The sequence below is a fragment of the Hyaena hyaena genome, unplaced genomic scaffold (genome assembly GCF_003009895.1).
Source record: "Hyaena hyaena isolate Hyena2069 unplaced genomic scaffold, ASM300989v1 scaffold_478, whole genome shotgun sequence".
NCBI classification, from domain to species: domain Eukaryota; kingdom Metazoa; phylum Chordata; class Mammalia; order Carnivora; family Hyaenidae; genus Hyaena; species Hyaena hyaena.
In genome coordinates, this window is record NW_024081110.1 from 720,117 (window position 1) to 864,295 (window position 144,179).

At 43.5% G+C, this 144,179-nt stretch overlaps 2 protein-coding genes across 5 annotated transcripts in view; both read right to left on the bottom strand.

Annotated features, from left to right (window-relative positions):
* The window catches only part of GGACT (gamma-glutamylamine cyclotransferase), a 54,089-nt gene extending 48,410 nt beyond the window's left edge, over positions 1 to 5,679 (bottom strand). The window contains exons 1-3 of the mRNA XM_039254285.1: positions 5,583 to 5,679; positions 5,269 to 5,484; positions 1,092 to 1,278 (exon numbers count right to left, since the gene is read on the bottom strand). The gene's annotated coding sequence lies outside the window, so the exon portion shown is untranslated. The remainder of the gene's footprint in view (positions 1 to 1,091; positions 1,279 to 5,268; positions 5,485 to 5,582) is intronic.
* Positions 5,680 to 19,175: 13,496 nt separating this feature from the next.
* TMTC4 (transmembrane O-mannosyltransferase targeting cadherins 4) lies at positions 19,176 to 88,225 on the bottom strand. Of its 4 annotated transcripts, none has more exons than XM_039254282.1 (18): positions 88,207 to 88,225; positions 82,016 to 82,231; positions 77,572 to 77,687; positions 76,268 to 76,484; positions 69,393 to 69,480; positions 50,699 to 50,799; positions 47,296 to 47,388; positions 46,902 to 47,066; positions 45,818 to 46,020; positions 44,087 to 44,258; positions 43,658 to 43,789; positions 34,818 to 34,897; positions 34,553 to 34,660; positions 34,276 to 34,417; positions 27,600 to 27,714; positions 26,270 to 26,382; positions 22,269 to 22,338; positions 19,176 to 20,422 (listed from the first exon to the last, which is right to left on the bottom strand). In XM_039254282.1, exons 2-18 carry the CDS (start codon positions 82,175 to 82,177, stop codon positions 20,274 to 20,276), a joined length of 2,226 nt encoding a protein of 741 aa, XP_039110213.1. In that variant the 5' UTR covers positions 82,178 to 82,231; positions 88,207 to 88,225; the 3' UTR covers positions 19,176 to 20,273. The 4 variants fall into 4 exon arrangements, with proteins under 4 accessions (XP_039110213.1, XP_039110212.1, XP_039110214.1 ...); XM_039254281.1 differs by lacking the exon at positions 88,207 to 88,225 and adding an exon at positions 88,018 to 88,113; XM_039254283.1 differs by lacking the exons at positions 77,572 to 77,687; positions 88,207 to 88,225 and having other exon boundaries at positions 82,016 to 82,160.
* Between the last annotated feature and the right edge of the window lie 55,954 nt (positions 88,226 to 144,179).

Genomic DNA, 144,179 nt, shown 5'->3' on the forward strand with positions numbered 1-144,179 from the left:
TTTAACATTTATTTATTTTTGAGAGACAAAGAGACAGAAAGTGAGCAGGGGAAGGGCAGAGAGAGGAGACACAGAATCCAAAGCAGGCTCCAGGCTCTGAGCTGTCAGCACAGAGCCGGACACGGGGCTTGAACTCACAAACTGCGAAATCATGACCTGAGCCAAGTCGGCCACTTAACTGACTGAGCCATCCAGGTGTCCCTATTCTTTTTTTTTTTTAAAGAAAATTTTTATTATTGGAAGTCAAATATATACAGAAGTAGAGTAATGATATAATGATCCTCCAAATACCCAAATCCCAACTTCAACGCTAATCAATGTAGGGCCAATCTTAACACCAGCATTTAATCAATTTAATGTTAAATTATCCAGTAGAAAGAGCCCCCTTCATTACTCTTTTACAGGATTCTATGTTCCTAGTTATCATATGATCATTTACCTGCGTGTAGGCTTTTTTAAAAAAAATCTTGAAATGGGCAAGTCTTTCCAAGCAAAACATAAAGCAAAGGAACTGTAAAGGGGAAACTGATAACTTTTTCCCTATATAAAATTTAAATTTTCTGAAGAGCATAAATATTTTAAACAAAGTAGAAAAAATTGGGGAAATAAGGGGCACGTGGGCGGCTCAGTCGGTTAAGCATCCAACTCTTGTTCTCAGCTCAGGTCACCATCTCATGGTGCATGAGTTCGAGCCCCATGTTGGGCTCCACACTGAGAATTCTGAACCTGCTTGGGATTTTCTCTCCCCCCGTCTCTCTCTGCCTCCCCTGTGTGCACGCACTTGCTCTCCCTCCCAAAATAAATAAACATTAAAAAAAAATTTTTTTAACGGGGGAGACAGCTGTAACATATACGACAGATGATTAAAGTGTATATTTCCAATGTATAAAGAACTCTTAAAAATCAGTAAGACCAATACCATGTTATCTGGAAAAACGGGTACAGGGATGAACAGACAGGTTCACCTACTAATCTTAAACAAGAGAAAGACAAGGAATTCCAAGCGACACTATTTGTCAAGATACTTCCTCTGGTACTCTAGGATTTAGGAGTAAGACTCACTCTAGAACAGAGGAAAACACAATTCTTACCTGTAAACTTGTTTCTTCAAAACCGGGTCACCCTGGAGTCCAGTATCAGAGTTAAGTGTGAGAGGTGAGTGTAAGCAAGCCTGCAAGACTTGTGACTTCAGAATCCTTCCGAACGGGATGCCAGGGTAAGTACTCCCACCTGACAGTGTGACCACTAGCCCATGATCCAGGGGTCTTTCTCTCAGTCCTGCTGGGGAGATGAAGAGAAAGATGAGTGAAGAAAAGTTGAGTGTTTAAGAGACAAAGAGCTTAAAAACAAAGGCAAACCACCAAGCCCCTGCTGGATGGCATCTGAAACCCAGGGTCTGGGCCCAAGAAGAAAAGTATTTCCATTCAGTGGGGAAATGTGGTCCACCTTTCCCGAGGGGCCACAGGATGGCTTGAACGGAGGAGGGTTTCCAGTGACCTGACACAAATGTTCAGAGTAGTCAACATCCTTCAGAAATAGTACCCATATCCTCTTCAATAAGGAAAATAAGAGGAGAAAGAAAAAAGTATATTCTCAGCCATAGGCAAAGCCAATTTTAGGAATATTGAACCTCTTGGATGAGGGTTTCTGAGCCTTTTGAAGTCATGAATTTTATTAAAAAACAATTCAGGGGCGCCTGAGTGGCTTAGTCGGTTAACTGTCCAACTCTTGATTCTGACTCAGGTCATGATCTCATGGTTCGTGAGACCGAGCTCCATGTCAGGCTCTGTGCTGACAGAGTAGATCTTGCTTGGGATTCTCTCTCGCTCCCTCTCTGCCCCTCCCTGCTCGCTTGCACTCTCTCTCTCAAAATAATAAACTTAAAAAAAAAAAAAATCAAACCACCTCTGAAGTTTACCTGCCAAAAATGGAGAAATGGAAACTAACTGACCTAAGCTTTTAGATCTAGCTTCCAGCTTACAGGAAATACAAGGGATAGAGGGGCAGGCTAAACCACACTATACAAAAAGCCAAATAAATCCAGAATGTGAGGCATCTACAGGCAGCCAAGTGCCACCAGTAATTCACTGGCATCAAAGAAACCCACTGAGGCTGTGACAGACCAGGGTCAGCAAACTATGGCCTTTAGTTAAGTCCAGCTCCAACAGTAGAGTTTAAAACAAAAAGCCACGAAAAGAAAAGTATATTGGAACACAGCCTTGCTCATTCATGTACATACATCGTCTATTGCTACCTTTTGGGGAACACACAGTTGAGTAGTTGCAACTGAGGCTACATGGACTGCAAAGCCTCAAGGAGTTAGTATCTGGCCCTTTTCACAAACCCCTGTCCCAAATCAAAAGAGACAACAGGTACTCAACAAAATACCACGCGTGGACCTTGCCTGGATTCCAATTCACACAAACCGAAAGTAAAAGTAAGTGCATTCTTGAGGCAGTCAAGGAACTTTGTGGACTGGGTCTTAGAAACCATTATGGAATTACTGCCAATATGATCACATGACAACGTGTTAAGGTTATCATACACCTTAACAAAAGGAAAAAGCCCTTTCGTTGCGGGCGTATAAGGCACCACTTAAGGGTGACCTGATGTGGTGCGTGGAATTGAAACTGCTTCCGACAACAAAAAAGATGAAGCAGATACGGCCAAGGAAATCGTTTTAACAAACTGTCTGATCTATCTGATAGATGCGTGGAAGTTCACTGTACTATTCCCTCTACTTCTGCGTTTGCTTTAAGAAAAAAGAAAAAAAGTAGAGTTTGTGCCTTTCGCTTCAGGCACGTCCCCCCTCACCCCTTCCTACACGGAGTCCAGCCCCAGCACAGCAGCTGCTCCTAGGTCTCCAAGCGGAGTTACGTTTTAAGCCCCTCATCTCTGTTCATGGCGTCCGCTACCCCCTTCCACTCCTTAGCCCATCAAAGTTCTACTCTCTGCTCGAGTCCATCACCAATGTGACGCTAGCCATGTCCTCCAGTGACAATTCATCTCTCTGTGCCCCCAAAAGACCACCGGCTCCTTGAAATTTCTTTTTTCCTTAACGTTTTAGCTCTTTACTGTGTCTATGACCTCATAATGCCGTACAAACCCTGAGACTCCTAGTAACTGGGTTTTTTCTGTAATTCTACCAGAAAATAATCATACCTCACACACAGTATGCTCTCAGGTCCAATCTAAACAAGGCTGTCCTCCCCTCCGGAAAACAGTGTGGATGTTCCTCAAAAAATTAACAATAGAACTCCCCTATGACCCAGCAATAGCACTGCTAGGAATTTACCCAAAGGATACAAGAGTGCTGATGCATAGGGGCACATGTACCCCAATGTTCATAGCAGCACTCTCAACAATAGCCAAATCAGGGGAAGAGCCTAAGTGTCCATCCACGGATGAATGGATCAAGAAGATGTGGTTTATCTACACGATGGAATACTCCATGGCAATGAGAAACAATGAAATCTGGCCATGTGTAGCAACATGGATGGACCTTGAGGGTGTTATGCTGAGCGAAATAAGTCAGGCAGAGAAGGACAAATACCATATGTTTGCACGTATAGGAGGATTAGGAGGAACTTGACGGAGGAACAAGGGGGAGAAGAAGGGTGGAAATGGTGGGGGAAAGGGAGAGAGGCAAACCATGAGAGACTCTTGAATGCTGACAAAAACTGAGGACTGATGCATGTGGGGGGGAGGGGGGATGGGCATGGAGGAGGGCACTTGTGGGGATGAGCACCGGGTGTTATATGGAAACCAACTTGACAATAAACTATCTGTAAAATAAATAAATAAATAAAAATAAATAAATAAATAAAAATAAATAAATAAACAAGGCTGCCCTGCGCTGAGCAAGTTCACTGACAAGAGAGAGACCTTCAAATAAAGAATGAATTTCTGGGGGCACCTGAGTAGCTCAGTCAGTTAAGTGCCTGACTTTGGCTCAGGGCATGATCTCACAGTTTGTGAGTTCGAGCCCTGTATTGGGCTCTGTGCTGACAGCTCAGAGCCTGGAGCCTCCTTTGGATTCTGTGTCTCCCTCTGGCTCTTTGCCCCTCCCCTGCTTGTGCACACTCTCTCTCATAAATAATAAATGAATGAACTTCTAAAAGAATGAGTTTCTGTTAAACAAGAGGCTCCTCATGCTTAACTGATGCTCTCCTTTTTTTTTTTTTTTTAGAATATTTATTTTTGAGAGCGCACAAGTTGGGGGGGGGGGGGGCAGACGGAGGCTCCTAAACAAGCTCTGCGCTGACTGCAGCTGAACTCACAAATAGCAAGATCATGTCCTGAGCCGAAGTCAAACTCTCTACGGACTCAGCCACCCAGGTGTCCCTAACTGGTGCTCTCTTAGTAAAATCTTTAATTGCTAAGGTCTGCCCTTGAATAGAGATGAAGGCTAAGATCGCTTGAATGAGTCCTCTCGTCGTCACATCTCCTTGGGACCCGTCCCTCTGCAAACGCTGCTGCCCTCCCCTCCATTTCAGTCTGCAGGGTGCCCTCACCCCTGCTAAAGACCTGGCTAACCTTGGGAACAAAGCCTTTCAATGACTTCACCTGGAAGAGCTGACACAGGTTGGACTTTCAAGGCATCTCACTAGATACAATTTTTAAGAAAATGAACAGGTAAGTTTAAAAACAGTAACCGCTTCTGTCCCTGTTCTCTTGAACTTCCCGCTGCCCAATATCCAAGGCCAGCGTGAATAACCACCCCCACTCTCTCTCTCTAGGTTTGATGCTAATAGTTAACACCCTTGTGAGCAAGGTCAACTAGTGCAAAATATCTCTGAACAAAAATCCACCAATTAGAAATTAATTTAACCTCACATTAATACAAATGCTCTCTACCAGGGTAGTCTGCTTATTGGGGAGCTTCTGGCTTCTCTGGGGAGCAGGTTCAGGAAAACAAGGCATTTTGGGAAAATGAGGGCAGTAAGGCAGGAGCTCTCCATATTCGCATTTCAATGCATTGAATGAGACCAGGAAGAATAGTCTTCACTTACAGGAAAAAGTAGGACTGGCGGAGGGCGACCTACACTCTATACGGGCCAACCCAACAGATTTAGAGATGTCCTTTCGTTTTTAACATGTGATCTCTCCCTAGGACACGTGGCCAAACAATGTACCTACTTTTCAAAAAGTGGCTGCCAGTCTCAGGTGTTTTCTGATCAGATCAACATTAACAAAGCTAGCTGGGAGTCGAGAAGGTATGCTAAAAAACAAAAACAAAAACAAAAAAAACCCACCAAAACCGCGCACCTATTCCGGGTTTCAAGTGCAATTACGGAGTTATCTCTGGCCAATACCGTGAAATTGCAAAAACCGGACTTCGGAATCAAGCGAGAAGGAGAAATTCCTCCCCGAGACTCACATGTGCCTACTAACAGCTGCAAAGAAATCTAAAGTCATAAGCTGACGAACGCCAGAAGTTTTCAGATTTCTTTGGCAGCTTTCGGTTTCCTCACAAACAGGAATCTGCGAAATTAAAACCAGAATGTTTGAGCACTGCCGGCCTCGGTCACCTCCGGGATACTCATCACTCTGTGCTTGTGAGGAACGGGCGGCGTCCACACCTGCAGGCGGTCCCTAACTTTTCCCGCCCTCGCCCACTCTGGCGGGGGCGCCCGCAGCGGCTTTGGGGTGCGTTTCGCGGGCCCGTGTCCCCTCCCTGCCGGCTGGTCCGCAGGCCGCCCGCGGCCCCCTCACGGCCCCGCTCGGTCCCCGGCCTCCCCCCCACCCCCATTCCGGGCTCCCGCGGGCGCCGCACTCGGCCCGGACGCAACGTGCCCCGCGGGGAGCGACGCCCCGAGTCCCGAGAACCCCCGCGCGGAGGGAGCGGGGACAGGCGCCCCGGGTCACCCCGCGCCCGCGCCTCACCTGCCGCAGAGCGCGGCGCCGTCGGGGAGGGCGGACCCGGCAGCGAGCGGAAATCCCCGGCGAGACCGGCGGCGCCGCCCCGGGAGGCCGCCCCCGGCGGCGCCCCCTGGAGGCGGGACGCGGTACCCGCCCGCTCCGACCCCGCCCACACCTGGGCACGCGCCGGGCCCCACGCCGCCGCGCTCACCTGGGGCGCTCCGCCCGGACGCTTAGGCCCTAACGCGTCCCGCCTGGGGCCTCGCATCAGCCTTGACTCTGTGTGGGACCCAGACACACTTAGGGGCACACCACAGCTACACACACAGAATTGAGCCCACACCGGGGCATGCCACCGGAGGACCAAAGCCTCACACTGGGAGCATCCACACTCGGCGCTGGTACCATACTGGACGCAGATCATCCTAGAGTCTAGATACGAGTCTCCCTTTTCAAATAAAACGGTGGTTGTAGGAGACAAAGAAAAGACTTCCCTTCTGTCCTCTGGCTCCTAGACCTAAACTTGAGGCCCAGAAATTGGAAGAGTGAAGACCAAAACTGAAGGAGAATTTTTCTCTAGAGATTTTGTTCATTCTGGGTTTAAGCAATGCTACTCTGGGGACTCAGGAGACAAGGACACACTTCTGTCACCTCTCCCCAAAGACACAAATATATAAATAGTTATTGGAATAGCAGTAATCCCCCTTAATCATTTTCTGCCCCTTCCACTTTCTCATGTATGAGGACTAGTTGACATCTTACTACAATTCGATTTTTACCCAAATAATTCCAGTAGTATAGATGCGGTTGCGCTTTGAATGGATATATATAGATTTCCAACAGAAATCTTTAAAATCAGATTCGTAAGCCATAATTTATTTCAAAGAGATTTCTTCCCAAGATTTGTCTTGGGAAGTTCATGATTAAATAAAAATCTCATCTAGCATGCATTTTTAACACCATTTTTAAAGAGTAGCAGTAATCATCTTAATTTCCTTTTTGAAATGAAGAATGATTCCTTTCTTTTCTTTTTTGAGGGAGGATGATCATGTTGGCAAAGGAAAATGAGCCAAACACATGAATAAATAATTCCTCTGGTGAAGGAAGATTAAAGATGGTTACAAGGTGAGTCTTCAATTGCATTTAATGGCACGTTAGGCTGGAGAGTCTGGTTCAACACAGAGTAGGCTCTGTGGGATGAAGTTGTCAGCTAACTCTCAGAAAATGACTTGTAGAAAAATGGTTCAATGTAGTAGTTTTCAAAATGTGACCCCAGTCCAGCAGTATCAGAAGCACCTAGGAATTTAGAAATGCAAAATCTTACGTCACACCCCAGATCTTCTGAACCACCAATGGGGGGGGGGGGGGCGCTAGCATTTTAACTAGTGTTTACGATGACTTTCAAGTTTGAGAACCATGATTTAGGGAAGAACTGCTCCAGCGTTTCTCAAACAAAACTGTGGATGTGAACCAGCTGGAAATCTTGGTTAACAATGCAGATTCTGGTTCAGGTAGACTGGAATAGAATCTAGATTCACTTGTGTATGGACGCACACAGAGACATTGTGTCTGTAAGTACAATTGCCCAGCAAAAGGAGGGGTGTGGGCTGCCCTTAGAAAGGTGAAAGTCATCCAGTTTCTTAAGGAAACTGAGTGGTTGGTTACAAACCTATGACTTGTCAGCTTAGGATTGGTGAGTTACATAGGAGTCCTGTAAAAACCAAGTGCTCTGGTGGGTTTAGGAACAGAGTGGACTTATTAAGGCCGTCAGGTTGCACCCAAATTGTACAGGTAAGTCACTCACCAAAAAGAGTTCAGCTTACCAGCAGCTGCTTTTCTGCTCATTCTGGTCCACTACTTTGCCGTCCATAATCTCCCATATCCTCAGGCTCAGGGTCAAGCCTGCAAATCACTTATGTAGGTTTAAAGCAAGCAAATATTTCCTTTATCAACTCAAATGATTCAAACCAACAAATTATCTTTATTTGGAATTATGCAACTTGGCCATTTTTGTTGTCCAAATCCAAGTAGGTAAGTTGCCAACATCTGTTTTCCAGACTTTAATGTAATAAGGTAGATAAGGTAGATGCCTGCTTTATATTTATATTCGACTAAATGCCCTGCTACTTAGTTTAATGAGAAAGAGTCCAGCCTCAATCTCCTCGTGACCCCTCCCACATGCCTCCAGCATTGCAAATACCACACTACAAACAGGAAAACATTTGCATCTCTTGAAACTGAAGTTATAATGTGAAATAAATAACAGAACGAGAAGACTATGTCAGGAGCTTGAAATCTAACTAAATAACACTATAAAATCTACTGAAATATTATCAGATGATTCTGGCAAATCATTTTAAAAAGTCATCTTTGACCCCAAATAACCTACAACCTAAATCCAACACTTGTTTTTGTATGGCCCATGACTAATGAGTTTTACATTTTTAAATGCTTGGAAAAAAAAGAAAAAAGAAAAAAGAATATTTCATGACATGTGAAAATTACATGATATTCACAGTTCAATGTTCGTAAATAAACTCTTGCTGAAAACAAAGTCAAGGTCATTCGTTCATGTAGTCATTGGTTGTCACTGAGACTATGCGGTCCACAAAGCCTAAAATATTTACCATCTGCCTTTTTACAGAAAGAGTTTGTCTACCTTGCCCTATAGTTTTTTGCTCTGTTACAATATGTGCCTCTCTTTTCTGAATAATTGATTTACATGACAGATTCCCTGCTGGACTGTTTCATGAGGGACAGACTTGTATCCTTTGTCTGAGTTTCCAGCACTTGGCACCATGGGACACAAAGTTAGGTATCCAATAACGTTTATTTAAGTGAAGTTTACATTTTGATCATTTTCCCTCTGTAAATCTATATAAACTTACCAAAAATTCTTTGCAGTTCAACACTGGATCCATTAATGAGGCTAAATTAGAAAATATGTGTGCAAAAAAAGAAACAAATACATTCTGCAAATAATTGGATTCCTGGCTTCCATTTCTAAACCTGGTGCCCCAAAAAAATTGTTGTTAAATTTGAAAGCAGCAGGGTTATTTTTTCTCTTCTTTTCATTCTGTCAAGTTATTTTACTTAGTACAACAGATCTCACTGATAAACAATTCCCATGGCAAAGAAATTAACGAACAGAGAAAACCAACCTCGTGAAGTTATGTTAATTCACATTAAATTCAATCCTGGTATTTCTAGAATTAATGTTTTAACGATGATGTGCATTGCTGTCAGATATTTAAAACTAAGGTGTTGACCTTTTCTCCACAAAAGAAATGCAGTATCTTTTCTAAAAAAGTCTATGGAGTTTTCAAGGCAATTGCAGTTGAAATGGTTTATACCATTCTTGCCCATCTTCTGGACTTCTAAGAATAAAAAAGCAAAGACTAAAGAGATTGTATACATAAGATTATTTAGTTTTGATGAATAAATCCCTATTCATGAATAGGAAAATGGTTGCAAGAACTCCCAGAGAAAGTAATTTGGCCACTGAAATATGCCATCCACCATGATGGGAGCTAATTACATTACAACGAATCACTGTCAGGCCACCAACCAGTCTCTGACCAAGTAATCCCACGGCCATTGTTCCTCCTAAAACCAGAATCAAGTAATTTGGGTCTGCTCTCCAAACACAAACTGCATTTAATGGAAAGAAAATAATTGCATTTAAAGGAAATAATGCTTACCTGGTGCCTAGAAATGTAGACATTACAAAATAAAATGTAGGTTGGTTCCCTTGAGGTGTCAATGTAAGAAACGAGCACATTTTGAGTGTTGTTATGTGCCTTGCATAATATGACTCTTCTTTTGTCTTAACCCTTAAATAACAGTAGGAAGCAGATATTATCATTTCCCTTCTATATGTGAAATGGCTCCAAGAAGCTAAACGACCCACTTAAAGGCATGCTGCCAGAAAAGAAGAGTGGCAAGATTTGAACCCATATCCAGGTGAGCCCCAGCCCATGCTCTTTAACATGACGGCTAAAACAGGGAGTACACTGGGCAGTATACACTGGAATGTATGTCATCTGGACTAATAATTTCTTTTCTATTTGAACCTTGTGGTTAAAATGACTAATCCTGATGTACAGCTCCATACGTGTAGCTCTATCCATGAAGAGGTTTCCTATGCGTGATTTGAGGCTTACCTCTGCTCTGTGCAGTAAAGACCAGGTAGAGAATTTCTTCCACTTTACCGATGAAATAGAGAGGTTACTTGTCCATCCTTACTGACGATTTTAAACAGCAACCTTTTTTTTTTTTTTTTTTGAGTAGGCTTCAAGCCCAGCATGGAGCCCAACACCAGGCTTGAACTCACAACCCTGAGATCAAGACCTGAGCTGAGATCATGAGTCAGATGCTTAACAGAGTGAGCCACCCAGGTGCCCCAAATAGCAACATTTTTTAATAGTCAGTGCTCTTCAGAACAAGATTTCTCAGTAAGGAAGCAGCAGTCATCCAGCAAAGGGGAATATTTTTGACATTGACTTCAGTGTGTCCATGAGAGGAATGTGGCTTTCCCCTCTCTTTGCAGCTATCCTAATCTGTGCTATCTCGGCATGATGAATGGCAGAGGAGAAGTTTCCTTTTTCAGTCTGAGACACTTTTTTTTTTTTTCACCTACTGGAGGACATCTTGTCTGCTTCCAAGATTTGGCAATTGTGAAAAAAGCTGTTGTAAACATGTGTGTAGGTTTTATTTATTTATTTTTTTTACAAATAGTTTATTGTCAAATTAGTTTCCACATAACACCCAGTGCTCATCCCCACGAGTGCCCTCCTCCATGCCCATCCCCCCTCCCCCCCCACATCCATCAGTCCTCAGTTTTTGTCAGCATTCAAGAGCCTCTCATGGTTTGCCTCTCTCCCTTTCCCCCACCATTTCCACCCTTCTTCTCCCCCTTGTTCCTCCGTCAAGTTCCTCCTAATCCTCCTATACGTGCAAACATATGATATTTGTCCTTCTCTGCCTGACTTATTTCGCTCAGCATAACATCCTCGAGGTCCATCCATGTTGCTACACATGGCCAGATTTCATTGTTTCTCATTGCCATGTAGTATTCCATGGTATAGATAAACCACATCTTCTTGATCCATTCGTCCGTTGATGGACACTTAGGCTCTTTCCATGTTTTAGCTATTGTGGAGAGTGCTGCTATGAACATTGGGGTACATGTGCTCCTATGCCAGTCTGAGACATTTTTTAATCTCAAAATGTTTTGAAGGGCTAGAAGCCTTGAAAATATTTTATTTTCACAAAGGTGTTGGGATTTCAAACATTCTTATATTTCACAGCAATTTTTTAATGACCATTCATATCAGCATTCACAGCATCTCACTTTTATAACTTTTAAAAATTATTTATGTTTATTTATTTATTTTGAGAGAGAGAGCACAAGGAGAAAATAAAGACTTGCAGTAATTAAGTGGCTCATTCCAGGTTCGTGGTAAATAATAGCAGGTTGAAAGTGTTGGTAATTAACTGAATCCTTGAAGCTTAAAAAAATGACTTATACCTTGAAGTTGGCCCTAGGATAATCTCACACTCGTGGGCTCTGTTCTTTCTACTTTATCACCTTGTTTGCTGATGTCTGCAGATTCCTAGACCAGAACTCTAAAAGCTGTCATCCATTTACTTTATCAGAAAGTTCTAGAAATGAGTAGTTTTGATTTTCTTCAAGACAAATCTCAAGTCGAGCCATCAAAATTAATGTTATAGGAATGTAGCTGCTGAGACGAATCTGTTTTTAAAAGATAGATAAAAGTGCAATTTGAATCTACAAGGAAAAACGTTTTCTCAAACACCACAAAGTTAGAAGCAGAAAGTTTTATTGGTCCTTGAAAAACGCCACATATTTAAAAAGAAAATTATGTGGCACCTGGGTGGCTCAGTCGGTTAAGTGTCTGACTCTTGGTTTGAGCTCAGGTCATGATCTCAACGGTTCATGAGTGCAAGTCTGGTGTTGGGCCCCGCACTGATGCAAGCAGCCTGTTTGGGATTCTCTGTCTCCCTCGCTCTCTGCCCCTCCCCCCCACTCTCTCTCTCTCTCTCTCTCTCTCAAATAAATAAATAAAAATAAAATTATTAGACATGCAGGATGCTCAAAACAGTTTTGATAAACAGTTTAATAGATTTAAAGTACTTGCTAAATGAGTCAGACTTAGAATATAGTCCTAAAAATATAAATCTGAGGGGCACCTGGGTGGCTCAGTTCATTTAGCACCTAACTTCAGCTCAGGCCATGCATGATCTTGAAGTTTGTGAGTTCCAGCCCTGCGTCAGGCTCTGTGCTGACAGCTTGGAGCCTGGACCCTGCTTCAGATTGTGTGTCTCCCTCTCTCTCTGCCCCTCCCCTGCTTGCCACTCTCTCTCTTTCTCAAAAATAAATAAACATTAAAATTAAAAAAATATATATAAATCCAAGATTGTTTCTGGGGCATTAAAGGATAAAAAACTTCAAGAGAAGCGAGGGTATTCCCCTTCGATTATTTATTGAATATTATTATGTGCCAAACACTGCTCTAGGGGTTTAAATACCTTTTCTCATTTAAACCTCCCAATAATTCTATGGGGGAAAAAACAAACCTAGTATAATCCCTCATTTTATAGACAAGAAAGCCAAGTTGCTGACCAAGTAGGTTATTTGCTGTATAGTTTTCTGGGGCTGCCACAAATTACCAGGAACTGGGTGGCTTTCAACAACAGAAATGTTGCTCTGGAGGCCAGAGGTCTGAAGTCAATGTGTGGGCAAAGCCACACTCACTCTCACTCTGAAGGCTCTAGAGAAGAATACTTGCTTGTCTCTTTATTATTTTAAAAAAATTTTTTAAAGCCTTTTTTTTTTTTTAATGTTTCTTTATTTTTGAGAGAGAGACAGAGACAGAAAGACAGAGAGAGAGAATGAGTGGGAAGGGGCAGAGAGGGAGGAGACAGAGAATCCCAAGCAAGCCCTGTGACGTCAGCACAGAGCCTGATGTGGGGCCGGAACTCATGAACTATGAGATCATGACCTGAGCCAAAATCAGGAGTTGGACGCTTAACCGACCGAGCCACCTAGGCACCCCCTTTGCTTGTCTCTTTAGTGTCTGGTAGCTAACGGATGGTAGCATCCTTGGCTTATGGCTGCAACCCTTGCCTTCATCATCCCATGGCCTTTTCTTTGTGTCGCTATGACCCCTTCTTTTATTAAGACACCAGCCTTTGGACTTGGGGTCCACCATAAATCCAAGATGATTTCATTTCAAGATGGTTACCTCCATATCTGTAAAGCCCTCTTTCCAAATGAGGTCACATTCTGAGGTTCCTGGTGGACATGAATTTGGGGAGTGACACTATTCAACCCACCACACCTGCCTAAGGTCGTACAACTGGGAAATGGAAGAATGGGATTCAAACCCAGGTGTAACACATTTTTGTTTTACATTCCGGCTTTATGCACCCAATTGCCAGCTATTTCCAGACAACCACCAAGACAGTCACATAGCATCTAGAATCTAGTGAAGAAGTAAATGCCTAGTTCAGAAAAGAATCTATATTGTACACCTGTGGTTCGGCCAATGATCTGAAAACTGCTGCCTCCCAGTTTCTTTTCACTCAGCATTGCTCTGGAATCCCAGTCTCCCCAGAATCTCTCTGGCCTGTTGGGCAAAGCAATTCAGCAACAGCCTTGGTTACCTGAGATTCCCTTATGGTGTCTCCTTCCCACCAGCGCCCCTTACCACAGCTTTGTTACAAACACATCCATGGCTCTCTCGAGTAAAGATTTCTCTGTGATGTCACACATGTAGTTCCTTTATTTAGAAGGAAAAGTTATTTCAAATGATGCAGATATTTACAAAGTACAAGGTGAAAAGTCTCTCTTGTTCCCACTTCTTATTACTCAGAATTGGCTGATGTTAGGGTAAACTAATTCCTACAAAAGTTTAAAGAGATTGGAAAATGAAAGCAGCAGCCAAGAGCCTTAATATTTAGTATCTTCTTTTGGCTTCTGCCCCCACCATTATCTTTCCTTGTCTCCTTCATTCCAACCACGCTGTCCCACACAGGAACTTTGCTCCTTCTATTTTGAACCAGACACCAGCTTCCAATTTGTATTTGATGGTGGGGGGTAGGTATTATCTTAAAAGAGGCCATAACCTAAATTAGTATCTTCTTGGTAGAATTTTGGAGGTGAGAGAGATCATTTAACGCAACGCTCTGGGGCGGGGGGGGGGGGGGGGGCTATAAAATATTTGATAATCATGTCTGGTATTTATTAATGAACACTTCAAGTAATATTCTCACTTTACTGAAAATCAGGGAGGGGCGCCTGGGTGGCACAGTCGGTTAAGCATCTGAGTTCAGCTCAGATCATGATCTCATGGATCATGGGTTCGAGCCCTGCCTCGGGCTCTGTGCTGACAGCTCAGAGCCTGGAGCCTCCTTTGGATTCTGTGTCTTCCTCTCTCACTGCCCCTCCCCTGCTCACACTCTGTCTCTCTCTCAAAAATAAATATATATTTAAAAAAAAAAAAACCAGGGTTACTTAACTCTGGGCATCATTCTATTTGGATCAATATGGTAGGTGCATCCCCTTATCCATGTACAATATGGCTGACCCCTCAGTCGAGTTTATGCCTCAGTATATTCTTCCCTTCCTGCGGATGCCTGGTGATGCTTTCACTGTAAATATGGGGCTCAAAGAAGAAGGCAGAAGTAACAGAACCAACATCTGTTCTCATGAAATAGAAAATTCAACTTGAATGTATGTTTCATTGCCTCCCAGAAAAACAGATTCCCCGACTGATGGAGAATTTTGAACTTGGACAGCTGCAAATGTAGGAGATGCAAATGCCTCCCTACAAGAGGGGCTCCCCTGCAGGCTCCCCAAGAGAAACCCTCTGGAAAGAGGGCTGGGAGCCATGCTTGAGGAGGAGGTAATGTAGACTGAAGCTCCATGGGTGTAGGGATCCCCCTTGTTTTCACCCTCCATGGTACCCCCAGCCGCTGGCAGAGTTGGCGCTCCAGAAAACATCTGAGACAAATCACTGCATAAGAATGGCGCAAGAGATCCTCGTAGAGGGATTGTCCTGTATCTTGACTGTGATGACCACACAAGACTACACACAATAAAATGTCATAGAGCTAAATATACAAATGAGTGCATACAGAACTGATGAAAATTGACTAAGGTTGGTAGATGTATCAATGTTGATTTCCTGGCTGTGCTATTATAGTCACGTAAGATGTCACCATTGGAGGAAACTGGGTACAGAGTATTGGGATCTCTGTATTATTTCTTACAGCTGCGTGTGAATCGACCATGACCTCCAAATAAATAGTAATGTGAGAGTAAAAACAATCTAAGATGGGTGACAGCAATCCAGAATGTAGTACGAGGGGAGTCAAGTTCGACTGGCTTTGAAAAGATAGACCCTGTTTGAAAGAGAGAGGCCTCTAAGGGAGGAGGCACACTAGTCAAAAAGACAGACATGGGGGTGCCTGCGTGGCTCAGTCGGTTAAGTGTCTGACTTCGGCTCAGGTCATGATCTCAGTTCGTGGGTTCAAGCCCCGCATGAGGCTCTGTGCTGACTGCCAGCTCAGAGCCTGGAGTCTGCTTCAGATTCTGTATCTCCCTTTGTCTGACCCTCCCCTGCTCACGCTGTCTCTCTCTCTCTGTCAGAAATAAATAAAACATTAAAAAAAAAAAAAAAAAAGACAGACACGTGTGTGGAAATCTAGGGGTGGAAGCTCACCAGACGGGGATACAGAGAATGAAGACCTGTGAGTTTAGTGCTACTTGGTCAGGTGGGGAAACGCATGATGGGCCCCAAAATACAAATCACAAGCTGGGACTAATGCAGTGTGGAGTGAAGGGGGCTCCAGTGACTTGAACATGTGCTGGACACCATGTCTGGCGGGGCCTCTGCCAAGAGTCTGGCTTGCCGTACTGACGATTCTCATTCCCAAACTGGGGTTTGGCCAAGCATACAAATGTACAAATGTGTCTATGTCCGTCTCTATGTGGTATTTGTTACACACACGGACTTGATTTCCTCTTTTCTACAGCTAAACTCCAACCAGGCTGGGGTCCTGACTGTTGGCTCCCACGTGTAACCAAACGGGAACACGGGCATTCCCTGACTCGCTCACCTCCTACCCAACACCAATTGATGCCTAATCATTTCTTAGGTCAGGTCCCCTGTCTCCAACTTCACCGCCGCTTGGCGACAGCAAGCCCCTTCCTCCCCTGGCCACATGGAGTGGTCTCTTTGCTGGTCTGCCCCCTTCCAGTTTTGTCCCCACTGACAGCTCAAGTGACCTTTTCAAAATAGAAATCTGGTCATGCTGCCCCCTGCCCCCACCCTGTGGTGCAGCGCTCCATGGTTAAGGACCACCTGGCCTACAAACCCTGGCATAATCTCGCTCTGGTCACCTTTACCGGCTCCAGCAAGTGCCCCTCCCCCTTCCCCTCAGACTTTGTTCAGCAATCATTTCCTTTGGCGGCGGCTGTCCTGTGCGCTGTAGGGTGTGTAACCGTAGCACCAATCACCGTCAAAATCACCCAATCACGGTCCCAATCACCGTCAAAAACATCTCCGGGCATGGCCTACTGTCCCCTGCCGGTAAAATCTCCCGTGCGTGAGAACTACTGACCTAGAGTGATCCTATCCCCTCTGCCTTTCAAATCTCAGTTCAAAAGCCACCTTCTCAGGGAACCCCTTCCTGACTCTTCAAGCAAGATCCAGTCTCCCTCTTTTATTATTAATGATATGACTACTTGATCATTATTGCTTCTCACTGTACTGTCCCCTACATGAAGGCAAGGGGTCATATCCACTTCCACTCACTACCGTATCCCCACTGCCTAGGAGAGGCTCTGGCACATAGCAGGCACTTAGATGTGTTGAATGAGGGAATGAATGTATTTAAGGTCAAATCTGTTTGCTACAAACTCTACACACTCCTCCAAAATTCCAATCTGTCACTTATTGAGGGTCTACTGGGCCAAGTACTTGATTAGGGTGAGGGAGGCCATATTATCACCATTTTACAGATGAGAAACTGGGGCTCAAGCAAAGCTAAATGGCTTGCTTATGACATCACAGTGGGAGAACCGAGACCCAAGTCTGGGTTTTCTTACCCCAAAGTCTAAGCTGATGGATGTGAATACACAGATGTCCAATGCTGTGCTATGGGGCTCAGTCTTTTATTCTGCATGATATTTTATTTTATTATTTTTTTTAATGTTTTATTTATTTTTAGGAGAGAGAGAGAGACAGACAGCGTGAGCAGTGGAGGGTCAGAGAGAGAGGGAGTCACAGGCTGAAACAGGCTCCAGATTCTGAGCTGGCAGTCAGCACAGAGCCCGACGCGGGGCTCGAACCCACGAACTGCGAGATCATGACCCAAGCGAAAGTCGGATGCTTAACCGACTAAGCCACCCAGGCACCCCTTCTGCATGATATTTTAAAGGGGCGCCTGAGTGGCTTAGTTGGTTAAGGGTCCGACTTTCGCTTAGGTCATGATCTCGCGGTTCGTGGGTTCGAGCCCCGCGTCGGGCTCTGTGCTGACTGCCAGCTCAGAGCCGGGAGCCTGTTTCAGAGTCTGTGACTCCCTCTCTCTCTGACCCTCCCCTGCTCACGCTGTCTGTCTCTCTCCTAGATAAATAAAACATTAAAAATTTTTTAAAAAAACAAGTAAAATAAATGTAAAGACCATGCTTAAGAAATAGGATACAAATAGAATCCCAGAGGGCCCCATCAAGGCAGTAGGCTAAGTCTAAGGATGGAACTTTTAAATTTTATTTTTGAAGTTTATTTATTGTGAAAGAGAGAGAGCGAGTGAGCAAGCGAGCCCACGCAGGGGAGGGGCAGAGAGAGAGAGAATCCCAAGCAGATTCCACACCATCAGTACAGAGACCAATAATGGGGTTCGAACTCACCAACCGTGGGATCATGACCTGTACTGGAGTCGGCACTTAACTGAGTACCACCCAGGTACTCTGAAAGTTTAAAAAAATGTTTATTTTTGAAAAACAGAGAGGAAGACTGGGGCAGGGACAGAGAGAGGGAGAGACAGAGGATCTAAAGCAGACTCCACATTGACAGCAGTGAGCCCAATGGGGAGCTCGAACTCACGAACCCTGAGATCATGACCTGAGCAAAAGTTGGATGCTTAACTGACTGAGCCACTCAAGTGCCCCTAAGGCTGAAACTTTTAAGAACTGCTGGAAGGCTGAATGTAAACAGGGAAGAAATGTAGCAAACAGAGAACAACCACAAACTGCCTTTTTTTGGTGATCTCACTGTCAGGGAGGTACAGGATGATGGTCAGGCTCTCAGATTTCTCAACCTGGACACTCCCCCCATGTCTGTTTTGACAACTGCCCCCCTCTACCCGCTACTGTGATTAACAATAAAACCGTTAAAATAAAATAAGAGGGGAGCTGAGAGACAGCGTCTCACCTCTGGCTTTTGGGAAGGAAACCCAAGCAGCAGAGGGTGGGCACCTTAAGGTGGAGAGAGAAGAAACAGTGCCAGCATGGGGCGCTTCCAAGATCTGCAGACAGAAGACTGCCTGAAGTATCAGTCAACTTAATGACTGTTTTCCCTTCAGAGAAGACAAGCCACGATGGAAATCCTGAGAGACAGGGCAGTGGAAGCTAAGCGATTCCTTCTGTAGGCAGGGGTCCCGGATGTGCATGTCTTGATTTGACACTAAAGTTTTAGTATCAGTAGGAAAAAAACTCCTGAAGGAGCTCTTAAGAGAAATATTTTTCTTTACTCTCTAAAGGCAAGTACTATTATAAAGAAAGAAATTTGCTTTCAAAACAAAGAAGATCGACAAGCATATAGTGCATCTATTATCTGTTAAGCTAAGCACTGAAGGAACATAAATAAGACAGCTTCCGCCCCTGAGAGATCTATAAATTGTTACTGTTGCTTTGGGGCCATTTAAGAAATGTTTGAAACATAGCACTTTCTTTTCTGATGTATGTAAAACACCAGTACTCTCTTTCCTGATGTACCTCAACCAGCATAAGTCACAATTTCTAAATTACAGTTCAACACATATCTGCTCCCCAAAACGTGAGTGTAGAGAATTAAATTCATCTCACTGTGGATCTGTTCATCCCATTCTCTAAACTTGGATAATTCCAGAGGACAATCCTATTAAATGGTCCCTAGTACCAAAGAGAAGCCACATACGAAAAAGGATGAACTGGTCACTTGGATTTCATTTTAAAGGAAAGGAAGACACAAAGTTCACTAACTTGAAAATCACCTGTTAAGAAGGCAACACATTTTTATACCAGTTTGTATAATAATTTTACTGCATAAGAAATTAGAGATTGCATAAATCATTAGGTCAATAGCATATACAGAAGAAAAAAGAAAAAGAAATGATTATGTTGATCAAATAAAATTAAAAAAATTCAATTTTTTAAAATACCACAAATTCCCCAAGTGTAGCTCTTTTTAAGACCAAACTTACCTCTTTCATTTTCTGGATATAGTAATGACCATAATGGAACAGTGTTCCATTAAGCCAAATGGAACACTGCTTTACAGCAAAAAACATAAAAAAGCAACTTACAGAGATATGTAGCCCTCATAATACTGGATATAACAAAAACCAAGACATCAGTCTGCCTGCCTGTTTTTGCCTAAAGCCTGGCTTGAATTTACTATTAATACTAACAGCTTATATAGAATGCACATACTACATAATTTCCTATGTCATGAAGCTGCACAAACTGGAGAATTAAAAAATGATTACAGGGGTGAATGCCTTCTAATAGGGGGAAAAGTATATAAATATACTGGATGTTAAGATTTCCATTCTTCATTCAATTTGCCCTGTTTAAAACATAAAAATACAAATAAATAGATTTCCTCATAAGTGAAATTCATAGTGTACTGTTAAAAAAAGATAAAGAAAGAAAAAATCTTAATTTACTTTTTCTTGTCATTAAATAAAAATTCTAATATACAGACATATTCAATATTTATATAAACCATAGGAGTCCATTTATGATTCCTTGTTCACCACTGACATTTAATAGTGTTGGTCTCTGTACAATGTGGCTCACACCCTCAATGCAGGTTTAATTCTACATTCTGCACCACCTAATTTTTTTCTCTTTTTTCTTTTTAATTAAAAAAGATTTTGTTCTTGGAATTTTAGAACTTACATTTGAGTTGTCTGAAAAAATACAATTTCAATGCAAAAACCACATGGAGCGTTCAAGAAGAGTATACTGCTGGTGCTATAATCTTTTTGCATGTCTTTGTTTTCATAGAAAAAAACCAGAACAAAATAAACAACATGTAAGAATTTTAAATGGCTAAACGCAACCACATCATATTAATGGGACGCCTCATGCACACAAACAAACAATGAAGGGAAAAAGATCAGACATCTTTCTTTTGCTTTTGTTCTAGCTTTCTTCTTAACAGACCATAATTCTCCTTAGTTCCTGACGCGGTGGGGTCAAGCTGCAGAGAGATTTCATAGTGTTTTTTGGCCAAGTCTAGATGTCCCCAACGATGATAAAGCACAGCTGAAATAGCAAGAGATGGATTTCATTGGACAGGCTTCTGAATACCTTGCAGTATTCCCAACCACTTGTACAAAAAAATATTACGGCACCTCTGCAGTTTTCAAAAATCATCATTTCAAATAATATTGTCTGTACCGCAAACTTTATTTATTATCACCACACTCCCTGGTGATTGTCCATGTCACCACCTCCCGTGACTCCTGGGGTTCTGCAGATCACTAGATATGACCCATCTTCTTACAGCAACATTATTACATAAAGAAGTAAACAGAAGATTACATCAATGTTCTCAAAGTTGCCATGAGAGCTCTAGGAAGTCAGGCTGGATAGGGCTGGGCTCCGTCACTGCTCGGGGCCCCAACCGTGCACAAGTCCAGCATCTGAATAAAGATTCCCCTACATCTTCTGGCAAAACACTAGCTTGTTTGTTGCTAGCTGGAAATAAGGGCTCTCACATCAAGATCAGACCATAAAATGATAGTTAAAATCTAACTATTAGAATGGTGTCTGATTATTATCATGATTTTGGAAGTGAACCTAATATTTTACACGGGCAGAGGAGTAGCTATTGCTGCCTTGTGACTTTCATGATGAACAGCTACAGAGTCTGTAGGGAACTGATTTGGTGAAAACACAGTCACATGCTGAGCACTGTAAGCATTGACATGATGCTCTAAAAATGGTGTAATTACTGAGATATAAAAATGAAAGAAAGGAATTCTATGGAATAAATAATTGTAAATGCACTTTAACTTTATTTTTTATAACCTTTTAAAAATGTTCATTGATTTTTTGGGAGAGAGAGAGAGACAGAATGTGAGTGGAGGAGAGTCAAAGAGGAGGGGAGACGCAGAATCTGAAGCAGGCTCCAGGCTCTGAGCTGTCAGCACAGAGCCCGATGCAGGGTTCAAACCCACGAATTTTGAGATCATGACCTGAGCCGAAGTCAGATGCTTAACAGACTGAGCCACCCAGGCGCCCCAGGTCTCCACTATGTTCTTATGTTCTCTTAGGTCTTGGGTAAAAGTGCATTTATAGGGGCACATGGGTGGTTTAGTCGGTTAAGCATCTGACTTCGGCTCAGGTCATGATCTCACGGTTCGTGGGTTAGAGTCAGTCCCGCATCGGGCTTTGTGCTGACTTTCAGCTCAGAGCCTGGAGCCTGCTTCAGATTCTGTGTCTCCCTCCCTCTGTCCCTCCCCTACTCACGCTGTCTCTCTCTCTCTCTCAGAAAGAAATAAAACATTAAAAAAAATCTTAAACAACAACAAAAAAAGAACATAGTGGAGACCAGGCTATAATGGAAGGTCTGCTATGGAATAAAGGAAAGAAACTTCCAAAGTAATTCTGTGTTTAACATTATAGGATGTTTCACACAAAGAAAGAAATTTGAAATTTATCATAAGAAGGGGATAAACTGAGTGGGGAATTTGGGGGCTTGGTTTGTAAATAGGACTACTATTTAGCTACCCTTTTAATGTAATAATTTCTCTTTAAAAAACCTCACATCTTAGAGGGGCACCTGGGTGGCTCAGTCTGTTAAGCATCTGACTCTTCATATCGACTCAGATCATGATCTCATGGTTTGTGGGACTGAGGCCCGCCCTGGGCTGACAGCGCAGAGACTGCTTGGGGTTCTGTCCCTCCCTCTCTGCTTGCATTCTCTCTCTCTCAAAATAAATAAATAAGCTTAAAAAACCCCCACATCTTAGAACCTGATTATAAAGACCAATGCAGGCTAGATTTGTTAAAAACTACTTTCTCTACATTGATATTAGAGAAATGCACCCATTTCTTTAAACTTACATGGACTTTCAGTAGGATTCAAGTGGAAAGATTTCCTTACCCAAATTGCCATGGTAACTTGCAGCGTTCGGATGAGCTTTAATTGCTTTGAGGAACAAAGCTTCAGATTCCTGGAGAAAATGGTATAAAAAGTAAGGTACTGCACAGTGCAAAACAGCACACAGTTTTGCTGTGTACAGTTTTCAAACTTTTAATGTCTTTGTTTCGTGTCACAGCATCCTTCTCCCAGAAACATTTGGGAAGGCCAGCGGGGCCACACCCTGTTGAGAGGCTCTGAAAGGCAATCAGGGAAGTGTGCAAGAGGGCCAAGGTGACAGAACAGTAGTGAGGGGAAGGTGTGCAATGGCAAGCAATGGTGGCCGCAGAGACAGCACAAATATGCTAATGCGCTATGCCACCTGCCTCCCGGAAGTGGCTGGAATTTTGGCACTTGGCAAGTAGGTCGATTCAGGGTGCAATGGGAGATGAGCCAGAGTCAAATGGCCAGGAAAGGACTGGGCTGTTGAGGACACCCACAAAAGCATCATTTCCATGCAGCATCAATGAATTCATTTCTAGGATTCTCAAGGTAGGAGCTGGGGCCGATTTAATCCCCCCAAGACTCACAAGCCCTCAGCAATCCAGAAGGAGCCCATTCAGCTGGAAAAAATAAGCGGGGAGAATGAGGGAGAGACGGCTGTCATCTAAGCAGTCGCAGGACTGTGTATGACCATGACCAAATGCCCCTGATGGACGTGAACTGATTCTTGTATAGACTGGCATTTCCTCCAAATAGTGCTCACTTCCAGTCAGGCTGAGAAGAGGCACGGCCACGTGTTGTTTTTCCTGATCACCATGGGACCTCGGCTGCCTGGATGGTCCCATTCTACCACAATGCCAGGAGATAAAGATACCCAACTGTTCTCTGCTGACACTTGCCGGGCGTAGCTACTCATACCATCTACATTTGTGCTCCTGAAGGGCCACACATGCTTTAGTGAGTATCAAACACTAAGCTTAAACAGCTAAAGTTGGCGGCTGGGGGACAGGTTTGCTCCTTCTAGCAGTATCTTCTGTGAAGTTTACAGGTGGGCTTCCTGGAAAACATCTAGGAATGTGCATTTTATAAAGTGTAGAAGGACCAATTTCCTTGCCCTGTGGTGGCCCACGGTACTCCTGTGAAACAGGCTAGGCATTTGGGCAAACAGCTCTGAAACCACGACCTTTTGCAGAAAGAGATGACAGAGAAAAGTTTATATTTTGGAGATGTTGTCCAAAAAGGACTGAATGAAGACATCAGTCCAAGGTGTCAGCGAACAGCACTCCCAGAGCTCAGAGTCAGTGACTACATTCCAAGCTGCGGTCGCTCAAACTCCTTCAAGGAAGCGTAAGACTTTCCTGACATGTTAGGTCTGCTGGAGAAAAAGGCACCAAATGGACTGCATAGGTTTGGAGTAGTTTCTAAATAGCTATGGTTTCGGATGGCTTTCAAACATTACCATTTAATGTAAAATCTGAGAAATAGGAAGTCCAGGGAATCTAAATCTACTTTAAAATGCTTCTCTACTTGCGAAGGAAGCAGAGTAAATTAGAGACCACTATGGAGAGATAAAAAGCAAGTTCTCAGGGAACACTGGATTCATTTCAATAATTTCTGAAATGCCCATGAGTGTGGACATCATTCAGGAGGATGTGGAGACAGAGTCCGGTTTGGAGGACATGGCAGTGTTCAGGACGGCATGTGCAGAGAGGGGAGCAGGGCTTTACCCCCTTGGGGGGCAGCCGCTGCTGGCAAGGCAGAGGCTGGACCCTGGAGGGGGTGGTGAGGAGGCCGAGTGAGGTAATGGGGGAGGAAAAAATAAGTCAAAGTTTCCAAGTTTGGAGATGGCATATTGACAGGAGAAGGGGCATCGGGGGGAAGAGCGGTTCTGGGCTTCCGCCTTGGTTGTGTAGCAGCGGGGCGGCCATGACAGAATGGTTCAGTGGCTGCTGGTAGGTAACAGGGCTGCTCAGATGAAAATGTGCCCCATAACCACAGGGTTTCAAGGCACTGTGCACAGATACAAATCACTGTGCACAACAGCGTCTTAAAAGGGAATCTGGAAGCCTGAATGTTTCACGGCCCAATGTGGGACCAGGCACTTAATAAATGCCCATCAGCTGGACAGCGGAGGAGGTGTAAAAATGGGACGTCGGGCTCTGCCCTCTCGAAATCTCCGGGCTCACTAATGAGACTTATCAAGTTAATGATAATACAGAACAGCAAAGGCTTAGGCGAAGTGAGTTCTACGGACAATAGCCCCTGTCCTCCACAAGTGGGGATGTCCTCCATCCCCACAAGTCCCCATCACCTTCCGCCCCGCCCCAGCATCCCCACCCTTCCCCCCCCCCCCCCCGTGTTCTGCAAGGAGTGGGGGCCGGGGGGGGCGAAGCAGCTGACCAACAGCACTGGGGCGGGGCGGGGGGCACTCTTGCAGCACTATGAGAGGAAAATCTCAATTGCTGTTTAAAATTCCAAGTCCTGAATTGAAAGCAATGTATGAAGCAAGCGCCCGGTGGGTGACACCACAGTTCTGCGGGCAGCGTCACGTCCCTCCTTTTGACAGAGCCATTAAGGCTCTTGTTTCAGATTTCACCTTCTGTTTCCTCATCTTAGGCTCCGCACCCTGGCCTACGGGATCCGGATGCAGAATGTGTAGGGAAATAGGAAACCCATTTCTCCATTCTGCTCTATGGAGTATTTTCTACTTTATCTAGGGGGGAAAAAAGATATGAATTGGAGGCCAAATGAACCGTGGGTTTTGTCACCTTAATAGAATTCTAGCTTATAGGCTGTGGGATGATAGAAAAATCAATACAGTGGTTACATAGGCTGCATCTTGGAAATGACTGGCTGTAGCTGGTCACTGGGCACTCCCATCCCATCACAGGCTGACGGGGATCACCCCCCTCACCTAGTGGGTGAGGTCGACAGAAGGGAAAAACCACAAAACTTGCTTTCTTCACCCTGGCTCTACACAGGTGAGTCCACAAAAGATAAAAATTAACCGCCCCACAAAGTCACCTCTGGAGAAAATCTAGAAACATCAAAATGTTTACAGAAGCTATCAAACTCCCTGATCTTTAAAAATGAGACATGCATGAAGTATCTTACTGTTGTTTTGGAAAGCTGTGCTGATAATGGTGTCTGATGAGCAGAGAAGTTAAGTAACATGGAACACACATGAATGAATCACCTCCTTTAGGCCTGGTGTGATCAAAATCCGATACAGCTCCTGATTCTGAAAGAAAGGCTTTCTGCCACGAAGAATGAAGGTGCTGTATCTGAAAGTGTTTTCCTGTAGCATCTGTGTTAGAAACCCAGGATGCTAGTTGAAAGTGAACAGTCCCTGACTTTGCCCCACTGACTGAGACAGCATCTCTTGGGGAGGGATCTGTGCATCTGTATCTAACACACTCCCTCACTGGTTCTGATCCACACACTTAAAGTCTGAGATCACCGGTGTTAGGAACACAGAGTCAGTCCACAGGGCGCTGTGCGCCTTCGGATTCACAGTCTGCTCCTGGCCGGTCCTGGGAGCCTGGAGCTAGTATCTTGTGGTCCCACTGGTCAGACACTTCCAGGGACCTAGAACTTAACGCTAGGTGAGGAAAAACTCTAGATAAGCAAGAACCAGTCGGGCATTCCCATAGGCTAGAGTTCTTTTCCTGCAGAAGACCGCGCCAACAAACCAGAGCTCCCGCCTGCCCAGGAGGGTAGAATCAAACAGCTTGGTGCCAGGGTGGGGGTTAGGGCATCTTCTAGGATAAGCTCCCACTGCGCCCTCTCTGGGCTTCTCCCCACCTCCCCTTGTTTGAGCCACGGTGATGAATTCTGATGGGAAAGGACACGAAACCTGACCCTGCAAATCCATCTTTTGGGTAACTTCTCTAGGAAGCAAATCGACCAAGCCACACTGGTACACTGCCGAATTCTGAATTTAACTGGGCAGAAGTAACATTTATGGCTTCTGTCAGATGCTGGCATTAACTGTGAGAAATCGCGGCCTGCAGTTTACACACCTTGTATTTCTGGGACTTCCCCAGCACGTTTGCCAACGAGAACATCAGAGAGTGATCATTGGGTATTAATTCCAGTGCCTCTCTTCCAACTGCTTCAGCTTGGGCTAAATTACCTGCAAGGAAAACATAGGAAAATTAAAAAAAACATGTTAACATTGTAGTGGTACTTTAGTCTGCATCTCTTACAGCATGTATGTGCACTGGACACAGTGATTATAATAACTAGGTAAGAAAATCAATGAAGAATGCATAACTCACATATATACATGCAATATACACACAACACACACACAACACAGAACACATATATACTCAGATAACACACACAGCACACCACACACATACACACAACACACATACAACACACATACACACAACATAGCACACACATATACATACACACAATATACACGTATAACACGACACACATATATACAGCATGGCACACACATACATAGAACACACATATATATACACAACACACACATATACACACACATATATACAACACTCATACACATGGCACAACACACATATACATACAGCGCGCGCACACACACACACACGACCCCATCAGTTGCAAAGCCACTGCAGTCCAGTGCAATTCTGACATAATATACAAATAGCTTTTGATTAAATTCTATAAAAACATATAAAACCTAGTTTTAATGTTTCCCAGATACCAGTTACACTCACATCTGAGAAAACAAGTCTGCACAATAAGAGTGTCCACAGTAACACTTTAATAACTGAATGTTGACCCTATCGAAGTACACATTGTATATTTCCATGAGGAGCACTGCTTAGCTGGCTCACTAGCTTGAAATTCTGCCAAATTCAAACTATCATTTCTTATGGGATGCTTGGAAATTCAAAAGTAGGGCAGCAGATTGACTCCTGGTTGACTGAGCTACGATCTGGGCTGAGAAACCACATCATCAAGTCTGTTAGCATTACCCTGGCTCTGACCGTAGGTTTGAGGGCTTCTCCTTTGACAAGAGTCCATGACCTTCACATGTCATAAACCCAGAAGCCATTAATGCTCTTTTAGGTGCCTCTAGCATCCCAGATGACGGGCAATGCTAGATTACACGCTTCAGAAGAAATGAGATCTTAGCACCCACTACCCCCATGGCTCAGCCCTAATTCTAAGTGTCAGTTTCCCACACGTACATATTTCAATAGGTCAAAGGAAACTCTATTTCCTAGAAGAACAGACATTTTTGTAGTGGAAACTATTATCCCATATTATTTTTTTTAAACTAATACACACTAGAGAAAGAGAACACTAATCTGTTTCCCCTGGTTTTTTTTAACCCCCTTTCTGTACCTGTGTTGTCCAGGAGTATGATCATGTTGTTCCAGGCCAAGCTGTGCTCTGGTTTTAGCACAGTGGCATTTCTCCAGGCATTCAGTGCATCGACGTGACGATTTAGATCTGCGTACTGGAAATAAAGCATGGCCCCGAAAAATCAGTATTCCAATGTTTTTGCTTCCTCTAAGACATGACCAAACCCAAACCCAAACCACACCTAACTTATAATTATGGAGCTTCTAAGTTTTCATATTAACTTACTGAATCCTCAAAATACCTCATGGAAGCAGGTAACTATCCCCGTCTTACAGATGAAAACAACAGAGGCATGGAAAAATTAAGTAATTTGCCCAAAGTTACACATCTAGAAATGGCAGAGCAGGGATGAGAACCAAGTAGTCTACTTCCGGAGCCCTACAACCTCTTAACTATAATTCATAATTTAGTGATCCCAGGTGTCAAATCATATTTGAGACTACTAGAGAGACATAAATTAAAAACCTAATCGTTATTCTTTTTCTAGAAAGACTTCACATAGTCTATCTTTGATAAGGTATTATTTAAAGGAGTAAATAAATATTTAATGTGATCAGCAGCTACATGTGTCAAATTCACCACGTGAAGACTGTTTTAGTAGGCTCTTCCTGTCTACATCTAAGCTGCACAGAAAACGATGAGTGTGTCAGACATACTCAGTAAACTCTGTGGAAAGGTCATAAGTGACAACGTGAAACCCCTTGGCAATTTTTTAAAGATGTTATTTTTATGTAATCTCTACACCCAAAGTGGGGCTCGAACTCACAACCCAAACATCGAGAGTCACATGCTCTAACTGAAGTGGCTGGCCAGGCACCCCCACCTTGGCAATTTGAAGGCTGTTTGCCTTCTTTTGGAAAGAGAGAATTATCTGTCGTGCTCTCTTGAGAGGGTCTGTTGTTTAACACTGACAACTGCATAGAAGGCTGGCTCTCAATCTGCATAGTTAATAAAAGCATTCCGAGGCAGAAAATGATGGCTTTTTTATTTAGTAGGTGAACCTTTTGCCATCTTTAACTCAGTTCAAATGCCCACATCTCATTTGAATGAACTTAGTTCCTTTCACTCTGCAAAATCTACAAGGTAGTTTATTTATCCAAGGTCAAGGCAATTTCCTTCCTTACTGGCAAGTGTGTCTTTTCATTAGATGACAGAAACGCTTTGATTTTCTCTATGACCCACATGGCAAACAGGTGGCACATGATGCAAGAGAAAGAAAGTTTTAATTATGGAAACCTTACAAATATCCATTTGCTAAAGATGTTGTCAGATTTCCCAGGAGGCTCAGAAACTCAGCTCACAATATTTCACCCTTAAACAAGGAAATGATGTGAAAAGTTCAAAAAGTAAAATAAGTGAGGGTGCTAATTATATCAACAATTAATTGCCTGTATCTGAGTTTCCCCTGATTTCTTGGTCAATTCTCTCTAGCAAGTGAGTTAATTGGGCAAATTCTGTGGTGAGATTCTTTCTAACACATAGGCAAACCAACATAACTTCATTAACACAACAACAAAATTCTTCACGTTATTATTTCTTCTTTTTTTTTTTTTTAAATTTTTTTTAATGTTTTATTTATTTCTAGGAGAGAGAGAGACAGCGTGAGCAGGGGAGGGTGAGAGAGAGAGGGAGTCACAGACTGAAACAGGCTCCAGGCTATGAGCTGGCAGTCAGCACAGAGTCCAACGCGGGGCCCGAACCCACGAACCACGAGATCATGACCTAAGCGAAAGTCGGACACTTAACCGACTAAGCCACCCAGGCGCCCCATTTCTTCTTCTTATTACTATTTGCCAAAGAATAATAACAAATTGAATCAGGTAAAATTTACTTTTGTCTCAACCTTTACCCTTAGAGCATCGATACAAAGTGAACAACACTTTAAGGGAAGCCCAGGAAAACGGTGACTTAGCCAGAACTACCGTCCAGAAAGTAGACAGGCAATGCACACATTATTTACCTCTTAGCTCTAATTAGCCCATCCTTCTATACTCTACAAAATGTATTTCCCAGGGTCCTTTGCCACTTGGCTCTTTGTTAGGTTTCTGCCTACAGGAGTCACCAGTGACATCACATGGTTGGAAGAAGGGCCCTTCCCCCACTGTCCCATTGTTCCTCGGCGGTGCATCTGATGGGGCAACTCCCTCCGCCATGGTCCAGGCTGGAAACAGTGGTCCTTCCTCATGATCTTAGCTCTTGAGGTTACGGTGGCTCCTGAGTTGGCAGCCTCTTCTCTGAGCCCTCCTATTCAGGTAGCACTGCTTCCTCTTGTTTGTTACCTCAACGCTACAGGGTTTCCTGACACTCTCAGAGTTCATGTCATCTTTCCACTTCCGCTCTTCCAGCCTTCCAACAATTGTCTGCCATTCCCTGCACTGAGTCTTCTCTATTTCAAACACTTAGCATAAGGGGCACCTGGCCAGCTCAGTAGGAGGAGCATGTGACTCCTGATCTCGGATCTTGGGGTTGTGAGTTCAGGCCCATGTTGGGTGTAGAAATTACTTTAAAAAAAAAAAAAAAAAAAAAAAAAAAACTAAACAAGACAAAATAAAATAAACCAGCATAGCTTCTGTTTTCCTAAATGGCTCCTGACTGATACAATCAGGCCCTGCCGAATGAACTCTCTAGTAATGCCTCCAGTCACTATTACTGTAATTCTCAAATAGTAACATATCCCAAATAACCCAGCTCTTCCCAATTTTCCATTTCACAAGAAAACTGCATTATATCCCCTTCTTATATAGGTGCAGAAAGCAAAACACATTTCTGTCATGACTAAAGAGGATTTTTAAAAAGAAAATTTTGTTATTAAGTTCGTCATATTCACCAATATATAAATGTGTTGGTTGAGCTGTTAAAGATTAAGGTCTTAATGCTTTTAAGCTGTCAAGCAGGCACAAGCTGGATAATTAAACAACAATGGAGAGAAAAATCTTTAAATAAGCAAGAACGTTTGGCAGGAGGGAACAGAGGAAGATCATTTCATGGCAGCATAATTAATAAACAATACACACAGAGTGGCACGAGTCCCCAGTATACTTCATACGACAGATGATCTTCTGTGCGAAAGTGGGAACGGATTCCAAGGACTGGAGTGCAGGGATAAAATCCGGAGTTTTATATTCTATTTTCCTTTCTTCGGACATAACTCTTGCAGAGGGCTCATTTAGCATAAAATCTCTACTTTCCAAACCCCAAGGAATTGCAGTGACAGGCAGTTACTAGGGGAAGGAAACAGACTGCCAAGTATTTAGAGCCTTAAAGTACAACCTAGAAGACTGCAGGCAGATACACTCACTTTGCAAACAGTAACCTAAAAAACTACCTTCAACACCGAAAAAAAAAATGAAAGAAGAATTCATATGGATTATCAAATACAATGTCATGCAAGTACTAGCGTAATAGACACTGTGAATAAAAACGGTAACCCCTGTAAAAACTGCCCAGTGCAAGTATTCAGAAAATACCCAATTTGCTCCCTTCCTCCATTCTCACTTCATTAACTCTGCAAGGATCTGCCCTACTTTGTATGTGGTTGAAGTTTTTGGTCTCTTCTTATATCATTTTAGGTGAAGTTGTACTGTCTGCCCACCTTCCTCCTCAGACAGAATGATATAGAGGATCAAAATATGCTCCCCCAAATATACCACTTTGATGTATGGATCATTGCAGTAAAGACATGTGAGATTCAACCGATACAGAAAGAAGCCTTCCTGGAGCTTCCCCTATCTGACTAAAAGCAGAAACCGAGACGTAAGGACGTCATAAATTCCCTCTCCCGGGGAAATTTTATGGCCACGAAGACAGACCCACGCAAACCTTTGTTATTTTCTACATGTATTTACCCTCTGAGAGTTTGCCACCCTTGGAAGCCTAAAGCATCTTCCTTTCTTTTGTCTCTTCTCTACAAATGTATTTTAATTACAAATGTATTTGTTAAGATGCTGTAGAAGCCCAAGTTCTGACTATCCCTTTGAGTTACTCGTCACTGAATTTTTCCTATGTGTTCTCATGATGAGGTTAATATACTCTGTTTTTTTTTTCCTCTTGTTAATCCGTCTGCAGTCAGTCTAGTTTGCAGGATCCCAGAGAAAAAACCGAAGAGGGTAGAGGAAAGCTTTTTTAATCCTCCTCTAACAGCTTCTCACTAGAATAATTTCAGCTCTCCTTGAATCTTCAGGTTTCACAGAGAAAGCTGCTTCAACATAAGTGAATGTTACTAGATCATAAAGTACAGAATCGTAAAATGTAAAAGGAAACAGAAATTCAGGCAAGGTCAAGTGGCTCTGGAGAAAGTTATGTGGGACAACAGGAATTGCCTGCTATCAATTTTCCTTGTTTAAACATCTTGCTGTTGCATGGATTGAGTCACCTTACTGCCACTTTCCTCCAAGCCCAGGGAGAAACACTTCCTCTTTTCCACACGAGAGTGAATATATAGAAATGGCATCTTCCTAATACATCTTAACTGAAACACATGCTCTATTCTTTGAATAATAAACACAGGAGCCACTTGACTTAAAAATTTAGAACACAAGCAGTATCTGACCATTTAAGGTGACCTGTGGATGATGCGAAGTGACGTGGGCACCGTGGGAGAGGGGAAATGTCACCATCATTAGCCACATGTTCCTGCTACCTTGTTTCCTCCATTCATAAAATCCTGCCTCTGCCACATGTACAATCGTGAATACCAGTCCAGACACAAAGCAGATCAGACCAAACACATTCCCATCAAGGTAAGAACTGAAGCCTGGATTTTCAACAATCTTAAAGCAACTCATGTTTTCTAGGTGATCCTCCCCAAATAGTCTCTTCTGCTCTGAGCTGGTCAGTCTGTCTGCTCAATGCTCAGATAGACACATCTGCTTCCCAAATGCAGGGGCAACAACAGAGTATGGGACCAGGGAATTTTGTGGGTTTGTTCTGTAAATACAGAGATCTTCTCTGGAGCCTCTGATTCCCGAAGTCTAGGACGGGTGGGAAGGCTTGGGGGTCAGCCAGTTTTGGGAACGACTGGGTTTGATAGCACAAGAACTCCATAATACCAAGTTTTTTCAGGACCCTTAAAGTGAGGATAAATAGGCATCTTTTTAAAACAACTTTGATATAATCCTATCTGTGAGGCAAGGCTAGATAAAATCTGGAAAATTATATATAAGTTTTTTATTTTAAAAAATTTAGAGTTTATTTATCTATTTTGAGAGAGAGAGCGAGCGAGCGTGCACATGAGCAGGGGGAAGGGCAGAAAGAGAGAGAATCCCAAGCAGGCTCCACATTGTCAGTGCAGACCCCGACATGGGGCTTGATCCCATGACTGTGAGATCAGGACCTGAGCCAAAAATCAAGAGATGGATGCCCAACTGACTGAGCCACCCAGGTGCCCCAGTCAGTTAAGCGTCCAACTTCAGCTCAGGTCATGATCTCACAGTTCGTGAGTTCACGCCCTGCATTGGGCTCTCTGCTCTCAGCGTGGAACATGTTTTGGATCCTCTGTCCCTGTCCCCACCCCCCCTCCCCACACCTCTCTCTCTCAAAAAAAAAAAAGAAAAGTCACATCACTATACATGTATTCCACTTTGGCTAAAATGAGCAAAAAAATTTCCCTTCAATTTTTCATTTAATCAAACTGAATATATGACAAACATGTAGTTAGTTTCTTGAATCCAAATTAAAGGCTTAACTGAAGGGAGCATATAATCTTTCTTGTTTAAAGAATTTTGCTCCTTGTGGGTAAGTCTTTCCCCCCAGCCTTACAGAGCTATAATTGGCACTTGAGCTATGTATATTTAAGGTGCACAAGGTGATGATCTGATACAGGTGTGTATTGTGACATGCTCACCACAGTGAGGTTAGTTCTCTCTCCATTAAGTCGCATCATTGTGTGTACAGTTCTTTTCCTTATTAGGATTTCCTTTAAGGACTAAGCTGTATATTCTTGTGGAGGGTTTTCAGATGTGGTGGCAGATCTATTTCACCATCATTGATCAACACATGTTTTCAGATTTTAAGATTCCTGAACTTATTGTTATTAGCTACTGTTGTAATATTCAAATAAAGAAATAAAGTATAAGAAAAGAAAATCAAGGGCCATCAGATCTGTAGTCAGTAACTAAAAAAAGAAAGTCACTATGGAGCACATTCTTTCCTATTTCCATTGGATAATCTCAAAGCCCTTTCAAATAATCCTCCCAAGCTCTCTTTTATGAGGAGAGCAGTTAGTACAAATGCCTGGGGACCCAGGGAGCTGTCCTTGGAGGAAGGAGAAGACGGAAGCTCAGAAATCACATTATGGGTTTGTTTTTGTAATCTCAGCTTTTATTCATGTTTTAAAAACAAAGAAACCGATGTTTATCGGGAAGTAACCTTTGGAGTACTGTTTTATAGGGCACAAGGGATTTAAAAAATTCTAATTTATTCCTTGCTTTAACTTGTTGCTTTTGAGATAACTTAAACTGGGGCAATTCTAATTGAACTGTTCTCTAATTAGAACTTAAAAAGTTACAGACAAGGAAATCCAACAGCTACCTTCCAGTGATACCATATGTGAGAAAACTTTGTAAGATGTAGGGTGCTAGGGATACTTCTGTCACTATTATAAAAAGGGGGAAAAAACCAAGCTTTATTTCTATAGCCACTGCCAACTTCCGCTTACCAGACGCCCAAGGTTGTAGTAACAATCTGGGTACTTCCGCCTGTGTTTGATGGCTGTCCGGTAACTTTGCTCGGCAGCTTCGAACCGTTTCAAACTGTTCTGCACTATGCCCAAGTTCATCCACGCCGCAGCAAAGTCTGGCCTGGAAGAGCATTTTTTTTTTTAAAGATAAACAAGGAAAAGAAAGGCTAAGACCCCAGAACGCAGGAGCTCATCACTTCGCGTAATTATATGCAACCTAATTATATGCAGCCTAATTGTAGAAAACAATGCTTACTGTATTTGCACAGCCAAAGACAGCAGCTCTTCGGCTTCCTGTAGCTCATTCCTTTCTTTTAAGATATTTCCAAGATTATTCATGGCATGAACATACTTGGGATTTAATCTGGAAGCAGAGAGAGAAACCAAGCCGTCTGTTAAAGCTCAGTGGTCTTCACTAAACGGTCAGGAATTGGCAAAGGTATCTTAAAGTCGGGGTCTTTTTAAATCCTAGACAGTTAAAACAAGACATGTATATAAATGAGACAAGACGCTTGCGGTACCTCACAGCTTCCCGGTAATATCTGATGGCAGCTGTCTGATTGCCTTTATCGGCCAGGTTTTTGCCAACATTGTAGTGAACCTGAAAATACAGATAAAAACATGGCCAACAGCTGATAGACTCCTTTGTTCAGAGCAGGGGTACCTATCACAGACACGAGCCAAAAACAAAAGGTAAAAGTGCAAAAAAAAACAAAAAAACAAAAAACCCATCCCACCAGAAGTTTGGCTAACACCTTACAGAGGGCAGGCCAGGGTCATGCTTTAACCCCCCAGCCTGGAAGATAAGATTCGAAGGACAGGCTGGCAACAAGCAGCTGATATCACTCAGGTACAACAGAAGGCTATTTTTTTTTTTAATTTTTTAATGTTTTATTTATTTCTAGGGGAGAGAGAGAGAGACAGCGTGAGCAGGGGAGGGTCAGAGAGAGAGGGAGTCACAGACTGAAACAGGCTCCAGGCTCTGAGCTGGCAGTCAGCACAGAGCCCGACGCGGGGCTCGAACCCACGAACCGCAAGATCATGACCTAAGCGAAAGTCGGACGCTTAACCGACTAAGACACCCAGGCGCCCCAACAGAAGGCTATTTAAGGAGAACTCGAAAATTACTAAGTGGATCTGGTTTTATTGCTAAACCTTCAGCCCCGTTCCTCCTATCCACCCATCCAATTAGGGCTGAGATGCAAAATCCAACCACACGTGGCTGTGAGAGGGAGAAACAAGGATTCTGTATTTTAAAAAAAATTTTTAATGTTTATTTATTTTTGAGAGAAAGAGAGAGGGAGACAGAGACAGAGTGCATGCAGGGGAGGGGCAGAGAGAGAGGGAGACACAGAATCTGAAGCAAATTCCAGGCTCTGAGCTGTCAGCACAGAGCCTGATGTGGGGCTCGAACCCACGAACTGCGAGATTGTGACCTGAGCTGAAGCCGGAAGCTCAAATGACTGGGCCCCCCAGGCGCCCTTGTATTTTTACCACCACACACCTTTTTTGTAGGATACCTTCTTCTGTAGCATTGGAAACCTTCTAGTTAGTGCTGATGAACTTCTCCCTCCCTCATTCCTTCAGGTAATGACTGAGGCCAACAGCCGAGTGCTGCTGGCAGTGAGAGGTACAGTTTGAGCCTCTGGAGCCCAGGCTGCGAGTCAAATGACCCTGTTGGAAAGTGTGTCACTAGAAGGCACCCGGGGCTGTGGAGGAAGATGGGTCCCCAAGATGGCGCCTGGTCTGGGCCTGGGGAGGGCTGTCCTGGGGAAGGGCCCTCCAGCAGAGATCTGAAGGGGGGTAAAGGGGCTCCCCTGGAGTAAACGTGCCAGGCAGGGCAGGCAATGGGCAGGCTGCAGTGCTGCGAGGAAGCCCAGTGTTTAGTTGAGCAACTACAAGAAGCCCAGTGTCGCCGGAGTGCAGAGGGCAGGGGGGACCTGGCCGGAGGGCGTGGGAGAGCGGGCTGCACAGGGAACCCCGAGACACGACAGGTCTGGTTTAGTCTCTGCCCGGAAGTAGCAAAAGGCCAGCACAAGGCCTGTAAGTACGTGAGGTTCCTAGGGCTGACGCAGCAAAGCACCCCAAGTTAGGGGGAGCCCAAGGCCACAAAACTGTATTCCCTTCTCGTTCTGGAGGCAAAGAGTAAGGGCAGCGAGGCTGGTCTCCACTGGAGATTCTGAGGGAGGAAGAATTCCGCGCTTCTCTCCTGTCTTCTGATGGCTGCTGGCAAAGCCCAGGCGTTCCCTTGGCCTACAGCTGAGCGGTCCCAATCTCTGCCTCCACCTTCACCAGGACTTCTCCCTGTGTGTCTGTGTCTCTCCTTATAAGGACACCGGTCATACAGGATTAAGGGCCCACCCTGTACCACTGTGAACTCATCTAACCTACACCTTCACGACCACCAGTCACAGGTACCAGGGCTGAGGATTCGAACAAGTCTTTTGTGGGGCTCAATTCAACCCATAACAAAAGCCAGGTGTAGGAGGGCAGCAGAAGGTCACAATCAGGGCTATGTTATAACTAATTAGTCACACTGTGGGAAACACGTGAGCGGGGAAGAGACAGATGTCAAGGGTCCAGGGAGCGCCTGATGTGACGGTCCCGGGGAAGGGGATTGAACTAGGGTGGTGGGGAAGGAGCACAGGAATTTGAGGAAGCAAAAGGCACAGAAATTGCTGATGGTTAAGAGTGAGGAAGCAGGTCAAGAATGAACTCGAGGCTTCTAACTTCCGGAAGCGAATGGATGTGATGGTTTGCAGGGAGATACGACCAGTGGCTAGGCTTGCTTTGGGGGAGAGGAATCAACTGATTTTGAAGTCCTTGGAGAATCCAAGAAGAGAGACCAAGGTGGCCACCTGAGCTCAGGAGATGAGCAGGCTGGGGACACAAACGTGGCAGGGAGACAGAGGCGGTACAGCCACAGGTCGTGTGATCACATGGGGCAAGCCGGCCGGGAGAGGAAAGGGTCCCATAGGACCTTCTTCTTTCCACCTCTCTAATCAAATTACAAGCTGGAGAAACCACCAGGGAATAATACAGCAACAGAAAGAGAATGAGGTGATGAAATCTTCCAGAACTAGAGACAGGTGCTGGTCCCACCACTCTGTGAACGCTCTAGATGTCACTGAATTGTGCATTTTAAAATGGTTAATTTACAGGCAACCTGGGTGGCTCAGTTGGTCAAGTGTCTGACTCTTGATTTTGGCTCAGGTCATAATCTCACGATTGTGACACTGAGCCCCGTGAGGATTCTCTCTCTCCCTTTGCTCCTCCCCTAAGTCATGTGTGCCTGCTTTCTCTCTCTCTCTCAAAAAATCTGTATATTAAAAATAAATAAAATGGTTGATTTAAAAAAATATTTAATAGTGATCATTTTATTCTGAAAACCACATGGGAAGTTTTTTAGTTTTTAATAGTAAATTAAACATAAAAGCTACCATCTTAACCATCAATATTTTTTAAAATTTTAGTATAGTTGACAATGTTTTGCCAGTTTTGAGTGATTGACCATGTTTTTAATGTTTATTTATTTTTGAGAGACAGAGAGAGACAGAGCATGAGTGGGGGAGGGGCAGAGAGAGAGGGAGACACAGAATCTGAAGCAGGTTCCAGGCTCTGAGCTGTCAGCACAGAGCCCAATGCAGGGCTCGAACTCACAGATCACGAGATCATGACCTGAGCCAGTCGGACACTTAACAGACTGAGCCACCCAGGTGCCCCATCAGTGATTAACCATTTTTAAGTGTATAGTTCAGTAGGGTTGAGTACATTCACATTGTTGTGCAACCGGCCTGGAGAACTCTCTCATCTTGCATCTTTGAATCTCTGTACTTGTTACACAGTAACTCTCCATCTTTACCTCCCCGTAGCCCCTGGCAGCCAACACCCTGTGTCTGACTATTCTAGATCCCCTACAGAAGGGTAATTCTATTGCACTTGTCTTTGTGACTGGCTTGTCTCACGTAGATAATGCCCTCGAGTGTCATCCACATTGTAGCATGTGTCAGAATTTCCTTCCTTTTCAAGGCTGAGGAACATTCTGCTGCGCGCATGCACTACATTTTGCTCATCTATTTGTCTATCGATGGACAGACACTTGGATTGCTTCCACCTTTTGGCAACTGTGAACAGTGCTGCTATGAACATGTGTGTTCACATACGTCTTTGAGATCCCGCTTTCAATTCTTGTGGGTATCTACCCAGAAGTGGATTTGCTGGATCATATGGTAATTACATGTTTAATTTTTGTTAAGAACTAAAATGGCTGACTTTGTTATGAGAATTTTGCCCCACTGTTAAAAAAAAAAAAAAAAAAGAGAGGTAGACAGAAGAAGGAGAGCATTTTTAATGATTGAGGAGGGAGGCAAGGGGGACTAGAAGCAGCTGGACTCACAGTTGTAAAGCTAAGAGAAATTCTCAAGCCAGAGGAACTTGAAGGCATAGGGCGGTTGACCTATGGGCATTTTCTCAACTGTCCATGGGCTGGGAATAAGTTATCAAGAAAGGAGCCGGGACCCAAAATGACAGTGGGGGGGAGGCTGAACCGCAGACTCATGGGACTATTATCAAATGTATTTATTGATGCTCCTTTTAGAGGCTTCCTATGTACAGGCCAACAGCAATCTCAGAGGAGATGAAGCCACAGGAGTCCATTCAGCGGCTCATGGTGACAGGAATCCTGGCAGCCGGCACGTGCAGAGGGTTGCCGTGAGCCTTGTGCGTGGCTGGCACCGAATACGCGTGTGTCTTCTCTGCACTGCAGCCCTGCCAGGTTGAGGGGCTGCTACAGCATCATTAAGCATCTTACCCAAGGATGTGGTGCTAGATTTGAAGCCAGGCTCCAAAACCTGTGTTTTTCTCACTATATCACACCCATCTATGAGGGTGCTAGTGAGGACGGGGCCAACTGCTTGAGGTGATTTCTAGACCCACTCATTCATGCCATCTGTTCTTTTTCATAACGTAAATAATGTTTCTTGTTGCGTGGTAACAGCTGAGTTCTACCCCCACCCCGCACCCCCAATTAATCTGTTGAAATCCTGACCCCCAGGACCTCAGAATGTGACTATATTTGCGGACAGGACCCTTAAAGAGGAAATGAGGTGAAAATGAGGCTGTTGGGGTGGGCCCTAATCCCATCTGACTGAAGTCCTTGTAAGAGGAGAAAATCTGAACACAGGGAGAGACACTAAGGTTGCACATTCACCGCGACTGCACGAGCACAGAGGAGAGACCATGTGAGGACACCGTGATCTTGGACTTCTGGTCTTCAGAACCACGAGGAAATAAATGTCTCTTGTTTAAGCCCCCAGTCGGTGGTGCTTTTTCATGGCGGCCCTAGTTAACACATCATGGAATACGATAATGGTTTGAACACATTTCAAGTAGCATTACACTGAAACACTTCAAAAACGCTTCGGAAAATATAACCACATCCGGCCTGATCAGTCTCAACCTACAGTTATGGCATATCTTCAAAAATACTAGTGTTTCTGGAAGGGTCTGGAACAGGGTGACATTCTTTGAGCACGTATGTATCAGAGATTTGTTTCTTAGCTGCCAATTTTAAAGTACATACGTTTATTTTTATCCTGTCTGACAAAAGGAATCACAAGCAGAGAACTCACAGGTGACAGAAATGTGTACTACTGCACAGCACACAGTATAATTTAGACTTCCTGAGCCATACTATTGTCTGTTCGTCGGTATTAACGTCTTCAAATTATAGCTAATGCTACAGCGGTAGCACGTGCTTTGAGAAGTGTGCTCTAAGTGGTTTCCTTTCGTGCCTCCCCTGGCCCCAGCCTGGACGTGCTTACCTCTCCTCCCTCCCTGCACAAAAGAACCGACCAGAATCCAACCGGTGAGCAATGTGCTTGTGGCCCCCAGCATACAAATGCAGCTTCTACTCAGACTTCAGCACGACTCCTGCCTCTTCCGCCCCTAAGCTCCTGCCGCTTTCCTTTGTTATGGGCAAATTCTGTTTTCTCAGTAAGAAGCTGAGACAAAGAGTTCAACTGCAGTATACGCAGGGTTATGTGAGACACCCAGAACGCCAGCCACCCAGAGCAGGGGACAGACAAGGAACGCTCCAGAAATGCAGACTGCAGTTATTTCCACGGAACTGGTCAAAATTGGATCCAGCCCCAGAAGGCAGGCTGTCCACAATTAAGAACTGATATGAACAGCCTCAGCCAGAGGCCAGCCTCATCCTATGGGCTGGTTATATGGAGGCAAGTAAGTATCTGAATAGAAAACAGCTGTCCAGATAACCCAATGGAAAACAAAAACAAACAAAAAAACCCCAAAGCCCTCATAAACAGTTCCCTTGAGACGGTGTTTAAAGAATGAGTAATTTTTGTTTCCATGGAATGTAAGAGACTGAAAAAGCCTGTTTATTCTCGGACTTTCCCTCTAGCTTTTGTGATTCATAGGTGGAGGCAGCAAGCCGGCACAGAAAACGTCCACTGTAGCCCCGTGACCTGTAGATCAACAACGGAAGGCACTTTCCAGGGCTGAAACCAGTTTGTTTCAAGTTTTCTGCTAACATTTGATGTCAAGATGTGTTAAACACATATAAGTCCATTAGCCCACCCTGGCTCATCCTTAAGGAAATACCGCATTGTGGTTCAGAGGATCCTTTTCACGGTTAAAAGAGTTTAGAATTGTATCTCAGAGTTGATACAAAGTGGCACATCCTTTTAAGCCTTAACAACTAAACATGACTATAAATATAATTAAATACTTGGTATCTCATCCACTGCAGGCTAAAGAAATTTGATTTCCACGTGGCTCAATTCAATCACTAATATCGAGTGCCTAACTTATACAAGGCCATGTGGGCAATTCAACTGTAGACTGGGCACTGGCACCACCTATGTGGCTTTGGCCATCTTTTGAAAAAGACTGAGTCGGGGCGCCTGGGTGGCTCAGTTGGTTAAGCTTCAGACTTTGGCTCAGGTCATGATCTCACGGCTCGTGGGTTCAAGCCCCGCGTTGGGCTCTGTGCTGACAGCTAGTTCAGAGCCTGGAGCCTGCTTCAGATTCTGTATCTCCCTCTCTCCCTGACCTTCCCCTGCTCACACTGTGTCTTTCTCTTTCTCTCAGAAATAAATAAAACATTAAAAAAATTTAAACAAAAAAGAAAGAAAAAGACGGAGTCTCAGTACGTAAATCTGGGCCTAATCTAGTCAGGTGCCAAATGCTTACTTCGTATTCAGTTAACATAAAGTGGAAGCCAATACAGAAAATGTATTTTCCTGCAAGAGTTGAAGGAAAATGGTATCTCCCTAAATGAGGCCTCTTCCTTGAAATCAGCCTAGCTTTTTTCCAAAAAAAAAAAAAAAAAAGGAAGCAAAGATGAGTTTACTACACTGCAGTTTATAGTGGAAAGTAAAACAAACAAACAAAAAAATCAAAAATAAAACCCCGAACCTCTATTTTGCTCAGACTGAAAGGTAATACTGAAAAACCTTCTTAGAAAGGACTATCACCATTGGGTCCATTTTGAAGATGAGGTCGTATCTGTATGTCTTAAATTTAAAAAAGAAAACTACATATGCAGACATATGATTGTGTGTGTGCCCATGTGTGCACACCTCGTGTTTTCTTTCCGATGACATATGAAATCACATACTAGGGCAGACGTATAGACTTGAACATCACCTAGGTCATTCCTGCCCCTGACTTAGCAGCATAACCTGGGTGGCACATCATACTAGGCCTCTATCACCACCTACATTACTAACCTAAATAACATCCTTCTACGCCTCGGTTTCTTCCATTTGGAAAAATGAAGAAAATAAAACCCTCTCTCTCTAAAAACCTTAGAGGGAGGATAGTGGAGATTAATTATAGAGCCTCTCCAAAGAAATCTGAGTTCCTTATGGGGAAGAACTATATAAATAGAAACTATAATTACTGCTATTCAAACAGAAAAGCAAAAATACAGCAGATCTATTACCATTTATGAAATTAAATCACAGGCCATTTATTTTTAGTAGTATACAATAAATGGATAGGTCAGCAAATCAAATTAAGGATAAAAGCTTGAAGGAATTAACTATAAAACATGAACCAGATTTCTTGTTTTAATCCAAGAAAAAGATGAACGAGGAGCTAGCACCTTTTACACTATTCTTCACTTCAGGATCACAATAGGGTGTCAACCGTTCATGAGATTTATTCATATAATTTTGCCTGAAATCACTGCTTTCTGTTTTAATTTTTTTTAATGTTTATGTATTTTTCAGAGAGAGACAGACAGATAGAGCATGAGTGGGGGGCAGAGGGGACAGAGAGAGAGGGAGACAAGAATCCTAAGCAGGTGCCAGGCTCTGAGCTGTTAGCACAGAGCCTGACGTGGGGCTTGAACTCACGAACCGTGAGATCCTGACCTGAGCCGGTCAGACAACCAACTGAGCCACCCAGATGCCCCTGCTTTCTCTTAACTATGGAATATGGAAATGAGACAGAATTCCAGAGAGCACTTTTTATCCCCCTAGAGGATTCACAGTTAAGCATGCTAGGAACTCGTGTTCTGATGACCTGCGACAGAATGTATCGTTACTTACTAATAATCTATACCAAAAGAAAATTCTTCTAACCTAACCCCTTGACCTTTCATTTTGACCAAGTAGCACTTTCTGATGAGACAACCAAAACTAAAACAAGCCTCAGAAAGCTAACATCTCTTGAGCACCTACTACGTTCTAACTACCATGCTAGGGCTCTTCAGACGCCATATTTCATTTAGGCCCCACAACAAATCCAGGAGACAGACATTATCTCCCCTTGATAGAAAAGAGCACTGCAAGTTCAAAGCAGTTCCTTTTTGCCCAAAAAGGCATAGCTGGTTAAAGGAAGAGACTGGATTCATCAAGAATACAAGTGAAACAGATTCTTACCAGACAGCTTCAACAAAAACATTGCCAATTTTCAAGCCTACACATTTATTTTTACCTAATCTGACAAAAGGCATCACAAGCAGAGAAGCCACAGGCGACAGAAATGTGTACTACTCAACGTCAGACAGTATAATTTAAACTTCCTGAACCAAAGTGCAGCCTGTTCACAGGCGTAAACATCTTCAAGTTACAGACTGGAGGAAGACTGGGTGCTGTCGCCCCCGGGTACGTTGTTCTGAGGTTCAAACTCTGCCCCTCCCCCAACCACCGTCTGGACGTGTGGCACTACCTCACTGCTACCATTTCGGTGGGTGACTGGACCACCTGGAAGATGGGCAAAACTTCATTTAAGTAATCTGCAGTTTCACTGACACTGTCTGGTTTTAAGGAGTTTTTTTGGATTATTTCCAAAATTATTTATTATTTCTCAGGAAACATGGCAGCCAACATACCTTGGCATTGAGAGGACACACAGACAGGGCACTTCTAAAAAGCTGTTCTTCATTCCGCCACTCGCCACTGCGAATCATGCACCTCAGCATATTTATGAATAAAATTCCCAGTACGACAGCAGCAATCAATTTCTTAGGGACAGAGAGATACAGTGAATGTCATTAGGAAGGTCCATCCAATGGTCTTGGGTATGAATGGCAATGCTCTGGGCCCATACCATTTTTTTTAATGTTTATTTTTAAGGGAGACAGAGCATATGTTGGGGAGGGGCAAAGAGAGAGGGAGACACAGAATCCTAAGCAGGCTCCAGGCTCTGAGCTGTCAGCATGGAGCCCGACGCGGGGCTCAAACCCACGGACCGCGAGATCATAACCTGAGCCAAAGTCGGAAGCTCAACCAACTGAGCCACCCAGGCGCCCCCCCCATACCTTTTTCTTAGTGTGTTTGCTGAGAGCTCCAAATCCAAAAGTCAGCAGCATGCAGTACCCAGCACTGGGGAGGTAGAGGACTCTTTCTGCAACCACAAAGCCCACTCGGAAGAACAAGTTACTTGCAGGAAGAAATGGGATAATGAGAAATCCCAGGCCCAGCGTAAGGACCCTGGAAAATGAGAAGTAATTGAAATAGCTATTTTCAGACTTTTCAAAAAAAAATCCTACTCAGCATTAAATTAGTGATCAATTTTTTTTCATGTCATCAATTGGGAAAAGGTCCCAGAAATACTAGAGCAATGTCATCAGTAAAGAGGCTTTAGCCTGGCGGTATGAGGGTAAGTCATGAAAGCTCACTAATGCGCGTAGTTAGCATCAAGCACACGGACAAGACTTATAAGGTGCTCAATCCATACAAGTAAGGTCAGAATGATTACATTTTGTGAGGCCTTATTAACTCACCTCACCCTAAACCCCACCTCAAACCGTGCAGGCATTGAGTAGATAGATCAGTGGTATAGTGGTCACAATTAGTCTACTATAGTTTTCATGGGGGAAAAAAAATCCCCTCTCCAACTTTAACAGGAATAATAATACTTTACTAGTTTAAGCTTTATAAAATCTTAAATAAACAAAATTGTGATCATTTTTGGGTGCCACATCACCACATATCTCACTCAAGCAAAAAGAAAGCTGGGCATGAAGAGCTTCTGGAACTAGGCAACATTTCCAAAGTCCCATATGATGCAAGAGGAAAGGTTAAGAAGTGAGGTCAAATTTGGTGGCTCCTTCCTGGACCCTGTGCCTTCACTACTTACAACAAAACAAAACAACAAAACAAAACTACTGTTGCACGTGTATAAGTGAACGGGGACAAAAATTAGTCGAATTATGAACTAATTTAACAGGTAAACTTAAAACTTATTTGGGGGGTGCCTGGATGGCTCAGGAGGTTGAGCGACCAACTCCTGATTTCAGCTCAGGTCATGCATGATCTCAGGGTTCGCGAGATCAAGCCCTGCATCAGGCTCTGCACTGACAGCGCAGAGCTTGCTTGGTATTCTCCCTTTCTCTCTCTCTGCCTCTCCCCTGCTCATGCTCTGTCTCTCCAAATAAAAAGGCTTTAGAAACAAGCAAAACTTATTTTGAGAAATTACTAATCTAATTGTCTAAACACATATGCTTAAAAGGAATCAATCACCTTAAATAGTTTTTTCACATGAAACACATTTGTTCCCCCCCCCAATTATTTTCTCAATAACCTTTTATTCTCTCTGTCTCTCTCTCTTTGTGAGAAAAAATAGTCTTTTGGGGGCAGCAGTTTATTTTCCACTAAATAACAACAGAAGGCATCACTACAGCATCCACCAGGGTTTTCTGAAGGAGAATTGTGAAATGATGGGCACAGCACACATCAATTACACTCTCTGTTCTGACCATAAATTACTCTTTACCACCTACAGAGAAAAGGATCTCAAGATGCTACTTCAAGGGGAATGTGGGAGGGGGAGACAGAGCAGTCATCATCCACTCTTCCAAGTTCACTCCCCACTAGCTGGAGCCAGCAATGGATTACAAACGGATGGAGCCCATCCTAGGCATAAATATGTATTGGAATTAAACATCCTTAGACATGACTTCCACAAAATTGTTAAAATCGTTGCTGGATTTAGCGAAATGCTCGGATCCAGCCCAGTGTGGAACTTAAAATTCAGTGCTGCCTCTTACCTTCTTTTGTGGCTGTCTTTAGAGCATAGGGCTTGGCATATTAGGCCAATTAGACAGAACCACAGTGCGGCGAGTGCAATTACTCTCCAGTCACCGGCTGACTTAATGAGGGGGATACAGCCCATAGACCAATCAAAACACAGCCACCAGGGGCACAGCAGCAGCCAGGCATTCAATGAATAATAGTAATTATAGTTTATGGCCTGTCAGTCAAAAGGAAAACAAACATTTATTTGATACAGAACTTCTATATATATACATATGTGTGTATAGATATACACACACCCATATGCACATGTGTGTGTGTGTGTGTGTACATATACCTTGTAACTTTACGTTTGAGGCTTCTGTACAAGAAGAGCAATTGTATAAAGTAAAATGTTACCAATTTCTACCTTGGAAGTGGGGCTGTCCTTTGCAATCTACTAAATGTGTTTGGACTGTAATAGAGAAAAATACAGCAAAGCCACCAGATTCTGCTATCCATCTGTTATATTTCTGGTCAAAGTGTGTCCCATCTACTTAGTGATGCCCAAACTCTGTGACCCAGGAAATCTGAGGCCCACGGGTCACCTATGTGTCTGACAATTTAAGAAGAGGGTTTTTCCTCCTTTTGATTTCTATCTCTATGAAACGCACAGCTAAGAATTTGTGGCTTGACATCCTTGCCTTCAGAAAAAGCAAACCTTTACAAGAAAGAGTGTCTGGATACCATCAGATGTTTAAAGATATATAACCGATGTGGTTAGACTTTGTGTTAATCCCACCACATCAATTTCCTTTACCACAATGGTCACAGGTTCAGGGGACACCTTAGGAAGGCTGGCATGAAACCTGGTATTTGAAAGCCATTTCTCTTTAATTTTGATTAGAATGGAAATACAAGGGGCTCACGCCCTTTTGATCCCTTAATCAAAATCTGGTTTCATCCGACAATATCCTTAGTGAGAGCAAACAAATGGCGAAGGTATTCCGTTGATTAGGGATTTTGTGGGCGTGTTGGGAAGTAGGAAGAGGGAGACAGAGGTTCTGGAATCTGGTGGGCAGAGAAGACAATCCAGCAGCGGACAGGCTCAGCACTCACCCTGACCAGCATGCTGTCGGCGAAGGAGGCAGGATTGTCCACCTCGGTGAACGCCGGGGGGCCGGTGCCCATGATCTTCCAGCGCATGTAGAGCACCCCCGCTCCCCCGGAGGCCAGAAGGGTCATCCTGAAGAGGAGGCCCCCGTTCCTGAGTGCGCCAAGGTTCTGAAAGGTCAGCGCAAAGCCCCTGATGTCGCAGGTTTTCAAATAAAAGTGCAGCCAAGCTCAGTGCACATGTGCAGCAATTCTGCCCAAGCTGCAATGCCGCCGTGCTGGAAAGGGCTAGCTCTTTTCCAATTCGAAACCGCGAAGAATATTTGGAAAATGGCATTGTAAATCAGCTGGTACTTGACATTTTCCATGTCTGGGCTGGAGACAAAAAGTATATACTCACCTCTAATGATTTGTCTTTATGTAGTACCTTCTGGACCACTTCCAGAACATTTAATTTGCCTATCACCAAGATGTCAAAGACTGCATTCAAACCCTGAGGAAGCAAAGCAAGGCAATCAGTGACGGGAGAGCCTGGCTCTGATTAGGTGGCAATTATGGTTCACAATTTTACTACTGAATCTCGACAAGAACTGCAATGGCTAAGATAATCACGGGCGATGTCCCCAGCTCTGAAACAGACATCCCACGACTGTTCCTGTAAAGCTGACTCATGGTGATATAACAGATTTCTTCTCCAGTCAATCCCTGTTGGTCATAATTTCATAGGCTGCACAGAAGAGTATTTTAAGACTCAGGATAGCTGGAAACTTGGGGCCCCTCTTTCCTTTTTATTTATTTTTTTTTTTACTGTAAAACAGTCTCTTAGTGGCTGTAACAGAGAGGTTACCTTCACAGTGATTATGCCTCAGAAGATAAAGGCAGCTGTTAACCTGGAGAACCAAGCCATGGAAGTAATTAATCACACCTCAAGAACGCCAAGCACTGACTGATTTCAGCCCATGTAGTAGAAGCAGGGGTGCAACATAAAAAGCATCTCTGATGGGGTTTGGAGATCTCTCAGGTTCAGACTCCCAGCTGCCCACTGGTTTTCAGGTCTTGCTGGGCACACAGCCCGACGGCACTTCCCAGCCAGCCCTGCAGTTACGTGTGGACATGTGACTTGAGTTCCAGCCTCCAGAACCTGGCTCGAGGTGATAATGCATCATTTTGGAGGTTTGCTTATAACCTGGGCATGCCCTGCCACTTGGTTTCCCCTTCCAGCTGGCTGTGATAGGCACAATCGGGGCAATGGTGCAAACTACACACTCTGGACAGCAGAACCCACACCAGGGAGGGCCCACTGTGTGGACAAGAGTCACCTCCACCCACAGCCTCGAGGTGAACAACAAGTAACTTCCATTATGCGAAGCTGGTCTTTGGGATGTGATGTGGCAGATCTACTTCTGCTGGTAGCTTCCAGCAGCACCAAAATAGTTTCTTTCTAGAAGGCGAGGGTGGCTTTTGCAACTATAATACCCACGCGTAGAGACTAGAGGCTAGATGGGCCTTGGATTCCCTTCTCTGCCCTGCAAGGGACTTTCTGTAGAGGTCATCGCTGTAGGCAAGGTCATCTCATGGGACTCCCTGACCAGTCTAGATAAAGTAGTCACAATGCATAAGGCGTCTGTGGTTAAAGCTCCCCCTAAATGACTTCGGTTTTTTTGATAGGGGGCTTTGCGGCAAAGAAGATCATAAATCATCACAAGCCAGCGGTAATTTGTGGCTTCTAGAACAAGGATGACATCCCTACTTAACCCTCTCCCATAAATGCTGGAAGCCATTAATTATCCAATACACAAGCCAGCACTGGGTTAATCATTTCAAAGAATTCTGATTTTATTCACTCATGCGATACAGGATTTTAGTGGGTCACAGAAGACCATTTCTGCCTGGGTGTAAACCATTTTCTAGAAGGCAGAAGCTTCCTGTTGAGCTGCTGCTGTCTTATACCATTTGTTTTTCTCCCTATGAGCTAGAAGAGAGTCACCAAGGGGTGAGGCGATCATGTCATTATAAGGACGGAGCCAAACCCAATTTTGGCACTCTCCAGCTTTCCATTTAAATGCATCATCAAAATGTCTACATTCTAATCAAATGTTTGAAAACAGCTAAATTTTAGTGTATCTTTAGTCACATAAATTCAACACCTAATTCTTTAGCGCTTTTCAAACATTAATGGGAGCCACCTTGGACCCTGTTAAATGGAGATGCTGAATCAGCAGGCCGGGGGTAGGGTTAGAGATCCTAAATTTCTACTAAGCTCCCAGATGGTGTTGTTACTACTGGTCTTTGCGAAAGGGTTTAGAGCAGTGGATGGTTCTGCCACCCAGGGGATGCCTGATGACATGTAGAGACATTTTAAGTTGTCACACCCAAGGCAGTCCTACTGGTATTTAGGGTTAGAGGCCAGAGATGTCGCTAAACATGCCCAGCACACAGGACAGCCTTCCCATAAAAAAGAATGATCTAGCCCAAAACATCAATAATGCCAAGATTGAGAAATAATAGCTCGGAGCAAACTTAAAAACAAACAAACAAACAACAACTCAGGGGGCCTGGGTGGCTCAGTTGGATAAGCATCCGACTTCGGCTCAGGTCATAATCTCATGGTTCGTGGGTTCGAGCCCCGTGTCAGGCTCTGTGCTGACAGCTCAGAGCCTAGAGCCTGTTTCAGACTCTGTGTCTCCCTCTCTCTCTGACCCGCCCCTGCGCACGCTGTCTCTCTCTTTGTCTCCCAGAAATAAATAAAACATTAAAAATTTAAAAAAAAAAAAAAAAACTCGTGAAATTCAGGTATCTTTGCACAATAATTCTGTGCCATCTCTTAGGTGGCTAACCTTCATCTTCTAGACTGAGCCTGATAAAACCTCTCATCTCTGCTTCAACTGCCATAAAACCCCATATAGATTTCTCTGCTCTTTCTTTCCCAAGCTACTCCTATCTGGGCCATGCAAATCCTGTATCTTCATTTTCCATTTCCCTGATCGTAGCCCAAATTTCTAAATTTTCTTCTAATAATGTCAGTCATAAAATTGGCTACAATGGAGAAAAAGTGAAGTGGATTTCAATGCCTCTCCCTTCCTGGGGCTTCGATTCTGATCAGACATAGGAGGTGTGGGCCAGTACTCTTCAGTGCTCCTCCCTTTCTCTTTGATATTTCTAGTCGAGGCCGAGCACAACATACACTCAATACTTCTTCAATCAGGACCAGAAGCACTGATGGGGTCAGTCTGCTGTTGTATTTCGAAGTGCCGAAATAGGACAGCACCCCAGAAAACTTACACTGTTCTTTCCTCGTTTTCTATGGCACCCCTCCAGGAGCGCTAATCACTGTCCTTAAGAACTTCCCACTTTCTGGAGACTGGGTGGCTTAGTCGGTTAAGCATCCGACTTTCGCTTAGGTCATGATCTCGAGGTTCGTGGGTTCGAGCCCCGCGTCGGGCTCTGTGCTGACTGCCAGCTCGGAGCCTGGAGCCTATTTCGGTCTGTGACTCCCTCTCTTTCTGACCCTCCCCTGCTCATGCTGTCTCTCTCTCTCTCCTAGAAATAAATAAAACATTAAAAAAAATTAAAAAAAAAAAGAACTTCCCACTTTCTGCTTCCCACCGGTTGCTAATGATAGTCAACTGAGACAGCCCGTTTCCATGAAACACCACACACACTAAAAGCACAAGTCACTGGTAGCAAGGTCTCTGACAGGCCGGTAATGGGGCTGAGAAGTGAAGGGAGTTACGAGGCGGGGCTGGCCCGAGACGTCTCTATGGCAGCACAGGAAAGGGCAATGATGGCATCTCAGCTCTTACCAGCACAGTGATCCCTTGCTCTTTGCACAGCATGGCCAGTGCCCCTAGAAGGATACTCAGCAACACCCAGAGCGTAGAGTGGGTTCCCTCCTTGTTACCTGCTGATTGACAGAAATGACAGACATAAACGTCACGCAACACATCTTAGCCCTGGAAGCACCAGGGACTAGAATCCTAAGCATGTGCCTTAAACTGCCATGATTTAAAAAGAACTTGGTCTTCTGATAGCATTCCTCTGTGGGCGAGTGCATTGCACTCTGCATTTCTGTTTAAACAGCACCATCTAAATGACATGCCCACTCTCAAGGCACAACCTAGCAGGTGCCCACGGCCTTTGGGAGGCATTGCAATGAAGGCCTGGTCACAAAGGTATCTCATCGCGGACTCCCTAGGGGGCAAGTTCCTTCTTCCCAACCCGCCAGCCACCTACCAGGCCAATGTCAGGCTGTGTTGAGAACTCCCACTGAGAGTGTCAGCACCGCATCTGGTTATAGGACGGCCCCAGCCGTCACTGCTGCTATCACCATGGGGGTGACGGCAATGCCTGGGCCTCCCTGAGAAAGCCTACGACTGCAGGCTCAGGAGTCTGGGGGAAGCCCAGGCCAGGCTGGGCTGCCGACCTGCATGGGGCCTCAAGCCAGAACACCTCTAGAAATGGGAACTCTGTAGTCAGGCGCCTGGGGTGGGACTGACCTCGAGTTAAAACTGATGGTCCCTGAACTGCCTTCAGCCAAGGGGGGGGGGGGTGTCTGGCTTTATTATGTTTGGTGGTGATATGCGCAATTTGGGTGCCATGGCTGAACTGCTGGAAAGGAGGTGCCACATGTCCTTGGGAAGGCCCTCACCCCCTCATCTACACAGATGGTACACAAACATTCAAAAAAGACAGAGGCTTGAAGCAGGGCACAGTGAACCTGCTTGGAGGGCCAAACCATTCGTTTGCCTGGGGCACCTATGAATCTTGTTCAGTTCTGCTCAAAACCAGAACTCTTGGTCCAAATTCCATCTCTGCCATTTACTCCATGACCTTGAGCAAATTACTTCCACTCAGTCTCAACGACCTCATCTATAAAATGGGAACTACACTACCTACCTACTGATATGTTTGAGACAGGGAAAAACTATACAGAAATACCTGGCCATTGGTGTTAAAAATTACAGAAACACAGTTGTAAATGCAAAACATATCTGGGAAACACACAAGAAACCAACTGCAGTTGTTTCTGAACAGTTCTAAGAAGAAAATTTGGGCAGCAGAGGGACAAAGTCTTGCTTTCCACTGTAGAGCCTTCCGCACATCCTTAAAATTCTTTTTAACTATGTACATGCTTGGCAGCTTCATTAGCTTCCACCCATTAGATGCCAGCAGCACTCCCAGCCCTCAGTTGTGACAGCCAAAAATGTCACAGGCTTTGCCAAACACCCCTGCGAGGAGGGGGACAGAAATCACCCACACTTGGGACCAATGCCCTGAACCACAATGTGTGGTCCCTGCACCTGCCCTTGAATTTAGAGTCTCAGGCCCCGCCCAGAGCTGTGCAGTCAGAAACTCAAGGGAGGGGCCCAGCAACTGGCCTTTTAGCCATCCTTCCAGGTGATTCTAATTTTTTTAAGTATTTATTTTTGATAGAGCGAGGGAGAGAGGAGCAGGGGAGGGGCAGAGAGAGGGAGACACAGAATCGGAAGCAGGCTCCAGACTCTGAGCTGTCTGTACAGAGCCTGATGCGGGGCTCAACCCCACAAACTGAGAGATCGTGACCTGAGCTACAGTCCCACGCTTAACCGACTGAGCCCCCAGGCGCCCCTCAGGTGATTCTGATGCTCAATGAAGGTCAAAAGGCCTCAACCTAGATAGGAAGCATGCTCCCAGGCCTGGCTCGCAGGAGCAACTCAAACTTTTGTTGGAATCCACAACACCCGACTGACTCTGGAAAGGCAATGCGTGGTTGGTGAATGAAACTGCTGTCCGCTGCCTACCACCAAGGGGCAATCAGTCAACAAATCCTAGAGCCACAATGCAGTAATAGCTGCGTGCTTCTCAGATGCTGTGTAGATAATCCTCCTTGCACAAGTGATGGAAATACTGGAATCCTTTCGAGGACGTATCCAGCAGGTGGCCGCGTGGCCTTGACTTCAATAGCTTCAGTGACAGGTATTCATTTTCTACCATAGCCCATTCCGGAACCGTGGGTTGTTGGAATGCTCTTTCTTAGGGTGAGCCCAAGCCCACCTGCCTAGACGTCAGGCCTTGGCTCTGCTCTAGAGCAGCACCTTTCCAATTGTTCCGGACGCACTGTGCTTGGAAGCCAGTTTCTTATTACTGAAAACCATCATGTATCAGTAGACTAGTCCCGTCAAGCCAACTAAGGGTCATTTCACCTGCAGAAATTAATGATGTCACATGGATGTGAAACCGAAAGATCACAATTACGAGCCAGAAGAACAAACCCTGTGAAATTAATGACTACGTTTGAGTTTTTACATATTTATTGGAACTTACTATTTTCTTTGGCACTTGGTAGTGATCATCAATGAATGACATCAAAGCAGATGCCATCTTGGACAGCAGAGCTTTTACATAAAATCATGGCTGAAATAACCCTATAGCTAACACAGCAGCTAACTCCTTTTAAATAACTATTTAAAAAAACTTTTTTTTAACATTTATTTTTAAGAGATAGAGCACAAGTGGGGAGAGGCAGAGTGCGAGAGAGACACAGAACCTGAAACAGGCTCCAGGATCTGAGCTGTCAGCACAGAGCCCGATGTGGGGTTCGAACCCACGAACTGCGAGATCATGACCTGAGCTGAAGTCGGACACTTAACCAACTGAGCCACCCAGGTGCCCCTCGGTTAACTCCTTTTAAATTATGATTTCGGGAAAGGGCCTTGCAAATGTTGGCAGCATAGCCCAGGGGCTCAGCTGCGGGAACAGAGGTGATCACAGCTCACAATGCACCGTATCTTCTGCCATATGATGGAGATGGACGTCAGATAACGCCCTTAAGGCTTGTCCTCTCCATGCTGGTGGACATATGGACCACTGAGCTTTTCTCCCATAGCACATCGTCCTGAGACTGCGTCTCCTAGATTTTCTCATATTAGCAGTTGGTAGGCACCTGGGTGGCTCAGTCAGTTAAGCATCCGATTTCGGCTCAAGTCATGATCTTACAGTTTGTGGGTTCGAGCCCCGTGACCGGCTCTGTGCTGACAGCTCAGAATCTGGGGCCTGCTTCGGATTCTGTGTCTCCCTCTCCCTCTCTCTCTGCCCCTCCCCTGTTTGCTCTCTGTTTCTCTTTCTCTCAAAATAAAATAAAAACATTAAAAAAATTTAAAAAAAAAAGAACCCATGTATTCCCACGGGGTGTTCTCCACAGATAAAGGGGTAAATGACCCCCAGCAGGGCTCCTGTACCCCTCAGGGACCACAACAGGACCTGCACCAGGGCAGCTCGGGGATGAACTGGGGCCCTGGTCTCAGCATGCTGCTTCCACGTCCACGAAGCATTAGACTGGATGGTTCACTAGACACCAAAGGGACCTCTCCCCTACCTCCTGGATTGGGTTTTTATAAGCTTCCTCATTCCCATGATCGGTATTTGTAACTTTTTATTAAGTTCATTTAGAGAGAGAGCGAGAGAGCGAGTGAGAGCATGCTTGTGAGAGCAGGGGAGGGCGAGAGAGAGAGAGAGAGAGATAGAGAGAGGGAGACAATCCCAAGCAGGCTCTATGCTGTCAGCACGGAGCCCAACGTGGGGCAATCTCACGAGCCATGAGATCATGACCTGGGCCGAAATCAAGAGTCTGATGCTTAAATGACTGAGCCACTCAATTGCCCCTCTGTTTGTAACTCTGTGTTTGTGTGTGTCTTTCTAACTCTTAATAAAACATAATATGACTTCCCAACGTGATGCTCCCTGTTCTTAACACGTAAAGAAGGCCCCTTGACCATTTTACATTCCTTCCTCAAAAACTGAAATAGCCTGTATTTTACTTGACTGTATAACCTGGATGAATATCCCCCATCATGGACCAGTGGCTTGGATAGGAAAAAATTTCCCAGTTCCTCCATTAAAACACCCAAAGGACAGCTCTTGAAGCACTCCATTAACACAATGTTAAATGAGTATGGAGATGAGGAAGCAATGGGCTCAGATTCCACTTGTCTGGAATTTAAAATGGTTTTCTCCTTGGATGGCTAAATCAGAGATTTCACTGAATAACAGAAAAATAACTAGCCTAGAAAACACAGCACTCGGATTTACTGATAACCTTCTTCCTAATCTCACTCCATAATTTCACACTTCTCAAACCCCAAATTTCTGCAAGGGACCTGGACACCTCACACCCCTCAAATCCTCTATCATGACTCTTTTGGAAGATTCTAACTCTCTAATTATCTCTTATACTTATGATTTTGTGCAGGTATGTCTGATAAAAAAAAAAAACATGAAATGTGAAAGACGTTTCTTTGCTGAAAAAATTTCTTGTTACAGTCATTATTAAATATTACGCCACTTCTCAACAGGAGCAATTTCTGATCAAAGGCAAAATTTCAGTTGTCAGTTACACACTTAGGGATGGCTTTACATTCAGAAAATCGAATTCTAGACTACCACTGTCCAGAAGAGTAGGCATGATTGTGAAGGAGCACCTGAAATTTATCTCATCCCTAGTGAGATGTGTTGTTGAGTATAAAATACACCCCTGATTTTGAAGACTCAGTATGAAAAAGGAAAGTGTGAAATATTTCATAATTTTATACTGGTTATTACATGTTGAAATTATAGTATTTTTCATATATTTGGCTAAAAACTGTAGTTAAAATTCATCCAACTGCATCTTTTTATAATGTGGCTACTAGAAATTTAAACATTACATGCATGGCTCATCTTGTATTTCTACTGCACAGCACTGTCTATACTCAGAGCCCCAGCTCACAGATGAAATGGTTTGCACATGGCTTTAACTGTATTCCAAGTCTGACTTCGAAAACTCAGAAAATATGAAGTGAGCTTGTCTATTTAAATCTCTTTCTCCTGCAACCCCCTACCAGACTGGCCACTTGACTTGTTATCAGGAGTTGTAAGACTAAGCATGCACACACATTTCACTTTTTCCAGTATTCATACTGGAAAGCTTAACTTAACTGTTGTTTTAAAATGATTTCATATAAATCAAAGGAGTCCTCTTTGTAAATGTGTGGTACGCACACGCATGATAAACCAAGGCCAATGTACATACCACTGGCAATATTTCCAGCATGGGAGGGGTCAAGAAGGGCCTTATAAAATTTAAAATGTTTTACTTATTTTTGAGAAAGAGACAGGGACAGCATGAGCAGGGGAGGGTCAGAGAGAGAGGGAGACACAGAATCTGAAGACAGGCTCCAGGATCTGAGCTAGCTGTCAGCACAGAGCCCGATGCAGGGCTCGAACCCATGAACCACGAGATCATGACTTGAGCTTTAGTCAGATGCTTAACCGACTGAGCCACCCAGGCGCCCCGGGCCTTATAAAATTTAAATACTCAACTGGGAAACTGGTTCTGAGTCTGGGGACAGCCCAGTCTAATGGACTTCCAGTATATGAGCTGCTCTAGCACAGTCTTACCCATGTAATTCCTCAGACTCAAGACTCCTTTTTGAGTCTTGATTTGTCAAGGTGACAAATGTTAATAGTTGCCAAGATAAAGCATATCTAGATGAACTTGGGGTTTGCATTTTTGTGATTATGCTCTTATTTAGTAACTAATGAAAGCCATTCTTTTATTTCCAAGTTTGAGCATTTTAATAGGACAGCTGAAACAGATAATGATAGGCCACCTCCAAATAGCTGGTGCTCAATAAACATTTGGGGCATCACTAATTTCATTTATTTCTATGTCTACCAGAAGTCTTATTATATCACCATATTTCTTATGTAACTATGATATGCAATTTAATACCAAAAAAGTTATCAATTTCCTTTCAATGTGAACAAATATATAGCCAGAAGTAACAACTTTTCATTTGACATTAATGTCTTTAAATTTCCTTACAATGGAAAAGTCCCTATCATGTAAGAGAGTCTTTTAAAAAAAAGTTTAAAAACTTACATAAGCCTAATATAAACACTGTTGGTCAGCGATACTGGAATTAAACATTTAAAAAATTACATAAGGAGTATTAAAAAGGCACAGGAAAAGTTGATTGTCTTAATTTCAAATTTAAATTTGAGCTGTTACAAACAGTAAAAATAAATCCTGAGAGCCAGATGTCATCTCCAGTGGGATTGTATTTACGAATATCTTTATTCAAAAAAATCCTCCCCAAATAGGGAAATCTAACTGGTATATAGCTACACACAAGCATCGCAAGATGTTATGTTTACCCAGAGTTCTCTGTCTCATATCCAGCTAGTCTGCTAAACTGTAACCACCAATGGACACAGGAGAGGGAAATAAGGAACCATTCCTATACTCTGTGACATCTCCGCTCACATAAGAAGACACCTTGCTCCAAGATAATTATGCAGCATTAGCAAACATCAACAGTTTAAGATCCAGAACTCCATAAACTGGCCTCAAAAATGTGTGTCTCAGTCTATGTCTGCATTATCTAAGACAATACAATCACTTAGATAAATGAGGCAAAGGCTAACAGTGGAGGAAGCACAGGCAAAAAAAAGAAAGAAAAAGAAGGAAAGAAAAGGAAAAAAACAACCCCAAAATGCACTAACATAGAGACACTTGTCAGTGCTAACACCCACAAGTGCCAACAGATGTGATCAATTTAATGAAGCATGTGCCTCAGAGCTGGAACTACTTTCCGGTGGGAAGATCTTCTTTCAGAAAAAGCATTGCATTGTACGAGCTACCCTCTCCACCACTCGATGCCTGGCATCTTGGCTGCCTTGAAGCTGGCACGTCATGTTGTGTGTGGGAACCACGCCACCCCGGCAGGTGGCCCCCACTCCCTCTGCCAGAGCGACACAATGAGCGTCAGATTCCCGTTCCAAAAGTCGGAGCCAACCAGGCAGTGCCTCTACCCGCAGAATGAAAGCAGTCAGACGCTGCCATTCTAAAATACCAGCCCACTTGGGGGACGTCAAGTGATGTAGGGGCCAAAGAAACATGAAAGCAGAGAAAAGACCGTACCACGGTCAGAATTCAGCCGGCAATGACCTCAGATCTAAAAACAAGAGTCCTACACTACATGAGTTACACGGTCTCTCTATTGGTTTTTAGAGCTGCATGATTCTAAGTCAAAGAAAAACAGATGTCTTCAATCAGAATGAAAATATGAGGAAATGATACCCCAAGAGTAAGAGTTATCCTATCTAGCTCTCCGATCTGTGGCAAGGACTGCAATACAGCAAGCAATGTTTAAGAACTTACAGCAACTAATATTTGGGATCTTGTCTTTTGTAATAATTTAGAATTTGAAATGGCTGGGGCTCCCGGGTGGCTCAGGCGGTTGAGCATCCGACTTGAGCTCAGGTCATGATCTTGCAGTTTGTGGGTCCGAGCCCCACCTTGGGCTCGCTGCTGTCAGCCTGTCAGCACAGAGCCTCCCTTTGGATCCTCTGTCCCTTTCTCTCTGCCCCTCCCCCACTTGCGCTCTGTCCCAAATAAATAAATATTTAAAAAAAAAAAAAGGTTCTAGGTATGTAGCAAATTTATTCCCCTCTTAAAAAGATTCTCTCCTGCTCACCATAAATGAACTAACGAAATTTCTCTTGTTAGGCCTAACTCCCAGGAAACCAGTATTTTAAGTTATTAGTTTAGAAAAGAAATTGTTTTGGCTCTTCTATCAAGTTTACTGTGCAGAGAGATTATCTGTTTCCAATCCAGAATACTAGGCTTTAAAAGAGATAGAAACATTGGCAAGATGTTTCATCATAAGAATACTACTTTTCATTTTGGGCATTCAAAAATAATGATAAGTCCACTGTCAACTTTATCTGACTTCGTGTTTTTCTTTTCTCTCTCTCTCTTTCTTTCTTTCTTTCTTTCTTTCTTCCTTTCTTTCTTTCTTTCTTTCTTTCTTTTTCTTCTTTCTTTCTTTTCTTTCCTTCCTTCCTTCCTTCTTTCCTTCTTTCTTTCACAGTTTACTTTTTTTGAGAAAGAAAGAGAGCATGGGGGTAGGGAGGGCAGAGAGAGAAGGAGACAGAGGGAGAGAGAGATAATATCCCAAGCAGGCTCCACACTGTCAGTATGCAGCCCGATGTGGGGTTCAGACTCACCAATCGTGAGATCATGACCTGAGCCGAAATCAAGACTCCGTCACTTAACCAACTGAGCCATCCAGGCGCCCCATGGTTTTCTCTTCTGAAGAAAAAGTATAGTTTTCCTTATAAGGGCATTTCCTTTTTAATTTTTATTTATTTATTTTTAAAATGTTTATTTATTTATTTGGAGAGAGAGAGAGAGCACACATGAGTGAGCAGGGGAGGGGCAGAGAGAGAGGGAAGGAAAGATTCCCAAGCAAGCTCCACACTCAGTGGGGAGCTCGACTCAGGGTCAATCTCACAACTGTGAGATCATGACTTGAGCGGATATCAAGACTCCAATGCTGAACTGACTGAGCTATCCTGGTGCCCCAGGACATTTCCTTTTTAAAAAAGGGATTCTGTAACAAAAGATCTTGCATGGAAATATTCTATTTAAGCACACTCCCACCACCATCACACACACACAGACACAAAAACCCCAGACAGAAATGTTATGTGAGTAGATTTTTTCCATTTTCTGAAAATGCTGGGATTCTAGAGGTTAGCACAAAATTGCTTGTTAATAAACTCAGGCAGTTAAAAATTGCCTAGAGCTTTATAATACATACACTGGATCTATAAAGAAAGCTAATGAGGTTATCAAAAATAAATATATCCTTTGAAAGAGTTTTTTTTGACTAGTTAAACCACTAATTTCAGAGTACTCAATGTTTTGTTCCCTTATAAAAAACATTAAAAACCTTTCTTGAACTACAAGTTTCTGATGCTAAACTTTCTTTGAATTTATGTTCGGATCCAAAAAGAACAAAGACCAGGTCACTTGGAACCTTAAGTTTATAAACAATAAACAGCATCATCATTTGTATCCAATAAATACCAGACTGAACTTCCACCACAAAAGAGCTTTGATTCTCAGTGGAACACGTACAAATATGTGCAATAGCACGAGCAACTCCACAGGAATCATCACCGTCATGACGATGTGCTTACCACGTGTGTTCACTACTTGGCTGTTTGTACAATCCACACTGACTAGGCAGGGGAAAACAAAAAGTGAGTGACTATTTCTTAACGCATCTCAAAGTCCAAATGAAAAAATATACACCTGAATGTCCATTAGTATCAACCTCTCTGCTCTGTTGGACTAAAGGACATTTACTAGAGTAGATGAAAGAAATTAGCAGTAGAAGTAAAACTACCTACCATATGATCCAGAAATTCCAATTCTGATATTTATCCAATGGAAATGAACTCACTGTCTTGAAAAGATATTGCACCTCCATGTTCACTACATTATTTATAATTTTAATATAAATTCCAAGCTAAGACATGGAATAACCTGTGTCTATTCCACAAATAAAAAAATCGTTACATATATATGTGTATACATATACACACACATACACACATTCTATATACATAAAATCCTATATGTATTATATATACACACTATAAAATATATAGTATATATGCTATCATACCATGTAATATTTTATATTACATATGTTGTATACACACCATACACTACATACTATAGTATATTACTAGATACTATGTAATACCATTATACAGGATAGCATATTACACTATGGTATATAATACTATAAAATATATAACATATATAAAATTTATACTGTGTGTATACATATGTACACATACACAGTATAAACAAAATGGAATATTACTCAGATGTAAAAAAGAAAAAATATCCTTCCATTTGCAACATGTTTGGGCCTTGAGGACACTGTGCTAAGTAAAATAAGTCAGAGAAAACAAATATAGCATGATCTCACTTACGTGTAGAATTAAAAAAACAAACTCCAAAATAGAACAAATTGGTGGTTTCCAGAGGACGGTGGAGGCAGGCAAAGTGGATAAAGGTGGCCAAAAGGTAAAAGTTTCCAGGTATAAGTCCTGAGGATGTATTGTATACCATGATGACTACAGTTAACAATACTATAATGCATATTTAAAAGTTGCTAAGAGAGCAGATCTTAAAAGTTCCCATCATAAGAAAAAAAATGTGTAACTATATATGGTGATGAATGGGACGCCTGGGGGGCTCACCTGGTTGAGCATCCAACTCTTGATCTCGGCTTAGGTCATGATCTTACAGTTTGTGAGTTCAAGCCCTGCATTGGGCTCTATGCTGACAGTGCAGAGCCTGCTTGGGATTCTCTCTCTCCCTTTCTCGCTCTCTCCCCTCCCCTGCTCTCAATCTCTCTCTGTCTCTCTCTCAAAAATAAATAAACATTAAAAAAAATACAGCGATGGACTCTCACTACACTTACTGTGGTGATCATTTCACAATATATACAAATAGTGAGTCATTATTTCGTACACCTAAAACTAATAAAATGTTATATGTCAATTATACCTCACATATAATGAAGATGCACATTTCAAGGACAATAAAAAAAATTAAGAGTACAAAGGCCATAGTCCTCAATTCTGTATAAATGCACTGTGTCCACAAGAGAATACTTATTGAGAGCCCACTGTGAGGTGTGCACAAGAAGGCAGAGTTAACAGGGAAGTATGGAAAACTAGAACATTCCACTCCTTGAGCATTCCGAATACCGAAAGCTCCGTTTTAATCAAAATATACTGGACCATAAGCCCTTAGAGGCACTGACTGTGTCTTTCTAGTTTTTGGATCCCCAACACAGGGCACAGGGCCTGGTACAAAGGATGCCCTTAAGGTTTGGTTAATTATTGATGACAGAATGAATGAGAAAACGTGATAAGCCTGTATACTATTTTAGAACAGAATCAGAAAACGTCTTATCATCGATGCTTGACCAGAATCACTTTTGCATATAGAGTTCTTACTGCTTCTTCTCTATGACGGTATTATTAGTTTATGAAAGTCTTGCTCCTCTTTATTTACTTATTTTTGAGAGGGGCAGGTAGGGAGAGAGAGTCTTAAGCTGGCACCACGCTCAGCGCAGAGCCTGATTCAGGGCTTGATCCCATGACCCTGGGATCATGACCTGAGCCGAAATTAAGAGTCAGATGTCCAACCAACTGAGCCACCCAGGCATCCATGAAAGTTCTGCTCCTCTTTAAAGACTTAGCCACCATTGGTATGAAGTTGAACACCACCGTGATGTGTAAGGATTATTCCAGAGAGAATTCTCTACAAACAACGTAGATTCTATTTTTAGTATATTTTAAAAGGAGTATGAAAAATCTGAAACACAGAAAAGTGGCTGAAAACATAATGTCTCTATCAACAAAGACTAGGAAAGGCTCTACCAGACTTGATGGGGATAAGGAGACAGAGGGGCGTTTGGGAGTGGGGAGGGGAGGAGTGGCTGGCCGAGCGAGGGGGGTGGTCTGATGTGGATGGAGCACGTGGGGGTCAGGGCTGGGCATCCGCTCGCCAGCTCACCAGGGCCTGCCCAGCTCTGCTTGCTCCTGAGACTACAGCAGGTAGAGCTCAGGGCGCAGAGCCTTGTGGAAGGAATCAGAGAACGGCCTTAGGTTTTGGACATGAGGCCTCCCCCAGGGAAGCTAATAACTGAGTGTAAGTCCTTCTCTTCGAATCCAGGTTGCTCGGTGCCACCAGACCCACAAGGAACTTGGGAGGCAGAATTCAATCATACTATCCATACTCTGTGATGTGAAAACAATGAGTGGGACCAGAAAATAGCAGTGAAAACCAACTCAAAATGATGGAGAGTGCAGCTTGAGAGATGGGTGTTTTCACCACCTACTTTAAACTCTCAAAGAAAAAAAATGATTATGATCTGTAACTCGAAGCCTACGTGGGCAGGTGGATACAGAGGACAAAAAGAACACAAAAAACTACGGCCAAGAATAACTTGCAGGGTCAAGACACGGAGGCTGGATGTGTAGAGAGGGGCAGCCTCATAGCTTTATATTTTCCAGTGACTAAATAAGCTGACAGAGACTGTGAAAGGCCATCCATTCCAGTCTGGAAGCAGGGCCACAGGCCTCATTTTCATTTATCCTTGGCTTTTCCTGCAGGGGGTTCAAGTGAACAGGAAAACAGATCCTAGGAAGGTGGGGTGGTCTGTAGACAAGAGGTCAATGGAAAACCTTCTTCCTAATTGATCCATTTGTCTTCTATTCTAAGGAACTTCAACCTAATGAAGATTTATTCAGATTCTTAAAAGGCTCTCTGCAGAAGTCACATCTACCACTGCTATCTGTGTATACAGATTAAATATTTCCAGGTTAACTTGCTTGAAAACATTTACACATGTACCATTAAAGGCCCAACAATCTCTTTCCATTTTCAAAACAAACCTAATAAATATCAAAAGAATGCCACTGGACCAAAAAAAAGAAAGATCATGTTGCTACTACAGTTAACGTGGTTCCATCAAGACTGGAATCTATACACCTCACCAATTTCTCAAGAAACAATGTATTAGTTGAACAGCCATCACACATTAAAGTGCTTTTACCTTTGGTATTAGTTTCCAAACCTTTATTAAAAAATTTATCTTCTGTAGAGATGGCTCTTGGAAATAATTCTGTAATTTACAAATGAATTTAACACAGATGCATAGGTCAGAATATGTACATTTGTGAAATGAAAAGGGGGAAAGGTCAATACTAAAAGAACCTGGGAAAGAATATAAGATGTTTTAAATTCTGCACCGTTCTCTGAGAATATTCCACACTAAAGGAGGCTACTAATAATGTATCAGTTCACACTTGACAGAAGAACTTTTAGTCTCCGGATAGTTTTTTCATTATTCCATCAGAGTAATCTTTAGAAGTAGTGAGAGGTTTTATTCTATCTCCTAAATTATGTGTCCCACATGTTAAAATCTATCCACATTTAGTATTTTCTTCAAAAAATACTTCTGACATCTTTGACATGCATTCAGGATAGAGAATAGTCTTTAAGGGAGGGATGTGTTAGGGGCGCCCGGGTGGCTTAGTCGGTTAAGCGTCCGACTTTCGCTCAGGTCATGATCTCGCGGTTCGTGGGTTCGAGCCCCGCGTCGGGCTCATTGCTGACTGCCAGCTCAGAGCCTGGAGCCTGTTTCAGTCTGTGACTCCCTCTCTCTCTGACCCTCCCCTGCTCACGCTGTCTCTCTCTCTCCTAGAAATAAATAAAAAGCATTAAAAAAAAAATTAAAAAAAAAAAAAGGGAGGGATGTGTTAAAATTAATAAAATGATTGATTCTTCATTACAACTTTAGAGTCGTCTTTGAGAAAGGCTAACAGATTTAATTTTTAATTTTCTTTAAGAGAAATATGATGGATAAATCATCCTCTGTAACTGCAAACTCAGATTTATTTGGCAACTTAAGAACATGAAATACCACCGTCTACAACGAGCAGAAGAGTGAGTAGAAAATGGACCCCCTCCCCCACTCCCCTTCCCCCATTCTGACTGGGTGTTATGGAAATGCCACAAAATGGTACTCAATGTGCTATGCGGCTGAGGCAGGTGCACGCTCTCACCCCTCCTGCTTCCCCTACCAGATCTCTGGGGCCACGCATGTCTTAGGAGTTTTATGATCATCACGGGGGGTAGATTCCCAACCCCACAAAGAGCCGGAAGTGCCTAATCGCTAAGTTAACTTTCAGTCTCAGGAAGAAGAGTTACCACCAGTATTCTCTGTACTTGAAGCTGCTCTATTCAGCTGTCCCCAACCTCTCTGCTCTCTCAGAAACATGGTGAGTCACAAGAAAACTGGTGGTTTTCTCTCAGGAGGATAAAATAATGGTAACAAAAGGGGGGGCAGGGTGGTTGGTGTAACCAAGTCCTCAGTGAGCGTGGTGTAGTCTGGGGCCACCAGGGTAACCCTTCTACTGTGTCTCAGCAGAGCTGCAGGTATGAGAGAACTGATACTCCAAGACACAATCTGCCCCATGTTCAGCCTGCCCAGGATGGGACGGACGAGGGGCAGCGAGTGAAAAATCTCACTGGCCCTCTCCAGTCCACCCTTGGAAACTACAGGAAGTTTCTTCTATACGGATGTTCTAGGTACGATGCCTAGAACATCAAAACAACATAGCTTGTGCTAGAAGAGTTTACAACCCTGCCTAAATCTTTTTGTAGAAAAATACAATGGTTAAAAGAAGTCTATTGTTCTTTTTTTGAAAAAGTCTGTTGGGTACACCAATGTTCAAAGCAGTACTCACAGTAGCCGAAAGACAGAAACAACCCCAATGCCCACCGGTAGATAAATAAATGGTGGTATATACCTACAATGGAATTATTCAGCCTTGAAAGAAATTCTGACATGTGCTGCTACACAGATGAACCCTGAGGGTGTTATGCTCAGTGAAATACGCCAGACACAAAAGGACAAATACTGTAAGAATCCACTTCTCTGAGGTACCAAGAACATTCAAACTCAGGAACAGAAAGTAGAATGGTGGTCTCCAGGGGCTAGGAAAGGGGGAGTGGGGAGTTGCTGTTTAATGCGTACAGAGTTTCAGTTTTGCAAGATGAAAAAATTCTGGAGATGGACAGTGGTGATGGTTGAACGATGGGAATATATCTAATGCACCAAACTGGTACATTTAAAAATGGTTAAAATGGTCAATTTGATGTTATGTATATTTTATCACAATAAAAATAAGGGGGGGAAAGTCTACTGGGATTTAAATAATATAACTAAGTCTTGCTTAATATAATAATATAACCTAGTTTTGCTAGGTAAAAAAAAAAATCATAAGAATCTGGTCTCTGGGCTATTTTCACCTTAAGATAAGTCCTTCTTGAAAGGCAAACTATGTTAGAAACTTTTTCAGAATTCTGTGAGTAAACGTTAGGTAGCGCCACTAACACTGTGGGGATGGACACCACCTGGGAGTTGAAGGGAGGGAGAAATGAAGGAGATGGTATTCAACATTCTAAGTGGTTGTCTTCCAAAACTACAGGGACCTTAGGTGAGGCAGAGCCTCAGGCCTCAGGGACGCCCACATGGTTAACTATTCACTTGTTTCATGTAATGTTGGAAGGAAAAAAATCCTTAGAAATAGATTGTCTAGATGTCTGAGACAAGCACAATGTTTTAAAGATTAAGAAAGCATGTCGTTAAAATCTGTTGATGCTTAATCTGGTGACTCACCTGGCCTTTAAAAAGAAAACAACTATTTAAAAGAAAAACACCAAAAAACATCCAAAGTGGAGGTACAGCAATAGGGACCCTCATGTCCCCCTAACTTAGCTTAAATAATGATCAACTTCTGGTCAGTCTGGCCACATGCTTCCTGCCTCCACTCAGATGAATTTGAAGCAAATCGCAGACATCATACCATTTCATCCATAAATATTTCACTATGTGTCTCTAAAAGAACTGTTTTCAAAACATACCTGTGATGTCATTATCATACCTAATAATTTAAAAATTTGTTAACAGAATTCAATGTACCTCCTAGCTATTTCTTTTTAAGTTTATTTATTTAAGTAATCTCCACACCCAGTGTGGGGCTCGAATTCATGACCCTGAGATCAAGAGTCACACACTCTTCCCACTGAGCCAGCCAGCCCCCCCCCCCCCCCCACTGCATGCCTGGCTATTTTTAATGATAGTTTTGATAAGCTTTGCCTCATTGGTCCAATGAGTACAGGGAAGCAGAGGAGCACAGGGCAGTTGCCGTTGGCTTTGAAGTGAGTTAGACTCCAGTGTGAACCCAGTTCTGCCATAAGTAGCTGTGTGACCCAGAAAAAGATACTTAAACTGTGAGTCCTACATCTGGAAAAATGGGATATTCCACCAAAAGATTGTTACATACTTAAATGAGAAAACACACACACACACACACACACACACACACACACACACACCATAAATACATATACACGTGCGTCTAAATATAGCCAATAAATGGCAGCTATTATATAAACAGTTTTCTGTCATCTATGTTTATAGGTAAAAAAATTTCTGCTGGAAGCCCCTATTATTCATTACTAAAAAAATTTGGAACCACTCAGATGGTGACTAAAACCCTGAGAATCCTCTTTCTCAGCCGCTGGCAAACTTTGCAAAGGTCTAGGCAATAAGTGTCTTAGGCTTTCAGGCCAGGTGGCCTGTGTGGACATTATGGAACTGACGTTGTAGGGCAACGCAGTCCCAGACAGAATGAAAATAAGCGGGTGTGCCTATGTCCCAATAAAAGTTCCTATGTGGACACCGGAATCTGAATTTCACGTGACTTTTTATGTCACAAAAGGCTATTACAGGTTTTTATTTCCCAGCCACTTAAAAATGTAAAAATCGGAGAGCCGAGGAGGAGTCAAGCCCCCACGGTGGCGGAAAGGCTGGAAGAAAACACCGGAATGTGGGAAACCCCCGTGCCGGGAAGCCAGGGCCAGATCCCTGGAGGTGCCAATCCTGCCTGTCCCCCAGGCCTCTTCCCGACTCCCCAGCCGCTGCCGAGGGATCCAGCTTTGCCCCTGGGTGCACCCCCTCACCTTGTCCCACAACCGGGGGGCCAGGGTGCTCACCCCGAGCTCCCCACCCACCTGCTCCTGGCACACCGGCTGTGAATCCCTCGGCACACAGCATAGTAGGACCATGAACGGTGATGGACAAGAAGATGTGGGAGAAAATGAAGAAAACTCATAAAAAGACGCACAAACACCACAAGCATGCCAAGCATTCTTCCTCCTCCTCTTCCTCTTCCCCTTCCTCCAGCAGGGAGTCTGGCCGAATGCAGGGCCTGGACCCTTCCCTCAAGCCTTCAGGCCTCTCCAGTTCCTGTCAAGTTTCAGATGCCATCTTGTCCTGGGGAAAATGAGCCCCCCTCCCTCACCCCCCAGTGGAGCCTTACTCTGCTGTTGAGACCTGACTGGCTGGGGACAATGGAACAAGAATGACCATGGGGGGGCGGGGTAAGGGCGCCTGGGTGGCTCAGTCAGTTGAGCGTCTGACTCCCGATTTAGGCTCAGGTCATGATCTCGAGGTTCATGAGTTTGAGCTCTGCTTCGGGCTCTGAGCTGATGACAGGGTGGAGCCTGCTTGGGATGCTCTCTCCTCCCTCTGCCTCTATCCCGTTCCAGCTCGCTCTCTCTCTCTCTCTCAAAATAAATAAATAAAACAACGACAACAAGAGAATGATCATGGGCTAGCAAAGACCACCTTTTCACTACTTGGATAGAACTTTTAGCTCATCAGTTTAGCAGGAAAACTAGTTCTTGAGGATGGTGAGACCTTCGAGCTAAATGCTGAAGACAAGTTTAAGATCTGTAAAAGGTGATTTTTTTAAAAACTTTCTTTTGTAATACTTGTTATTGGGAGGTGTTGTAGAAATTTAATTATGGGGGAAGAAAAGAAACTGTACCATTTTTGAAATGATAAAAAAAACTGTAAAAATCATTCTTAAAATTTGAGTGAACATGCGGTCATCCAATTAGGTAGCAATGGCTCAATGTGTATTTCAAAAAAACAAATTCTTAGCTTGTAGGCCACATGAGAAGAGCTAACAGGCTGGATTTGGCCCATGGGACCACGCCCCATCACCTGCCCACCGTTTACCAGAGATTTCCATGTCCCCACCCCCAGCAGATGCAACATTCTGGATGAGTGGCCTGCTCTTCATGATCAATGAGAGATTAATTCATAGGAGACACCAAAGAACAAGCATTAGTATATGACAATAACCGCAAAGTCTCAGCAGCCCTGGACCTGAGCCTTGAGAAACTGTGGAAAAACCTCAAGGAGGCCAAGGAACTGAGGAAATTCCAGAGGAAATCATCCCCGGTGCCTTCCCTCTGCTCCTGCCCCCCTCCCCCCCCCATAAGATATAAATCATTGATTGTGATACATAAGGAGAGTTCTACAGTCCATAAACTTCTAACTTCTTCGGATATAGAAACAGGATGTGTAGCTGCTGCTGAAGGTGGCCGGTATGACTGCTGCATAAGCCAAGTTCATCACATCCAGTGTCTACAATGGAGCAATCTGGGAGGTATGACTTGACTTGGGGATGGCTGGAGTCCACCAAATGGGCTAAGCCATACAGGGATTCTGCTGTGTCTCAGTAAGTGCGCCTGCTGTGCCGCCCAAGCCATTTCTCCATGCCCCCCGCCCCGACACACGTCCCCAACGAGTCATTTCATTCCAGCAACAATGACTTTCTTTGCAAGTATTAATAACACTTCAATGAATTGAGCAGAATTTCATAATCCAAGGTACCTATCCATAGACAGTCATCCGTTTTAGCATTTTTGGTTTGGTTTCACAGAGAGGTTTTAATAAAGAATAAACAAAAGTGCTTTCCCCCTACAATTTTACTGCAAATAAAATTACAACAATCAATCACAACTGCTTTAGTAAAGAGCAGAAGCTCTTGGTTTCATCACTCAATAGAATGCCTCTGTGTGGAATGCTCAAGTATGAAGTTTGTATTATTAAAAAAGCAATGGAGTAATAAACACATATATAAAGAGAGACCTTTTGACCCACATCCTCACAAAGAGATACAATTATATAAATGGATAATTTCCCATCTCAAAAGTAAGAAGGCAAACATCATGCTTACTTTCTCTAAATGCTTTACAGTAGCCAAGGAAAGATAACAGAAAGAACAGGGCACCCAGGAGGTCTGCACGGCCGACAACACCAGCAACCTTAAAAGAAGGAGAAGAAAAAAGACTTAGGTAAAAAAAAAAAAAAAAAAAAAAAAAAAAAAAACAATAAAAAATCCTAAACATATAAAAAATTTCTTTGAAATGAAAGGCAAACACCTTACTAGATTCTTCCATCTATTAAAATAATCTGTGCTGACTGCAGAGCAGCCCTGTGGTCTTATCTTATAGATTGGTTTTTCTTTTCCCTCTTTGGTCTAGGACTTGAGCTAGTTGCTTCTAAGAGAGCGTGACGGGCAGAGTCGTGCTAATAATGGCCGTTCTGGGAGCAGGATACAGTCGGCGATGCAGGTACCCGTGAGAGCTTGGTCACGGCACACCGCTCCCTAGAGCCCAGAGGCCTGTGCCGCGGATGTCCCCAGAGTAGATTTATAATTGGGAAATGTTATCAGCTCAAAGGGCATAATATTTACTAAAGAAAATGTGATTGGAAACATGAAGGAAACCTGGGAAATTAACGTTACAGGTCACCAGGCAAATAGAGAAAGACACAGGGACAATGGTTCGGTGCTACCTCGGGCCCTCATCCGCCCTTCAAGACCAAAACTTGGGTTAACCTGGAAAGCAGGATACTTCAAAAGTGATGGAGAAATAAGATGAAAACAGAATAAAATGTCAACCGTTTCTTTCCCCCATGATTGCCTTTCCCTTCTTTACCATAGTGATAACAAAGCAAATGTGAAATTTGTGTCTCATGTCACATCCAGTAATTGTTCTTCAAATGTCTCCCGGCAGAGAAAGACACACAACTCCACTCCCAAGTGTGGGTCTAGTTCAGGCGGCACGCTCCTCTAACGAACTAAGCACCTGGATGTGACACGTGCCAAAGCCTCACTGGGATTCTCTAGGTATCACCCCAATGGCTGGGAAGTTTATCTTTTCTTAAAGGACAGATACTATGATTATGTGGGATGGAATAAAGATGGTTATAAATGGACAGAAGAGACTACAAAGAATATGAAAATAACCGTAGTTACATATGATTCCCAACTGTGTGGACAAGCGATGGCTAAAAAAGAATGCCTTTTAGCAGCATTCCCTGCTGCCCTGGCTAGATATGAAATGCTGAGCGTGATTATCCACGCTGATTGTTTAACTCCTGACGGCGGCGCACGTGGCATCCCCAGGTGTCGCACAATCGCTAGGATCGAAGGGGCTGAGGAATACAACCTGCGATGCCGCCCATGTGAAAAACACCTCCCACGAAGGAAGCTAAGGACAAACAAAGCTTCAACAGATCTGGGACAAGTATGCCAATATGCCGGAAGCTCAAATAGTACAATTAACTTCATGAATGAAGGTGAGTATGTAATGAGAGTTCTTGAATACTCCAGCCTGCAACTCACTTAGTCAGGGAGGGACACAGCAAAATCAGGGAGGAGGGTAAACTGAACAGAGCCTGGTACACAGTAGGTGCTGCTCACAGTTAGCTCCCGGCATGAATCTTGACGTGAGCTTCCACAAGCATGGGGAGCAGAAAGGAAGAGACAAAGGGCATAGGAGCTCTGGGAGAAGCAGGTGTTGGCTCCATAGCACCGTGTGGGTGACAAAGAGGGCAGGGGACCCCCCGCCCCCAGGATATTGACAGGGAAAGGAGGGGCATCTTCCTTCTGAGACTGTCTACAGGGGCTGAGGATGGCCCCGAATCCCAAACCCTTACGGAACAGAAAGTTATCCAAACCAATGCAGAGAAGCTTATCCAAAGTGGTCCCTCAAGGAAGGGGCTCAAGGGAAGCAGGGAATGGGATTGAGAGGGGTCAGAGAACTAAGTTTCTTCAAATGAAGGAAGGCAGGGAAGTGTCCCTATAAACACCAGGCCTGGGGCCAAAACAACAGGCGTCAACTGCTTGTTATCTATGTAGCTAAGGTACATTTAAAGACCTGCACTAAAATGGGCTTTTAAACCTATATAACCTTAAAAAAAAATTTTTAAGTTTTATTTATTTTGAGAGAGAGAGGGAGAACATGAGTAGGGGAGGGGCAGAGAGAGAGGGAGAGAGAATCCCAAGCAGGCTCTGCACTGTCAGCACAGAGCCTGATGCAGGGCTTGATCTCATAAACAGAGAGATCCTGACCTGAGCCAAAATCAGGAATCAGACACTTAACTGACTAAGCCACCCAGGCACCCCATTACATAAACTTATTTAGAAAACAAACATTCTTGGGGCGCCTGGGTGGCTTAGTCGGTTAAGTGTCTGACTTTCGCTTAGGTCATGATCTCGCGGTTCGTGGGTTCGAGCCCCGTGTCGGGCTCTGTGCTGACAGCCAGCTCAGAGCCTGGAGCCTGTTTCAGAGTCTGTGACTCCCTCTCTCTCTGACCCTCCCCTGCTCACACTGTCTCTCTCTCTCTCTCTCTCTCTCCTAGAAATAAATAAAACATTTAAAAAAAATTAAAAAAAAGAAAACAAACATTCTTTGGGTAACTGATGAAAATACTCCCAAGTCTTTAAGCAATGTACCTGACATTGTCTGACATAAAGAAAAACACATTTTAAAAAGTATGGCTGATATTTTAAAGCAAAAAGAGTTTTTAGTCCTTACAAAGAATTTTTGACACCGTAATTAAAGAGACACTTCAAAGAAAAAAAAATTTAAGGCTATCCAAGAAAGGAGGCACTTGTTTGGGGGAATGGACCACAGTATGGAAAGATTTTATTTTCCTTACCTGATATCTGCATCATCTGTATTTTTAGGCAAAAGTCTTTACAAAGGCTATTTTTTTCTTTTTCTTTTAATTTTTTAAAATGTTTTATTTATTTATTTTTAAAAATTTTTAACGTTTTATTTATTTCTGAGAGAGAGAGAGAGAGAGAAAGAGAGAGAGAGAGGCAGCGTGAGCAGGGGAGGGTCAGAGAGAGAGAGAGACACAGAATCTGAAGACAGGCTCCAGGTTCTGAGCTGTCAGCACAGAGCCCAACGTAGGGCTCAAACCCATGAACCCTGAGATCATGACCTGAGCTGAAGTCGGGTGCTTAACCGACTGAGCCACCCAGGCGCCCCAAAAGGCTATTGTTTTCTTACAAAGAAAAAAGAACAGAGTCTTCCATCCTCAGATATCCTACTTTGGCATACTGATTATTTTGAATTAAAGGTACCTGAGAAACAGCCAAACTAGAAGGATGGTCTGACCATCCTTTGTCCCACTGAAAGCAGGAAATAAATCTGCCCTGTGAAAAGTAGCCTCCTCCTATCAGGAGGGTAGAAGGCTTCCTCATCACCAGAAGTAGGGAATTTAGGGCTGGCCCCTGTTCCTTCTTCACTAATTCACTACCCCAAGCCCACATCCCTTTGTCTTACCAATTCTTCACAAATTCAGAAAAGGTTCCTCCTTTGGTAACTTCTTTGAATCTCATGGGTTATGGGAGTACATTTCAGGGGGCTTCAGAAATCAAATTTGTTTTTCTCCTGATGATCTGTCTTATGTCACTCTAATTATTAGGCTAGCCAAAGAACCTAGAAAGGAGGAAGGGAAAATTTTTTCCACCCCTATGGAGATAACCTGAAACACTCACATCAGGGTTTTCTAGAGAAATCGTTGCAATTCCCTCAAACACATAGAGCAGGTGGTGGTGTTTCCCCATGAGGAACAATAGGGGTGGTGAGAAGGAATTAGAGGAAGGAAGGGGAGAATGCTTCCCCACCTAATTCCTTCAGTATTAAACTCTGGCTTCATGCATGGACAGAATTCCTAAGGAGGCCTGAGCTTTCCTCTTTGATACCAAATTCAGGCAACTTGAAATCCTTACCAGTGCTCTGAGGGAAAGGAAAATCTATGGTGGCACTGGTGTCCCCTGGGCCCCCATCCTTATGGCCACAGACAAGGGCAACCCTCCCCTGATGACCGGTCTGTCGGAGGCCTTACAGACCTACAAACACCCTGGAGAGATCTGGGGTGGCGTATTGGAAAATGAGAGACATTCAGATCAGCTGAGGAGCAAATACCACTAATTACAATTATTTCATTACCAACTGGGGAGCAGGAGATGTGAAGACTATACGGTGACCAACGCACCCTTGTTTGCCTGGGACTGTGCCAGTTTTAGAATGGAAAGTCCCATGTTGCAGAGCCCCCTGAATAATGGGGGAAAACAGATGCTGGTCACCCTAGAAGACTGGGAAATTTAGGTTCTTATTTGCAGTGGACAAAAACATCCTCAAAGTTAATATAGCACATAATGTCAATACAAAGACATATATATTACTAAAACCTGGAGGGGTCCACACTGCCTCTGCGTTCCCTTAATCAATGAAAACAGAAGCACAATGACTCCCATCCCCTGGTCCTCATCCTAGATCGCTGTTCAGCTGGCGCCGCTGTGCCAAGGGTCATCATGCGGGACCCTGGCCCAGCCCGGAGCCAGAGCCCAGGGCTACTTCCCCAGCACCGGCCTGGGGGCTTCGATGCGCTCTCCTACCCAGTTCCTTGGATCCCACTTTTTACTTATTTTTAAAGTTGTGTTAAATGGAGAGTGAGGGAAAATGGGTGGGTGTAGATAGGAGAAAACTGAACACTCTTTACCAGAACAATGAAAGATGAACATACAAATGGCTAGTTTTAAGAATGCTAATTTTGGGGGCATTTGGGAGTGGCTCAGTCAGTTAAGCGTTGACTCTTGATTTCACTCAGGTCATGATCTCATGGTTGTGAGACTGAGCCCTATGTCGGGCTCCATCCTGAGTGAGTGTGGAGCCTGCTTGGGATTCTCTGTTTCCTTCTCTATCCCTTCCTTGCTCTCTCTCTTTCAAAATAAATAAACATTACCCAAAAAAGAATGCTAATTTTTAATGACCTATAATTTTTTCTTGCAGATTGAGTTTGAATGACTTTGATGGAATAGAGGGGTAGGGGGAGATGAAGAGATTTTTCTCTAAAATTGCTTGCTCTCCTATAGCTAGATCTCCCTTGGCTTCTTTTAATGCAGAATTTTAGGGTTAATATGTTCCCAGATTTCATTTACTGGTGTGTGTGTGTGTGTGTGTGTGTGTGTGTGTGTACATCCAGTTACACTTGCTGACATCTCAAAATTTTCTATAAACTTACTTCTCAATATTTAAATTCAGAATTTTAGAAACAGTTCTTTGGTTAATAACTCAAATATTTCATTTTGCTTTAAGATAACACTAAATTAAATGAGGACCAAAACTGTAAATCAGTACTTCTGCCAGAAATTCCCTTTTTTTCTGACCAACCCGTACACTATTTCTGGGTCCCGACAAACATTTAAGCCATAAGGAGAACTCACATGGAAGCAAATTCTAATTTGGCCACAGTTATATATAAATAGACGATAACGAATCTTTTACAACAGTTTCCAGCTTGTCAGTCCTCTGAATTTGCTGAAGTAAAACATTATGATAATTTTTTTAAAAAAAGCTTTAAAGTAACAAGATACTAAGAGAAAGTTGTGATAACAACTCTACAATCCTCTTAATACCAAAGAACAGAGAGTTTAACAAAAGCAGAACACTCAATTCTGCACAATATTTTGAAACTCACTTCAAGATGCTGAATGCATTTGGTTAAGTGTGGGGGTTTAAATACACAAAATGCAGAAATCTATTGCAGAGGAGTAATAAGGAACATGCAGTATTTTACACTAGGTGCTTCATGCTCACAGAATGAATGGCCAAAATCAAATCTTTGACCTCAAGCACATGTGCAGATTTTCATTTTCAAAGGGATCTGTGATGGGCAGGGTAGGGCGGCTCCAGAAATCCCCACACATCTAGGTAAATCCCAACACGGTTTGTACCAAATACATCCAGCAGCAGTTCCACGAAATACAGGTGTGTCCCACCGGACAGCAGGTTAGGGTCCTCTCAGGAGCTGCCTGGTCACTGGAGCTAAGCCCTTCAGCGGGAGAATAATCCAGGCACTGAAGGGGGCGGGGAGAGCAGGTGAGGAGAGCTCCCGACCAATCCCAGCAGGGATTTCCAGCACAACTCCGGTGTGCCCTCATCTCCTCAGTGTCCAGGCTCACACTGCCAGCTACATGTCGGGCCTGAGGAAGACCTGCTATCTGTCTCCCCAGGCCATTCCTCTTCTGTAAAGTGGCCCATCCGCTCTCCCAGCATTTGTGACAATCACATTAAGTATGAAAAAGTATTCTGAAAATGAGACAGCTCTCGGTGAAGACAGGAAAATTGCGTCTGACCCTTTGCTTAAGGCGAGTTCTTGGCTTCTGGCTGTTAGAACCCCAAACCAGGTGTCTATTCAATATTTAAATATTCAATATCTACACATTCAACATTTACCCTTTACACTGTAATCATAGAGAGGAAGGAGAAAGTATCACCAAAGATCACACCGAAGTCTTCACCCACCTGGGACTCTGCACTTTTCCTGAGAAAGAGAGACCTGCTGAACCTACACAGAGTTATTTCAAGTGTCTGGCAGCATTTAGCACCATATCTGTTCTTTTTTTTTCTTTTTTTCTTTTTTTGTATTTGTTTCTGAGAGAGAGAGCGTGACAGCGTGAGCAGGGGTGGGTCAGAGAGAGAGGAAGACACAGAATCTGAAGCAGGCTCCAGGCTCCAAGCTGGCTGTCAGCACAGAGCCCGATGCGTGGCTCAAACCCACGAACTGTGAGATCATGACCTGAGCCGAAGTCAGATGCTTAACTGACTAAGCCACCCAGGCTTCCCAGCACCATATCCTTTCTATAGCAATAAGACCATTCAAGGGAAGCCCACTTTAGGGAATGAACCAACATGTGAAAGGCTCCTTGTCCTAACACAAGTACAGAGGCCACGGACGGACACTACTTACACACTCAGTGTGCACCGGATGTGCGGCGAACAGGAGAGCAGCCAGCAGGGACGATCTAGGGGCCAGGTTCAACCGCCGGCCTCTACTGCTATACTGCAGGCCACCAAACAGCACGGAGAAGACGTCCACCATGAGGACAGAGATGCCGCCGTGCAGGAGGATATTGACCACGTGGAAACTCATTGGGTAGAAGCCTCCGGACAAATAGTAGTTAATCCTGTAGTGAGCGAAAGGTGTTCACATCAGGTGCGCAGAAGCGTGCAAAATAAAATGCAAAGCATCTGAAGGAGGAAGGCAGGTGAGTGATGGTGTTAAAGGGAGGAGAGAAAGTTGGGTGAAAGTGAAAGATAAATAATGCTTATCAAGCTAAGAAGGTTGAAGAAAGGGCAAGAACATAATTAACAACAGGGGTAAAGAGCGGATAAGAGCCTGTCAGAGAAGTGGGGAAGAAAATATGTGGAGAGGAAAAGCAGAAGGAAAGCTAACCAATTTCCTAAGCCCTAAAAAGGCAAGACTGACTCCCAAGATGGTACCTCGGAGCACACATTACTCCTGGCTGCCTCACGGGGACCTGGATGGAAGACAGTCCCGTAACCTGCTGATCCAAAAATCACAAAGTACTCCTTGGTCTTTCGTCCACCAGCCTTGCATCCAACAAAGCACATTCTCATTGTCACGGGTTCTGACCGTGCTTCAGTTACGAGCAGTCTTAAGTCATCATTTCTGTGCTTCTGAGAGATCTGCGCACAAGTGCTGAACGCACCTGAAACAGCTACGACTGGGAACTCTGGGGAGGTGAGCGCATCTACTTAATGCAAACGGGGAGGTGGGGGAGGGCGTTTTCAACTTTATTTTGTATTTGCATACTGACTTGGTAACAGCAGGAAGACCTTTACCTTGTTATTATCATTTTTGTAGTGGAAAAAACCCACGATTTCATTAGATGCCATGTGTTGCCTTGACTCACGTGGTTTCTCTCCAGTGTTAACCAGCAAAGGGCCGATCTCCAATTAGCTAATTTTGCTAATTAGCATGTCACCCTTGCACAAGGGCCACGTACAGCTTGCCTGCATCCTTCTACTTTTAGGATCTATGCTGGCCAAGCGAGCCTGGAGTCAGGCTCGTTCCCCCGTGTTCCTGTGACCTGCCCCTAACAGCTGGAATTAGCATGTACTCCTTGCAGACGCACATGAGTGAGTGCTCTGTTCTTCCCCAGGACCCACGGGCTCCACCCACCCACACTGGGAGCTGCGTCACACAGAACCTGGCACATGTCCTATGCAGCCCGCGCTGTCATACCTCACCTGAAAGTCAGGACAGTCAGAGGGCGGTAGGACTTGTGGCTGGTGTTGCTGCTCAGCCTACTGCCCCAGAAGTCATGATGCCACAGGTCCCCAAGGGGCGTTTCCGCTCGGAGGTCCTGCAGGGACACAGCAGAGGGCATTCTGGACAAAGGTGTCACGACTCTTTTCTTGCCCTGTGCCTAAGCCTCACCATGAGCCGTTCCTTGGAGACGCTCATTCCCCTCTGCTCCATCTCTCCTGGGCCAAGCCACTGTCGCCTCTCACCTGGGATACAGCCAGGCTTCCCTCTGGCATATTCTCCTGGCTAATCTCTCCAACGTGCAAATTGGGTCACCCACCGCACCGTGTTTAAAACACCCTGATGGCCCCCCTGCTCCCCCAGGACAAAGCCTGCGTCCTGCTGTGGATACCACAGCCCAGGGTGTTCTGGCTCCTTCTGAGCTCTGCCCACTCATCTCGCAGACTCTGACCTTTGTCCAGTCCCCACACAGCACCTGCTGTCATCCATCCCCAAGGATTTACACACGTAGGTGTCTACCAGTTACCCCTTAGCTCTTCCCAGCCCAGCATTTCCTGCCCTTCACCTTCAGCCAGCGAGCTATGACCTTCCTCAGCTGATGCAATTCTCCTCCCATGGGCCTCAGGGCATCTCACACCAGTCCTCACAGCGCCTGCCACACTGGAGGTTTATAATCTCTCACTACCATCTGTCTGCCCCACCGGACTGGGGGTCAAGGCCCCAGGCCACATTGTGTGGGTGGGGAGTATACAGAAAGTGCTTAAGCCATGTTGAATGAATGAATACCTCTTTCATATTCAATACATAAGGCAACTGCCCTAAAATATCTGTTAAAATGTGACTGGATAAGCATATATTGTCTATTTTTGAACCTGAGCTAAACAGTAAGAAAAATGAAAGAAAAAACAATTTCCACCTAATTTTTAAAGATAAAAATTATTAATTATTAAAAAAAAGATAATGACTTTACTATTAAGGTAATTTGATTTGGTCCTATGCTACAGATGCTTAAAAATTCATATTTAAAAAATATATATTCATTTATGGGGAGTACATAAGCAGAAGAGGGGCAGAGTGAGGGAGACAGAGGATCCAAAGCAGGCTCTGTGCTGACATGCTGACAGCAGTGAGTACAACGTGGGGCTTGAACTCATGACTGTGAGATCATGACCTGAGCCCAAGTCGGATGCTCAACAGACGCAGCCACCGAGGCGCCCTGAAAAATGCATCTTTTTAAAAATCACTTAAATGTAGTATTAGATTGTTTAAACTGTGTCTGACAAGAAGAGAGGCAGAGAAGGCATCTCAGTATAAGCAATAAAAGAAATATTAATTTTCTCTCTAAAGCATAACAAAACAGGAATATTTTAGGGACTAGAAATTATGACATGCTAAGCACCACAAAGTGTATCAGTCCAGGCTCTTCATGCAGTAGCCGGACCAGCTCTGATTAACAGAAGCAAAAAGGGATGCTTTAAAGGAGATCACCAAGCTCACGGACACATGGTGGCGGGGGAGGGGGCTCCCAGGTTTGGGTCTCTGCAGCCAGAAGCACAGCCACAAATCACACTGCTGGACGCCTCGCCGGGGCTGCCTGGCTGCCTCCAGACCCCGTCCTCCTGTGTGACTCCAGTAGGTGGGAGCCCTTGAGAGGAGACCCCTCCCCACATCCACATCCACCCTGGACAGCCTCTGCAGCTTCTCACACCCAGGGTGGGGCAAGCCCCAGGCAGAAATGTGCCAAATAGTGGCTGGCCCAAAGGAGCAACCAATGTCCACAGCACACGGTGACTTCAGTAAGTATTCACCACTTGAGTGCTTACTGACTCAAAGGGAAAGAACTTGAAGATGCGTGACAGAGGCAAAGGTGGTCACCTGATACCCACTTTGAGGGTGAATTTCACTTCCACTGGGTATCGGCTTCAGAGGCCTTGAGCGTACTGACCCCACTTCTAAAAATCAGTCTGGTATTTCAGGAAGATCTTGGAAATCACCCACGAATTTGGTTTACTCAGTTACAAAACTGGAAGCCCATCTTCTTCTGCATTGTCCCAGAAGTACCTGTTCACTTGTGAAGGAGCTGGGCAGAGGATCTTTGCCTCCATTTGAGCAGAAAATGAGCACCAACGAAGCTCTAAATATTTGATTAGGTATAGCCTGCACACAGCAGGGCACGTTGCAGGAAGAAAGGTCCATTTTCCCTCACAACGATTTATGGAAAAGACGTGTGTCTGAAATTCCTGCTAACTCCACTGTCTCAAAGAAAATCATCATCTCAATGAAAAAAGGCAACTCAACACTACAAGGAAGCATCTGGAAAACAGTCTTTAACACCAATAAAACCCAGGAACAGCCTGCTTCACATTACTGTGGGCACAGCGCCAGTGAACAGAGGAGAGCCTTTCATTAAACAGGAGAGGAAAAAAGGAGAGCTAGCAAGTTAACAAAGGGGCACAGTCTGATGTTCTAGAAAACACTGCCAAGACAATGTGCAGCAGGGCCACAAAATGGCTTCATCGGCCTTACCGCACACCGAGGGAAGAATTATAACCGCGTCCCAGGCCATCTCCCATACAACAGAGCTCGCGCCTTCCCCTGCCTTGTGTTCATCAAGGTTCTTCGACATAAGGGTTTTCTTTTGAATTTTTAAATTTTATCCATTTTTAATTTTTTTTAGTGTTTATTTTTGAGAGAGAGAAAGAATGTGTGTGAGCATGAGCGGGGGAGGGGCCGAGGGGAGGACAGAGGATCGAAAGCACGCTCTGCACTGACAGCAGAAAGCCCAATGTGGTGCTTGACTCATGAACCACGAGACCTGAGAGGAAGTCGGACACTTAACCGACTGAGCCACCAAGGCGACATAACATTCTAAGTGAACACTTAGAGGGAAGAAACTCTCAAAGAAATGAAGGATGGGCTTTAATAAATTAAGTCAACTCTCCTTTGCTTGTTAGCAAGGCAATCCTGCAGCTATTAAGCCACCAACCAGACATAGTTGCTAGGAGCTATAAACTTACTACTTCTTGTAAGCACTGTTTAAAAAGAAACAAACGTCTCCAGTAACTGCTGGGTGAACTTGAGGAAAATTACAAGTGAAGAAACAGAACTAAAAACATACATTGGAGCCCACGGTTGGTTAAGCATCTGACTGGATTATGGCTCAGGTCATGATCTCCTGGTTCGTGAGTTCAAGCCCCGTGTGGGGCTCTGCGCTGACGGCGCAAAGCCTGCTTGGGATTCTTTGTCTCCCCCTCTCACTGCCCCTCCCCCACTCATGCTTGCCCGTGTGCTTGCTCTTTCTCTCAAAAGGAATAAAATTTAAAAAAAATAAAGCAAACATCAATGTTGGTTGATAGTCTCCTTCATCAAAATAGAGAAAAACCAAGTACACAGAAGATGTAACAAATAAAATATTTGTAAAAGTCACCCCCCCCTTTTAGCCCCCAGTCACCATCACACATACATGTTGGTCACAGAGAATTTTTCTCAACATTTTCAACATGAAAATGAGTTTCTGCTCATTTGGGAGAATCCAGGACTTCAGACTTTCAACAACAGTGTTACAATGAGTTGCTACAATTGCATGGCCTGGAGAGAAAGATATTAGGCTATTCCTTTAGGTTGTCTTCATTGGTTAAAGCACACACATGAAGTAACCAGCTGAGTAACCGAGAGGTCACAACAGCTCTAATCTGTGCCGTTTCCACATTTCTTCCCCTGGGCTCTCCCTGCCTCTAAGGCTCTTGTCCGATTTTCTCTCAGCTCCCTTGAATCTTTTTCTTCCCTTCCCCCAACCCTATTTCTTTCTCCCTATCTCTAGCTAGCAAAAGACAGGCATTTTCCCTGCACCGATATAGCACCCACTGGTGAGCAAAACTGGCTGGGATTTTGCACACCCAGCAAATTTGAGTCTCCAAACAAGAAATGGGCAGGAACTGCCGCTTCCACGGATAGCACACTCCTCACCCTCCATCGCTTGCCAGCAGGCTGTCCTGATGCAATCAGCAAAGGACAAAGAAGAAGCCAACTCCCCGCCTGCTGCTGCCGATGGACGCACCTCTTGGCAGGTGATCAGACTCATCTGTCACTGCAGCAAGTGCATATTGGGGCGGGGGGAGGGGAAAAACAGCTGTGGCCTAGAATTCTGGAAATCTGTCATAAAACCTGAAATACTTAGTGTGCAGTGCCCTTCCTTACCTTGTAATCTGAGAGTAATGGCCTCTCTGGTGTGTGTGTAGACGGGGGCTTCAGATGGGGCACATGGTGACGGTAAAGCCTGAGGTGGGAAATCTAGAACACAACTGGGGCCCAGGCAAATGCTTAACCGAAGTTTAACAGAGAATTATCCAACACAAACTTAGATTATTAATGAGAAACAGACAAATGTTTAAGGTAAGTTTATCAAAAAGGGGTTGTCATACACACCTTATTGTTGACAATAGCTTCAGAATCATCAAAGACAAAGTCTCCATCGTAGCTACGTGCAAAACACACGAGGGAAACAAATCCCACTACTAACTTAGCCCAGAAAGGGGCAAGAACAGAAGATGGGATGATGTGATCCAAATTGGCGTCCAACTCGGCCATTTTGAAAACTGCTGGCTGCCAGCCTCTCGCTCCAGCATTATGCTGGTTAGAGATCTACAAGAAAAATGACACAACATAAATATCCGTTAACACACAGTTGGCTAAGTTTCTGCGGTGAGTAGGTACTAGACAGTCACCTATGCTACAAGTGCATAGGATCTAGTCATTACGAACATGAAGATGTGGTTTTCAGAGTCTACTGGGCAGAGTCAATGGGGCACATGTAAATTCTCCTGGGACTGCAACCTACCAAATCAGAAGCCCTTGAGTTTCTGATACTGGATTATCTTTAAAAAAATTTTTTTTGTGTGTTTTATTTATTTCTAGGAGAGAGAGAGAGAGAGAGAGAGACAGCATGAGCAGGGGAGGGTCAGAGAGAGAGGGAGTCACAGACTGAAAGGCTCCAGGCTCTGAGCTGGCAGTCAGCAAAGAGCCCAACGCGGGGCTTGAACCCACGAACCGCGAGATCATGACCTAAGCGAAAGTCGGACGCTTAACCAACTAAGGCACCCAGGCGCCCCTGGATTATCTTGAAACACTGATTTAGGGAAATCCTGTACTTATCAACCCCATAAGGAAAATTTTTTTATAAACCTTGAACCAGTTTACACCAAAGTTTAAAAAAAAAAAAAAAAGGTACTGGGGGCACCTGGGTGGCTCAGTCGGGTAAGCATCTGAGTTCAGCTCAGGTCATGATCTCTCAGTTCGTGGATTCGAGCCCCACATCAGGCACTGTGCTGACAGCTCAGAGCCTGGAGCTTGCTTCGGATACTGTGTCTCCCTCTCTCTCTGCCCCTCCCTCACTCACACACTCTCTCTCTCAAAAATAAAGCATTAAAAAAAAAAAAGTTACATGTTGTTTCACCCAATCCAGGGAAATCAATAAATATTCCTTGTTATACCTTAGCACATGGTGTGTGCATGTGTGGTAGGGTGTAAAACACATGGTCCTGATTCTGAAAAGGCTTACAGTCTCTCTAGCACTCAGTCACTCATGCCAGTTGGAGGAAAATCTGGCAGAAGAGAGGAATTTTAACACAGATGATCAGACAGGGCACATGATCGATGGCCAGGTGAGAGGTTCACACACAGACGGACAAAGGAGAGAGATACTGTAGACTGACTGGTCTAGGACAAGATCTTAGTCCAGGAAGAGGTGAGCTGAATCCTAAAGGGGAGGAAGGGGAAGCTATCGCAGATGAGACCCTCAATGTTGGTCAAAGAGTCAAGTTAAAAATACGCTCTTATTTTTTAACTTTTCTTTCAAACGAGTAAAATGTTAAAGCCAGAATGGTTGGTCTCTCTGCCTTGCCATCTATTAGTTCTGTGGCCTTGTGCTTTCAGAGTCTACTTCCTGTGCTACTCAGCAAGGCATAAGAACTTTCCAGTGGTGGGAGCTACCTGAGAGGTTCCTGCCTTGGAATCCGCCCAATTACCAAACTACCCTGCAAATCACATCTTATCTGTGTCTTTCTCTATTATACCCTCAATCGGTGCTTTCTTTGGATTGACCAGAATCATGTTTGGCTCAAAGTGTTCAGGTTCCAATCCTGGGTAGCTATGGACAAGCTACTTAACCCCTCTGGCCTCAGTTTCCTTGCTTCTAAACTGGGGATAATTGCTGTGCCTTACGTGGTTGTCATTAAACAAGAAAGCCACCTGAAGTGCTTAGAACTGCTGCCTGGCCTTAATCAATGCTCAGGGGAGGTTAACTAGGATTACAAGCACTTTCTTTAAGAACAGTAAAAGCACAGGCACAGAACTATTTTTTAAACTCTAATGTTAATATTAATTTTTAAATACAAATATTTTGTTTACTGTCTATACCAGTAAGGGGCCTGGGCCCCGGTCCTTTTGGGCAAAGAGGGAAGAGAATCCCAAACCCCTTGACTGAGAAAGCACTTTAGATGTATTTGTTTCGAGGCCTCCAAAGGAAATACCCTCGACTATGGAATCCATAAGGAGTCAGCCAAATAGGCCACCTGAGGTTACAGGCATCTTTTCTATAGGATTTTATCTGAGTGAATGTGGAGAAAGATCCAACAGTCAATGGGGCACACCATCCTATAATAACACTGAACCTTTCCAGGTGCTGGAAAGAGGTCCAGATTTACAATCCGGAGAGGAAAGTCTCTTGTATCCCTCACTGCTGGTCCCTCACACTTCTTCACCTAACATAACTCACACTCTTAGCAATTGGCGGGGTGGGGGGGGGGGGATACTCCAGCTCCTATCTTCTGCCTGTTTCTTTTCCAGTGAAAGGATAAACCACTGGTTCAACCCAAATTACAGCTACAAATACAATATAAGTCACCATGCTGGCCCAACCATTGGGTCTACATTTCAGCTAAATAAATTGCTGCTAAAGGGGTGCCTGGAGGGCTCAGCCAGTTAAGTACCCAGCTCCTGGTTTTGGCTCAGGTCATGACCTCACAGTTCATGGGTTCGAGACCCCCACTGGGCTCTGTGCTGACAGTGCGGAGCCTGCTCGGGACTTTCTCTCTGTCCCTCTCTTTCTGCTCCTCTCCTGCTCTCTCTCTCAAAAATAAATAAGTAAAAACTTAAAAAAATGCTTTTAAAGAAATTGAGACTCAAAAAGCAAAGCAAAACAAAAATGTGAAAGAAAATCATAAAGATCACACAGTTAGAAAGGTGCCATGACTTCACATGGAGGAAATAAAAGTATTCTTGGATTTGGAAAATTAATGTGGAGAAAAATGCATCCGTTTTAAATGCACAACAGAGCTGGTCTTGATGTTACCTGCTATAGGCCCAAATATCAGAATATTATTTCACAAAAGGTTGTCGTGAGGTTCCAGTTCTCTTACGGGAAGAACACTGAAGCAAGACATAACCTGTGCTCCTAAATGAGCTGTCCTCCCTCCCTTTTCATTTCAGATTATCTGGAATACAGATGAAATCATTTTGGTACTCGCACAATAGCCGAAATATATGAAAGGCAGACCATGGACCCAAACAACTGCAGCACCCTGGTGGGTCAGTACTGGACTCCTGAAGCATCACCAGGATGGCCGGGTCAATCTCAGAATGGTCATCCCTCTTTTACTGCAGGGATATCAGCAAGTCCTTCTATCACAAGACTTCTATTGCATCTTCCCTCCTGAGTCACCAAGGTTCCCTGCTACTTTGCTGTCCCTGAAAATACTCCCCAAAGCCCTTTTCATTTAAGGCATTATGGTTAGTATATACAGTGGAATAGTTCAGAAAACACTACGGATTAGCAAATGGCAATAAAATCTACAACGTGTCAGGAACCCACGCAAAGTTCTCAGAGTGCAGCACGGGGGTTAGGAGCGCAGGCTCTCGAGGCAGGAGGACTTGGACTTGCTACCTTTGAGACCTTGAGCTACTCAGTCTTTCTAAGACTCAGATCCTCATTGGCACAATAGGGTACCACGCGTAACTCTGGGAGGTTGTCAGAAGCATTAAAGGAGAGAATGTATGGAAACAATTATTTCCCATCCTTATTATCATTTTGGAGAATCTAGTTCCCAGTGCTTTGTCCCTGATTTCCTGTCGTGGGAGCTCCGATGCTATCAGTTCTTTATTCCTGTAGATGGGCTTACCAACCAAGAGCAGCAGTAGCCCACCCACTGCCTCGATGTACCTGGGAGGAGGTGTCCTTCTTTGGATAGGCCCAGGGCACTGTCTCCTTGGCCGGTGTCTGAATGTCCTGCATAAACGGCAGTCTAATACAGTCACCCTGCATGAGACCCTCCCTTCCCCCAACAGGAAAGTGGCCTTTCTTATGACGGTCCCAGGCAGGCTTGGTGCTCAAGTTTAAGAAGCCCTCCCACAGAGAGCTGGTACAGACAGGTGGACCTGCCCCTCCATCTCTTTTTTGTACGCAAGCCATGAACTAGGAAGGCACACCTTCTGTTTTTCTCTTGCTAGGTCCCAGCTACACGGTCTCATTTCTCCCCTCTAGGTGTCCTGACTGGGAGCCCTGGCCCCAGGGTATGGCTGGATGGTGAATTCGCCATAGGAGGTGCAAAGAAGGGAGCCTCACAGAGGTGTCAGGCTCAGTCCACGGGGTGCTGTGGCCAGTCTCACCCGTGGTAAAGCTGCTGCTCAAATCCCTGACTCCTGTGCTGATCTTGCACTGTTCAGAATTAACTGGCCCTAGAAGTAATCAAATTTTGGGATGAAGCAGAAGGCTCTTTATTCTCAATTTCTCAAAACTTCTAATATGAAGCTTTTATTTTCAGGGGGTTCAAATAAATGCATCAATCATCAACGGTCAAAAAACAAGGGCTCTACCTCCCAGAAAGAAATGTCACTGGGCTGTGAACCCTAGGGACCCAGTGATAACTGATGCAGCAGCCTTGGACTGCAGGATGGTGAGACCAGCCTAAAGGGTTCGCCCTGGAAATATGAGCAGCAGTCACCTACTACAGAATAATCTTCCACATGCATGGAAGGGCCTGCTGGCCTCTGGCCGACCTTTCTACCTCATCAGTAACAATCCATCCAAACGAACGCTGCCCTCCGCCAGGCTGCGAGGAGACAGAGCTTCTGGAAATCAGATTAAAGAGCACGATCATTTCTGACCCAGCATCTGGAGACGTGAGCTGGCTGCTCCTCTCTCGGGGCCCTCAAGTTTGGGGAGCCTGTCATCTCCACTACCCTACACAGTGCAGCGCTGAAAAAAATGCTACTCCAATGTATCTCTCGTGATCGCCTTTCCTCTTTTTAATTCAGTAACAGATGAGAGCCACGCCTGCCTACAGCAAGGATGACTGTGTGTGGTTCGGCATTCACAGTTCCACTGTCCCAGAAAGTTTGCACCTTGCTAGCTTGTAGCCATTTTCCCATCTAAGTCAGCCGGCACCGCTTCACCCCACATGGTTCTGGGGTGTGCCAGGCAAGGTCAGGACCGCAGGGAGAGGGGACACAGAGGGGATACAGTCAGTCGTTACTATAACTGTTCTTCAAGGAATTCTCTCCTTCCATCTGCTCTCCCAGAGATAACCGTGTGGGATGATTCACACCGTGCTGGCTAGATCTTTTTTCTAACTCCTCCCTCCTTTTGTGTGTGGTTAAAAAAAAAAAAAAAGAAAAAGAAACACACACACACACACACACACACACACACACACACCCCAGTCAAAAACATCAACACGACCAGAAGCCCCGCGGAGTTCGCAGCAGGTAAGGCGGCGGCTGCGCCACCTGCTCGGCTTCCCTAAACTCCAAGCCCGCGCGGGGAAGTGGCAGCTCGCTGGCCCCGGGCGCCCGGGCCGGCGGCACGCGGTTCTCCCGCCGCTCCGCTCGGCAGCCAGCGCGGAGGAGGGGGCGCTCGCGGCGCTGCAGGGGAGCCACCTTTAACCTAGGGCAGGCGGCCAAGAGGCCCGGCTGTGCCCAGCCGTCGCCGGCGCCGCGGCCAGCTGGCGGCCAGGCGCGGGGCTCCGCGGCCAGGTGGCCGCTCCCGGGACGCACCGCAGGCGCCTGGTACGCCCCGGGGGCGACGGAGCGCCCGTGCAGTGGGAGCAGGCAGGGGTGGCAGCGGTGACCACGGCCCGGGGCGGGGAGAGCGCAGGAGCCGGGGAGCGGGCAGGCGGGACGCGCACCCTCCACGCCGCGCCCATTGTCCCGCGTGCAGCTTACACCGGGGCGCTCGGGGCTCGCGTCCCCCGTGACCCCGGCCGCAGCGCAGGTCCTGGAGCCAACTCCCAGCGGCACCACCTCCGGACCCGGGCCGGCCCGCGGGGCTCGGGGCTCGGCGACAGCGAGGACCCCGCGTCCGCTCCGCGCCCAACTGAGCTCGCCTCGCAGCACGCTCGGCCGCTCGGCCCTGCAGGGGCCGCCCCGCGCGTTACCTGCAAGGAGCCCGAGCGGCGGCCGCATCTCCCTCCCCGGCGCGGAAACTCCGGCCGCTCTCGGCGCCCGCCCGGAGCTGGGCAGGGGGAGGGGCCGCCCGCGCCGCGCCCCCGCCCCCCGCCGCGCCCCCCCCCTGCGCCGTGCGCCGCCCGCACCGCCCGCAGCTCCCCACGCGCGCGGGCGCTCACTCTCACACTCCCGCCTCGGCCCGCCCTCTCCTCGCGGCCATTGGCTGATCCTGCGGTCACTCTCACGCCGCAGCCCATTCCTCTTCAGCTCATTGGCGGAAGCGCCGGTGACGTCGGGCCAGAGGGCGCTACACGGCGGCGAAAGAGGCGCAGGGACAGAAGGCGTCCGCGGGAGAGCAGGAAGCGGAGTTCCCGGCGCGGAGCCGGGCGGGGCGGGGCTTGGCGGGAAGGGGCGGCCCCAGCCTGGCCCCCGGGAGGCGGGCCGCGCGGGCGGGGCCGCCTCCTGCCGTCCGCGGGCGCGCGAGCTCGCTCCGCGTGGGGCTCGCGCTTCTGGCGCTGTGGGTGGCGCTCCGCGGTGGGACCGCAGCGTCCCGACGGGAGACGGAGCTGCAGGAGAGCCGTGCTCTTCCCGGCAGGGCGGAGTTGTTCCAGATCCGCGTGTCTCCACTCGGGCCACACTTCCTGCCTGGGAGGAGTAGCTTCCAATTTGTAGGTCCATCAGAACTTCCTTCCGAGGCCCTGCCGCCCATTAGTTTCAACGGCCCCTCTTTCTGGGCTCAGGTCTTGATTCGTCACCTGGCCAGATGCGACCTTCGGTGGTCCATGCATTCGCCAGTAGTAGTCACTTCGTCCTAAAGTTTTAGTCCCAACCGGATTGCCACTCTGCCCGCCAGTAACTCCCATCTCAGTAGATAGATTACTTTGTCTCTTGCATCAAGAAAAAGAGAAACTTTTTCAATTTTCACCGCTAAACCCACAAACCTCCTTAAAGCACGGATTCCAGCCTCCCCTTTCCTCACTCCCACCTCCCCACCCCCACCCCAGTATCAGAGTCCAGTCCGAGCCCAAGCTCCCCTCCTTGGCTGGATCCGAATCCTCAGCATTTAATCAGTTCCAAGCCTTCCTCTGCCCCGCTACCCTGCCCGTCCAGCGGCCACCCTGCCCCCACTTCTACTCTCCATAAATGAAGTTAAAAGAGCTGCCAGCCACCCCCTCCACCCCCCCCTCCTCTTTTTAGTCTTTCAACTGGCAGGGACTTTCTGGTTTCCACATTCCACTGTAACTGCCTTTCCTATAGTCACCCACAATCACTAAATCCAAAGGACACTCTCTTTTCTCATTTTACTTGATCTCTCAGCAAAATTCTTTCTTCCTCAAAACACATCTTTTGGTGATAGTGGTGTGCTGCGCTCCTGTTTTCCCCAGGCTCTGCTGCTGCTCCATGATCTCCAAAGGGCCTGTGTTTAAGGTCTCAGCCCTTCCATGCCACAACTTTTCCCTGTGTGATTTAATCCACTGCCAATATTTCAATCCTGGATTTACAAATCCAGTCCCTACTTGTCTGAGCTTCAAATCCATTTGTCTAGCTTCCACGTGGTTGTGTCACTAGCAATTGAGATGGAAGATACCCCAGTTGGAACGCATGTCTCGCTGCTTTCTCCTCTTCAGGTCTCCCTCTGATAGTGATGGTACCACCACCACCTGCCCAGTATTTCCTGAACTGTACCTTCACCAGTGGCATCTAACAAATCACCAAGATTCTACCTGCTGAATGTCTATCAAGTCTGTCCACTTCTTTCCAACATCACTGCCACATATAATGCCACGCAGCCATGCATGTGTCTTCCTAACCCACACCCAGCGATGTCACACGAGCAGATTGCAATCAGCCACAGTGAGGGTATTTACACCATAGAAAAATTGGCAAACGTTATGAATTGGCCAATTTGTTGTTTTGTTGGTTGTCTCTAGACTTAATAAACTAGAAAAAAAGTAAACGTTGAAACAAATTTTAAAAAGAAAGTAATCGGAAAAAATGTTCATAATACACATTAAGTTTTAAAACGGGTTGTGCTTGGGGCGCCTGGGTGGCTCAGTTGGGTCCAACTTCGGCTCAGGTCATAATTTCGCAGTTTGTGGGTTGGTCGAGCTTTGTGCTGACAGCTCAGAGCCTGGAGCCTGCTTTAAAACAAAAAACAAAAAAACAAAAAAACCCTAAAATGGGTGGGTTGTGCTTAGTGCTGAAACTAAAAGATTTTAGTTTAATGGGTTTACATGAACAGAGTAAGAAATAGTTTAACAGATCACATGTCAGATTTAATGACAATAAATTCATTGAGAAAAGAGCTGATTGAGATACACTCCTTTTGTGAAACCATGGTTGAATTACAAGCATTGGTGGGATACAGATACGAGCCTTCAGCAAAAATCAACCACGGTGTTCTGTGAGAATGCCCAAATGGTGCTATATGACCTGGACCCTTGCCTAATGCTCCTGCCCCATCTCACGTGCCCGTCGCCTGCATTTCCTGAGCTCAGCCACACTGGCCTTTTACAGTGTGCTCTGGTCCTCTCCACCTCGGGCTCTTCACATAGCCTGCAGTACTCTCTATTGATCTCCTCGTGACACCTGGCTAACTCTCATTCATCCTTCAGGTCCCTGTACCAATGTCAATTTCTCAGAAAAGTCTACCCCGAAATATCTCCCCCCAAACCGTTATGTCCCTCTCTATATGCTCTCATATTCTCATCGTAAGTGTAACTAACTATTCATGTGATCACTGTATACAGTCTATCTCTGTCATTAGACTGAATTCCATGGAGGCAACGGCCATGTCTGTCTTAAATACTATACCCCCTGAAGCAGGAGTGCCCCTCATAGAGCAGGCACTCAACAATGCGTCTCCAAAAGAAGTACATTTCTGAGGGGCACCTGAGTGGCTCAATTAGTTAAGTGTCCGATTCTTGATTTCAATTCAGGTCATGGTCTCATGGCTCATCAGTTTGAGCATTGCATCAGGCTCTGTGCTGACAGCATGAAGCCTGTTTAGGATTCTCTCTCTCTCACTCTCTCTCTCTCCCTCCCTCCCTCCCCTGCATATGCTCTCTTCTCTCAAAATAAATAAGTAAACTTTAAAAAAGTATATTTCTGAAAGTCATACTGCATGTTATTGGAAACGCTGGAGTTAGAATTATTATCTCCTGACTTAATCCAATGGTATTCAATTCCGTAACAGCCAGCCGTGATCAAAATGTCATCATACGATGTGCCAAGCAAGGGACAGGCTCGGTGGAGAATATTAAGGTGAACATGGTGCTGATTCTACCCTTCATAATCTTATGGTTTATCAAGAAGTGTGAGATGTGGGTGGCCTGGGTGGATCAGTCGGTTAAGTGTCCAACTCTTGGTTTCGGCTCAGATCATGATCTCACGGTTCATGAGTTTGAGCCCCACATTGGGCTTGAAGCTAACAGTGCAGAGCCTCCTTGGGATTCTCTCTCTCCCCCTCTCTGTGCACCCCTCCCCCCTGCCGCTCGATTTCTGTGTCTCTCTCGAAATAAATAAATAAACTTAAAGAAGTATGAGATGCAGAGGATACCTCCTTATTGCTGGTTCATATATGGACCCCTACACCTACCCCACTGTCACACATAGAATGCAGGTTGGTTGTGTGCTTGGTGTGTGCCAGGCACTGTGCATATGTTATTTTAAAAAATTCTCACAAAAGCTTTAACAAGTGAACATCATTATCCTCACCCTACAGTTGAGGAAGAAGAGGCACAGAGGTCCAGAGTCAAACAGCCAGTGCTTTTTTTTTTAGCTGGTGCATTTCTTAGCGGAGCCAAGACTGGGTGTACAGCTGAGGGATGTACCTGGAGATTTAAAGAACCCTCAAGGGCCACCTGGATGACTCAGTTGGTAAAACATCCAACTTCAGCTCAGATCATGAGCTTGCAGTTGGTCGTTTCAAGCCTGGCTTTGGGCTCTGTGCTGTCAGCTCAGAGCCTGGAGCCTGCTTCGGATTCTGTGTCTCTCTCTTTGCCCCTCCCCCACTCATACTCTGCCTCTCTCTTTCTCAAAAATAAACATTAAAGGAATTTAAAAAAAATAAAGAAAGAACCCTTGAAATGCCTAACAAGGTTGATATTTGCAGCAGGAAAGAACAAGAACTGAGAAGATGGTAAGTGCTGTCTTCCTTTCCCCCTGCCCCCCATATGTTCTCCCTTTCTATCTTCTCAGTAGCAGGTGTCAATGTGGGAGGGAGAGAAACTATTTGAGGCTCTTGGAGGGAAGCTACATAACTGGTTGTGGAGCCCCTTGTCCCATTGCCACACTTTTGCTTCTGATTGGTAATCCCCCTGAGGGCTGGAGCTGCTATTCAGTGCACCTGCTGTTTCTTGGTGGACCTTCTAACTGGGGTGGGAAGCAAGAAGGGAACCTTGGGATCCCTACCCTTACACTCCTCCAAGGGTCAAGGGGGACCAAGGCTGTTGCTCTGGGGTTGGCTCACTCATCAGGGACCCAGGTTCCTTGCAAGGCCATCCTTGCTGGGGGTGCCATTTCAGTTCCCCTCATGGTGAAAAATGGCTCCCTCAGTTCCTGGCATCTTATTTGGAATGGAAAAACCTAAAAGCAGGAGGAAACGTTCTCCTATGATGTCTGACTCTTAGGAGGAAGGAAATTTTTCCTAGAAACCGCCTACCTGAGATCCTGGCGACATGACACCCCTAAATGATCTACCTGCAAGGGAAGAGAACCAACGTAGGTAGGGTTCAAGTGTAATGCAGGCTTCTTTCCCTAAATCACAGGGGGTGAGGGCAACTGGTGGGCTGGCAATTTGGGGTTTCTGTTGGGAGGAATAGATGCTGGGTAGGTAGCCATTGGCATTTGTAAGGGGACAGAGTGTTGGGGGGGGTTACTATTACCATGAAAGATTTTGATTTCTATGTTGAGAAGGAAGACCAGAAGAGAGGGAGGGGTTGAAGATAAAGGAGAAAACAAAGTGGTATGGACCATAGTCTCTGAAAAGCTAAGAAGAAAATCTAATCCAGGGTGCAGACAGAAATACTCACCTTTTTTCCTCTTATGCTATAGACTATTTAATGATGCCAAAAAAATATAAACCTCCCATTCATGTGTTGTTTAATTTTGGGGAAACATATTTCCATCTGTTTTCCCAAGTTCAAGTCGGCTATCTACTCTATCTTTAAATTAACTACCTTTCTTACATTTCTTCTAAATTTTCCTCTTTTTAAGAGGCCCATGATCATCTCTGTTTTTGGAATTCCTGAATTTCATAAGAGTTGGTAAGAACTTTTGTAGATCCATCAATATTTGCCAAGCATAGAGATTTTTTGGTACAAATATTAAAAACACCTTGGAGAGAAATGCTAAGTGGTTTTATTTGCTTAATCTTAAAGCATCATATTTTACATAGTATTTCCATACACTTTCATTTTTATTTATTTATTTTTTTTAATGTCTGTTTATTTTTGAGAGAGAGAGAGAGACAGAGCACAAGCAAGGCAGGGGGAGAAAGAGAGGGAGACCCAGTATCTGAAGTAGGCTCCAGGTTCTGAGCTGTCAGCACAGAGCTCGACACAGAGCCTGAACCCATGAACCATGAGATCATGACCTGAGCTGAAGTCACACACTCAAGTGACTGAGCCGCCCAGGCACTCCTACACTTTCATTTTTAATGTGCATCTTCAACAGTAGGTGTGTAATAATAAATTAAGCAAACAAGCTTGTCTAGCCAATGTAGTTATAATTGAGTCTAAACTATAAGCCTTAAAATAACTGGAGAAAACAGTATGATGTCAGAAGAGGGAATAAAAAGATGCTTACTCTGTGCAGTACTGTCCTAAGCACATAATGTATATTAATTCATTTGGTCCAGACAACACCTATAAAGTAGAAGACCAATTATTGTCCCCTATTTTATAAATGTGGACACCAAGGTACAGAGAAGTTTAGTAACACCTGTATGTGATAGAGCTAGGAATCAGGGCCAAGCATCCTGGCCAGGAAAGGGTCATGATTTAACCAGTTCTTTCTTTCGTTCTACACATCCTGGGGTGTACATCAACTAAGAATTAAACAAATTCCTCAAAGTTTGCATCTTTATCTCCTTAGCCTTTCTTCTTTTCAATCTTCCTTTGCCCATGTTCAATGTTCCTTTGCTTCTTCTCTTTTCCTCTCCCTGTCCCCTGTCCCCAGCTGTCTCACCTTAAACCTCTATTTAAAATAAATATTACAATCATGGAATAATTAACAATAACAATGGTTAATCTTCACTGATAGCTTAGTATGTGCAGGCATACATAAGATAGATGTGTTCACAGGTGATTTTATATAAACCTGTTAACCCCTTGGAGTATGCTAATTTTCCCTGTTTTACAGACGAGGAAGTCAATCTTAGAGACATTAGGTAGCCTGTTCAAATCCCAGAGGCAGAGCTGGAATTTGCACTGGGCAATGTGACGCCAGATCCCATTTTTTGAATTATTACACAAGATCGTCTTCTATTTGATTATGGTTTCTTCAAATTTTTGCTTTTATTCTCCAAAATACTAGAACCTTTCCCACATGCTCCCCTTTCTTTGGAGTGACAAATTTCTGCTCTTCAGCTCAAGTTTTATGGCCTTTGTGCAGACCACCGCCCTCCTGTCTACATTTTTAGCAATGAGCTACATTTCCATGATTATAATTTATTTTTTATGAATTACATTTATATTGTTGCAGCTCTCATGGAATTTGGAGGGCACTCTAGTACCTTACAACTATTTGAGCATTTTCTCTTGGCTTTTTTGTTCATGCTTTTTTCTAGCTTTGTCTAGGATATCCATCATACCTTACCCTTTCAGAGACTTCCCACTTACTTTCAGAATCTAGTCCAAGGAGCACTTTTTTTGGGATGCCAGCCTTTCTCAAATCCTCAGGTAGAATTAATCATACCCTCCCTTGGGTCTTCATTGGATCCCATAAAACTGTGAGACTCTTTCCAACCTATTAATTGTTCTTGCAGAGATTTGTTTATAAATGCAGTGTTTTTTCTATAGTTCAGGTGGTGTCTGATTCCCTTTCTTTGCCTTCAGGACCTAACATGATAGACACTCAAATTATATTTGTTGAATTTAACTTCCAAATTCAATAGGACTACCTAAGAGGAATACTCTAGTGTGCATAGGACTCTCATCTCATCTCATCTCATCTCTGGATTAGATTTGCCCACCCCACCCCCCCGAAAAAGATTTTCTTTCTTTTCCCCCAAGAAAGAAAATACCAGTGGGGGATATGGTCTCAAATGTCCCAAAGGCTGTTGGATTCTGTGCTCAGTTAAACACAATTAAAACTAATGGGTATGAGTTGGAAGGGGGAGGTATCTCAGTTTGAGAAAAAACTAATAATAAATATCTAACAATGGAACAAGTTACCTTAAGAATAATCTTGAGTTCCCCTTAAGTTATGTTTTTAAGCACAGGCTGAACAAACTTATGGCAAATGTACTGAGGAAGTGATGAGGGAGCATAAGGCAAGCTGAGGGCAAAACACAAGCGAACAACCTCCCCCACCCCCACCCTGGGTGGGATATGTGTGATATTCTTCAGGCACTCCTGGAGGCCCAAAGGAAAGGGAAAGAAAACCAATGGTTAACTGATACGTCGCAGCCATGCAGGATATGAGTCTCCATCAGTTTACAAATATCTTAGACAAGAAAAAGGTAATCTTATGAACAGCCTAATCTTGAGGAACTCCCCACTATCTTAATAATAATGCTTTGCTAGAGGGAAAAACAACCTCTAGCAAATTAGCTATTTGACAATAGTTAGCCTCCAGGAATCTGTGAGCCTTCTTTAGCATATGGAAATCTCTTTAAGGAACTTCCTCTTGATTTTATTCCCCCCCCCCCCCCCCGACTCCTTATATAACCAGTCACTCTTCACAACCCCAGTGCAGCTCTTTCTGCCCTGGGTCCTGTCCTCATGCTATAATAAAACCACCTATTTTTGCACCAAAGATGTCTTCAAGAATTCTTTCTTGGCCATCATCTCTTAATCTCCACCACTCCAAAACCCCTTCATAAGGAATTCTTTCCTGCAATCAGAGGGACATTGAATCAGATGACCTCAAAAGGGTGTCTTGACTTTGATGATTCTGGTGCGTGAAAACGTGACTCCCATACATATATAGAATGAAGAAATGTTAAAGACTTGTTTCAACTTCCTAATGAGAGAACTAGAGGAAAGGTGGGAAAATCAGTTCAATAAGAATTAGAGGAACAGAAATTACCTTCACCAGAAGAGACATTCTGATATAACTTGGCTGAGTCTGAGATAAAACTGGTTAACGTTTATAGGGCACTAAAATGTAACCTTTAGGATTATCCTTTTTTACTAGTTAGAAATTATTTGCATCTCTACTGGACAAAGTTTACAGATTAATAGTAACTACACAGAGATGGAGCTCTTACCTGACAGTAAGTAGAAAAAGCAAATAAAGTGACAATCCCCTAAAAAAAAAAAGTTAATAAAACTTGGATGAGCTTGTCAAACAATGTCCCAGTGTATTAAGCTTCCTGGAACTGCTGTATCAAATTACCACAAACCGGGGAGCTCAAAACAATAGAAGTGTATTTTCTCACTGTTCAAGAGACTGGATGTCTGAGATCAAGGTGTCCACAGTTCTGGTTCCTTCAGGAGGCTATGAGGGAGGATACCGCCAGTGCTTCTCTCTTATCATCTTGTGTTGCTGGCAGTCCTTGGGGATCCTTGGCTTCTAGACACATCACAGCAATCTCTGCCTTTGCAATCACATGGCATTTCTTCCCCGTGTTTCCTCGTCCTTCTTCTCTTCTAAGGGCACCAGCCATATTGGATTGAAAGGGCACCCACTCTGGGATGACCTCATCTTAACTAATTACATCTGCAAAACCTCGATTTCCAAATGAGGTCACATTCTGAGGTTTGGGGAAGGACATGGATTTGCTGTGTGTGGGGGTGGGGGTGGGGCGGGTAGAGGGTATTCAACCTAATATAACCAGTAAATGAGCAAAGGGACATGCCTCTTTCTTTCTTTCTTTCTTTTTTTGCCTTATTTCCAAGTTTTGAAGACTTTTTCTTAACAGCAGCAGTCACTTTCTCAGTCTCTCCACTGATGTCTCTGAGATTTTAGCAGCAGTCATCCAGCTGAGACTAGCTCTACATTTATTGATAGGATACAAAAGAAAGATATTTTAAGTATGGGTCTAATAAGAAATGTAAGGTCTAGATCACACAGGAACACTTGCATATAATCATCCAAAAGGCTTTAATAATTCCAGTGTTGGTCTCAGGTCACTTGGTTACCATTTTGGGAGAAGTCCTTTTCATGAGCTCTTTGGGTGTGTCACCTGTCTCTGAAATTAGGGAGTCTGATTCAGGAGAGTAAGTCTTGACAGACACTAAGAACAGAGGAGGAAATTTTAAGTTATACAGGCAGCTTCTCTGTCCTCTTTTTTTTTTTTTTCATTTGTTTATTTAAATAAAAGCTTTTAAATAGGATATCCAGTTGGGCAGAATTTAGGATTGTATAACAGAGAAGTTACCAGCACTTATCTAGATTAGCCTCTGTACCAAGAGTCTTTAGAGTGGATTTTTTAGGGGCAGGAGAAAGGAGTCACTGCAAGGGCCCATCAGTCATACAAATGTAAGATGAATAGGGACCCATTACTGTGGTCATTTAACAGGAGCTTTTGCAGGGGGGCTAGACTTTGTTCCAAAGATCCTGGGTGGTAGAGGCAATTACGGGATTAGCAGGGGTGTAGATCTGAGTGGAAGGGGAGTGAGACTCATCTCCTACCCTTTCACTCCTGAGAGTCCATGTTCTTGAGGCTTTTTATGATTAAATGTTCAGAGCAGCACTATCAACAATAGCCAAATAATGGAAAGAGCCCAAATGTCCATCAACCAGCGAACAGATAAAGATGCGGTGTATATATACAATGGAATACTACTCAGCAATGAGAAAGAATGAAATCTTGCCATTTGCAACGTGGATGGAACTGGAGGGTATTACGCGAAGTGACATAAGTCAGTCAGAGAAAGACATCATATGTTTTCATTCATATGTGGAATTTGAGAAACTTAACAGAAGACCATGGGGGAAGGGAAGGGGAAACATAGTTACAGAGAAGGAGGCACACCATAAGAGACTTTTAAATACAGAGAACAGACTGAGGATTGATGGGGGATGTGGGAAGGGGAAAATGGGTGATGGGCACTGAGGATGGACTTGCTGGGATGAGCACTGGGTATTGTATGTAAGTGATTAATCATGGAAATCTACTCCTAAAGCCAAGAGCACACTGTATACACTGTATGTTGGCTAACTTGACAATAAGTTATATGGACAAAAAAATAAACAACAATGATGGCTCTGATCCAGCTGATGTCAGTTGATGTGAAAGGTCACCTAGAACTCAAATGAGAACTCATTTATCTATCCATTCATTTCCCCTTTTACCTACCTACCTACCTACCTATTTAATCTATCTACTTGAGTGGGGAAATATCCGGACTGGTGACACTGGGCTCCACACAAGCCTTAAATATTTGTGTCCTTCCTAAACCTGTTCTACCAGAATGTCATGCTGCAAAAACTAAGCGAGTATGTGGTTGAACTAAAGGTGATATAGCCTTAAGGTCCAGGTGTAGAACATGATTGTGCCTGAAGTCAAGAAGCCATTACTGCCAACTGATTTTATTCTTGCTGCAAGTTACCCCCAAGTAAGTAAGTCAATCTTTCCTTTTTCTTTCCTCGATATGAAAACTCTGGGTTTCTGCCTGGAATTGTGTTATTTTATTTCCGGAAAAACACTCAAAAGAATTGAGTAGAATGATTTCATTCAAAACAGATGATGGCATTCTGTTTGTTTGCTTATGGCATTTGCCAAAGTGTACTTCGTGTTATTCTTTATGATATTTGTTTTATCAAATGCTGTCATCTTTCCCAAGTAATTGATATGCAAAAGGCCTAGATATAATCTTGAGCTGTTGCAAATGCTGTTATTATTGTTTTATAGCTCTTTTCAAAGTTAGCTTTATATTTTAAAATGTTACTTATTGTAAAATGTTTAAGTAAAGAAGAAAAGTAGAGGGGTGCCTGGATGGCTCAGTCGGTTAAGTGTCTGACTTAGACTCAGGTCGTGATCTCACCGTTTGTGGGTTCAAGCCCCACGTTGGGCTCTGTGCTGACAGCTAGCTCAGAGCCTTGAGCCTGCTTCGGAGTCTGTATCTCCTTCTCTCTCTGACCCTCCCCTGCTCACGCTGCCTCTCTCTCTCTCTCTCAGAAATAAATAAAACATTAAAAAAAAGAAGAAAAATAGAGAATATACCAGAAATTCTACCTCAAATGATGACTATGTTGGTGCATATAGACACATGTATATGTGTGTGTGTGTGTGTGTGTGTGTATATATATATAAACATTGATATATATATATATGATATACATATGATGTATATGACATATATATATCATGTTCTGCAACCAACATTATTACACAATAAATTGTGTAATATATAGTATATATAAACATTGATATATATATGATATACATATGATGTATATGACATATATATGATGTTCTGCAACCAACATTATTACACAATAAATTGTGTAATATATAATATATATAAACATTGATATATATATGATATACATATGGTGTATATGACATATATATATGATGTTATGCAACCAACATTATTACACAATAAACTGTCATGGACACCTTTCCATCTTCATAAATGTGAATCTAGAGATCACTTATAGTGATTGGAGGTTATCACATTGTCTGTACCATAGTTTACTTGGTTGCCTATTCTGATTTTCCATCATTATAAACAATGCTGAACATCTCTGTGCCTACATTTTTGACATTTTTTTTGTAATTGCCATCTTAAGGTAAACTCCTAGAAGTGAGATTGCTAATAATAATATGCAAACATTTTGCAAAATCATTGAAAAGGTTATACAAATAAAATATTTAAAAATTTTAAATTCATATGTTTTCTTTATGAACCACCTCAGTGTCCAGTTCTACTCTATTAAATCCCTATTTTAAATATTTCTACTTTTATTATTCATAATGACTAATTCTGTAACTTAATACTGTTATACCTATATGTATTTATTTATCAGTGTTAGAGAACATATTGAATTATCAAGGACACATGTTCTCATGGTCATGTTTTTCTGCATCTACCCCTGCTGTATCTGTATTATCTCACGTTAATCTAGATGTAAAAGTCAATATTTGTTTGGATTTTCAAAAAAACCAAAATCCACGTATAGCAAGCTTTTATAAACAATATACATTTCCCAAAGAGATTAGAGATAAGTTTATATTGAAGCAAAATGAACCATTTTAATGGGCAGAGAAGACATTTCCAATTTAAAAAGCTCCATTAGCTGTCTGTAGTTCATTAAAGATGGCAACCAATTCTTGGTCATACTCCCCACTAGAAGATGGAATTTATTTCCCCTCCCTTTGAATCGGGGCTGTCCTGTGACCACTTAACCAAAAGAATGCAGTGGGAATTAACCAGTGTTAGTTTATTTGAGGACTGGTGGCTTCTGATTCCTTTCTGAGAATGCATATCCTTGTGATGTTTCTTGAAGCCTGGCCACCATGATGTGAGCTGCCCCACACACATGCGTCTACCCAAGGTCCCAGCCAACCACCAGCATCCACTGCCAGCCATGTGAGTGAGCCATCCTGGACATTCCAATCTAGATGAGTCTCCAGATGTTTGCAGCTCTAGTTGCCTGTGATAATGTAGAAATGGAAAGTATATCCAAATGAACTTACAGATTCGGCTAAGGAGATTTCATTTGAGCTCCCAGGTGTCTTCAGACCCAGCTCACATCATGTGGGGCAAATGAAACATGCAAGTGAGTCCAGATTTAGGATAGACTGCTAGAGACAAATGCACACCTGAGGCAGCTGCCCAACCATGGGCTCTATCCTTCATTTCACCTCAACATCGCCCTCTTTTGTGGGCTCCTCCCCATCTTCAGTTCTGTATGCTCTACCGTCAATTCTCTTCTTTTCAAAAGGCAAACAAGCCAAATCCCTCCTCCGGCCTCATTGAAAATATCTTTCCCCACCCTGGATACTTTAAGTCTGCTGAGCCAGGTTCTCAGTGGGCAGGAACTTACAGAGACATTCTTCCATGTAAAGTCAGTTCTCTCTCAATGGAAAATCATGGCAAGGGAAACCTCCAGGATGAACAAGGGATAAATCAGACTCATGCTTCCCCCACTGTCAGAGCTGAACGACTTCTCTTCCTCCCCTTGTCATCTCCTTTTCTCCTTCATCTCTTCCTCTTCCTGCCCTGTTCTCCTTGCTCTCATTCCTCTGCACACTGTGAAGCAACCCAGTTGCTTTTTCAGACTGATCACTGTTCCAATTCCAAGAGCAAATGACCTCACAGCAGAGCTGCATAGCCACAGTCCATGAATGAGTGTTACATGACAATGGAAATGAATTAATGAGTTATTCAACACATTCATTAAGCACCTGTTTTCTGGAAGGCACTGAGCTAGACAATGGGAAAGAAATCAAAGATATATGATATTAACCCTTTACTTCTCCCAGTTTTGTTCTCAGTACCTTATGTACATGCCAGTGACTCTCATTTGAGCCTATTAGTTTAAACGTATTTACTGAGCTCTCCCAACATCCCAGGAACTATAGAAGTATTTGCCTTTAGGAAAGTTCGTTTGGGTCTGTACATGCCTTCCTTGTACCAGGTTCCTAGGGCTGCTGTAATCAAGTACCACAAACTGAATGGCTTAAAACAATAGAAATTTACTTTTGCATAGTTATGGAGACCAGAAAGTCTGAAATCAAAGCTTTGGCAGGATCATTTTCCTTCTGAAGACTCCGGGGCGGAGCCTTCCCTTCCTGTCTCTCCCAGCTTCCCGGTGGCTCCAAGGGCTCCTTGGCTTGTGGGGGCTCCAGTCTCTGCCTGTGTCCTCATATGGCTGTCTTCCCTCTGTCTGTTTGTACCCAAATGTTTCTCTTCTTATAAGGACACCAGTCATGTTGGACTAAGACCCACTCTGTTCTAATATGGCCTCATCTTTTTTTTTTAATGTTTCTTTATTCAACTACTCGGCAATGAAAAAGAATGAAATCTTACCATTTGCAACAACATGGATGGAACTGGAAGGTATTATGCTAAGAGAAATAAGTCAGCCGGAGAAAGATATCATATGATTTCGCTCATATGTGGAACTTGAGAAACTCTATAGATGCACATAGGGGAAAGGAAGGAAAAAAAAAAGATAAAAACAGAGGGAGAGGCAAATCATAAGAGACTCTTTTTTTTTAAATGTTTTATTTATTTCTAGGAGAGAGAGAGAGAGAGACAGTGTGAGCAGGGGAGGGTCAGAGAGAGAGGGAGTCACAGACTCTGAAGACAGGCTCCAGACTCTTGGCAGTCAGCGCAGAGCCCGACGCGGGGCTCGAACCCACAAACCGCGAGATCATGACCTAAGCAAAAGTCGGACGCTTAACCGACTAAGCCACCCAGGCACCCGCATAAGAGACTCTTAAGTACAGAAACAAACTGAGGGTTGCTGAATGAGGGTAGGGGTGGGGGATGGGTTAAATGGATGACAGGCATTAATGAGGGCACTTTTCAGGATAAACACTGGGTGTCATATGTAAGAGATGAATCACTGGGTTCTACTCCTGAAGCCAAGACTACACTGTATGTTAACTAACTTGAAAAAAAATGTTTATTTATTCATCATGAGGGAGAGAAAGCACGTGCATGCGCAGGGGAAGGGCAGAGAGAGAGAGGAGAGGGAGAGAATCCCAAACAGGGGTCATGCTGTCAGTGCAAAGCTCAACAGAGGGCTTGAACTCACAAACTGAGATCATGACCTGAGCTGAAATCAAGAGTCAGACATTCAACCGACCGAACCACCCAGGCGCCCCTATATGGCCTCATCTTATCTTGATTAATTCTGCAAAAAACCTTATCTCCATAAAGGTCATATTCACACTTATGGGAGTATAACTTCAACCTATATTTGGTGGGAGACAGAATGCAGCCCACAACAATCCTCTTCTGTCTTTCTCTTTCTGTTTAAGCTCCTCCTCCTACCCCCCCTTTCTCCCTTTTCTACACACATCTGTACCCTCCTTTCTCATGTGTCTCCACCCCAGACCAGCCTCCCTTTCATTTCCAACTGTAAACCAAACCCTATGTCTCTCTCAGTGGTGATGCCCCTCTTGGAGGCAGATCACAGTTGCCCAGAGGGGAAAAAAGGAGGGGAATATCTTTAGAGCGACAAAAGTCTCAGCAATTGCTTTCTCTCACTCTCTCAGTGTCCCGCCATCTTGAATATACCACCCACTGGGAAACACTCTGGAAGGAAAGGGCTGAGAAAAAAGAAGGGCGATTAGGATGAAGAAATTCTCTAGATAATTACAGCAGGCAATTAATCTAATTAAGTGAATATTATTCAACCACTTTCATAATACCTGCCAGAATGTTGTCAGATTATTTGATACAGTACAGCAGTAGACTTTTAAATAAGTAGGAAAGGATTACAGCTCTTAACTTTGGCAATAAAACTTTTAATAAATCCATCAACTCTATCTCACCCATTTTATATTTCCTCCTGTGGGTCCTGTCTTTATTAATAAGTGGGGTTTGCAATTGGACAGCATGTCTTCGGTGCCTAATACTTGAGTGATTTCAATCAGATCAGCCGAAGCGCTAGCTCATGTAAATGCTGATGAATACACTTTATCAAGCTGAGCCAGCTTCTGGTATTGAGAAGTCAATGCCTCTTGTGTCTGCACTCTCCTCTCAATCACACGAGAGTGAAGGCTTGTGGTCAGATCGTAAAGGACACAAATGTATTATCTCAATTGTTGATGGTCTGTTCTCCAGTGTCTATTTCCCACATAAAGGGACACTAGTGGCCTTTGCTGCCCTGATTTCTGGCATCCCAGGTGGGAAAATGAAGAGAACCATATTGTGGTGACACATTTCAAAGCAACTCCTACAGGCTGTGAGCCAGCTCTGAGACAGGTAAGAAGGGCTGGCTTATTAGTTTGCTAGGGCCGTCATAACAAAATACCACAGACTGTGTGGCTTGGACAACAGATCTGTATTTTCTTATAATTCTGGAGGCTGGAAGTCTGAGATTGATGTGTCAGTTAATTTGGCTTCTTCTGAGACCTCTCCCATTGGCTTGCAGATGGCCACCTTCTCGCTGTGTCTTCCTATGATCTTTTCTCTTTGTGCATCCCTGGGGTCTCTTTCTATGTCCAAATTTCTTTGTCTTATAAAAACACCAGTATGATTGGATTAGAGCCCATCCTAATGGCCTCATTTTAACTTAACCACCTTTTTGCAGATCCTATTTAAAGAATCAAATACAGTCACATTCTGAGGTACAGGGGGTGGGGGGGGAGTGGAGCAGAGGGGATGTTAGGGCTTGAACATATGAATTTGGAAGGGACACAATTCAGTCCCTAATAGCTGAGCTTGCCAAGACTGGTTGGTTTTAGCAGCAATATATGCCTCTTGAGGTGGCTTTACTTCTTCTTCCTGTCTTTACCCTTACCATCCAGAGTCTTATATATATGAATTTCTCAGGGGTGGCATCCAGGAAGACCTGCCCAGGTCATTCTAAAGAATACTGAACTGTGGGACCTCTGTGTCACTGTCAGTTGGTGACAACTGACTTTACAACACCAACAACTGTTCTCTAATTTTTTTATATGGTGACAGGCTATTCAATTAAAAGTCTCAGAGAGAGAAAGAGAGAGAGCAAGCTGCAGTGGGTAAACTGCGTATCCCACACTATTTTATTGATGTGATCAACTGAGATGGACTGTTACTGAAGCATTTAACAGAGAGTTGTGGTGGTTATAAACTATTGTAGTCTTATGCAGGGAGTGCCACAAATGTGTGTTGGACGTGAAAATTTTATGTATCGTGCAATTCTTCATAAAAAAAAAATCAAAGAACGTAATTGCTTTAGACATCCTTTCTAAACCAGTGAGATCTTATATATTTACGTATGTATATTCAGCATTATATATGCATGTACATATGTATATCCTCATGTGTGTGTATGTGCATACACATATGTAAATACATATGCACATATGTATATACGTGTGTGTATATGTATGTGCGTGCACTCATCTCACATATAATAAAGTGTCAAGCACCCTACCTACAGACTTCTGAGGATTTCCTTGGAGTCTATGACCCTCCGCTCCTCCCTAGCTCCGTGTTCCAGTATTATTATCTCCACTCGCAAATTCTTTGTCCAAACTCAGCAGAGAATAGCTCACTTGGCAACTTTTTCATAAAGGTTGACTTTCCACCGTGTTACTTGGCCTCCTCTCTTATTCTGTCTCTCTCCTTTAAATCACTTTCCATGATTCTTTCCTGTGTTCTAACATCTACTCCAAACCTTTTCCTCCAACTCCCTGGGCAAAACTAAAACAAAACAAAAACTACTAAATTAGGTACGGCAATTTTGCTCTGTATCCTGATCCCAGACTGGCTTCTGGGCCTTCCTTTGAATTGAGAAAAATCATTCCACACATATTTATTGAACCCTTTCTAGGAGTCACGATTTTAGGTGCCTGAGGGACTCTTGAAGAGGTTCTTCTAAGTAAGGAGAACATCCACCTTCAGAACAAAGAATGGGTTGAAACTTAGCTTTTCTTTCTTTTTTTTTTTTGAGATTTATTTGTATTTGTATGAGATAAAATTCTTAGAAGCCTCACCTCTATTTACTAGGCACATTTCTTAAAGGTCTTGTTGCACTTTTAAAGCAATTATTGTGGGGCACCTGGGTGGCTCAGTCAGTTAAGCGTCCAATTTCGGCTCAGGTCATGATCTCATGATTTGTGGGTTCTAGCCCAGCATCAGGATCTCTGCTGTCAGCACAGAGCCAGCTTAGGATCCTCTGTCTCCCGCTCTCTCCGCCCCTCCCACGTGCACACATGCTCTCTCAAAAACAAACATTAAAAAAATTTTAAAGTTATTGTGATCTTCAGAACCGTTTCATCATCCCCAACTGAAGCCCAACCTATTAAATAGTGACTCCCCATCCCCCACGCCCAGCCCCTGGCAGCCATCATTCTACGTTCTGTCTTTACAAATTTGCCTACTCTCTCCTCCCCATGTAAGTGGAGTCATACACTATTTTCCCTTCTGTGTCTGACTTACTTCAACTTCACATGACATTTTGAGGTGTCATCCATGTAGAAACATGTACCAGAATTTGGGGGGTTTTTTAGGGCCACATAATATTCCATTGTATGGCTATATCGCATTTTGTTTATTGATTCATCTGCTCACAGACATTTGGGGTGTGAGTGTGTGTGTGTGTGTGTGTGTGTGTGTGTGTGTGTGTTGGTTAGGGAAGACTTGGTGACATTTTTGAGTTGGGCTGTGAGACTGGTCAGGATTTGGGGAAGTGGAGATGAAAAGCTCTTTCCTCCCAACATGAGTAAGACACCAGACAGGTGTGGTAGACACCATCACGTCTCCATCCAAATCATTTAGGTCTCTTTACCTTTCTTCCACCTGCTGCACAAACTTTGGTGCACTGGGCTTTCAAGAGCTTGGTACCTGTGACCCTTTGAAGGCTGTCCTTGGATGACTTAGACCAGTTTTGCCTCCTTACACAGAGCTCCAGAAGTGTCTGATGTTTATATCTCATCTTCCCTGCCCCCGCCCACCCTGCACCTAGCTGAGGACTTGCTAGTGCAGGAACAGGAAGGCCAGTAAACTCTGCCTCGGAGGCTTACTTGAAAACTGAAACTTGCCCACTGGATCAGGTCCATGCTCCCATAGCTATATTATGCCCCCTCCTGGCTTTTTTCTCTCTGGTCTAGCTTCCTCCATAAGTCACCTGTATACCAATCCTCATGTCGGGGACTCTGGGGAACCCCACCTAAGATAGTAGAAGTGTGTACAGGGAATAGAAGTAGCTCACTTTAACCGTAATGAAGAAAGGTAAGCGGGGTCAGGTTACAGAGGGCTTTGAATGCCGGGCAAGGCATTAGTACTTTATTCTGGAGGGAACGGGTTGTCATTTGCAGTTTCTCAATGTGAATTAGCCTCTGTGTTAGGGGGATTAATAAAGAAGTTAGACTGTAGGGAGTTTGCATGCTGTCAGCCAGCTAGAAGGCTATTTTGATAACCCACTTACTGTCGGCTTAAAAATCTGTGTAAGACGTGGCAGCAGGAGGTGAAAATAGGCCACATGTGAGAGGGCCTTTGGACTGTGTTGGCGCAGTATGGAAGCAAACACCGAGGATGAGACACCTGATGCCACGTCCTGAGTCTCCCTCCACCTGTGAGGCGATGGGGGCGCCATATACACAGGAAGGGTAGGTTTAGAAGGAACTTGAACTTGGTCTCCATGTACGGTCTGAGACCACCTATTTTAACCCAGAATTAATATTTCTTCCCTTCGCATGTTTCACGATTTATCTCTCAGGAGCAGACATTCCTTTCCTAGTCATCATCTTGCATAATTCTTAGATCACTGTGGCTTAATTGGTGTTTGATCATTCTTAGCCTCAGCGCTCCAACATCAAGGGAGAGTTTATGGAGATGCGGGGGTTGAGGGGGGCTCCTCACTGCAATGACAGGGAGTTTCACAGAGCTGCGTGTTGTCTTCTTTTACAGGGTCTTGGATGGCATGCATTGCATTTAGATAACACCTAATGCCAACAGAGCAGCAAGCTGGGAGAACTGAGCTGTGAACCAGTTCTATTTAATAGTAGGGCTGAGTTTACTGCACAACTGAAAAATTAGCTATGCCCTTCTTCACGATCCTCCAACATACTAATTATTCTACAGAAGCAGAGTGGGTGAACTTGCAGGCCAAACAGTCCAGACAATAAAAACACAAGATAATCAATGTGTCACTGAAATAATTTTCCTTACAGACACAACACTTAGCTTTATTGTCAGTGTTATCTAAGATTGTATTTTGCTTAAGATAATGAGCCCTATGCTAAGAACTGAGAAATAGTCAAAGGTGCTTCACTTTTAATTTAAACACAAGTTAAATATCCCATCCCAGAGCAGAGATGTAGCCATTGTTCTTAGTGTGTCTGGGGTTTATTGCTTTCCGAATTTACATGTTCCTCGTGTTACATGATGGTGCTGCCATCAGCAGTGTTCTGTGGGGATCCCGAGGAAAAATTTAGTACTTAGTAAGGAAGGACCAAAACACTGAAGGATGATGCCTAAATTAGTTTAATCATTCATGAGTTGATTTAGACTCACCAACGTTTCTGCGCTCCTACTATGTACTAGGTATACTGTTAAACACAACACTGGAGATATACTGGAAAGGGATAAATGAGGTACAGCTTCTGCTGGCTAGTCAGGGTTACTAACATTGGAAATGGACAATTTCAGTATGGCGTGGTGTGGTACATGGAGGTCTTACCATGTGGCAGAGAGGAGGGGATTCTGTTGGAGACTCACCCATTCTGGGTCTCCATCCCCACCATCATGTTTCAAATGCATCGAACACTCCTTACATACTGTACTCCTTACAGCGAGGAGAGTCCTCAGAAAGTGAAAATACAGAATTTTGACCCAGAAATTCCACCCCTAGGTAGACACCTGAGAGAAATGAAAACAGGTCTACGCAGAAGCGTGGTGCAGCCTTCTTCACAATAGCCATGGGGTGAGAACAACTCAGATGTCCATCATTTGGTGAATGGATAGGCAAAATCTGGTTTATCCATACAAGAGAATATTATTATTCAGCCATAAAAAATAATGAAGGTCTGACATAATGTATAACACGGATGAATCTTGAAAACATTATGCTAAGGGAAAGAAGCCAGACATGAAAGGTTCCATTTCTATGAAATATCCTGAAGAGATAAATCCAGAGACAGAAAACAGATTTATGGCTGCCTTGGACTAGGGGAAGCAGGAATGGGAATAGGCACGGAGTATCCTTTTAGGTTACGAAAATGTCTTGGAAGTAGATAAAGGTGATATTGCACAGTATTGTGTATGTACTAAATGTCACTACATTGAACACTTCAGAAAGATGAATTTTATGTATGTGAATTTTACCTCAATTAGACACAGTGACAAAAGAGAGTCAGAGAGGAGAAACTTGGTTATCTGTGTTCAGAACAAAGCTAAAGGGACACCAATTAGGCAATCTGAAACCCCTCACCTGGGAAAGCCATTAATACGGGAGAAAAGGACCTCTTCAAAGTTATCTTTGGTTCATGTTATGTTTTACATCGAAATATACTCAGTCTTTGAAATGTAAACAAAAGTATTCTGATTCAAGGGGAGAAATGTGTAACAGGCTAACCTCTTGCTCTCCATTCTTTACCCGCCCTTCAATTCCAGAAGGATCTCTGGGTCAATGGTATTTCAGAGGACGCTTTACAGAGAAGAAAGTCCCCGTCTGAACTGAGCATCTGAAGGGATGAATGGAGCCATTTAGATGAAGACTTTGGGAAGGAAGAATGGGTAGAAAGAATTGCAGTCGGGGAGACAGCATGACGAAAATAACATAGCGTTAAAAACATGGTATATCTGGGGAACGACAAGCAGGTTATTATACTGTACAGGAAGGTGAGGCAGGGACTGGAAGATGGGGCGGTAGCGCTAGAAAGAGAAGGCTTTCTATGCGATGCTAAGTATTCTGAAGGCCATGGTATTCTGGAAATAGCTCACCTGTGCACAAGCTGACAGTGTACATCTCCCAACTTGGAATTCAGTGACATCACATTGGCCAAAGCGAGGGCTCCTTGGGTGCTAAATGTGTGTCTTTGCACAAGAACCCATGTTTGGTTTAATGCTTTCTTGTCACTGTCTTGACGTTCTGAAGAGTTAACAATCAACCCTACACGTTCATATTGTGCCTGGTCCTATGAATTACGTAGCTGGTCCCGGGTAGGAGAGTTTACGTGGCAGAAATTGGCGAGTGCTGCGAATCGGGGCTCTGCCTCCAGGAGAACCAGTTACCAAACATCGATCATACCAATCAGCAAACCATTGTCTGGAGGAAAACCGCCAAAAGCTGTAGTTTCCGAGGTGTAACTGGGTGGGAAGCAGGATGTTGGGGGAGGGGAGAGGAAAGATGTCTAACGAGTTCCTGCTTTAGGAGACGACATGAGCATAATGTAAACTGTGCATCTGTTTATTGTATCAAAGAAATAGGTAGTGACCACCTGCTCTGCCTCAGGTACTTTGCAAAGCACTAGGAATGAAAACCAAATAGAATTTAGTCTTGGAGAAAGGTCAGGGAATGCTGGCCACTAATCTGAATCACGAAGTAGAACGAAGTTAATGTGCAAAAGCAAGAGAAGCTGGGTCCTTTTAGAGACTGGCACGTAGTCCCCTGTGGCTGAAGTCGGGTGCTTCTGCGGGGGGGGGGGGGGGGTTCTGAATGGAGTGGAGACTGAAAAGCGGCTGTCAGATGGCTGTTAGACCACTAACACTATGGTCGAAATTTCGGCTTATTTGGTAGGTGGTGGGGAACCACCATAAGAATAAACAGAGGAGTGATGTGCCTAGATCTTCACTGTGGGAAAACCCTCTCTGCCATGTGGGGCACTGACTGGAGTCCGGGCAGCAGGAAGGGTGGGTTCGTAGCCGTCCAGGATGGGAGTGAGGGGTGCCTGCTGCACCAAGGTGGTGGCAGAGGGAAGAAAGAGAAAGGAGATATTTGAAACATTTTGGTAACAGCTGCAATTGGATGCCTGGATGTGGGTAACGAGGGAGGGATGAGAGGCTAGGATTACACTCAGGTTTCTGCCATGAATATCTATGTGGTAAAAGAAAAAGAAAAAAATTTTAAATCATTAAGAACTCTCTTTTATCCCTGAAACCACAAACCTTATTTTTCTTAGCGAGGGTAATGTTAGTCCCATACAGGCAATCAAAGCCGTAAGGATGTACAGTTCAATGAAAACATGTTCCAGAAAGAACTTATACAAGGAAAACACTGGTTCGGTACAAATGTATCTTGTTTTTAAGCCAACTTGGGAAAGGTAGATATAGTTTAGTTTCATAACATTAAAACACAGATTCATGAACCCTGTTAGATCGTATTCTGCATCTCATTGGTGACGTGTCACTTTAATTTCAATGGAATCCGGGCAAGGGGAGGTACAGAAAGATAGTGAGAGGTCAGAGATGTAACTGAGGTCAAATCAGCCACAAGTGGAGTCTGTAGAGTAGGTAGCACAGGGATGATGTCTTGCTCCGAAGGTAGGATGGTACAGCTCTGTGCATTTAGAACTACGGGCTAAAGGGGAAAGTAAACCCTATGACTAATAGGGATAGTGAAATATAGTCACCTTACTTCCACAAAGTTGTACGTGAAATTGATTCAATTTAATTTTTAAAATAATTGTCTTAGACTCTGGACATTGGAAACACAAATACAAAGAAAGATTTGATCTCTGTTCTCAAGGAGCTTATAATCACGAACATAGCCAACTCTAACAGACGAGAGACTGAATATAAAATGGAGAATGGCCAGTCCTTTGGTTAAAAAAAAAAAAAAAAAAAAAAAAAGAAGTTGTAAAAATAGAATTCTGACCTCAAATCTGCAGCAACCAGCTCAGGAAACCAAATCCACTATCTACAGTAACCAGCTCAAAAGGCCAGACTACTATCTGTAATTTAGACTTGTAGGAGGTCAGACCACTATTTCTGGCTGTCAGTCCAGGAAGCCAAACAAGAACCCCTGTAATGATTGGCCCCAAGTGGCCAGGATTTGATTCATATCTGACAGCTCCCTAATTTTTTCTTGTCTCCGCTTCCACCTTCCTACCAACCAAAGTAAGCCAAACATGCACCCCGAACCAATCACTCAGGATTCCCTGCTTCCAGGGAGCCCACCTCCAGCCTCCCCAGGCCAACAGCCTCCAATCAGGACACCCCTGGAGATTTCCCTTTTTCCATTACAAAGCGCTTCCACACCACTACCTCCTTGCAGTCTCTGTGAAATGCAAGTGGTGGTGGCCCACTCCTTTGTCACAGCAAGCTCTAAGTAGCCTTTGCCTGTTCTTATTTGGATGATTCATTTATCGCCACATAGACAGGCAGAAAGAATAAAGTAAGTGCGAAAAATGCGTACAAATCTCACACTGTGTGGGAATAGAGGAAAGAGTACTTCATTCTGTCAAGAAGGCTGGGCATGCAAACGTGTAGCAACGGGCTGAGAAATACCCATGGTACTTCCCTAAATAATTTATCTTTTAAATTTTAGTACACTGGTACTAAAATAACTTGTAGACTTTTGTCAAAGGGAGAGATGCTGTCGGACCTTCAAAGGGAAAAAGCAGTTTTGGCGGTGAAGGCTTAGATCTTCCCTCCCAGCTCAGGACTCGAAGAAAAACTTGAATCACCGAAACTGGCGGGGGCTCAGCTAGACTTCAGGCATTCTCTATCCAACATGAGCATAATCTGTGTTTTGAGTTAGGAAGGCTATATATTTTCATTACTATTGGCGAAATAGCATTTTGAGATATTTGTTATTTCAGCCTGGTTCTCTCCGTTTATCTTCTTTATTCAAACAGATAGTAGACCCTCAGGGTTCAGAGAGGGTTTGCCACTGACTCATTTGTTTCCAAGCTTAAATCATTGAAGAGATGAGAGGTTGGGTCCCCAATAAGGAACTCCCACTAACAGTGTCCTGTTTGGAGATCTGATGCCTGGAGAAGAAGGAATGAGAGGCATGAAGGACCCCTCCCCTCTCCATCTGAGCCACTCCCCAGCACAAATTAGAAAGAATTTAGGTAAAGGGAGAGGGAAGTCTGGGGGTCTTGGAGGAGAGGGTCTTAGCGATGCCTTCCCATAAGTACTTAGGCCCAAGGGAGAAGCAAGAGTGGCAACCCAGCTTATTTAGGCAGATGGGCTCCCACACGCAGAGGGAACAGCAGAGAGCTGGGAGGCTGGCCGGGCCATGCGAGGAGAAGTGATAACCTGATAACCCTTGTCCGGAGGACCTCTGTAACCTCCCGAGCACTCCGGGGAACCACTGGGAAGCTCTGAAAGTGATTCAGGTTACATTTTCTGCCACCCCTGCATTATTGGAATTGAATAAGAAATCAGTCTGATTTATGTAAATAAAGGGATGAGGGGGAGTTTGCAGCTGAGCTTCTGCACTGTGAGTCAGGGATAGTTCTATGAAATAAAAGGGCCACCGAATAAATACAGATTATCTCACATGTGTTCAAGTTCACAGGATGGACTGTGCATATGCAAACACTCACGGCTTGCGGGGGGATAGAAGACCCAAGTAGGAGCGATAGACCAGTCATCTGGCCACCACTGGTGTCAAGGAGCATGTGTGTTCACATTTGCCGGCAGATTTTTATGGCCCTTCCTGTCCTTTCTTTCTATTACAGATTTTGTGGCTGTTCTTTGTGTCAGTCTTTGGACTGTGAATTGGGTAAGAAGTGAGACTCCCTTAGGGAAAGGCATTGAGTAGGAGTTTAAAGCAGAGTAGAAATGATGAGGAAGTTGGGAAATACTGAATCTTTTTTATATAAATGCTTGGTTGGTTTATGTTATCTGGGTTTGGAGAAAAGAGAGCTAGAACATATTTCTTTTGGGGGAAAAGTGTTTCACAAAAGCAGATATTTAGGAGAACATATCGCCTGCATCTATAGATTAAAAAACGTGGTTTCATTAAAAATATTGACTGGATTTCCAACAGAAAAACAAACTGGTCCTGATTTATGCTTTGTACGGGCAATCCATAGCTTTGCAGACTGTTATTATCCTTGCTTTTCTGTTGCCAGCTGTAGTGAGGAGGGTATCTTTGATGGCCATCGTGGGGAGAGAATGGAGGCTGACTCTGGCAATTGTTGGTACTGGATCCTGGGGGCCAGTTCACCAGGATAAAAGATTTTTGGGACGTCAGGCTGTCCCTGGACTGCTGTGCAAAGCACAAAGCACAATGCACAATGTGTAGCACAACACCAGCCTGAAGGCACGCTCCTGGGTAGGCAGCCAACAAGCTGTCACTCAGAGGACAGTTTCTCAAATGAGTGCTCAGCTCATGTTGAGGAAACCTGAGTCCCTAGCAGGAAAATAGGTCAGATTAAGGAATCAAGGTGGTTCATGGCATGGTGCTGCACACAAACTCTTTCCTGTATGTAGAGAGCTTGCTCTAGGCACAGTAGATTTTGGATCTGCTTGACAACAAAGGAAATTTGGGAGATGGTGGTAGACAGAATGGTCCCCCAAAGATGTCCACACCTTAATTCCTGGAGCCCATGAATGTGTTACATTATATGGCAAAAATGGGTTTTGCAGATGTAATAAAAATTTCTAATTAAGAATCAGTTGACATGAAGATAGGGAGACGATCCTGGATCAAACAAGGGAAAGAGAGGTGGGAAATCAATGTAATCATGAGTCCTTCAAGCAGAACCCTTCCTCTGAATGGAGGCTAAGAGAAAGAGTGGAAAAAAGTCAGAGAAACTCCAAGTATGAACAGAATCCCATGCGTCATTGCTGGTTGAAGATGGAGGGAGGAACATGATGAGGAATGCAGGCAGCCTCAGGTAGTTCAGACAGGTTTCCAGAAACAGACCTCAGTCCTATAGCTGCAAGGCTGTGAAGTCCACCAACATCAATGAGCTTGGAAGCAGTTACCCCCCAGGGCCTCCAGAAGACAGCCTGGGCAGGCCAGCACCTGGAATTTGTCTGTGAAACCCAGAGCAGGGTTTCAGTAATTCAGGATGGCAGAATTCTCTGCAGGTTCAGGGACTTTTAACTCAGCTGACTTCACTTGCTGAGTGGCAGGTTAATCACGTTAGCACGTGGAAACGGCATTTGTAACCAACAGCACAGGAATCAGTTACACTTTGGTTATTCTTCATTCTCAAGGCTACCTATCCTGTGCCCAATTCTCTTGCAATCTGTTAACGCTTTTCCAGGAAACCAGTGAGTAAAACAAAACATCAGGCTGAGAAGGGGAAGGGTTCGCTCAGCTACCATTTACCTTCCTTGATGCAGTATTTTAGAAAATAAGTGATGACTCTTCTATATCCTGTGTGAAAAATGCTAGAAAATTTGGTCAGAAAAAGAGAAGTATTAAGATTTATATTGTTTTTATCTAAAAGAAAGTAATGACTTAAAAAAAAGGTAAAGCCTGAAACCAACTTCCACTTAAGTTTTTGTGATGTCACTTTGAAATATTTAGGACTCAAAGGTCTGTTCGTAATTGTAGTGGCTGCTCGATGGAAAGCCAGTGACAGAAATGCTGGTGGGTACAATGTACCAAATGCCTTAGCTTCGAATACAGCACCAGTATGGCCCCCTCCTCTTCCCCAGTGACTGTGACCGGGTTTCAATGGCCAGTTCTTCTATCTCAAAGGCTTAATAAATCACTGTGTTCCCCACGTAATGCAGCTTTCCATCAGTCACACCAGCACAGGACAAAGGCTGTGACCTCTCAAGAGCTAATCTATTAATTAGAACAAGAAATTGCTCTGGAGTGCCCAACAGGGGCCATCCTTAGAACAGCTTCTGAGAATCTCAGTTATCCTGAAGGAATATTTCTTCTTTTGCAAGTTTGAGCCATCTTTAGGAGGTGAGATACCATGTTCAAGGTTTTACTGGCATTTTGAAGTCTACACTGTCTATGGATGAATAGCAATTTCAAATATTACAAATAATATAGTTGATGGTGTGCTTGTCTGTGTTTTAAGAGAACTGAATGTCCCTTGTGATGCGCCGATTTAACCTGATTCCTCCCTTGCCTCTCATAGATTCCATCTGCAAATCCTGTTCATCTTTCTCTTTAAAATTTCCCCCAAATGCTATCTCTTGCCATTACTTCCACAAATACCACTCTAATCTGAGCCCCCATCACGTACTGCTTGGACTGATGCAGCAACCTCCAAGGTGACCAACCTTACATCACTCTCCAGCCCTTTTCTCTGCTTTTTTTTTTTTTTTAATAGCACCTATATGTGAAATTATAGAACCTACCAGTTGGTTCGTGGTCTGTTTCTTTACAGGAATGTAAGCTTCTGTTAATTGTCTCCAGTGCCCATAATAACGCCAGACATGAAGGATGCGTGTGATAAACACGATGCTGAACTAAAAGTACCTGAGTCATATGTATGAAATTTGTAGACATGTTTGGATTTATTCCTGCCATCTCACGTGCTTTTATTTTACTTTAACTGGGTTCATTGGTATTTTGTTTGTTTGTTTTCCACTTTTCCCTTCTCTAAATTTGGAAATGTACCCATCTTATATGGAAACTTCTAATGCTTACCTATAAATGCTTAACATTATCTACAATGAGTAATTATCTAGAAATAATCTAGAATTAGTAAACTTTGTCTGGAATTAGTTTTATCTTACAACCTCCATACTCCCAACAAAAAGGTAAGAACTTTATTGCCCTTCTAGTTCCCCGACCTAGTCACGATCTCACCTATCTCCACGAAACTCCACACTGCATGCAATATCTTACTTAAAACTTAAATATTTATAGGTTAATTTTTTTTAATGTATATTTTTGAGAGAGACAGAGACAGAGTGCAAGCAGGGAAGGGGCAGAGAGAGAGAGACATACACAGGATCCAAAGCAGGTTCCAGACTCCGAGCTGTCAGCACAGAGCCCAACGTGGGGCTCAAATCCACAACCGGAGAGATCATGACCCAAGCTAAAGTTGGACGCTTAACCGACTGAGTCATCTAGGTGCTCCTAAAACTTAAATATTTAATACTAATTCTAATGTCACAATTAGTTTTACCACTGTAGTTGTAACTTGTTCCTTTACAAATCTCCGCTCTTCACCCTGAACCTCCCTTCTCCCTATCCCCATAATTTTCATTGTGATGCTTCCAAGAAGGGTCACTGAATAGTAAACTTTGTGAAAATTTATTTCTGTAAATGTCTTATGTTAAAGAAATGTCAGGAAACTATTTTTAAATGTAAGCTCTATGCCCAATGTGGGGATAAGAACCCTGAGAATAAGAGCTGCATGGCTCTACTGACTGTGCCGGCCAGGCGTCCCCAGCACACTATTTTAAGTGGTATAAATAATAAGTATTCGAGGCTTGCAGGCCATATGATCTCAGTTACAGCTACTCACCTCTGCCATTGTGCAAAAGTAGCCATAGACTGCATTTATAAAGGCAACATATAGGTGAATGGACATGCTGTGTTCCAAGAAATTTATATTTATAAAAACAGGTGTTTGGTCAACTGGCTATAGTTTGCTGACCTCTGTTTTAAAGAATAGTTTGTCTGGGTATAGAATTTTAGGTTCAAAGCTATTCTCCTTGAAATATTGAAGATTATTGCTCCAGTGTCTTTCTGGAGCAATTGTCCACTGCTGTTCCCATGAAGCTTGACGTCAAGCAGATTCTTCTTCCTTTGCAGATAACCAGCTTTACTTCTCTAGGAGGTTTTAGGGGTTTTCTTTTTTATTTTAATGAAGTTTGTCCATGGATTTTCAACAGCCAACTCCCCATAATGTCTATTGAAAGTTACTTTTTGATAAAGCAAAGCTGAGTTTATTCATCCTACTGCAGTGAGGGAGAGCATCACTTTGGGAGGCTCATAGCAATGTCTCAGAAGAGGAGAAAGTCAGGGGAAGATATTTATAGGGTTCTGGAGTCAGGGCTCATGTGACTTAAGGCATGTCTCTCAAGGCAGGGAACTTATTAGGACTGGGCAAAATTCCTAACTAATAGTTTAGGTTTGGTGGACACAGTGAAGCCCAAAGCAAATGCTGATATATAAACTAGTGTTGATAAATGAGCTGTTTGCTCAGGTGTAAGTAAACACTGTTGTTCAGAAAGGAAAACTGTTTGCCCAGATGCATATACCCTTTACCCAGGAAAATTGGTTTTCAGGAGTTTCCTGAGGTAAACAGCAATTTTTTTATTGATTTATGGCCTTATCTTTCTGGGCAAGGACTTCCTGGAATACATAGGTGATGTTGAAACAGGTGGTCTTGGTGTTTGGTCCCAATAGCTAAGCTCTGTGGACACAACTGGTCTCTGATACCAGTTGTGTCTGAATAATTTTGTAAAAACTGATCCTGCTGAGAAATGAGCTATTTCAGAGACCTCATGTTTTACTTCAGTTCTGTAAATTTCTAATCGATGATTTCTTTAAATTTTGTTTTGATTTTCTCTAGGCCCTTTTGTAACTGCTATTTATAATGGGTGCTGGAACTAGATTTATTCTATGAAGTCTCTTAATTTTGTATCTTTTGAGCAAATTCTATGGCCTCATTTTCCAACTGATTTGCTCCTCAGCTGTGCCCTTCTGTTTCTCTATGCATCATATTAAGTTTTCAATTTCAACAACTATAATTTTAATGCCCAACAGCTTTTATTAGTTGTATCTATTCTTTCGGGTGCATTATTTCCTTAAGCCTTTGATACAGTTAGGTGTCTGATTTAAAAAAAAAAAAAACCCTTTTCTATGATTGCACTATTCAATCTGCTTCTTTAGTTGTACATTTTCCTTTTTCCATTCATCTCCCCGCCTCCATCTTCCGGTGTTGGCTCTCCTCGGATATTTGATTCTTGTCTCTGTACCTTATGTTCAGATTCCTTGTTACAGATCTGCTGTAACAATTGATGCAGATTGAGCGAGGAGGGGGTTGGGAACTGCCATTCAGGCTTGTCCTCACTGCTCTCAGTGAGTGTGGCAGAAGCTTCTGTGATGTCTCAGGACAGGCTGTGTCACAGCTGGGTGTCATGGCATAGCATGACTCTGCCCTCTATCTCTTGCTCCCACAATTCCTGTGCCCGCCATTCTGTGAAAGCCAGAGCCTGTACCCTGGCTGCCTGCTGCCGCGCCCACAAGGAGGCAGGATGCTCAGGGGATGCCTGTTGTCTTCACCTGGGTGGCTCTCAGCCACTGCCTTCTGGATGCCATCGCCCTTGATCTGTGTGCCTTTAAGACTTTTAGCAGAAATCTTCCACCTCCATTCTGGGCCACAGTTTTTCCTCTTTAATCTATTCCTGTCTACTTTGTAATTTTAACAGATTCTTTACAGTTTCTTTTTTTCTAATTAAAAAAATGCTGATTTATTTTGAATGTTTACTTATTTTTGAGAGAGAAAGACAGAGCACAAGTAGGGAAGGGGCAGAGAGAGAGGAAGACACAGAATCTGAGGCAGGCTCATGGCTCTGAGCTGTCAGCACAGAGGCTGACGTGGGGCTCAAATGCGCGAACTATGAGATCATGACCCGAGCCCAAGCTGGATGCTTAACTGACTGAGCCACCCAGGTGACCCGACAGTTTCTGAATGACCCAGAGTTTTCTTTCTTTTCAGTCCCAACTCTGTATTCATTTGTTTCTTTTAAAAATGTCTGATGATTTTTATGAATTTCATACAGAAGGCATTGGCAATCTGTCATGGAGCATTTATTTTCTTTCTTCGTTTATTTATTTTGAGACAGAGCAAGTCAGAGAAAGAGTGTAAGAGAGAGAGTGAGCACCAGCGGGGAGGGGCGGAGAGAGAGGGAGAGAGGGAAAGAATCCCAAGCAGCCTCTGTGCTGTCAGCACAGAGCCTACGCAGGGCTTGAACTTACGGAACCACGAGCTCATGACCTGAGCCAAAATCAAGAGTTGGTCACTTAACTGACTGAGCCACCCAGGTGCCCCACATTTATTTTCCTTATATCAAATTAAAGTCTGAGTCACTGAGTCACCATCTTACCTGGTACAAAATTCATTCAGTCACTTTAGGGTACCCTCATCATAGAGCAAGGCCCTAGGATAGTGAGCAGGTAGCTATCCTGGGAGCTGATCCGCGATCTGCCCTGATTACGCTTCAGAGTCCACTGCCAAAGCCCACTGCTTGTTCTGCTACTTCGGTACCACCACTGATACGGGTATCTTGCCAATGCTGCGCCTTGTGCCTGGGGTCCGATCTCTCTATGGTGACATCAGCCTTTCTCCCTGAGGTCGGGCTACCTTTTGTGGCCATAATGAGGGACTTGGTGATGAGCTATAAGTTCTTACTTCTTTTTTTTTTTTTTTAATTTTTTTAATGCTTTATTTATTTCTTGGAGAGAGAGAGAGACAGCGTGAGCAGGGGAGGGTCAGAGAGAGAGGGAGTCACAGACTCTGAAACAGGCTCCAGGCTCTGAGCTGGCAGTCAGCACAGAGCCCGACGCGGGGCTCGAGCCCACTAACCGCGAGATCATGACCTAAGCAAAAGTCGGACGCTTAACCGACTAAGCCACCCAGGCGCCCCAGGCACTCAAGTTTTTAAAATATCAAATGTTAGCGGGGAACCTGCGTGGCTCAGTTGGTTGAGCGTCCGACTTTGGCTCATGATCTCATGGTTTGTGAGTTCCAGTCCCACGTCGGGCTCGCTGCTGCCAGNCACAGACTCTGAAACAGGCTCCAGGCTCTGAGCTGGCAGTCAGCACAGAGCCCGACGCGGGGCTCGAACCCACAAACCGCGAGATCATGACCTAAGCGAAAGTCGGACGCTTAACCGACTAAGCCACCCAGGCGCCCCTATAAGTTCTTACTTCTGACCCTGCTCTAGTTCACTAGTTTAGAGAGTTTTTTTTTTCTTTTTCTGGGTTTTTTTCCTCCATTCCTTCTATAGCCCCCTTCCACCCTTTCCCAGACACCTGTTTTCCTCCTTTCCATCTTTGGGATATAATCTGCAGACGAGTGGTAGGGTTCCAGAAAGTCTCCTATTAAGGAAAGGAAACACAAAGACTTCCCTGGAATGGGCAAAGAAAAATCCAGCAAATAAAATACATAGCTCCTATTCTTACTTGTTTCCATTACTATTGCCTCATAACCAACCACAGAATTCAGTGGTATAAAATAACCATTCTATTACATTCATGGATTCAGTGAATCAGGAATTTGGACAGGAAAAACAGGGCTGGCTTGTCTTTCCTCTATGATGCCTACATCCTCTGCTGGGAAGACTGGGAGCTCCAGGGTAACCTAAGGCTAGGGGCTAGAATCATCTGGTAGCATCTTCAGGTACATGTTTGGTGTTTGGTGCTGGCCGTCAGCTGGGTTCTCAGCTAGGTTCCTCACTTAAACACCTGTAAGTGTCCTTTCCATGGTATCTCTCCACAGGGACTAGTTTGGGCTTCCTCACAGTATTGGGGCTGAGTTCCAAGCACCAGCTTCCCAAGGCAGGCATGTGTGGCATTATTAAGCTTGGAAGTCACAGAGAGTCACTTTATATTGGTGAGACAGTCAAAGTTCCACCCAGATTCATGGGGAGGAAGCAGAGACCCACCCTCAGTGGGAGGAGTATCTAGGTAACACTGTAAGATCACATGGGACAGGACCCGTTTTCGCAGCAATGTTTGGAAAACACAATCTGGCAGAGGACACCTTTTGGCTACAACAGTTATATACCTTCCACATGTAGAAATTACTCCATCCCTTCTCTGTGAGCCCTCATATTAGCTCTTCCCCAGCATTATCGAGGGGTGGCTGCAGTAGGAGAGCTTTTGCCTACCACATAAGGCATAATCTTTCCTCCTGAAATCTTCCCAAAATAAACATGCTAGGTAAAAATGGTAAGCACCTCTGCAGGCATTAGAAATATTAGAAATGTCTTCAGGGCATTAGAAAAAAGACAATCCTAGGGGTACCTGGGTGGCTCAGTTGCTTAAGCATCTGACAATCTCACGGTTCGTGAGTTCAAGCCTCGCATCGGGCTCTGTGCTGACAGCTCACAGCCTGGAGCCTGCTTTGGATTCTGTGTCTCCCCGTCTCTCTGCCCCCCCCTGTTCATACTCTGTCTCTGTCTCTCTCAAAAATAAATACATATTTTAAAGAAAGGACAAAGCTATCAGCAAGGCTGCTAAATAAACCTGCAATCTGATTGAAACCAGGGTGACTATTGTAAGTATTTTACCATAACAAAAAATTGTTTTAATATGTGCTCCATTTCACAACAGAAAGGGGAGTGGGCTCCACGGTTACACCATGTTTGGAAGACTTAGGTAATATAGTTGTTTTGTTTTCAGATTTATAGCACACAAGAGAAATCTAGACTAAAAAGCCTTACTTTCTTCTGTATAAAATCAGTTTTTAATTTTTTTATGTTTTATTTATTTTTGAGAGCAAGAGAGACAGAGCATGAGCAAGAGAGAGGCAGAGAGAGACGGGGAGGCACAGAATTAGAAGCAGGCTCCAAGCTCTGAGCTGTCAGCACAGAGCCCGATGTGGGGCTTGAACCCATGAACTGTGAGATCATGACCTGAGTCGAAGTTTGGACGCTTAACTGACTGAGCCACCCAGGCGCCCTTAAAATCATTTTTTTAGAATGAACTGACCAAGAAGAACATAGTTTTGAATGAAAGGGAAGAAGATCACCTCTAAAGTCCATTGTGGTGCTAAGTCTTATGATTGTTTTCTGAGTCTGAAAAGAGTAAACCCCAGACGGTATCAATTCTGACATTTATTTGCTGCCTTTTCCTGAATTCAGGGATTTTTTCTGTCACAAATGTGTCTGGACAGTGACAGACGGGAAAAAATCTTCTTCAGTGACCAAAATCTGTGTCGACAGCCTTGGGAGCCCAAAGTAAGCTGCATTTATTTTTTTGGGCTCTCTGAGTCCTGGGTGGAGGGAGGCTCCTCAGAATATTTGAGGGTTGCTTGAATACAAATATCTTGTATGTGAATGGTTTTCAGTTGCTTTCTTTGCTGGTAATACTAACGTGGATCAAAACCCAGGAAAATAGAGTCCTAAAAACTCTTCAAATTCCCTGTAGATTTTATAAAATTGTTGTATTTTATTTGATTGTTTTATGGGCTAGAAAATTTTTACAAGGGGTTTTTTCTTTGTACTCATGTTTATTGTATCAGAAACATGATTTGTGAAATAGTCTGATACAGACCTCCTTCAGTCAAGTTGTATATAAGCACTTAGTCCTTTTAGACTTCCTTCAAAAGGTCAATTATTTGGTAATCAGGAAGCATCATCATATAATTTATTTTAAAACAATACTTTTAGGAGATCACTATTGATAGAAAATTCCAGGGAAACGATTATACTTTATTCAGATGACACTTGAATCAAAAGATATATTTGTACTACTTGATTCCTAGCATTGAATTGGCCTAGCAGGAAACCAAGAAAACTATTCGATAGTGTGATGATGACTTGCCCTTTCTTTACCTATTTCCCATCACACACTCTAAAAAAGGGGGCTGCTGCTTTCCTAGCCTCCTTGCAACTGATTGTGCTTGACCTACCTGAGAAAACAGGAAAGCACATGAGGCCATGTCTCATCTAGCATGGTTATTATTGCTGCTTCCTCCTTTTGATGTTGTGCTATTGGAGGTGTGACTGGGGCTGTGGTAGCCACTTTGCCAGTTATCAGGAAAAGGCTGGAACCTCACAGAGAGGTTGACCCAGACCCCTGGATGGATCAGCTGGAATCACCTGCATCTAGACTTCTCACTGCCTGTGATAACTAAATGCCTGTTATTTCAACTTCAATTCAACAATATTTACTGAGTAACTATAATGTGTTTGGGGCTGTTCTAGGTACTTTAAATTATTTCAATAAGCAAAGTTCCTTGACCTCATGGCATTAACTCTAGTCCTTCTTAGCCAGATACTCTTACCTACCATTTAAAGCATTCCCTATTGTTGGTGGTGTAATGTAACCTTTTGTGGGCTGGGTGCGGTGGAGTGCTGAGGCTGGCTCCTACCAGCTTGCAAGAACTTACGGTTAAATTCAGAAATTTTGAGAACTGGGGCACCTGGGTGGCTCAGTGTATTGAGCATCCGACTTCAGCTCAGGTCATGATCTCATGGCTCCTGAGTTTGAGCCCCGTGTAGGGCTCTGTGCTGACAGATCAGAGCCTGGGGCCTGCTTCAGATTCTGTAATTCTCTCTCTGTCTGCCCCTCCCCCACTCACGCTCTGTCTCTCTTTCAAAAATAAATAAACATTAAAAAATTTAAATAAAAAGAAATTTTGAGAACTGGTTGTTAAACACAACCATTATTAAAAATTAAATTGTATACATTTAGAATTAAATCAGTTGTATTAAAAAAACAAACTCACTTCCTGTTTATTTTACTATCTAACCTTTTGAAGTTTTTATATCTACTGTATTTATATGATATAAATAATATATAATGGTGTGTTACTGTGCATTTCTTCCCAAGTTCACATTCAATGTCACTGTGGTAGCTTGAAATCTGCAATAGTGGGAGTATTTATGCCAGGGGAGTTGACAACTGCTACAGTTAGGGCTTGATTTATTGGCTTAATGACTGTCTAGACATAAGAAAGGATGGAGGAAATATTAATAATGCAGATTAAACTTTACGACTGTCACATCTGTAACCATTACATTGTGAATAACATAAAGCTTTGAGGAAATATTCTTCCTGCATTAGAAAATTATCTGATTCAGCAAGGAAGTCAATGTCAGTGATGAGCAAGTGCAGGTTTGAATATGTTTTCATTGTTTCACCTTACTTGTTAATGTAAATGAAAACATCAACTGACATTCTTTTCAAAACTACATTTGTGTCATTTGCAACCATGGGCTGACATAGACACAAGAGTTACGCAAATGGTCAAGGAAAGTGTTCTGTGAGAATCGACTGACTAAATACAATTTACAAGGAAGAATATTGTATACTTTATAACTTGCGAGCTGTGTGAAATGTCTTTTATTTTATTTTTAAAAAATGTTTATCTATTTATTTTGACAGAGAGAGAGAAAAAAATCCCAAGCAGGCTCCACTGTGCATGCAGAGTTTGACGTGGGGCTTGATCTCATTAAGTGTGAGAACATAACCTGAGCCAAAACCAAGAGTTAGGCACTTGACTTGACCCACTGAGCCACCTAGGTGCCCCTGTGATACATATCTTTTAGAACAGATGTTTAAAATGGCAATGCATTTTTGTACACACACACACACACACACACACACACATATACATATGAAAGATCGCTGATTAGGTGGGATCAAAGGGGAAACAGGGTAAGAAAATGAATAAGAACAAAGGGAATTGCCTGGCTGCCCAACCCAAACCATTCTGTAGGATTGTTCTGGAACCCCTTTTCTTAGAAGCCCACATATGAAGCCAGACCTTCAATCTAGCATTGTGAGCAATTGTCTAATCTGATCAGAACAGTTAATTTCATCCCACTGGTTACTAAGCCCAAGTAGTCCTTCATCAGGAGAACTACAGAAACTATGAACCAGATGACTTTGATATAACATGTGTGATTTGGACTATAAGACTGTCCTGAGTATACAACCCTAGTCGATGAAAGGGGGGAACATGCTACTAAGAGGTCCATCTAGCACCCAGCGTGTAATTCCTAACATGCCCCACTATGTGCTGTAGTGGCCTGTGCCCCACTGAGGAACTAGCATGTTGAGGCCATAAAGTAAAGCAAAGCACAAAGTACAAACACATACCAACATGCAAAGGTGATATGAGACTTCCATGGTCAGATTCTCCTTTATGAACTAGAGACTTCCCCCCCACATTCTACACGTAATTATTTTCTTTCCCCTTGGGGAAAAAAGTTGGAATGAACACATTCTAAGTATTAAACAAGTTACCACAGGGTTCTGTGTGGCCTTCTTAAAAGAGAAGTGCCTCAGCAAGGGAAGAGCATGCAGTATTTGCAAAATCCCTTAGATACATTTCTTCTTTACCCAAGTTTACAACAAGTTTTGTGACTGCTGGTTAATGGTGCCATTGGAGAAAAAGTGCCTATTAAATCTCATCAAATGAGTTCAGAGACATGACTGGATTCACCATGGCCCAGGCTACCACCATGGGAGTTCTAAAGGGATCTTTGTGAAGCAGCTGTCTGAGAGTGCCATGGAATGGGACCATGACTTGTCTACAAAAGCTTTTGTCCTTTACCAAGAAGATTCCAGGCCTACTTGGCTGTTAAGGAAGGAAGGAAGGAAGGAAGGAAGGAAGGAAGGAAGGAAGGAAGGAAAGAAGGAAAGAAGGGAGGGAGGAAGGAAGGAAAAAAAGTTCATCTCACCAGCAGAGGCCTGAAACCAGTGTGGAAAATTTGTGAATATTGTTACCATTGTCTTAGATTGAGACTGTTTTTTTTTTTGTTTGTTTGTTTTTTTTAAGTATAAAAATGGTTGACTGTTTTCAATATTTGGGCATATTGAAACTTTCATCTAAAAACTTGTTGACCCCTATTCCATCATCATTTATTTATTTATTTTTAATGTTTTTTTTTTTTTAATTATTTTGAGAAAAAGAGGGAGAGAGAGAACCAGCAGGGGAGGGGCAGAGAGAGAGAGAGAGAGAGAGAGAATCCCAAGCAGGCTCCACACTGTGAGTGCAGAGCCTGATGCAGGGCTTGCGCTGTGAGATTATGACCCACCCGAGATTAAGAGTCAGATGCTTAGCCGACTGAGCCACCCAGGCACCTCATTGCTTATTTATTTTTTAAAACTCCTCTATCTCTTATAGTTACCATGAATGTAGCATATTAACTGAACTTGAGTTCCTGTCTGTTAATATAATATTATATTATATATTATATATATATATATTATATATTATATAACCCTACCTGTCCAGGGTGCCAGAGGAAAGAGAAAGAAAACCTTTGACTGTGGCTCCCATCCTCAAGGAAGGAGGAGAATGAGGGTATGATGTATGGGACTGTAGACTTCAAGCGACCGTAGACTTCAAGCAACTCAGTTCCTAACCTAATAACATGATCATAAGCTCTCTTTATATATAACTCACCATCTGCAATGGACTGGATTTTATGCCCACCCCCAGATTCATATATTGAAATTCTGAAACTCAAGGTGGTTGCATTAGGAGGTGGGACCTTTAAGAGGTGATTAGGTCATGAGGGTGGAGCCTCCCATGATGGGTTTCGTGCTCTTAAGAAAGAAAATCTGGAAAGTTCTCTCATCCCTTCCACCATGTGAGGTTACAGAGAAAAGACAGTGTCTAGGAGGTAGACTCTCACCAGACACCAAATATGCCAGTGCCTTGATCTTGGACTTTTCAGCCTCCAGACCTGGAGAAACAAATGTTTTTTGTTTAAAAGCTACTGTCTATGAGTTTCTGTTCTAGTAGCCTGAGCAGACTGAGACACCTGCTTACCTTGCCCCTCTTTCCAGACACTGAAAACATCAAGGCTTTACAAACGGGCTTTCACAGTCCTCACTGAGAAAAACCAAATGCAAAGCACAACAGTTTTGGGTGGGTTGAACAGCAAATGCCTTGCATAGTGTGCACTTCCACCACACAATCTATCAGAACCTAGAAGTATGAAAGAACTGGAGAAGATAGGAGAGCAGCTCAAGTCATATCTTTTAGGGGAAGTGCCTCTAGAAATTGTTTTGTTCTGGAATAGGGACTATATATAATGTTTATTTATTTTTGAGACAGAGAGAAACAGAGCACGAGCTGGGGAGGGGCAGAGAGAGAGGGAGACACAGAATCTGAAACAGGCTCCAGGCTGTGAGCTGTCAGCACAGAGCCTGATGCGGGGCTCAAACCCACAGACTGCGAGATCATGATCTGAGCTGAAGTTGACGCTTAACCGACTGAGCCACCCAGGAGCCCCTATACCCCATTTCTACCCTTACGGAGAAAGGAATCACAGTAGGCAGGAAGAGGAGTTAACTAGATCCAGGTCTATATTTTCCTTCTGCTACTCACTGTGTAAGCTTGGGCAAGTCCCTTGATCCCTATGAGCCTCTATTTCCTCATCTGTGCAGTAGGGATAATAATAACTAGCTCATAGGTTCTTGTGTTTATCACATGAGAAAATGTCATCATGGCCCTTCAACAAATGTTGAGCCAGACTCAACGTGGAATAAGTTACAGTCTAGCAGGCCTTTGAAAACTGATTTATGATGATTTAGACATAATATAGTGATTTCTTGCTTGCTACTAATGGATGTTATTGCATTATTTCAGTGAGAGGTAGTATGGTTGGAATTCTATAGGGAAAAGAATGGGAAAATATCCTTTGGGACAGTGTGAGTGTGCTTACACCTGACCAAATGAAACATTTCAAGATTAAAAACCTAGTGATAACTTTTTGTCCTATTCTATCCCTATCTTGACCTCTATAAAAGATAAAATCACAAGGGCAACATTAAAACTCAAAGTGGCTACTACCCAATTGAAAAAAGACTGGACAAAGGATTTAAATAGATATTTGTCATGGGCTGAATTCTGTCCCCTCTGCTCCAAATTAATATGTTGACATGCTAACCCCTGGTACCTCAAAATGTGACAAAATTTATAGGGTCTTTGAAGAAGTAATTAAGGTTAAATGAAGTCACTGGGGTAGGCCTTAATGCAGAACTGGTGTCCTTAAAAAAAGAGATTTGGACACAGGCACAGAGCGAAGACCACATGTAGACAGGGGGAGCAGACAGCCATCTACAAACTATGGAGAGAGGCCTCAGAAGAAACCAAATCTGCTGACATTTTGAACTCAGACTTCTAGCTTCCAGAACTGTGAGAAAATAATTTTCTGATGCTTAAGCCACCAAATCTGTGGTTCTTTGTTATGGCAGTCCTTGTAAACTATAACATTTCTCCAAAGAAGGTACAAAAATAGCCAATGAGCGCACGAAAAAATGCTGAATATCACTGGTTAGCAGGGAAATGCAAGTCAAAACCTTGAGCCACCACCTAACACCTACTATGATGGTACAATTAAAACAAACAAACAAACCAACTCCAAACAGAAAATAAGAAGTATATTGGAACCCTTATAGATTGCTGGGGGGAGCAGTGGAAACAGTTTGGTGGTCCCTCAAAAAGCTAAGTAAGCATGTGATCCAGCAATTCCATTTTTAGGTATGTACACAAAAGAAATGAAAAGAAACTCCGCTACTTGGGGGCCAGTGTTCATCACAGTATTATTCATAGTAGCCAAATGAAAACAATTGAAGTATCCATCAACAAATGAATGAATAAACAAAATGGAGTATATACATATTGTGGAATATTATTCAGCCATACAAAGGAATTACATTTTAACACAGGTTACAACATGGTTGAGCCTTGAAGATATTATGCTGAGTCAAATAAACCAAACACAAAAGGACAAATATTGTATGATTTCCCTCACGTGAAACATCTAGAATAGGCATTGGTTAAGGTTACCTGGGGCTGGTGGGGAGAAGGGGAAGAGGGGGGTTATTGCTTAATGAAGAGAATTTACGTTTGAGGTGAAGTTCTGGAGATGGATGGTAGTGATGGCTGCACAAAAATGTGAATGTACTTTGTGGCTCATATCTGTGTACTTAATGGTTAAAACAAACAACAAATTTTATGCCATGTATATTTTACAATTAAGATTATCCTACCAAAAATGTTAAAATAGAAGATTTTACGTTATATATATTTCACAACTTTCAAAAATGAATAATGTAATATGCCCAAACCTACTGAATTATACCCTTTAAATGGGCGAATTATATGTTATACGAATTATGTGTCAATAAAGCTGTTTTAAAAAACCCTCCAAAATCCCATAGTGGTTGAGAAAAGAAAGGCAACAGAGAACAACAGGAGAAACGAAGGAGCTCACTGGGATTTTTTCCAATTTTCCTCTGGCCTCTCACCCACTGATGCGGCTCTAGGACCAGGAAACGAGCGGAGACTAACAGGCTGTCTTCTGTTACACTCCTTCTTTCCTGAGCCTGAACAGTTTCAGGATGAGGCACCTCCCGTGGCTGCTTCCTGGCTGACTAGCCCCCTGCCCCCAGCAGAGAAGGACCCAACCTGTGTGTCTGAATCAGCCTCACATACGGTCAGGTGGCATCTGCTTTCTGTCGCTGTCACACGCACTCCCTTAGACTCTATAAATGTGGATCGAACGTCCATAAAGAGCCCAGCTTTGGGGCCCCTAAGCGGGATTGTTATTTAAGGTTATGTAGTCTGATTTTGCCAACCCCGCGCGCCCCCAGGGCTCATAGGATAGTATTTGCTTTGGGGGCCTGAGTGAAAGGTAGTTCTTCACAATCATAAAAACAAGTTGAAATCATTTCCTGCGATCCAGCCTGCTGATACCAGCTGCACTCTGTGCTTTTACATTATGCATGACTCTTGACTGCTCATACTGGAGGAAAAGACACACAATTCCATTAGTGCTTCCCAGTGTTATGCGAAGCGTTTCCAGGCTACTGCTGCTAATTAATGCTAATACAGCACTACTTACATATTTATGCCTTAGCGCATGCATCACGAAGGTGGCACAATGGTCGTCTTGTTTAGGGCTGATCAAGCCAATTTAAGCTGATTGGAAAACGAGAGAGATAGGACTTCGCGGTGGATGGCTTTGGCATGGCCACTTCACAGTATTAAACAGGAGTCACCCACGGAGGTGACTTTGTCTCTGGGGTTGCGGCTGCACACACATATGTGCTCTGGCTGTTCTGTGCTCTCCCTTTTCCCTGCGCTGCCTGCCTGCCACATTTACAGCATTTGATAACCAGTGTGGGTGTGGTACCTGCGTTCCTTCTTCCATGATCTGTCCACCCATTCAGGTTACAAGCTCCGCCCTGAATCACACACCTCACGCATGTAACTGCAGCAAACAATGATCTCCCTCCGCCTTTTGTCTTTCTAGCCTCCGTTCCTTTTTGCCTCCACTCTGCTTTCTGCTCAGAATGCACTCTCTTCTCTCTGGCTCCCTAATCCTACTCAGTTTTCAAAGTCAAAGACTAGAAGCGAGGGCTGGGGAGAGTAAGAGAAGCAAAGCAGAAAAGCAGTAGAGGGGAGGGTTGCTGGGAAGGGCACTGCTGGGAGGCAATGGGATCCGTACCCCCCAGCCATTCTGGGCAGGGGTAGCAGACTGTCCACTCAAGGGTGGTCTTGGAGGAGCTTCCTATGCCTCCCACCCTGGCTTGGCCTGAGAACAGTAACTGCTCCCAGATCTCCTAAGCTCTGAATGGAAGCAGATAGAGTTCTCTGAAAGGTGCAAGATGAAGGTAAGCTCCCTGGGCAGACACTAACTCAAGTGAAAGCTACTTGGGACTGCGGTCCACAGCTGCAGTAGGAATCCAAGGTGAGGTGGGCATAGAGGCACCTGCTGTATCATCTAGTGAAACGGAAGAAGCCCCGTCTCAGCCATTCCAGAGCCCTCACCACCCTGGGTGTCTGGGTGGCTTGATTTGAATTGGTGCCCCCTCCTCATTCTGTCCCCTTTCCTCATTTCCACCCGAATCTTTCCCCTGAGGGTCTCCCTGCAGTGTTAAACTCAATCACAGCTCTGCATTCATCCATTCGAGCGTTTGTTAGTGCTGGAGCAGGCTCTTTGCCGGTGCTGGGTATAAAAAGAGAATAAAGGAAGGGACTGTGTGGGTCTCAGAACCAAGACGTGAAGACATGGCCCCTGAAACAGACCACAGTGGGGGGCAGGTCCACCAGGCAAAAAGGCTCAGATGCTTATCTCAGATATTTACCCCTCTTCTCTTGCTCCCCCCTTCCCTCTCCCTCTCTCCTGAGGACACAGTGAGAAGGTGGCCATCTGGGAGCCAGGAAGAGGGCTGTCACCAGGCACCTAACAGGCTGGCCCCTTGACCTGGACATACCAGCCTTAGAACTCTGAGAAATAAATGTGCATTACTTAAGCCCCCAGTCTATAGTGTTTTGTTATGGCAGCTGGAGCTGACTGAGACAGCACCTTTCCTTCCCCTTACAGACTGGCATGTCGGGGTGGAGCCCAGGAACCTGAATGTTTGAAGTTCCCCAAGTGATTCCAGTGCAGGTAAGTCATGAACCTACCTTGGTAAATACAAGCAGTTCAGCCCTCTCATCTGACCACTGATGCCATTTGCTCAAAGCTCCTGCCACCAGGTCAGCCTGGCTGCTTCGAGCCATTTCCCACACAGCAGTCAGAGGGATGTGTAACGACCTAAAGTAGATCAAGACATTCCTTTGGTCAAAACCCATTAAGGGCTTGCCATTATACCTAGCATGAAATCTAAAACTTAAAGCACACATAGTTCCTATATGCTTTCCACCCAGCTTCCCCACATGATAAAATCGCACAAAACTGCAATCCAACTACCAAATTCAGAAAATGAACGCTGACGCAGTAGTGTTCTCCAACATGCAGACCTTGGCCAAATGTCACCAACTATCTCTTTAGCATCATTTTTTGGAACCGGGATCCTACGTTTATTTATCTTCTCTCTCAAGCCTCCTTTTATCTGGCAGAGTTCCTGAAACTTTGTCTTTCAGGACTTTAATATTTTTGAAAATTATGGGCTGCTCCTTTCGTAAATTGCCCCTCATCTTGAGTTTGTCTGATATTTTTTCATGATTAATTTAGGTTATGCAGTTTGGGGCAAGAATACAAGGGAAACCATGTTACATCCTTCTCAGTGGATCCTCTCAGGAAGCACAGTATGATTATACCTGCCATTATGTGTGTTAACTTTGACTAGTTAGTTAACGTGGGTATCTGTCAGGTTTTTTTTTTCCACTGAAAAGCTATTATTTTCAAAATATAAAACTGGCACCAAGATGGAAAGCCCTGATATCATCTGGCCTCTCTTTACCTCTATGCTTCTATCTTCTTCCACTCTTCCTTTCTTTCAGTTCCTCAAATATACCAATCTCTTTTCTACCTTATGGCCTTTGTTCACACAGTTCTTCCAGAACCTCCCTTCCCACCTGCTTTGCCTGTTAGCTCCTTCTCATGATTTAGGTTTCAACCTTTTTGAGCTCCACAATCTAATCTAGGACCTCCTCTGATTCTTTCTTGAAGTATTTTGCATCATTTCTTATAACATTTATCTATGTTTTGAATTCTATATAATTTGTATACAGTCTTTCTCCCCAACCAGATTTCAGGCTACCTGAGGGGAGGCACTTCATCACTTTTGTTTACTATTATTTATCTAGAACTTAGCACAATGCCTGACATAGAATAGTCACTCCATCATTATTTTTACTGAAAGGGGCATACTACAATTTTTAGACCCATTTCTAAACTTCAATGCATATACTCTATGTAAGACCCAGGAATTTGGGTGAATCACCCCAACTTTTATAGCAGTTATGAATTCTCCTATGTTCTTTCTTAGTTTTTCTTTTCTTTCTTCTTTTTTTTTTTTTTTTTCCAAGCTTATTGCTTTTAACACAGTAATGTCAGGGACTGGGTAGACTGGGGTGGGTAGCAAGGTGCTAGTATTTCCCAATTATGAAAGCAAGAAAATCATTCAAATATGAAACGATTCCCTTCCACCTGGTCTCCGGCCTCCCTCCCACATACACGCACACACAGAGCACACAAACATACACACTTTCCTATATACAGCTGCCACAAATATAGCAATCATGGTGGTCTGATTTCAGATCAATGGATTCCTCATTCCCTGCCTTAGGCTCTTTGCTTTGAACAGAGATTTAGAAAACCTCTCTCTCTCTCTTTTTTTAAAAGGCAATTCCTTTCTTCTGCTACCTTTTCCGCTATAAATCGCAATGTCCCCACTGGGTCTTGATGCAAAGGAAGCAGGTCCACGGGCCTCCGTGAGCTTCTTGGCTGCTGCCCAACTAGAACTTGGGGTAAAAATAAATGACACGAATCATGTTTTCTTTTTCTCCTTTGGTTCCCCATAACCCTGCACGTCACCCATCCTCCACCCACATTGAAAGAAATTCACCCACAGCCTGCCTAAAGATCTCCCATGGCGCTGTGTTCCCTCCCTTCAGACTGTTGTTTTACTTTCCACTCTCACTCACCCCCCGGAGCCCCCATCTGTCACCCTGGTGCTTCCCGTAACTCCCACCCTCCTCCATGAGGTCTGGGGCTACAAGGAGAGAACGACGTCTTCCACGAATTTCTGAAGCAGACAGCACATTTGGGTTCTGCCAGAGCTTCCTCTGAAGGCTCGAAGCTTGGAATTTCTCCAAGACGATGGACAGAGGGTTGGGCTAAGGTCGGTAAAACATCATTTTTCATTTTTCTCAGTGGTGCTTAACGTCTGGGCTGTACCCTGTGCCCCCTCACTGGGTGTTTGCCTCTTTGCTGCCTTTGCTGGTGGTCTCAAGCTGGAGAGGTCACTACACCTTTCACGGGGGGAGGGGCAACGAGATCTGCACCCACTGCTAGGGGGTGTTGCCAGGCATTCAGGCTGTTCCTGTGGCTGGAGAGCAGCTGTCAGAAGGCCATGCGCAGCTGCATAAGGTGAGAAATACATGTGTTCCTCTGCACTGGAGATGGAGGGAACCCCAAAGGTTGTTGGCTTCTTCATTTAGCAACATGACATGCCCTCAAGTAAAAGATGAGTATCTGCAGAGTCCCATCATCTAAACCCCTGCTGAGAGGACAGTGCTGGTGAAGACCCCTCACCGGCTAGACGGAACTGTCAGTGTGCCAGCCGGTGCTGGGGTGAATGGCACGTCCCCAAATTTAGAGGCCTGTGGGAGACGCATTGCACTGAGAGCCACGAGCTGTTGGTGCATCCATGACAGCTGCTGGCTGTTTTCCAGTACTGCGAGGTGTCCGGCAGCAGCAGATGAGATATTCATGAAGAATTTGGAGTTGATTCGTATGGGAAGAAGACAGCCTTTACACCGCCAACATACTTAAAGCTTTCGTTAGTTCACATATTGCTGCCTGGATGGCACTGATAGAGTCAAAATGGAATCGAGAATTGAGGCAATTACCCACATTATTCAACTAACAGAAAACACTTCTGCACAATCAGCAGGATTTTTCTTTCTACTGAAAGTAATTGGGAACCTTGAATTATGGGGCTAATCTCCTCAGTTAATTTGGCATTTGGAGATATAGTCCCTATTTCCAGAACAAAACAATTTCTAGAGGCACTTCCCCTAAAAGATATGACTTGAGCTGCTCTCCTATCTTCTCCAGTTCTTTCATACTTCTAGGTTCTGATAGATTGTGTGGTGGAAGTGCACACTATGCAAGGCATTTGCTGTTCAACCCACCCAAAACTGTTGTGCTTTGCATTTGGTTTTTCTCAGTGAGGACTGTGAAAGCCCGTTTGTAAAGCCTTGATGTTTTCAGTGTCTGGAAAGAGGGGCAAGGTAAGCAGGTGTCTCAGTCTGCTCAGGCTACTAGAACAGAAACTCATAGACAGTAGCTTTTAAACAAAAAACATTTGTTTCTCCAGGTCTGGAGGCTGAAAAGTCCAAGATCAAGGCACTGGCATATTTGGTGTCTGGTGAGAGTCTACCTCCTAGACACTGTCTTTTCTCTGTAACCTCACATGGTGGAAGGGATGAGAGAACTTTCCAGATTTTCTTTCTTAAGAGCACGAAACCCATCATGGGAGGCTCCACCCTCATGACCTAATCACCTCTTAAAGGTCCCACCTCCTAATGCAACCACCTTGAGTTTCAGAATTTCAATATATGAATCTGGGGGTGGGCATAAAATCCAGTCCATTGCAGATGGTGAGTTATATATAAAGAGAGCTTATGATCATGTTATTAGGTTAGGAACTGAGTTGCTTGAAGTCTACGGTCGCTTGAAGTCTACAGTCCCATACATCATACCCTCATTCTCCTCCTTCCCTGAGGATGGGAGCCACAGTCAAAGGTTTTCTTTCTCTTTCCTCTGGCACCCTGGACAGGTATATGATGGTCCCAATTCTACCACACAGACCCTCAATCCACCTGTGTTTTTCATGCATGTATTTCACAATTTCACATCCACTGTTAGAGCCATAAATCTGTTTTTATTGCTGGCTTGAGTTTAAGCAATTCTGGGAATGCTATGGCTGAAAGGACAATTTTGTCAATGGTAATATGCCAGGAATATTGTAAACCCTCAATAAATATGTTGGATTTCATTGAACACAAACACATGCCATGGGCCCTTAGGTTCGCACAGTGCAGTCATTTTCCAAGTGGTTTCCTGATCTGTCATTGTACATGTTCTAGTCTACATTACCTTTGGCCAACATGGCCAGGGGTCTATTCTTCCAGAACAAATGAGTTCATCTAAAGGCACTGATGGGTTTAATTATAAAAGACACTAACCATGATAATCCATGGTACAAGTGGGAAGTTCTCTATACAGAGGAGAAGGACAGCAATTGTGTCCATCTTTCCAAAGGACAAAGGATATGTTCAAAAATTACAGAGCAGCTCTCTTTACCTGCTGTGCTGGAAGTGACTAGGATGTGTCACCCCACAATCAATTTGTAATCACCTGGAAAAGCAAATGGTGATACAGAACAATCAAGCTGGCTTTGTGTAGAGTAGCTCACATTAGAGCAGATGAAATTTTTTCTACAAGAGAGAGAAGGGCTGAACAGAACAAGGTGTATAAAAATTATATCTGGGCTCCAGGAGCCTTTTTACACATTTTCATTCTTGGGCTTGTAGGATTTGGGCTGAGTCCTGCAACTGTTAGGTAAAAGGTGAGTTACCAGTAATTTCATGTCAACCTGGAGAGGGGCATGATGGCTTGGAACCTCTCAGAGGTCAACCCTCTGGGTTAATTCTGCACAATCATTGCTGGGAGACAAGCCATGTCCAGTAACAACTTTCACCTTGAGACACTCACATGACTGCTTTTAGTGTCCCGACTCCTGCACTGGGTCTTTCTTAGAGTCAGTGAGCCTATGATTGTGGTGGCCAAAGCTTGTGCCCATATCTCTAAAATCATTGGGAAGTGGTGGTTAACCAGATATTTTCTCTTTGCACATTCATGGGGGGTGGTTTCTTGGATTTTTGTGAGAGACTTTTCTAGGAGACTTTAGAAAGCCAATGTACCACTTAAAACTTTAAGAATATACATTTCAGGATATAAGGTAACATTTAGAGAAGGGAACCTCAGGGACACCCAAACACCCAATTCTTATTGGTGTTTCCTCCCAAAAAAACACATTGGGAGGAAAGGGGAATCCTAGTGACAGTCAGTGTTTCTTTACCACCAGGCATTCTAAATGCACTATGTTAATTAATTATCATAACCCCATTATGAAGACAGGTTTTGTAAGAAACCCAAGGTCACACAAGTAGGAGCTGAGACCCAATTTGGCTTTGGCTGACTCAAGGCCAATTATTAAACCTCCACCCCTCCCAGCTTTCATTCTCTTGAAATAAACACTAGCAACCTGGTTTATAACCTTTCAAAATTCCCTTTATGCTTGAACCTATAATCTATATATGTGTATAACATATATACACATATATAAGGTTGACATTTATATTTACTTTTATAAAAATGGAACACACTTGCATAGTTCTCTGAAATTCATATGAAAGTCATACTAAGGATGTCTTCCATTTTTTTCTTAAGGTCTAGAAAAGGCTAAGAAATAAGAATTTTCTCTACAAAATTTGAAAGCAGCAATAAAACCAAATGAGTCCATGTGCTTTTTTACAAGAACCTCTTTAATACTGCAACCTCTTTTCTTGGTATTGGTCTTTTGAAGTGTTGGCTTCTTGGGTTGTTTTTTGTAATACTAATTTGCATTTAGATATTCAAATGTATTATTATAAAATGCATTTAATATTTTCTGAAATTTAATATACTTCACACCTGTAGTAAAATCTACTTATTCATTACTAAGAATTCTATATTAGCTACTTCTTTTCCTTTAATTATGTTTTCCAGGGATTTTCTATTTTAGGAATCTTTTTAAATAACAAGTTTTAGTTTTTATCATTCTTTCCAGAATTTTTATCTTTTCGATTTAATTAACTTCACCTTTTATTTTTTAAAATCAATTTCCTTCTTCTTTTTTGACAAATTTTATTCTGTTTCCTTTAAGGAAAAATTGAAAAATTTAGGGGAAATCTAATGTAATGATAAAGTCTATGAACTGAACACTAGCTACTTTGGTTCAAAGCTTGGCTTTGCTACTTACAAACTGCATGAGCTTGGGTAAGTTACTTAAACTCTCTTTGCTTAAGTTTTCTTACCTATAAAATGAGTTGTTGTGAAAACTGAATGAGTTAATATATGTAAAGCTCTTAGGAAGCTGCGTGGCACATAGTATCTACTTGATAAAAATATTTAGAAAGAAATCAAATGAACTCCTTTAAATAATAAGAGCTAAGGCAATAGTCTTAGCGGTATAGTCAGCACACAGTGTTATATTAGTTTTATGGGTATAATAATATGATTCAACAATTTTATGTTACTCAGTGTTTACCTTAATAAGTGTATTCTTAACCCCCTCCACCTGTTTCATCCATCCTCACACCCCATCCCCTCTGATAACCATCATTTTGTTCTCTATATAAAAGTCTGTTTTCGGTTTGTCTCTTTTTTCTTAAATTCCAATATGAGTGAAATCACATGGTATTTGCCTTTCTCTGACTGTCTTATTTCACTTAATAATATACTCTGCAGATCCATCCACGTTGTTGCAAATGGCAAGATTTCATTCATTTTTATGGCTAACATTCCATTGTGTATTTATTCTTTGTGTAAATACCCAGTAGTGGAATTATTAAATTATATGATAATTCTATTTTTAATTTTTGAGGAACCTTCATGCTGTTTTCCACAGTGGCTGCACCAGTTTGCATTCCCACCCATAATGCACAAGGGCTCCTTTTTCTCTACCTCCTCATCCATACTTGTTTCTTATGTTTTTTTATTTAGTCATTCTGACAGGAGGTGTGAGGTAATATCTCACTGTGGTTTTGATTTGCATTTCCCTGATGATCAGTGACGTTGAGCATCATCTGAAGGCTATTTGTATGTGTTTGGAAAAATGCCTTTTTGTGTCTTCCGCCCATTTTTAAGTTAGGTTGTTTTTTTGGGTATTGACTTGTATGAATTCTTTATATATTTTAGATACTAATCCTTATTGAATATATCATCTCCGAATATCTTCTCCCATTCAGTAGGTTGCCCTTTAGTTCTATTGATTGTTTCCTCTGTTGTACAGAAGCTTTTAATTTTGCTGTAGTCCCAAAAACTCATATTTTTGCTTTTACTTTCCTTGCCTCAGGAGACATATTTAGAAAAATGTTGCTATAGCCGATGTCAGAGAAATTACTGTCTGTTCTCTCTTCCAGGATTTTAATGGTTTTAGGTCTCACATATATGTGTAGGGTGTAAGAAAGTGGTTCAGTTTCATTCTTTTGCATGTAGCTGTCCAGTTTTCCCAACAACAGTTGTTGAAGAGACTGTCTTTTTCCCATTGCATATTCTTGCCTCTTTGTCAAAGATTACTTGGCGATATAATTGTGGGTTTGTTTCTAGGTTTTTAGTGCAGAGCTCAATGTTGGGCTTGATCTCACAAACGGTGAGATCATGACCTGAGCTGAAATCAAGAGTCAGAGGTTTAACTGACTGAGCCACTGAGGCACCCCAACAGTATTTGCTCTTCCAGTTCACGAGCATGGAATGTCTTTCCATTTGTTTGTGTCATCTTCAGTTTCTTTCATCAATGTTTAATAGTTTTCAGGGTATAGGTTTTTAACCTCCTTGGTTAAGTTTATCCCTAGGTATTTCATTATTTTTGGTGTAATTGTAAATGGGATTGTGTTCTTAGTTTCTCTTTCTGCTACTTCATTATGAGGGTATAGAAATGCAATGGATTTCTGTATATTGATTTTGTATTCTGCGACCTTACTTAATTCATTTATCAGTTCTACCAGGGTTTTGTTTTGGTGCTGTCTTTAGGGTTTTATATCTATAGTGTCATGTTAGCTGCAAAAAGTGAAAGTTTTACTTCTTTCTTACTAATTTGGATGCCTTTTACTTCTTTTCATTATCTGACTGAGGTAAGTAGGACTTTCAGTACAAAATTGAATAAAGGTAGTTAGAGTGGACATCCTTATCTTATTCCTGATCTTAGGGGTAAAGCTCTCAGTTTTCTACCATTGAGTATGGTGCTCACTATAGGTTTTTTACATATGGCCTTTGTTATGTTGAGGAATGTTCCCTCTAAACCTCCTTTGATAAGAGGGTTTTTTTGTTTGTTTGTTTATTATCATGAATGGATGTTGTACTTTGTCAAAAAATTTTTTCTGCATCTATTGAAATGATCATATAGTTTTTATCCTTTCTTTTGTTGATATAATGTATCATGCTGATTGAATTGTGAATATTGAATCACTCTTGCATCCCAGGAATTAATCCCAGTTGATTGTGGTGAATAATTTTTTAATGTTTTGTTGGATTTGGTTTGTTAATATTTTGTTGAGAATTTTTGCATCTATGTCCATTAGAGATATTGGCCTGTAGTTCTCTGTTTTTGTAGTGACTTTATCTAGTTTTGGTATGAGTGTAATGCTGGCCTCATAGGAAAATTTGGAAGCTTTCCTTATTCTTCTGGGTTTTTTTGGGAATAGTTTGAGAAAAATAGATATTTAGTCTTTAAACGTTTGGTAGAATTCACCTATGAAACCATCGGGTCCTGGAATTTGTTAGGAAATTTTTGATTACTGATTCAACTTATTGCTGGTAAGTGGTCTCTTAAAATTTTCTATTTCTTCCTGATTCAGTTCGGGTAGGTTATATGTTTCTAGGATTTTATCCATTTCTTCTAGGTTGTCCCATTTGTTGGCATATCATTTTTCATAATATTCTTTTCTAATCCTTTGTATTTCTGTGGTGAGGGTTTGTTGTCATTCTCCCCTTTTTTTTCTGATTTTGTTTATTTGAGTTCTCTCTCTCCCTCTCTGAGTCTAGCTAAACTTTTATCAACTTTGTTGATATTTTCAAAAAACCAGCTCCCGGTTTCATTGATCTGCTCTATTTTTTTTAGTTCCATTTTGTTTATTTCTGCTCTAATCTTTATTACTTCCTTCCTTTTACTGCTTTGGGGTTTTGTTTGTTCTTCTTTTTCTAGCTGCTTTAGTTGTAAAGTTAGGTTGTTTATTTGAGATATCTCTTGCTTTTTGAGGTAGGTCTGTATTGCTACAAACTTTCCTCTTAGGGCAGATTTGCTGGATTCCAAGATTCTGGACCATTATATTTTCATTTCCATTTGTTTCTATGTATTTTTGATTTCCTCTTTAATTCCTTGGTTGACCCAATCATCGTTTAGTAGCATGTTATTTAATCTCCATGTATTTGTGTTCTTTCCAGATTTTTCCTTTTGGTTGATTTCTAGTTTCATAATGTTATGGTCAAAAAAGATGCATGGTACGACTTCAATCTTTCTGAATTTGTAGAGACTAGTTTTGTAGCCTAATATGTGATCTATTCTGGAGAATGTTCCATGTGCACTTGAAAAGATGTGTATTCTGCTGTTGTAGGATGGAATGTTCTGAGCATATCTGTTGGATCCATCTGGTCCAGTGTGTCATTGAAAGCCACTGTTTCATTATTCATTTTATGTTTAGATGATTTATCCATTGTTTTAAGTGGAATGTTACAGTCCCCTACTTTTATTGTATTACTATTGATTGTTTCCCCTATGTTTGTTATTAGCTGCTTTATGCATTTGGGTGCTCCATGTCAGGTACATAAATATTTACAATCGTTATATCTTCCTGTTGGATTATTCCCTTGATGGTTATAAAGTGTCCTTCTTTGTCTCTTATTACAGTCTTTGTTTTAAAGTCTATTTTGTCCTACGTAAGTATTGCTACCCCAGCTTTCTTTTCACTTCTGTTTGATTGATAAATGTTTTTTCACCCCTTCACTTTCAATTTGCATGCATCTTTCTGAATTTAGTCTTTCGTAGGCAGCATATAGATGGGTCTTATTTTTTTTTACCCATTCTGTCACCCTATGTCTTCTAATCGGAACATTTAGTTCATTTATATTCAAAGTAATTATTGATAGAAATGTATTTATTGCTTTTTTGTTATTTGTTTTATAGTTCTTTTTATAGTTTTCTCTGTTCCTTTCTTCTTTTGCTCTCTTCTCTCACAATTTATATTAAGTTGATGGTCACTTAGTTTGATCCCATTTTTTATCCCCCCCCCCCCATTTTAGGTATATGATATCATACTTTACAACTTTTTATTTTGTGAATCCCCTTGACTGATTTTTATAGATATACTTAATTTTACTGCTTTTGTACTTCCTATTTATCTTACACTTTTAGGGTCTTTTCTTCCCAACCAAAAAGTGCTCTTTAACATTTCTCATAGGGCTGATTTAGTAGTCATGAATTCCATTAACCTTTGTTTAGGAAACTTTATCTCTCCTTCTATTTTGAAGCACAGCCTTGCTGGATATAGTATTATTGGCTGCAGGTTTTTCAGTTTCAGCACTCTGAACATATCATGCCGCTCCATCTGGCCTGCAAAATTTCTGCTGAAAAATCCGCTGATAGCCTTATGGGGTTTCCTCTTGTATGTAACTGGTTTCTTTCTTTGTATTTCTTTTAAAATTCTCTCTTTATCATTACTTTTTGCCATTTTAATTACTATGTGTCTTGGTGTGGACTTCACTGGTTGATTTTGTCAGGGGCTCTCTGTGCCTCCTAGATCTGGGCTTCTGTTTCCTTCTCCAGATTCAGTAAATTTTTAGCTATTGTTTCTTCAAATAAATTTTCTGTCCCCCTTTCTCTTCCTCTTCTGGGACCTCTAAAATGTGAATGTTAATATGGAATTGCCACATCCCTTAAATCTATTTTCATTTGTTATTATTATTTTTTCACTCTCTTGTTCAGCCTGTTTTCCATTACTCTTCCACCAGGTTGCCGATCCATTCTTCTGCTTCCAGTGGTCTACTGTTTATTCCTTCTAGTGTGTTTCTAATTTCAGTTACTGAATTCTTCATCTGATTTTCTTTTTATGCTTCTTTCTCTTTGCTGAGTCTTACATCCTCCACTCTTCTCAAGTCTAGTGAGTATCTTTATGACCATTACTTTAAATTTTCTATCATGCATGTTACTTATCTCCATTTTGTTTAGCTCTCTTGCTATGATTTCATCCTGTTCTTTCATTTGGGACATATTCCTCTGTCTCCTCCTTTTGTCTAATTCTCTGTGTCAGGAAAGTCAGGTACGTCTCCTGCTCTTGAAAGTGGTGGCATTATGAAGAAGAGGTCCTATAGTGCCCTGCAGTGCAATGCCCCATATTTACCAGAACCTAGCACTTCAGGGTGTCTCCTATGTATGTTGTATGTGCCCTACTGTTGTGGCTGAGCCAGGTTTGCTTTCAGTTCATTCATCTGCAATGGCTCTTTGCCTTAATGTGGACAGGGTTTGGTCTCTGTGATGTTAGTGGGCCACTCTGGCACCACCTTGGGCTTGAGTTGAGTCAGACCAGGTGTTTGTCATAATTGTGGTTGTACTGAACTGCAGGGTGTTTTTCCTGTGTTGTACCCTGAGAAGCTTTGGTTGGTGGCCAGGGCTTGCAGTGAAACCGGATCTCTGCTCACAGCCCACTGCTGGAGCTGCAGCTGGACTTATGTATGTGGTTATCTTCCTATCGGCCATGGGCAGGAGTCACTTTGGGGTGATGCTGGCCCCTGTCAAGGATATCTGCACACTGCCAGGCTTATAGCACTTCTTTGAAGGGGCTCCAGCCACGGGCGTATTGGGCAGGGCAGTCTGCAGGAGAGCACAGGAGCAGGCCATGTGGTGTTAGCAAGGTTTTGCGCAGGGCTGTTGTGAGAGGGGACCTGCAGCCACTTCGGAAAATTTCTGCTGAAGACTGGAGGGACAAGTCTGCAGGAGAGCTCGGTGGCAGGGCATGCTGTTAACAAGCTGGGTGGAGAGTGTTGGCGCTGTGCTGCTAGGCTGTGGGGCAGGTGGGGGAGGGAAATAGCAGCAGCCAGATCCTCTTTTCCTGAAGAAGTCTCCTAAAGATCTCTGCCCCTCTAGCACAGACTCTGAGATTAGTAAATAAGTCTCTTTCTCATGTACTCCAGGTGTTTTTCTTTTTTTTTTTAAATTTTTTGTTTTAATGTTTTATTTATTTTTGAGAGAGAGATAGAGACAGCATGAGCAGGGGAGGGTCAGAGAGAGAAGGAGACACAGAATCTGAAGCAGGCGTCAGGCTCTGAGCTGTCAGCACAGAGCCCGACGTGGGGCTCGAACCCACGAACTGTGAGATCATGACCTGAGCTGAAGTCAGACACTTAACCGACTAAGCCACCCAGGCACCCCCTCCAGGTGTTTTTCAAACTGCTGCTCCTATGCTGTATCTCCATGAGGTTGTTTATTGTGCTGTCTTAAGGGTGGGGACTCAGTTTCATACTGCTCTCCTGGTTTTCCCAGAGCCAAGCTGCTGATTTTTAAAGTCCTAGGTGTTAAA

Bases quoted from the DNA above. Each gene is read 5' to 3' on its own strand.
- TMTC4 (XM_039254282.1), bottom strand. From the start codon at position 82,177: ATGGCCGAGTTGGACGCCAATTTGGATCACATCATCCCATCTTCTGTT. The intron at 76,485-77,571 runs GTGAGGTATGAC...CGCTCACTACAG, and splicing joins CTGACTGTCCTGACTTTCAG to GATTAACTACTATTTGTCCG. The intron at 27,715-34,275 runs GTAAGCGGAAGT...CTTTATTTCCAG, and splicing joins ACTACAACCTTGGGCGTCTG to TACGCAGATCTAAATCGTCA.